We start from the raw sequence: 144,179 nt of genomic DNA, 5'->3' as shown, positions 1-144,179 counted from the left end.
TGTTAGACTTGGGGATAAGAGTGATTGCCAATAAGCTTGAGTCGATTCCAGAGAAACCTCTTTCAACACTTTCCTCCTGTGATCTGTATATCAATTGTGCTACCCTCCTTTATACAGAATTCATTATCATCTGATTCACTGTGCTAAGATAAATTAAGATTATGGGTGAGTCTAGGATTGAAGTGCCATGCCCTGATCTTGTGGTCCAGATAGACCAACCTTTCTCAACTTTCCAAACACGAGGGAACCTTTGAAATAACTCACAGGTCTTAGGGAACTCCTGCCAGTTATTACTACATTTTCAGTCCACAGTACACTAACATGGTGGTTAGTGGAACAAATTATTTTTACAATGGTGCTTAGTGGGAAAGATACTAACTTACAGATACCTAAAATGATTATTGGTTTTAGTGGTTACATACGAGAGGTAGAAATTGCTCAATTACCCCTAGCAAACCTCTGGAGGATCCCTAGTTGAGAAAGCACGAGATCCAGGTTTATTTCAATGTACAATCAGATGAAAAGTGTATACAATGCCTTGTCCTTTCATCAGGAATAAAAAAAGTGACATAGATAATATAGCCATAATTGCTATATCACCTATGTAGCACCCTCCTAGATACGTGCTAGGATTAGTTATGGCACACTGTATCTAGTGGAGCTGCAGTTCATTGTTGAGTAAATTTTAGTATTGGCTCGCTGTAATTAGTCTGGCTGTGTTGATTGTTCTGGCCTGTTCTATGTCTTAGTGCCTGCAAAATAAATTGATTCCCCCTGGCTGGTCCAAAAATGTTCTGGAAGTTGTTAGGCAGAAATCTAATTAACACCTGAAAATTTGTAGTCCTGGACAATCCCTGGGGTAGATGCCCAGATGGTGACTGGGAGTCTGTATAAATACTCTGAGCCAGAGAGCAGCTGGGTATTTTTCCCTGATATGAAGATCACAGCTTAGGGGGGGCTGCTAGCCCCTATGACTTCTGTGTGCTTCTTAGTGTCTGCAGGCTGTTGAGGCTTCAGGCAGATGACCTGGAGGACTGAAGATCTAGTCTGGTATCACAGGGTAAAAGTGCTGCAAGGATATTGGAAGGAGGCAACTAATATTTCCAAGGACATTAATGGGTACAGACTGGTGAGATAGATCCTAGAGACTGTGTGCTGAAGCAGTCTCTTGTGTGCTAGAGTCAACAGGTTTAAAGTGGGCATTGTGTCTGGTGCCCTGAAGAGCTTAGTCTATTAAATTCCCAGTGGAAGGACTTTGCTTGGACTGTCCACAGAAGGAGATAAATCTCCACAATACGCTACTTTAAACTCCAATCCACTCATTATTTCTATGATGGCTTGGCTTGTAGTTCTAACAGAGAAAGTTCAAGGTCCCTAAATTGTTGCTAAGTGTTACTGGAGTATCCTACCATTACCCACTACCTATCCAAATTCTATAATAAAACATCAGAAAAAGTATACCTGTCCTATAGCAGATTGACGGCTGGGGCACAGGCTTCGCCATTCTGACTGGAAACCATGACATTTGTCAGAACGTGCCACTTATGTGCACCCCAGGGGCAAACAGGGTGGCAATAAGTGGTTAGCCATGTACTTTTGATACAGTGCATCACTGATCAGGGTAAAGAGCCAATGACGTAAGCTCTTTACCATGTGATCAGCTGTGTCCAATAAAGCGCAAATATTTATTAGTATATTAAGATATATATTTCACATAATGATAATATAAAGCTAATGGTGATAAATTTAATCTATCACAAACGAAAGAGACATATCTAATTTATCACGATTAAAAAATATGTACATAAAATGAAAACAGATATACCATATGAATTAATATAAAAATAGGACTTAGTTCTACAAAAATGAGAGCGCACATAAAATCTAATATTGTAGGGGTTTTAAATATGAAAAGTGGTTATCATATAAAATACATGAAATTCTGTGATACTTTTAATAAATTAATATGACATCAATTTAATTAACACAAATAGTTATAAATGAAACCAGGTTAAGATACTGGCATACAGTACAGCATGCTTTCATGTACCAGACTGATATAAACTATGTCTCTTACCTTCTTCTATGTATTATTTCCTCCTGAATATCTTAATATCTCAAGTAACTGGCAATGAGTAAAATGTGTCAATCATATGCATGATAAAGTTAAGTAGGAACCACCTATAGCATTTTGGAGAACGCCCAAAAGTGAAATTAAAACGGAATCCAAGAGAAAATGGACCAGAAATTATCAAACCTCAAGGCAATTGATGTACTTTCTGCAAAATTGTGTAATATAGCGTGACCATATAAAAACAAGAACTAAATAATAAGAAATAGTTTTTTACTGTTGACTCTTAGGCTTCATTCACACCTGAGCATATCATTTTTTAGGGCATTTGTCTGGCATCTTTACAGGCTTTTGGGGTCCAAAGGTCACCAATTTAAAAAGCCGTAAAACGCCTATAATCTGCCTAAAAAGTAGCTCATGTACTTTTTTGAGCTTCAAGTATTTTGCTTCAGGCAACATAATGCTCAGGTGTGAAAAGGGGCCATTTAAATTAATGGTATTTTGCTTGTTGGGGTGTTTTAGAACTTTTGAGATGAGTGTTTTACGAGCGTTTTGAAATGCACAGGTGTGAATGCAGTCTTAGGACTACTCTTGGCCTGTTGTATTGCGGATTGTAACACCATGCCTCTTTTGTTACTCAGGAAAACATCACAGAACTTTAAATAAACAACAATAATAGGCAAAATCTTGCTTGCGTCTAATGCACACAATGAGCTCACGGTATGCAGTGAAGTCAGAATAAGTTATTTCAGTACAAGAAAGGAGCGCATGCATCTGTGCAAAATTAAAGGTAAAGTTTTGGTTCAGGATAATCCCATTAAAGTGGACTATGCAGTATAATGCAAGATCCATTTATTAGTTTCATGCAGTATAATTCAATATCTATTTATTATCTCTATGCAAGATCTATTTATTAGCCCCTTCCCTTTGTAAAAAATTGTTGCCTTACAGCATATCACAAATGTGTCCATAAAGAAAAAAGTTAGCCTGAGGAACAATAAGTACCCCAAAATCACATTCACAGAGTTGTCCCACAGCCCCTCCTTTGTTATTTTGGCTGTATGCTTAGGGTCGTCCTCCTGTTGGAGGATGAACCTTCGACCCAGTCTGAGGTCCAGAGAGCTCTGAAGTGCTGCAAAGATGGTTGTTCTTTTGGAAGGTTCTCCTGTCTCTCCACTGAGAAACGCTGGAGCTCTCTGCGTGGCCATTGGGTTCTTGGTCAACTTCCTGACTAAGGACCTTCTCCCCCAATTGCACAGTTTGGCCAGGCGGCCCACTCTAGAAAGAGTGCTGGTGGTTCCAAACTTCTTCCATTTATGGATGATGGAGGCCACTGTGCTCATTGGGACCTTCAATGCTGCAGAAATGTTTCTGTATCCTTCCCCAGATCTGTGTCTTGATAGAATGCTGTCTTGGAGGTCTACAGATAATCCCTTGTACTTCATGGCTTGGTTTGTGCTCTGACATGCACTGTTAACTGTGGGGCCTTATATAGACAGGTGCGTGTGTGCCTTTCCAAATAATGTCCAATCAATTAAATGTACCACAGGTGGACTCCAATCAAGTTGTAGAAACATCTTAAGGTAGATCAGTGGAAACAGGATGCACCTGAGCTAAATTCTGAGTGTCATGGCAAAGGCTCACAACCATACTTATGTACATGGGATTTGTTTAGTTTTTTTATTTTTAATAAATTTGTAAAGATTTTAAACACACACCTTTCATGTTGTCATTATGGGGTATTGTTTGTAGAATTTTGAGGAAAATAATGAATTTAATCCATTTTGGAATAAGCCTGCAACATAACAAAATGTGGAAAAAATGAAACACTGTGAATACTTTCCGGATGCACTGTTTGTGGCCTCACGGAAGTGGGTTTTTTGTAAATAAAATAAGAATGTGTAAAAAATAAAAAATAAATTGAAAAATTGAACATTAAAAAATAAAGAAGAAAAAAACAGTGATACTGTTGTGTCAAGGGTGTATGTATATATATATATATATATATATATATATATATATATAAAATCTCAGCATATTTTGGGTAGAATTAAAGTAAAAAAAAAAAAATGAATGTCAGTGTCAGTCAATGTCAGTGTGCTTTAGGCAGAAAAAAATGCAAAATGTGCACCATTGTTTCTGGGCCCTACTACGGATACAAACAACTAATGCCGCGTACACATGATCGAATTGTCCGGCGTACTTAGTCCGGCAAACAATCTGGCGGATAGTCCGGCGGACTTTCTACCGAACGGACTTGGCCCCACACGGACACACAGAAAGTCCGGCGTTTCCTAGCGCGATGACGTACAGCACGTACAGCGGGACTAGAAAAAGGAAGTTCAATAGCCAGTAGCCAATAGCTTCCTTTTCATACTTGCTTCTGAGCATGCGTCATTCTTAGTCTGCCGGACTAGCATACTGACGGACGTATTGTCCGCTGAAACCCAAGTCCGGACTGCAAAAATACTTTCTAAGTCCGCCAGACTTTACGCTGAGAAAGTCTGCTGAAGCCCACACACGATCGAATTGTCCGGTGAAATGCGTTTCGGTGGACTAAGTACGCCGGACAATTCGATCGTGTGTACGCGGCATTACATACACATAAGTGGTACCGCTGTGATCAAAATGAGCAGGAGAATTTACTTGGTACTGGGTTTTTCTTTGGTTGTAAATTAGAGGAATAGCAAGGAATATACAGCAAAATTAAAAAAATATATATTTTTCTTTTGTATTTTGGGTAAATTTTTGTTAAATAAATAAAGAAAACAATCAGGAAATATCTGTTACCATTCACCACCAAAAGCAAGTCCAATTTGTCCTGAAAAAAAAAAAACAAGGTATAATCCACCTGGATGCACAAAGTAGTTGTGACACTGTGTACAGTTTTACTAACACATGTGTTAGCAGTGTAGCAGGAGGTCTCGGATTCTCTAACTAGTGTTTGTCTCGAGGGATAGCAGCCTGGTTGATCTGTACCCTAACAGGGAGGCTTTCTGGAAGGTTAGCGTGTCTCTGCTCTTGCCCTTCTTGTCTGGAACGACCCCCTACAACTTCTACTCTCCCTGTCAGACCGGTGGCCTGCCCCTACATTACCCATATGCGAAATGCATCTCAATCCCAGAAGCCAGGGTCTTAAATAGACTCAGTGTGACCCAAGATGGCCACCAGAGTCACATGGGGTGGCAGCATCCAATCGGATAGGTCCCCTAGTGATCCAGGAAACCATAGAGGAACCATGTAATTTTACAGTCTCTTTCATGGGGCATTCAGAGGGAGAGGTAGATAGGTCTCTGCTTTTGAGTGTGATCACCTACTGTTTGTCTCTTATATCCAGAAATGTTTTCTTGAACAGTTGTCTGCCACAAATGGGTCAATAATGCCCTTTTCCCTGGGTGCTGTCAGTAATGGGTTGCATGGAGAGCACCACAATGGCTCCCCGTCTGTTAAAGGGTGAATTTACCTCTTCTCCCTGCAGCTGGACAAAGTAGGGCCATTAATGCGTCAGTGCAGTGCTTTTCTCCTCCTTGCAGTCACCATATAGCTGAAGCTTATGTGTGGCTTGTTGAGTCACAAACCTTTATGCTCCTCTCCGCCATGCCCTGGTCGATAGGTAGCAAGCCATTTAGCATATCTCTGTTACCTACAGACTCCTCTCCCCCAGAATCCCCCTATTCATTTTATTTTGCTTGCAACTTGTCTAGGATGCTCCAATTTTATTAAAAAAAGGGTATATTTAAAGTGGTTGTAAATCCATACAAACACAGAAGTGAAGTGACTGTCCTCAGGTTATACACAGAGATTAAACAAATCCTCCTACACAAGTTGTACCTGTTTATCTGCAGTATTCTCTACATCCATTCAAGGGAGCGGAGAGCTAAAGTCACATTCTGCAGAGCTCAGTTAGAAGAACTCTGAAAGCTGATTGGAAGAAAGAGACAGCCCCCTCCACACAGCCCACAGGAAAAAAGATTAGGCTGTAAATCACTGTGATAGAGCTCCCTTCCCTGTCACCTTTTTTCTCTTGGTGTCAGGAAAATTTGTCAGAAGTGACTCATGCCAATAGCAGAGGAAAAAGGTAGCAGAGAGAAATTACACTCAGTGCTCTGGATTGAGACAAACACACACACTATAGAGGGACATGCTTTCATGTCTGAGGTTTACAACCACTTCAAATTTGTCTGGTTTGACCTGGGTGAGCACTTGCGGCAGATAACAAAAAGGCGAGCAAAGGTCCATGTGCAATAGAACAGTTTATTGCAAACTGTATGAATGAAAATGATATGAAAGAAAAAAAAATATATTTTTACCTTGGTCTTTATTTGCAGCGATTAACATACATTTATATTTCATTTTTTTTACAACATGGTACCAAAATAAAATGATATACTCTGTTGCCAATTGCCATTTTTTTATGTACTTATACAAATAAAGTTGACAAGCTATAAGCAGCTGAATCTTAAAATAAAAAAGAATAAAAAAAGAAAAAATTACAAACAGGCAGGCTCTTTATCGCAGAAGAGACATGCAAAATCTCTTCTGCTAAAAAAAAAAAAAAAATTACCTGCTTGATACCAATACTCCCCAGAATGTATGCACAGCTCCATTTACATTTCCGGCACAGTGCCAGCGGTGGTAGGATTGCCACCCCATCCCTTTAATCCAGGACTCCTATTAATTACACAGGTTCTGAGACTAATTTAATGCAGATAAGGCACCAAGTGAGTTTAATTACCACCTTAAAGCGGAGGGCCGTATAAAAATAAAATAAAAAAGTCAGCAGCTGCAAACACTGCAGCTGCTGACTTAATCAGCCCACTTACCTGTCCAGGGCGCCCGCGATGTCTCGGGTCCCAGCGCCGCCATTCCTTGTAAGGGAAACAGGCAGTGGAGCCTTACGGCTTCACTGCCCGTTTCCTACTGTGCATGCGCGAGTCACGCAGCGCTTTGTGAATGGGACGCGCTGTGTTCTGGAACAGTTCCCAGAACACAGCGCGACCCATTACCCAGAAGACGCCGCACGGAGGAGAGAAGACCAGAAGATCTCCGCGGAGGAGGAAGAGGAAGATTAGGATTATGTGCCTAGCAACAGGCACTTCTGGTAAGTAAAAAAAATAATTTTTTTTCATTTTTTTTTAGATTTTTTTGTAATTTTTTATATTTTTTTTTTTTTTCAGGGTGGCCCTCCATTTTAATCAGCCACAGAACCTGTGTAATTAATAGGTATCCTGGATTAAAGGAATGATGTGGCAACCCTAACACCACAATGAATGCCTCCTGTGCATGAATTACATCATCACACATCAGCCATGGGCGTCCGCAGGAGGGGGCAAGGGGGGTAAATATATTGCCTCCTCACCACCTGACTTAACCCAATAATTGCCATACGGTGGCCATTATTCTTGTTCACAGCACCACCCACTAAAAGCAACATGCTGTTTAACAAGTTCTATTAGTGCTGCCAATCAGTGCCCCCTATCAGTGACCATCAGTGCCCATCAGTGCTGCCTCATCAGTGCAAATCAGTGAAAGAGTAAAACTACTTATTTGCTAAATTTTATAATAGAAGCTAAGCAAAACTTTTTTTTTTTTTAATTGTCAGCCTTTTTTTGTTTTAGCAAAAAATAAAAAACCCAGTGATGATTAACCCCTTGCCAACCACCTCACACCGATATACGTCAGCAGAAGGGCTCATACGTACGTGGCCCTATAAGAGGCGGCCAGCAGGCACGTGCGCCCCCACAGCAAGCTCCGTGAGTCGGGTCCGGCGGACTCGATTGCCGTGGTGATAAACGCAAGGAAGAATGGGGAGATGCTAATGTAAACAAGCATCTCCCCGTTCTGCCTAGAGACAGTGTCACTGATCTCTGCTCCCTGTGATCAGAGCAGAGATCAGTGAGGTGTCACACACAGCCACGCCCCCCCACAGTTAGAAACACTTACCAGGACACACTTAACCCTTACACTGCCCCCTAGTGGTTAACCCCATTCACTGCCAGTGCCATTTACACAGGAATCAGTGCATTTGTAAAGCACTGATTGCTGTATAAATGACAGTGGTCCCAAAAATGTGTCAAAAATGTCCGATGTGTCCGCCATAATGTTGCAGTCACAACAAAAATTGCTGATTGCTGCCATTACTAGTAAAAAAAAAAACATTAATGAATAAAAATGCCATAAAACTAACCCCTATTTTGTAAACGCTATAACTTTTACGCAAACCAATCAATAAACCCTTATTGTGATTTTTTTTTTTTTACCAAAAATATGTAGAAGAATACGTATCGGCCTAAACTGAGGGAAAAAATGTTTTTTTATATATATTTTTGGGGGATATTTATTATAGCAAAATGTAAAAAATATTGTGTTTTTTAAAAAAAATTCGCTCTTTTTTGTTTATAGCGTAAAAAATAAAAACCGCAGGGGTGATCAAATACCACCAAAAGAAAGCTATAGTTGTCGGAAAAAAATACGTCAATTTTGTTTGGGAGCCACGTCGCACGACCGCGCAATTGTCAGCGAAGCAGTGTCAAATCGCAAAAAGTGCTCTGGTCAGGAAGGGGGTAAATTCTTCCGGGGGCTGAAGTGGTTAAATACCACCTCTGTGTGAAAAAAATGATAAAAATGTTATTTGTGTACAGTGTTGCATGATTGCGCAATTGTCATTTAAAGTGCGACAACGCTGAAAGCTGAATATTGGTCTGGACAGGACAGGGGTGAAAGTGCCCAGTAGGCAAGTGGTTGAGCACAGCAACATAGCATAAATATGTTATTGTGCCCATAAAGCTGCTGTTATGCCCATAAAGATACTATTGTGCCCATATAGAATTTAATCTCTCCACTGGCTTAAGCCAATGCTGCACCATGCAGGTGTAGTTTTTTTTTGTAATTGATTGATTGCCTAATTGTATGTTTATTTATACCTTTGCTTGCTGTGGTCACAGCTTATTTTGCATGGTTTTGTATGTGGCTCAGACCGCCACAGCAATACCAGGTACATTCTCCCCCCCAAAAAAGTGCCAAATGTGGCAGTGGAAGGGGGGGGGGGATTATCACGCTTTATGTGATAATGATAAAGCCCCTCCTCTTCATGAAATTGGCAGGGGCATGGGTAACCTTAAAATGATGCCCCCCCCCCCCGAAAAATGTTCTGCGGATGCCCAAGGCAACAGCCAATCAAGACGGGGGAAGACCAGCACACAGAAGATGGCAACACCAGCAAGGGACCTCTAGAGGCATTGGTAGCATTGGTAAGTATTTGTGCCTTTAGTTAGGGGTTGTAAAGGCAAAAGTTTTTTTTTATCTTTTTGCATTCTAACACTTACCTGAGGTCCCTCTCTGTCCTGCGATGTCCACGAGTGTCTCAGCCGTCCGAGATTCTCCCTTCTGATTTGGCTGAGACACAGCAGCGGTGCCATTGGCTCCCACTGCTGTCAATCAAAGTCAGCTAGCCAAGCTGCTTGCTGTGGGGGCACAGAACAGGAGGGAGGGGCCAGAATCACAGAAGAGGGACCCGAGAAGAGGAGGATTGGGGCTGCTCTATTCAAATCCAAATCCGTAAGTATAATGTGTTTGTTATTGTTATAGGAAAAAAAATTGCCTTTACAATCACTTTAAAGAGAAGTTCAGGTTTTGAAAAAAGAAAAAAAACCCTACTCACCTAGGTGGATGCAAATTGATCCCATGCTGCATCTGTCCCCCCGCCACCTTTACATCGAAAACTGAGCGATCAAAGACCACGGATCACCCAGTTGTCAGTGTTCTGTGAGCAGAGAGATGGTAACCAGCAGCCAAACAGCCACTTGTGGAATCCTGAATCCCTTCCCCCTTTCTCAGCCCTGCCTGCAGACAGACTGTACTGAAAGTGAAGGCTGCAGACAGACTGAATGACAACAAAGCAATCTTTACTAGCCTGTGATAATAGCTTTCAAAGTACATGGTTAAAAAAAAAAAAAATGCAAAAATAAGACATTATAGGCTCAAATCACTAAGATGGATGGATTCTATCACTAATTTTATCCCATGATAATTCTACCATGAAAACGTTCAATTCACAAACAGAAATGTGAATTCTTTTTTCACATGAACTAAACTGCTAACAGCCCTAGTTTTCATAAATAGTCATTTTGTTTTATGAAGATTATTTATTCTGATTTTGAACTATTATTTTCTTTTCTGCCCTCTGCCATAGACTAATTACATTTTTATTTAAAGTTATCACCACCCTAAATCTAATGTTATTGCTGAATAGGGATGAGCTTCGAGTTCGAGTCTAACTCATGCTCGACTCGAACATTGACTGTTCACCTGTTCGGCGAACAGTGAACAATTTGGGGTGTTCGCGGCAAATTTCGAAAAGCTGCAGAACACCCTGTACAAGTCTATAGGAGAAATCTAAAGTGCTAATTTTAAATGCTAATATTCAAGTTATTGTCCTAAAAAGTGTTTGGGGACATGGGTCCTGCCCCAGAGGACATGGAACAATGCAAAAAAAAGTTTTAAAAAACGCCATTTTTTTCTGGAGCAGTGATTTTAATAATGCTTAAAGTGAAACAATAAAAGTGTAATATTCATTTAAATTTCGTACCTGGGGGGTGTCTCTAGTATGCCTGTGAAGGGGCACATGTTTCCCATGCTGAGAACTGTCCCTGGACAAAGTGTCATTTCTGCAGGAAAAAAAGTAATTTAAAATCACTCGCAGCTATAATGATTTGTCGGCTCCTCGTAATACAGAGAAGTCATTGAAAGTCATTGATAAAAAAAAAAAAAGTGTGGGGTTCCCCCAAATTCAATTACCAGGCCCTTCAGGTCTGGTATGGATATTAAGGGGAACCCCTTGTCAAATAAAAAAAAAATCACGTGGGTTTCCCCCTAAAAATCCATACCAGACCCTTTATCCGAGCACGCAACCTGGCAGGCCGCAGGAAAAGAGGGGGGGACGAGAGAGCTCCCCCCTGAACTGTACCAGGCCACATACCCTCAACATTGGGAGGATGCTTTGGGGGTCTGTGACCCCTCAAAGCACCTTGTCCCCACGTTGATGAGGACAAGGGCCTCATCCCCACAACCCTGGCCGATGGTTGTGGGGGTCTGCGGGCGGGGGGCTTATCAGAATCTGGAAGCACCCTTTAACAATGGGACCCCCAGATCCCACCCCCCGTTTGAAATGGTAAGGGCCTACCATTTCACAAAGAAAGTGTAAAAGAATGTTAAAAAAGACAAACACACTTTTGAAAAAGTCCTTTATTAAAAAGAAAAAAAGAAAAAAAAGATTCCAGCGGTGGTAATCCACTATGGCAATGGCTGATCTGATCCAGCGACGAGTGATCTCTCCCTCCAGTCCAGCGCAGCACAGTCCATAATCCTCTGTCTCTGACGCAGGGGGGAAAGCCTGGCTTCCCCAATGATGTGTGGGTGACCCCACCCCCCCTGCTTAGTGATGTTGCCTGTGCTATCCAGCCACAGCATGCAGAGGGGTTGGTGGAATGGCTTACTAAACCATCCTCATCCTCCTCATCCAGTTGGGAACAGGAGCCATTTTCAATCATGATAGTCAGGCAGAAGCATGAAGAGAAAGAGATAAAGAGAAACTTAGTTGGGGCAGGCCAGGGTCATACACAAGGAGCTGATAAGAGTAAGTCCATGGAGCAAGCTGAGTTCAGAGCCAAGAGAGAAGCAAGGACAAGTCTAGAAGCCAACTGGCCAGTAACAAGAAATCCAAGATATTGCGCACACAGGAACATGGGATACAGGGAGCTGAAGACCAATCAGCAAAGTCTGAGTGCATCTGCCATCCTTATAAAGCCAAAAAGCGCTAGGAACTTTTTTGCATATGGTGTGCGCCAGTGCACACAAGCATACACCAATGCGCACGAGCGTGGTCCGGTCCTTTCCTGTTAAATTTGCGGACATTCCTACGCAAGTGAACATGGCCATATTAGATATTGGCAATTGTGCCAGGTCTTGGTGCATTCCTCTTCTGCCTTACATCCTTACTTGCCCTTCTGTATCTGGGTAAATAAAGAAAATTGGACAGAAGGGTTACATGCCTTTGCTTTGACAGTAATTACGGTATGTATTTATGAAGTGAATTCACATGCTCTGGTATATGTGCTCAGTGTTAGATGTCATCTTCACTTTGCAGTGATGTTATTGTTTTCTTACATTTTCTTTGACCAAATTTCAAACCCATAGTGCTCTCAGAACTCTTTGCCTTGCATTTAATTAAAAAATAACCTACAGTTATTTTAAAGAACTACAGTAGTAAGTGGAAAAACAAATACCAACACATAAAGCCTTTTTTTTTTTAGGCTAGAGTAGGGAATAGTTAAAATCACAAAAAAATGTTTGCCCTCCGTGTCCCATTGGGGAATTTCCCTCAATGCCCTATGCTATAGACAGAGCAGGAAGTAAATCTCTCCAAAGTGAAAAAAATACCCTCTAAGCCCTTGTGCACACGGTCGGAGTTTCTGACAACCAAATCCGTCGGATTGTGTCCGAAACTGTTGTATACACATGATCGGACAAAGTTGTCGGAAAAATCCGACGTGATTACGTTATTTCGTTACGACGAGACTACGTTCACGCTAGTAGCCAATAGCTTTGGTGTAGGAATTTGATCTGAGCATGAGTGGCACTTTGTCCGATCGGAATTCTCTACACATGATCGGAGTATGTCCGATCGGAGCATTTTGTCGGAAAATACCGGCAAGTTGGAACAGTCCGATGCAGACCACACACAGTCGGAATATCCGACAAAATGGTCCGATCGGACACATTCCGTTGGAATCTCTGACCGTGTGTACAAGGGCTAAGACAGTAGTTGACTGAAGTTGAGAAATGGCTGGAGGAACACAGGAAGGACCTATAAGAAAACTTTGGACATGGAACTGACTTGTGTGAAAGGGGGGGGGGGGCATATTGTATCCTTTTGGGCTTTGTTTTTTGATCTATGTAATGCTGATTTACATAATGCTACTGTATTATTATATTACCATTGAAATATTATGGGAATGTTGTCCAATAAGGGTCGTTTTCTGCCGGGGGGGGGCATGTCGTACTTTGTTGGGCTTTGTGCCCCCCCTTTTTTTTATTCTCTTCCTCCACCTCCCTTCCCCTTTTTTTTCTTCTTTTTTTTAGAGCAGGAAGAAGAGAAAAGGAAAGGAAAAAAATATATATATTTTTGCATTATTATATTACCATTGTATTGTTATACTATCACTGAAATGCTATAAGGATATCATGGAATTGGGGTAGTGGGTTTTCATTATTTTCTTCTTTCTTCTCACTACTGCACTATTATATTATTATTGAAATGCTATAGGAATATGTTGGAATTAGGGTTGTTTATCTATTGTGGTCATTAAGGAAGGAGTGGGGGGGGGGGAACTCTGTTAGTTTGGATGTTAGGGTGACGTGAAACGAATGGGAAGGTCACAGGTGAGACCCCTAGGGATGACCCAGCCGGGCATTGGTGGGAGGGTAGGGGAGGATCAGTTGGTAGGGGGGCTGGGGGAGGTGGGGTTTAAGGGTAGGAGGAGGGTTAGGCACTACACACCACAAACTCGTTGAAATACACAAATAGTAAAATGGGGGAAGGGAATAATATCTAGTTTAGTGGCACTATGGGGGATAGAGAGGAGGTGAGTAAGTGTACTGGCTCGATCATCAAGGTGTCCTTCCTCTCTCTATTTGCTTTTCTCTATTCTTTTCACTTTTTTTTCCCCCTTTTTTTGGGTTGTTACCTCTTTTTAGCATCATATCTCTTATTTCTCCATGCAAGAAGTAAAGTAGGCACAACCTAATGGAACGTCCGGGGTCTGGATGATTCAAATAAAAGAGCTGTGGTCTTGTCAACACTAGAGGGGAGGGGACCTGGATTATTGTTTCTGCAGGAAATGCCTCTAACCTCTGATACGGTGTCACAACTTAGTAGTCGGAAGTTCCAAGCCCAATAACAATCGTACCACTCCTCCTATTCGAGGGGAGTGAGTATTCTCGTTGGGAGAGGAGTAGCATTTTCCTGTAGAGAGATTTGTATTGATGAACAGGGCTGGTATATATTTTTATTGTGTTCAATTGGAAAACAACCTTATGTACTGCCAAATATTTATATACGTTAGAGGTTTTGTATAAGCTTTTTGAGTTTGTATTGGATAAGGCAGGAACCCTGATAATAGCATTAGGTGATTTTTTTTTTTGTTTTTAAAAAAAGTTTATTAAAGCGATAAATAGAAAACAGTGTCAGCAAAAAGGATCAGATGACATATACATCATAAGCAGTTGGATGACAAGATTGTAATAAAGTGGTAAACAGACCATAGGACTCTACAGACCAAACAAAAAATATAAACATTAGTGTAGATCTTACATCCAACAAAAGACTGCAAGAAAGGGAAAGATAAAATATTCAATGTTCTGACCTTCATATTTAAAATGTATAAGAATAGACTATACTAAGAAAGAGAGGAGAAAAGTTCAGAAAGGAAATAAGAAAAAAAAAAAAAAATTGCCGATAGCCAAGAGAAAAAACCCAAGGTATGATTATTTTAGTAATCAGAATAGGAACCATGGGTTCCACTTTAGGTCATATATATGAGTCGTGTCCTGCAGAGTATGGAAAATCTTTTCAGTCAGCATTACTTGATCAATGCGTGAGAGAACCTGAGATAAAGGGATCGACGGGGACTTCCAATGAAGTGCTATAGTCCATAGCATAGAGACACAGATGGAGTGAATGAGCCTTACTAGGTGTTTTGGGGTGTCAGGCGGGGTTTGGAAGAGAAGACAGTGGTGGTAAGTGAGGGACAATGCCCGACCAGCGAGCTTGTCCATCAGTCTTAAAACCTCTTGCCAAACTGGACGAATTAAACCACAGTCCCAAAAGATGTGAACAAAGGTGCCCAGGTGATTGCAACCTCTAAAACAATTGGGGGATGTATGGACATAAATCTGGTGCAAACGTACCGGAGTGTAGTACCATCTGGTGATTACTTTAATAGCCGTTTCCCTGATTGTTAAGGATCGAGTGCATTTACGCATATTGTCCCATCCCTCTTCCCAGTCTACAACACCGGTCCCCAGCGCCATCTCCATTTCCCATTGTGATCTATACCGCGGAGTCTGATCCACAGTATGTCCTTCAAGAGCTTTGTAGATCAGGGAAATCAGGCCTTTTTGGCGTGGGAAGTTAAAACATAAATCCTCAAAGATGGTGAGTTGGGCCTGGGACCGGAGTCTGTAATGGGAGAGAAAGAAGTGGCGGATTTGTAGGTATCTGAAACGTTCTCCGTCAGGGAGTTGGTGCTGGGTCTGTAATATCGAGAAGGGAATGAAGTCAGAACCCGTCACAAAGTCCTTTAACTGAGTAAGTTTACATTGAACCCACAATCTGAAAGACTCAGTATGGAGATAGGCTGGGGGGAACCTAGGATCACCCAGGAAAGAGGCGCTTACAGAGCTCTCCGAGGTGAGGTTGTATTTGTGTTTGTAGCGGTGCCACAGTAGTAGACTGTCCGCAACTATAATATTAAGCATGTATAAAGTAGAGTGAGGTCGATGCGTTGACCACATAAGGCCAGGGAGATAAAAGGGTGCTATCAAATCACTCTCAAACCTCACCCAAGGGACTCTGGAGTTAGGGATCGACCACTGTGCTTGTTGCGTAAATCTGCAGGTAAGATAATACAACCAAATTTGAGGAACCCCCAGGCCTCCACTTCTCATAGAGCTGTACAGGACCCCCTTAGCAAACCTGGGCGATCGATTATTCCAAATGAATCTATTAAAATGGGATTGAAGGTTGAGGAGAAAAGATTTGGAGAGCTTAACCGGTAGGGAGCGAAACAGATATAACAGCCTGGGGAGGATGACCATTTTGAGCGCCGTGATTCTTCCTATAAAGGGGATATGTAAGAGAGCCAGCTTTTAATAGTATTTTTAAGTTTACTAATCAATGGGGGGTAATTAACCCCAAAGAGATCGCGGAAATTTCCGGGCAGTCCTACTCCCAAGTAGGGAATGTGGGAAGTGGCCCAAGTAAAGGAGTAGTTTTGTTTAATGAGGGCTAAATCAGTGGGAGCAAAACCTATAGGAAGGGCCACAGATTTGGAGACATTAATGGAAAGACCAGAGACCTTCGCAAAGTTCGACAGTGTTAGAAAAAGGTTGGGAAGTGAAACATGAGGATTGGTTATAAACATCAGAACATCATCCGCATACATGCAAAATTTGTACATTTTGTCACACTTAATGTAACCAGCAATGTCAGGATGTCTCAAAAGAGCAATCGCGAGGGGTTCTAGGGCTAAAGCGAAGATTAAAGGGGAAAGGGGACACCCTTGTCTAGTGCCTCTACCTATTGGGAAGAATTCGGAGCAACAGCCAGGTAGCTTAATACGGGTCATAGGGTTAACGTAAAGGGCTTTGAAACCTACTAGGAATTTACCTTGAAATCCCATGCGTGGCAGAAGTGTGTTGATGTAATCCCATGTAACACTGTCAAACGCCTTCTGTATGTCTAGGCTTAATAGGAGGAGCTTGCGGGAAAATAGGTTGGCGTCTTGGATAACGTCTGTTGCTAAGCGGATGTTGTCCGTTATGAAGCGATGTGGGATAAATCCAGATTGGAAGGGGGAAATCAAGGAGGGGATAAACTTTGCCAGTAAATATTTTGATATCATTATTTATAACCGAGATAGGCCTAAAATTTTGGGGTAAATTATGATTCTTATTGGGTTTCGGGATTAGTGACATGTTGGCTAACAACATTTCCTCGGGGAAGCTATTGCCAAGTAGGATTGAGTTAAAGAGGTGTACCATTCTAGGGGCTAGGATCATGGAGTATTTTTTGTAATAAAGGACGAAAAGCCATCCGGGCCTGGAGCAGAACCCGTTTTCAGTGATTTGATGACCCCTAAGATTTCCGGGATTGTGATAGGGGCATTGAGTTCTTCTAGTTGTGAGGTGGAAAGTGTTGGGAGGGGGATGTCATAAAGCCAGGACAGGTCTTCAGGGGAGGGGAGAGTGTGGGGGGGCTCTAAGAGTTTGCTATAGAATTGCTCAAAGATTTTGAGTACCTCCTTGGGATGTGAAGATACAAATCCATCTTTATTAGACAGCCGGTATAAATGAGGAGGGCGAATCGAGTTAGACAATCTCCTAGCAAACATAGTTGATGCTGAGTTATTGAATAATAAACAGCGGGCTTTAGTCCAACAAAGTGTCTTTTCTACCTTGGACGACAAAAGGGAGTCTAGTTCTAGGCGTTTTTGTTCGATGGAATGTCTGGTAGAATCCAAGTGTAATAAAGACGTATTTTTATATAATTGATCCAGTTCCCTGGTTAACTCCACTATTCTGAGTCTATTAGACTTGTTACGGGCAGCAGAAATACTAATAATAGCATTAGGTGATTTTAACGAAGTATTAGACAGGAGCTTAGATAGATTCACGCTGCCTGACAGGTCTAATATAGTAGGCGAGAGCCGGCTATCACGATTCTTAATGGAAATAGGCCTAAGCGATATATAGCGAATGCACCATTTGCAAGATAGACAGTATTCTTGTTTTTCAAGTTCTCATCTTACTCTCTCTAGAATCATCATGATTTTGGGGAATAGGGAGGCAATCCCATTGGTTAATTATATAGAATATGGCCCAAGAGAAGTTTCGGACCACTCTCTGCTGGTACTTACAATAAATACTGGGGGTAGAGTCTGTCCTAGGGAATGGAAAACCAATCCTTGTTGGCTGGAATTGATTGACAACCCTAGTGAATTGACTTTGAGGGTAAGTGAATTTATTCAAATTAATGTAGATACAGCACTACCTGGTGTGGTCTGGGACTCCTTGAAGGCCTACTTCAGAGGTCTATTGATTCAACAGGTGGCAACAATTAAGAGAAAGTCGATGGAGTGGGAGAGGGAAATTAGAAATTGGGTAACCCAGGCAGAGAGGCACTATGTTGAAGATCCAACCCTGGATAGACAAAGGCAATGGTTAGACAACAACAAGCCTATAAAATGGAAATCATTAAGAGGATGGAGAATAGATGAATATTCCAGCACCATTATTATTTAGGGGAAGGGGAAAGGGTTGGTCGTACCCTCTCTCTTCTGGCTAAATCTAATAATTCCCCTCCTGCGATTTTGGCAATTAGGACATTGAGTGGGAATCTGTCAGGGCTGGCTTAGCCCTTCCTTCTCTGGGCTGGCTGCTCAGCTGTTAATGCCTATTAATGCTGTCCAGCTCACTTCATCTCTGCCTTCGCCTTGGTCACATCACAAGAAACCATCTCCTGCAGTTCTGTTTAAAGACTGGCTTGCTGACATCCCTTCTGGCTCCTTATCCTGCTTGCTGTTGCTCCACTTGGATCCCTGACTTCTAGCCTGGCTGATTACCCAATCTGATTATTGAACCCTGGACTGGCTGACTACTCGATCCGTTTACTGGACTCTAGCTATGCTTTGACTACACTTACTCTATTTACCTTTTTAGTTCTTATTAATAAACAAGTGTGATTTAATTGTACTTCTCTCTCGGTCTGGTCCAGTGTTGCATGACTGAGTAATTGTCATTCAAAGTGTGAGAGCACCGAAAGCTGAAAATTGGTCTGATCACAAGGGGTGATTAAGTGCCCAGTTGTCAAGTGGTTAAAATATTTGGGTTTTTGGATTGCTAGTGACATAAATTATTATGTCAGTAATAACTTAGTTCCATTATTGTTGAAATTGAAACAAAAGGGGGATATTTGGTGTCGCCTCCATTAGTTTGTGGCAGGGCTTTGCAATCTAATTAAGATGATATGGCTCCTGCAGGTATTGTACATTATCCATAACTCTCTAATTTGGATTAGCCAGAAATGGTTTAATAAGATTGAATCTCTATTTAGAGATCTAATCTGGAAGAAGGGCCAAGCCCGGATTAGTTTGCAAACAATACAGCTCCCAGTTAAGGAAGGAGGGATGGCGATTCCACACCTGAGATTATACTTTTTGTCATCCCAGGGGGCGGGAGCTCCAGTAATAGAATGATGTTAATAGGAGCCCCCCATAACTCATTAGTGGAGGCATTGGAGGCAGACTCATTTATTCATATGTGCCTGACGCTTGATCTAGCTAAGTGTGGCAGGCAACAACGGCACTAATGGGATACAATGGGGTAACTGAATATACCCCCCATGGTACAATAAAAACCTAGTTGAAATAATTGGTATAGAGAGGCCCCCGAGAATGGGAAAGTCAGGGTATTAGCCGATTAATTCAGTTATAAGAGGGTAATTTCCTGAAGTCATTCAAAGATTCGAAGGCGTTTTATAAATACTTGCAGATTAGGCATGGAATCCAAGCCCAATTCAGGTCTCTGACCATTGAATGGGTGCAGACTCAGATACTTCGAAAAATAATTAAACCTGGCTCAATGAAAGGCCTAATCTCCAAGTTATATGCTAGTCTGGGGGATAGAATTATGAGTGGAAAGGGACTCTTCAAGAGCAGAGCAGGGTGGGTGAGAGACATAGGGCCAATAACGTCAGAACAATGGGACAAGATCCTAGAACAAGGAGACCTAGTCTCGATATACCCCTCACAAAGGGTTTCCCAATTGTTTTTAATTCACAGAGTTTACTATACCCCTAAAAAAATGTTTAAATTTGGCTGGAAATCGAACGATCAATGCCCTAGATGTAAGGCGTCAGGAGTTCTTATCCATATGGTGTGGAAGTGCCCAAAGCTATTTAGATACTGGTTGGATAGAGATAGTTGATAGGATAAACAAAACTTTTAAGACCACATTAGAACCCGAGGCTAAGATCTGCCTACTAGGGAGCTTGGAGGAAGATAAAGCCTGTCACTAAAGTATTGGTGCTGAGATGTTTGTTCCAGGCGAGAAGACTAATAGCGCAGAACTGACAGGCCCAGACCCCCCCCCCCGTGATGCTTTGGACTGAGTCGATTAACTTAATGATATGAAGTGAGAGAGTGATGTATATTAGGCAAAACATTTTTAAAAAGTTTGCAAGTTTGTGGAGTCCTTGGTTGAGAGAGATGGGCTACTCTCCGCGGGGGGGGGGCGGCAGAGTGGGGGACATAGCTCCCCCCCGCCATCGTCTCCTCCACTAATCTCTTCCTTACAGTTCTCTTATCCACATTGTTGGTTTTAGAGTTGAGTTTACTCTGGAGGTGTGTAGTGGAAGGATGGGTTTATTTGGGTTGAGCGGGTAGAAAAGGAAATATAAAAACAACAATAGCTCTTTTCCAATTATTCCCTGTATTATTTGTTGCATTATATTTTGATAATGTATGCTTTTAAATATGTTAATATGAAATTCAATAAAAAGTAAAGAATAAAAAAAAAAAAAAAGTCCAGTACACACGATCTGAAAATCGCACAAAAAATACTGCATTCAAATCGATCGTATCATAATCAGATTGTTAGTACAGAGCTTTCTAGAGCTGATCAGGACAGTTCATCCGATATTATTCCATCGGACAAGCATGGAATTTTTTTTTGTACGAGGCCAAATTGTAAGATTTTTGTTTAATCAGTACAGCTGTCATTCGAACACATGACATCACTTCCAAATTTTTATTCTGTTGTACTAGAATGTTCATGACTTTAGTAAATTCATCAGATTCGATGTGAGATTAGCATGCAAAAAAAAAAACGAATAATGATTCGGTCGATAATGTCTCATTGTGTGGATGTGTAATTTGGACCTGTCTTGTGATTGCCAGATTTTGGAGACAGATTGTGGAACTACCTTCTGCTGTAATTTCTACTCGGCCTCCCCCTTAATCCCTGAAGTTTGTTTGCTGGGTTTATTAGGTGAAGAACAATGGCCTATATACACAAGAATTCTGTTACATGAAACATTATTCGTAGCCTGTAAACTACTGCCCTTAAATGGATGTGGTGCTCTCCACCCTCTGTACGCTAGTGGGTACATGCAGTCAACCAAATTGTCCCGCATAAAAATGTCATCTATGAATATAGAGGTTGTCCTAGGAAAGACAACAAAATCTGGGATGTATAATACGCATTTACATTCACGCTAACAACACCCAAAGACTTAATCATATTCTCCATATGGGTCCTAAGGTATGCTGAGTGTTAGTCTGTTGTGGGCATGTGTTTTTTTTCTTATATGTATGTAGAACGTAGGGGTTGCAGAAGATGGGGTTCCCCACTGCTGCACAGCCAGGCACACAACTTCAGATTTCATCCAAACACATTAAACAGTCCTTGAACATTGTTTTGTGTTTTTATTAGGGGGTAACAATTTGGATGGGGATAGGAATTATTGGATGCCCAACTTGATAGTGAAAAAAACAGGGACAAGTTCCTCCCTATATACACAGTTCTAATTGCTTCTACTCCTTTATCCTGTACAACTCCAATTGATTCCTCTTCCTTGGTTTGTACAGCTCTGATTGATCCCTCTTTAGAAAATGAACAGTCTCATTTAGATCAGCAACAGCCCCTTACAGGTCCCTTAGATTGTAGCACAATGTGTTGTGAACTGCATCCTGGAGTACCTCCAACTCCCTTGTGGACACTGGTCCCAGCTTTACCACTGCCGGAAATGCTAGCTCATCTAGATGCTCTTCCACCAGTCCACCTGGCTGCTTTTCTTCACCAGCCTACCCAAATGACTCTCCGGTTATCTCCAAGGGCAAGATAGGTAAGATTTAAGCAGACTACTATCATTCAGGGAGACCTGCTACATGATGAAGCCTCCCCCCTTGCACTGTGCTGTAGTACTCATGCTGTCCTCCTTACTCCTGCTGCCTCTCAGGGAAGATTTCTTCCAAACATCTCCTGTGGTAAGGATCCTCTCTGGCCAGCTCTCAGGCCCCAGGCCAAGGCAGAGCACCCCCTCTTCAGTCTAAGGGGCTCTCCTCAAGGGCCGCCGGCAGTCTCCTTAGCACTGCATCTCCATCTTGCACCTGACTCCCTTGGTGACATGAATTCCTATTTTAGGGCTCACTTAGTCCCCTGCCAGCCCCAACACCTGGAGATTGGCCAAATTCCACTAAATATGCAGAAAAACCCTCCTAGGCTCCAGCTTCCAGAATGTTCTCCACCTTTCCAGAACTAGGGGGAGCACAAGAGAGCTGCCCGTATGAATCATCCAGCCCTGACCTCTAATAAACCCTGACCCAATTACAGACTCACAGGGTTTGGACATGAGTTAAAATATATTTTACATACTCTGACACTAGTAGCACACTAGACGGTGCTACATGTAATTTCTAGATAACATATTGAATTCAGGAGACACATTTTTGTTGTTTATTTTGTTATACCGTTTATTGTACCGCTGCTGTACATGAATGTTTGCTTGTTATACTGTGATTTGGGTGCTCTGTCCTTTGCAATAAAATAGATAAAAAAAAGAAGAATATGCATAAACATTGTGAGAACAGCCCATGAGCACAGCAGAATCAGGCAACAGTGCTCTCTTCTTAGGGTAAGTAGGCAGCTGGGGTGGAAGTTTTCTAGTATAGTTTAGTTCAGGAGGGCCAGCGATGGTTTGTGTACTTTACAGTCAATGTACATTACTCTTCAGAACTTATTGCCCTATATTAGTACTGTATAAGTTAATTCCTATACTAATTTGTTAAATTATTTCTGGCTGACTAATTTATTAACCATTAGCTGTAATTATTTATCTTCATAGTTCATTTCCTTTATCTTGTTCAGTTGTACATGGGATTATTGTGACCATTCAGATCTTTAACCACTTCAGCCCTGGACCATTTGGCTGGCCAAAGACCAGAGCACTTTTAGTGATTCGGCACTGCGTTGTTTTAACTGACAATTGCACGGTCGTGCGACGTGGCTCCCTAACAAAATTTATGTAATTTTTTCCCCCACAAATAGAGCTTTCTTTTGGTGGTATTTTATCACCTCTGTGGTTTTTATTTTTTGCACTATAAACAAGAAAAGAGCGACAATTTTGAAAAAAAGTGCATTATTTTTAACTTTTTAAATATCCCCAAAAAATCTCTACATTTTTTTTTCCTCAGTTTAGGCTAATACATATTCTTTCAAATTTCTTCTACATGTTTTTCATTTTCACTTACAATGCCATGTCTTAAAGGGTAATGTACAGGTACGTTAATATGCCTGTATGAGCCATTCTGCCAATGTATATCGGTGTGAACCAGTTGCCAAGTGGTTAATCCTATATTTATTGCCAGTTTGTATTAATTGCGAGCAATGGCACAGATCTCATGCTTCAGTGGATGGGTTGTAAAGCCAACAGCGCCTGTGAGGTCCAGTTCAGCTCCTGGTGGTGCCTGGAAGGTGAAGTTTTGCAGCAATGTGGTAAAGAAAAGAAACAGCTCCATTTTAGCCAAGGTCTCCCCAGCACAACTTCTCTTACCTTAGAAATAAAAGGAAAGTGGAGAAATCCGTTTTTTAAATAATAACTAAATCTAAATATTTACTAGGTGTAATACAGACATCTTTCTACTGATTTGTGTCCATCTAGTTGAATACCCATAATTTACATCTGGGGGGTTGTGATTTACTAAAACTGTACAGTGCAAAAGCTGGTGCAGAATAGCCAATCAGCTTTAAACTTCAGCTTGTTGCATTTAAGCTTTAACAAAAACAAAAAACAACTGGAAGCTGATTGGTTTCTGTGCAGAGCTGCACCAGATTTTGCACTCTGCAGTTTTAGTAAATCAACCTCTAAGCGTCATCTGCATATGTTGCCTTTTAGACCTTGGAACATTGTTTGATTGGCTGTCCTTGTGGAAAAGTTTTTGAATAGGTGTCCTTTTATTTATACTTGAACTTCCTCTGCACTGATTATCTGTTACATTGTCATGGCTAGACTGACTTAAAGCTAACCTCCTAAATAGGGATGAGCTTTGAGTTGGAGTCAAACTCATGTTCGAGTCGGACATTGCCTCTTCGCCTGTTCGTCAAACAGCGAACAATTTGAACACCCTGTAAAAGTCTATTGGAGAAATCTAAAGTGATAATTTTAAAGGCTTATATGCAAGTATTGTCATGAAAAGTGTTTGGGGACCTGGGTCCTGCCCCAGGGGACATGTATCAATGCAAAAAAAGTTTTAAAAACAGCCGTTTTTTCAGGAGCACTGATTTTAATAATGCTTAAAGTGAAACAATAAAAGTCTAATGTTCCTTTAAATTTCGTACCTGGGGGGTGTGTATAGTATGCCTGTAAAGGGGTGCATGTTTCCCGTGCTTAGAACTATCCCTGCGCAAAGTGTCATTTCTGCAGGAAAAAAGGTAATTCAAAAGCACTCGCGGCTATAATGAATTGTCGATTCCCCGTAATACAGAGAACAATCATTGAAAGTCATTGATAAAAAAAAAAAAATGTGCGGGGTTCCCCCAAAATTCAATTACCAGGCCCTTCAGCTCTGGTATGGATATTAAGGGGAACCCCGCGTCAAATTTAAAAAAAAAATACGTGGGGTTCCCCCCAAATATCCATACCAGACCCTTCAGGCCTGGTATGGATTTTAAGGGGAACTCCATGCCAAATAAAAAAAAAAATGGCGCGGAGTTCCCCCAAAAAATACATACCAGACCCTTTATCCGAGTACGCAACCTGGCAGGCCATAGGAAAAGAGGGAGGGCGAGAGAGCGACCCCCTTGAACTGTACCAGGCCACATGCCTTCAACATTGGGAGGATGCTTTGGGGGTCTGTGACCCCTCAAAGCACCATGTCCCCATGTTGACGGGGACAAGCCCTCATCCCCACAACCCTGGGCGGTGGTTGTGGGGGTCTGCGGGTGGGGGGCTTATCAGAATCTGGAAGCCACCTTTAACAAGGGGACCCCCAGATCCTGCCCCCCATTTGAAATGGTAATGGGTACATTGTACCCCTATTATTTCACAAAGAAAGTGTAAAAAATTGTTAAAAAAGACACAGACACCAAATCCTTTATTAAAAAAAATAAAATTAAAAAAAGATTCCAGCGGTGGTAATCCACTCTTGGTATCCAGCGATGGGTGATCTCTTCTCCGGGGTCCAGCAACAGGTGATCTCTCCCGATGACATCCAGCGCAGCACATCGTGTCTCCACCGGAGACATCGTGGGAATCCCGGCAGCCTGAAAGGTCTTAGCTGAGGAGGACGGGGCCACCTGTCATCTGACCCTGCCCCCTCTGACACAAGGGGAAACCCGGGCTTCCCCAGTGATGTGCGGGTGACCCCGCCCCCTCTGATGTAACGCAGGTTTCCGTTAAGACCTGTCAGGCTGCCGGGATTCCCACGGTGTCTCTAGTGGAGACAGGATGCGCTGCGCTGACGTCATCGGGAGAGATCACCCATCGCTGGACCCCCGAGAGATTATCAGCCATCGCAGGATACCAAGAGTGGATTACCACAGCTGGAATCTTTTTTTTATTTTTTTTATTTTTTTTATTTTTAATAAAGGACTTATCCCAACAGTGTCTGTGTCTTTTTAAACAATTTTTTACACTTTCTTTGTGAAATGGTAGGGGTACAATGTACCCATTACCATTTCAAATGAGGGGGGGCAGGATCTGGGGGTCCCCTTGTTAAAGGGGGCTTCCAGATTCTGATAAGCCCCCAGCCCGCATACCCCCACAACCAAAGGCCAGGGTTGTGGGGATGAGGCCCTTTTCCCCATCAACATGGGGAGATGGTTCTTTGAGGGGTCACAGACCCCCAAAGCATAATCCCAATGTTGAGGGCATGTGGCCTGGTACGGTTCAGTAGGGGGGCCGCTCTCTCATCCCCCCCTCTTTTCCTGCCACCTGCCAGGTTTGCATGCTCAGATAAAGGGTATGGATATTTGGGGGGAACCCCACGTCATTTTTTTTTAATTTGACGTGGGGTTGCCCTTAATATCCATACCAGACCTGAAGGGCCTGGTAATTGAATTTGGGGGGAACCCCACACTTTTTTTTTTTATCAATGACTTTCAATGACTGTTCTCTGTATTACGGGGAGCCGACAATTCATTATAGCCACGAGTGCTTTCAAATTACTTTTTTCCTGCAGAAATGACACTTTGTGCAGGGAAAGTTCTAAGCACGGGAAACATGTGCCCCTTTACAGGCATACTATACACACCCCCCAGGTATGAAATTTAAAGGAATATTAGACTTTTATTGTTTCATTTTAAGCATTATTAAAATCACCGCTCCTGAAAAACGTCAGTTTTTAAAAGTTTTTTTTGCATTGATAGATGTCCCCTGTGAGTATATAGTGGCCTTGGAGCAGCCCCGGAGCCCAGAATAGTGGTCACAGCGTGATCCAATGGACTATGTGTACACCAAAAGTGCATGGTGTTCCTAGAAAAAAATGTGTTAAAAAGGGATTAGTTAAATGTGTAAAAGTGTAAACATGTAAAGGGGCAAAAATGTCTGTTTTCCCACAAAGGGACTACATGAGGGGGTGTATGTGAAGTAAAACCAAGTAAGGGGAGTAAAAAACATTCCAAAAAACAAAAGGCATACCAAAAGAGGATGGCTGATCTCCCAGCAAAGAGGATAGCCTATATGTGGGATCAGGACATGCTTCCTTGTGACTGAATAAAGCAAATGAACCACCGCTGTTCTCCGTCCTTTGAGGGTTCCCCTGTTTCAACCTCCTATAGTTTTCTGTAGGCAGCCCATAGTAAGGGGACCTGCTGGTTCCTCCCATAGCCTTGCATTCTGCATAGACTGTGTGAAGCATAGTGATGATGTCGTTGCTACTTTTACAAAGTAATAAATGGGTTTTCAAAGGCATTTGGTGTACACAAAATGTATTAATATCCTTTTGTGGCTATTTAAAATTATTGTTAAATTAAAGTTGCCCCTCATCATCCCTGAGGACAGCTACCTAAGACATGATTGTTCCTCCTTAACAGAAAGCACACTGTAAACAATAGTTAAAGGTTCAGGTTTTTGCGAGCTAAAACAGTCGATTGGGAGAGATCTGCATATAATGATATTCCAGTGTAAGGTTCAGGCTTGGAATTTCTTTATCTCGAAAGGTGCATTAATTGATCTTTGACACAGAAGAAATTAATCTTCTCTATTACATCACTATGGATTTTTTGGGGAGAAAGAATGGCTTCGGGAGTCGATGAGCTCAATCAGTTATCAAATTCTAAGGTTTCAGGAAGCAATTCTGATATCGTATTCTGTAGGAATGGGAGGAGTTCAACAGCAGCGACTGTTTCAGCTATGCCCCTGAATTTAACATTTTTCCAACGAGACCAGTCTTTCAGGTCCGCTATTTTAATTTTCACATAACAAATTACTTCTGTAAGGTCATTGTGAGCATTTCAAAGTTCATTGTGAGCTTGAGCATAATCCCCCATCCTGTTCTCTATATCAGTGGTCATCAACCCTGTCCTCAGGGCCCACTAACAGGCCAGGTTTTATGTATTACTTTGGGGAGATGCAGACTAGAATACTGCGATCACTGAGCAGAAAATTATATCACCTGTGATGTATTTCAGTTATCTTGCAAACCTGGCCTGTTAGTGGGCCCTGAGGACAGGGTTGATGACCACTGCTCTATATGGTCAACTCTCTCACCCAGCTCCTCTAGTTCCATTTAGTTTGCTTCATAAAGGTAGAAATATCATGTTGAAGGGCTCCCCTGAGTGTAATTAGCATGTCCTTAAGGGTAGCATCTACTATCGGCTGGTCTGCTGTGGGCAAAGCGTACAGCAGCTCTCTAAATCTATTAACATCAGATATAGATTCATTTCCAAAAGGACTGACACTCACATTCTCCTCATCAGCCTCCAATATCCTCCTTTGCTTCGCTGGGCTTGTAGAAGTATAAGCATTCAGCTCTCCTCCTGCACTGTGTCTCTCCTCTGTCTGCCTCTTCCTTGTGTCTGCAACAGCAGTAGTCGTCCCTGCCTGTTAGTATGCTTGAGCCGAGGTGCTGGCACCATCTTGGATTCCTGGGGCGACCACCAGACCAAAACAATCAGTTAATTTGCAGGACCCCTCTCTATTTTTCCCTTTCCCCATAGCTCACTTCTGCTTCACGAGGTGTCACCACTGCTTGAGGAGTTAATAGGAATTCTCCCCATTGCTCTGGGCCACTCACTGAGTCCTACTGTGCCAGAGCTCTGTGCTCAGACAGCCATATCCTCCGGCCCCCTGCCATGCCCCCAGTGTTTGTAAGTATTAATGTGATTGTAAATACTTTATTTTTAACTTCGAAGTTTATTAATTTTTCAACTTATACAAAAAAAGGTAACAGAGGAAATAATACCGTTGGTATAAAAGAATGTACTGCTGTATGTATATACCTCGGTATATAGGTGTATAAATCACATGTATGTTGATATAATTTTTTATAACATACAACTACGCTGACTAGAGTGGGTAACAACCGGAGCAAGAGAAAAATAAAACATACATTTTCTGAATCAGCGTCTCAGTTAACTTAAAGTCTTGTTATTTGTTAGAAGTGTAGGTATAAACTGGATAGTTGACAGGCAATCACACCTGTAGCGTTAGGTAGTTGCATCATAAACTAGGTGCACAATGCTGAGATGTGTGTGTGTGCCTGTATATCACTTATAAGGCAGAGTAAAGAACATAAGGTGAAGAACATAATGGGTATTATGAGTCCTTTTAGGGGAGAAGGACTGTTCAAAAGTTATTTAAGCTGTGTACTTCTGGGTTCTTTGATCCATGGATCCCAGTTTTTAAGGAAGTTCTTTGTGGTGAGATGGGCTTTGGAGAAGCTGTATTCCAATTTGAAGTTGTTGTTCAAGATATTGATTACCTCTCGGATATCAGATGGTTGAGTATTTTTCCATTTCCGTGCGAGTGCTAGCCTTACGGCTATAAGGATATGGGTGGCTACGGTTTGAATTTCTTTAGGCCAGGAGGGGATCATCAGACCCAAAGGAGGTCTATGGATGATAGGGTAGTTGTTGTGTGAGTGGTTGATTGGAGCATATTCCGTATTTGGTTCCAAAACTCTGTAAAAACTCGGGCATTCCCACCATATATGGAAAAGAGTACCTGGAAAGCCACACCCTCTCCAACACAAGTGAGATACATTGGGGTAGATCTTGGCAAGTTTTCTGGGAGTATAGTACCAGTGTTGAAAGAGTTTTTGCAAGGATTCCCAGTGTGCGGTGCAATGCGAGAGTTTTAATGGCAAGGATAGGGCATTGTACCACAGACTATTTGGTGAGGCTGAAGGGATGTGCTTGGCCCATTTCAGGATTTGAGATTGGATTGGGTCTTCTGCAGGTCGAGAGAGTATGTTGTAGATATATACGAGATTCCTTTATGTGCGTGTTCACTCATGGTGAAATGTTTAAGCGTGCTGTGCAGAATTCTGTCTTGTTTTGTCCATTGTCTTTTGTTGATTAGAGACCTAACCCTTAAGTAGATATAGAAGGTTTTTGAAGAAATCCCAAAAGGGGTTTGGAGGTTTTTGAATGATTTTAGGTTGGATGTGGAGAAGATCTTTCCAAGATCGTAAATACCTGTGTCGATCCACGGCTGTATCTGGAGGTATGGGAGGAGGCGTGAGAGGGCTTGAGTTGGGATGTATTGCAATATGGAATGAGGTATTCCTTTCAATATTTGAGGTAGTGAGGTCCATACTCTCAGAGAGGTTGAGATTGTGTCCATTGGGAAATGCTTGGTGGTGGGTGTAAGAAGCGAGGCACAGAGGAGTAGTTTTGGCTCTTTGGTTAGTGTCACTGCTTCTATTTGTGCCCAATTGGAAGGGGTAGATGTGTTCCACCAGGATTTGAGTTGATCCAAAATGACTGCCTTGTAATAGAGGTTTAGGGTTGGAGCCCCAATCCTCCCATACTTGGGGTCATCAGATTTTATTTTTTTGACTCTGACCCTTTTGTGTTGCCAGATAAAGGAGTTGATGAGTGACTGGAGAGTTTGTAGGTGCATTGGAAGGAACGGTACTGGAAGAGTATGAAAAACAGGCAATCCTGCCTGCCCAGGATACATAGGGGTGATTTATTTCACTAGATATTTTGTTAAGCTTCTCTACTAGGGCTGCTAGGTTTATGAGCAGGAGACTTTTGATGGGTGTGTATAGGCAGATTCCTAAATAAGTTAGGAATGGATCTTTTGACCATGAGAATGGGGAGTGTTGAGAGATATGTAGGGCCAATTTTTATACCTTTGACTTTGGCTCAGATCGAATTTGTTGGGCTAAAGGTTCCATGACCATGGTGAAAATTAAAGGCGATAAGGGACAGCCTTGTTGTGTGCCATTGGTAATATAGAAAGGGTCAGATATTACACCTGAGGTCCATACTTGTGCACTCGGGTCCGTAAAGAGGCAAAGGATGGCATTCAAAAGCATGCCTGATATGCCAAACTTTTACAGTACTGCTTCTAGGTATGTCCAGTGTACTCTATCGAATGCCTTCTCTGCGTCCAAAGAGAGGAGCAGAGAAGGCATTTGATTATGCTCTGTCTATTGGAAGATGTCAATAAATCGTCAGGTTCCATCTGTAGTTTGTCTTCCCAGGATGTAGCCAACTTGATCTATGTGTATCAGTTGGTTCATGGCCATGGAGAGATGGAGAGCTAGCAGTTTGGCGTATAATTTAGTCTCCGTATTTGACAGCGAGATGGGACTATAGATTCCTGGGGTGGTTTACCTGGTTTAGGGAGAGTCACTTTGAGGCCTCGAGACATTCACTTGGCATTTTTCCCTTAGACACATATTGATTAAATGGGGTGAGAGGATGTAATTGAAATGCTTATAGTATTTATCCGGTCCTGGTGCTTTGTGTAGAGGGAGAGATTTAATGGCATTATACATTTCGTCCTGCGTGAATGGGGCAGACAGATTGTGTAGTTGTTTGTGTGTCAGTGAGGGTAAGTGTATGGATGAAAGAAAGATTTCAATTTCCTCTGTGCTTGCTGGGGCATTGGAGTCTTTCTTTTGTAGGTTATATAGTCGTGAGTAGAAGGACGCAAATGTGTTGGCTATGTATAATGGGTTGGTCATTTGTGTGCCTTGTGAGTTTAGGAGGTATGGAATTTTGGTGCGCCTTTGCTGCTGTTTAAAGAGGGATTTCACTGTGAAAAAAATATTAAAAGCCAGCAGCTACAAATACTGCAGCTGCTGACTTTTAATAAATGGACACTCATCTGTCCCAGGATCCAGTGATGTCGGCAGCCGAGGCCGATCGATCGCTCGGCTCTCGGCTGCTGCTGCCACCATTCTAGGTGAGGGAATCAGGAAGTGAAGCATTGCGACTTCACTTCCCGATTCCCTACTGCGCATGCGCGAGCCGCGCAGTGCAGTAGGAATTGTCCGCGCTGTCTCTGGGACCCGTGTGTGTCCCAGCAGACAGCGCGTAGGGACAGGAAGAGGCATAGACTCCCGTGGGAGTCTATGCCCAGAAGTGGGTGTAAATACCTGTTTTTGACAGGTATCTGCACCCCCCTCCCCCCTGAAAGGTGCCAATTGTGACACCGGGGGGGGGGGGTCTGATGAGCGGAAGTTCCACTTTAGGGTGGAACCCCACTTTAACTTGTCTGGCCAGAAAGGCTCCAGACTTGTTACAAAAGGCAGATTTTAGTTTTAGCCTTTTGGCGTAGTAGTCAAATTTATAATGTAGCAGCTCACTTAATTTACGTCTGTAGTCTCTGATTGCTTCCAGTGTTTCCTTACTGGGCGAATTCTTGTTTGTTGTTTCTAGGGTTTTAATTTGTTGTAACAACGTCTCTATTTCTATTGACTGTCTCCTGCGCTCTTGAGTGCCAAATTCATAGTTTCATAGTTTTATAGTTAGTAAGGTTGAATAAAGACACCAGTCCATCCAGTTCAACCTGAGTGTCTACAATTGTCCCTATCCCTGTACAGTTACACACTCACATTGGTCCCTATCCTCAAGGAGCCCACAATCCAAGGTCCCCATTCATATACTAGGGCCAATTTTGGACAGAAGCCAATTAACCTACCTGCATGTCTTTGGAGTGTGGGAGGAAACCAGAGTACCCGGAGGAAACCCACGCAAGCACAGGGAGAACATGCAAACTCCAGGCAGGTAGTGTCGTGGTTGAGATTTGAACCAGTGACCCTTCTTACTGCTAGGTGAGAGTGCTAACCACTACACCACTGTGCCGCCTTAAAGCAAGGTGCCTCCCGTGAAACCAGGAAAGCTGCGTTTGGAGAATGCGGGCATCGATCCCGCTACCTCTCGCATGCAAAGCGAGCGCTCTACCACTTGAGCTAATCCCCCTTTGCTCAAATTTGATAAGGAGCCTTTATAGAAAAGCTTTGTGAGCTAACCGTACAGTGGATTGATCGTCAATTGATGCACAATTGTTCTCAAAGAAATTCTCAATCTCGGATTTAATCCTACTTTCATATCTTGGATTGGTTATGAGGGAGGAATTCATTCTCCATAGAGAATGGTTGGTTGGGCAGATTGGGGGAATCATTTTAGGGATATCGGTGCATGATCTGACCATGTGATTAAGCCAATACGTGATTCTGAGGTGGACAATAGAGCTTTTTTTTTTGTAAGAAAGAGGTCGATCCGTGAGTATGAATTTCCAGGGAGGGAATAAAATGTGTAATCGCATTCAACATCGTGCATACACCTCCAGGGGTCATAGAGATTTCCGTTGTCCATGAATGCGAAGACAGCTGATGTCCCTTTCCTACCGGGGTTGGGGGAGTCTAGTGTGGGATTGGGGATGTCATTGAAGTCACCACATATGACTAATGTGTCAGTTTTATAAGGGTGCAGTTTGGAACTGAGTTTTTTTTAATTCTGGGAGATATTGGGTACATAAATGTTTACCAGGGTTATTGGGTGGTTGTCAATGGTAGTGGATATAATTATAAATCTGCCCTCATCGCCTGTATCTACTTGATGTAAGGAAAAGGCGATTTTGGAGTTGATGGCTATCATTACTCCACATTTCTTTTTGTTGTTGTTAGAGAAGAAATAGTGGGAGTACTTTTTATGTGTACAACTTGGCGGTTTGGAAAGTACTTCTCTTGCACACATAATATATCCGCCTGTTAGGAACATGCTTCTTTCCATAGGAGATTTCTTTTGAATGGGGAATTGAGCCCTTTGGCATTAATGGATACGATAGTGAGTGGCATAATGTCAGGTGACCTGGGACAGTGCGCAGGTGTTGAATGCGATCACAGTATGTACACAGCTGTATATTACAAAGATCAGATGTTAGACAGACTTAATCGTTAAGATTTATAACAGTCAGCCCGTTAGTTCTTGTTCCCTAGGCAGAGAAGAGGCAAACGTTACCGCCTAGGTTGTACTCAACCCAAAGTATAAACAATCGTTGAAAGATAATAACTTGTTCTAATAACAATAGGTACTAAAAAGCAAACACTATGCATAAACTGTGGTATACCTGAGTTAAACGTGAACACATATGGGGATGTGCTTAGCACACTCTAGTTTGGTGGGGAGGTGGAAACAAGTAGGTTGCCCAAGCAGGACATTTCACGCTGGGGACATTGATATTGGAGTGGGTGTTAGGCCTTGTTTATTTTGTTAGGATGATACTGATGGGGAGGAGATGAGGAGGTAGCTTTATTACCGGATCTGTGAGAGGTCGCAGGGATGGGTAATAATCCCCCAGTTAGTCAGTTTCTTGTATCCGTCTTTGGGGGATAAAATCAGAACAATTTTTTGCTGATAGTTGACCAGAAGCTTGGTGGAATATCCCCATCGATAAGTGATTTTGTTTTCTTGCAGGATGGATGTGACCGTGTCATATGCTCTTCGTAGTTCCATGGTAGCAGGTGATAGATCCGTAAAGAGAGATATTTTGGCGTAGGGTGCTGGTAAGGGTCTGAGATTCCTAGCTGCATGGAGGATTTGTTCCTTGATATGAAAAAAGTGGATTCTGGTTAGGATATCCCGGGGTGTATCCACTGGCAGATGGTCTGGTTTTGCGATTCGGTGTGCACAGTCAATTAGCATGTCTTGGTGGGTGAGATTAGGAAGCAGGGTGATGAAGAGCTGTTGCAGGTATTTTTGGAGCTCAGTGGGTGGTACGGATTCAGGGATCCCTCTAAATTTTATGTTATTTTATCTAGACCTGTCCTCGAGGTCTGCGAGCTTCATTTTTATTTTTTGAATCTCATCCGTGTGGTGGTCGTGTGCATCAAGGAGCTCATTATGAGTTTTGCTCATGTCAGAGATGTGTTCTTCTGTCATGTCTGCCCTGTTTTCCAGGCAGTCAAGCCCGTCATGTGCCTGGGATAGGGAGAGTTGCAGCTCCCTGTGCAGATCTTTTTTCAGTGTAAGCAACATTGACTTCAACATGGTCTCTGATACAGGATTGTCAGTCACCGGTATATTTGCCAGGGTGGATAGAGGTGTGGAATTATAAGGCATGGGTCCTGGGTCGTTCCCATGATGTTTCTTTGCCTGGTGGGATTTGTGAGGAGAGTTGCAGGGAGATGTGGCAAGTCTCTTATCTCTATCCTGCTGTATGTCTCCTGGTTCTATCACTGGGGGTGAGACTGTCCATCTCTTCTGTCTCACTTCTTTCTGTCAGCTCTGCACTCGTTGGGCAGCTTGGCTGAGTGCTGTGTGTTCACCAGTGTGCGGCGGAGCCCGGGTTATGGCCGGCGCAGCCGGCGCCATCTTGTCTGTTCCCCTGTTCCATGAGGCTGAAGTATTCAGTCAAGCGGCACGGTTGTGGTGGCGGATTACGCATCCCTGGCAAGCCGCTCGTCATCCCTCTGCTTTCCCCTCTCTTTTGGGAGGGATAGGAGAAGCCCAGTGCACTGCAGCTGCCGGCCCGTCAATGCCTGCTGTGGAGCGGAGCTCAGGACTCAAGCTTCAATTCTGCTCCGCGGCTGGCCATGCCCACTATAAATACTTTTTTTTATTATTAATAGCAAACAGGTTTATGCATACCTGCTCTGTGCAATTCCATTGGCCCCAAACACCCTCTTGTCAGGTTCCCTGCCATCACTCCTGGCATCTCTCCTCTGCAGAGTATCCCCATACAAAGTCGCTTTCTATTGGGGAACTCATAAATGCCCGACCCAGAGCCTCACTGTCTGGGTCTATTGACACAGCCAGCATGACTTGGCTATGCCCCTCACTCCTTTGTCGCTGGCTTTGATTGGTAGCAGCAGCAGCCAATGGCACCAGAAAGTGAAGGGAGAGAAAATCTGCAGACAGACACAGCACTGGATCGATTGAGGTCTCAGGTAAGTAAAAATGTAAAGGGGGGTGGGTAAGGGGGGATACTGATGTCTAAACATTTGTTACATTAATGCAAGAAATGCTTAAAGGTAAAAAATGTTTAGGCTTTAAGACACTCCCATCTCTCCCCATCTTTTTTTATTATCACGGGAGATTCAGAAGGACTCCAGGCCACTGGCTACAGTTGTTTGCTATACTTCCAGCCTGGAAGGTAGGCTTGGAGAGGGGTGGGGGGCATCTAGGCCTGCGTGGTGTGTGGATCTTCTTAGTTTATGTGCAATAGCCAGGAAAGGAAGAAAGGCAGAAATTTGTGATGTCAGAAACCACTTTGTGATGCCCTTTCAGCAGTTTTGGCATTTTTTTGGGAAGCATTCCTATTTTCCTAGGTCATTTTGAAGAGGTTAAGAGCCGGTTGAGGTGTGTTGTTGTGGTCCTGAAGCAAAGGGTTTTCTGCCCTGCACAGCCATGCTAAAGTGAAAATGAGAAGTGCCAGCCTCTCTACACTTCAAATCATGGACAGTGAAGAAAAGGAAAAGGCAGATTACAAAGGGAGTCCTCCAGCAGAGAGGAAATTGGCTTGACCTCCATATATAGCCCCAGTAACACAGGCTCTAACACAGAGGGCAAGGCATGGCTCAGCAACTATGCATCAGACATCCAGAGATTTAAGGTTACAGTGGAAAAACATAAAGGAATGGCAAACAAATGTGGCAACCCATAAAATATATATGGCAATATGTGGCTCCTGCGCTATTAAGGAAAGCTAAAAGATAAATCACGTCTCAAAAGTGCTGCATACACCACATGAGTCAAACAAATCTCATCAGTAAATGGACAAAATCAATAGAGTGGTGTTGTGCTCTCAGTGTGAGAAATACTCAAATAAATAGTCAAATAAATAAATAAATAAATAATCCCCAAAATTAATGTGATAAAAATCCGAAAGAAAGGGAAAAAAATAAATGAACAGGTGATAGCAATAATAAATATCACAGTGAAAAAATAAAAAAATGAAAAACGTGGTGATTAAGCAAATTATGAAATTAAGATAATCAAACAAACTTCAAAGTATATAAATTTGTGTATATCCCAATACACGGTGAATAGTGTCACTCAAGTGAGATTTCATACACAAAGTTGGTTAAAAATCCGTCAAACAATATTAAAATTGCAAAAATCAATATCAGCACGCATAGGTGTCAATAAAGTGTCCAGTGCATTCATACACAATAGTGAAATTCCAAAGTTCTCCAAATAGATAAAAACCATCAGCACACATAAGTGTCAGAAAAGTGTCCAGTGCATATCCCGGAGTCCACTGACCAGTGAGTGTACTATATAATTACCTTACAGCTGTAAGGTTAACAGCATAAACATAGACTCCTGGAAGGAAGGCAGAGGAGAAGGGGGGAGATCCAATACCACGCTATTCCTCTTATCCTGGCACTTGGTGTAGGAGGCAACTTTGAGGGGGTATTCAGAAACAAAACCGGAGCCAACCATGGTGTAGTATATTATGTAAACAGAGTGATTTTTATTAATAATACAAAACTACTCACATGGTTCTTTCAAGATGTAAGGTAATTATATAGTACACTCACTGGTCGGTGGACACCGGGATATGCACTGGACACTTTGCAGACACTTATGTGTGCTGATGGTTTTTATCTATTTGGAGGACTTTGTAATTTCACTATTGTGGATGAATGCACTGGACACTTTATTGACATCTATGCGTGCTGATATTGATTTTTGCAATTTTAATATTGTTTGAAGGATTTTTAACCCACTTTGTGTATGAAATCTCACTTGAGTGACACTATTCACTGTGTATTGGTATATACACAAATTTACTGTATATACTTTGAAGTTTGTTTGATTATCTTAATTTCATAATTTGCTTAATCACCACGTTTTTAATTTTTTTATTTTTTTCACTGTGATATTTATTATAGCTATCACCTGTTCATTTATTTCTTTCCCTTTTTTTTCGGATTTTTATCACAAGAATTTTGGGGATTATTTATTTATTTGACTATTTATTTGAGTATTTCTCACGCTGAGAGCGCAACACCACTCTATTGATTTTAACCCATAAAATAAATTAGGCATCCCCTTCATTTTGGAGAGATCTGCTCTCATTTTCTGTCGCATCTTCAGGATAGAAAATAAAGGGAGATCTCCCTTGTTGGAGAGCCAAAGGGCAAAAAGACCCTCACAGGGGCTTCAACAATTTAATATTTTATAAGAAAAATATTTTAGCATTAGATATAGTTTTTAGGGGACAGTGCTGGTACTTCCTTTTTGCCACATTTTTTTTTTTTTGAGGGTGCAAAGTTTCCAACACATTGTGCTAAATACAGAAATGAATTTGCTTTGTCCATATACATCAAGATACACGTGCATTAAAATTATGTAACTATGGTTAATGTGTGGAAAGGGCAAGGTAATTTTCTTAAAAATATTCTTTATTCTTTTACTCTTTATTTGCATCTTATATAACTAAATTTTGTGATATTGTTTACAATGGCCCTTGTATGGAACTTCTGCACTGGTGCCCTTTACTGACAGTCTGTCACTGTTTCAGGCCACTGTAAAGTTTCCATCCTTTGAATTACTTACCTGCAGAAAATGGTATAAAAGCTTCATTCTTAACAAAGTTTCCTTCCGAGTCCAGAAAGTGCTGAGGGTAAAACTCTTCTGGCTTCTCAAAGTGCTCTTTGTCTCTTAGGACGGAATACAGTAATGGAATCACTTGAGTATTCTGCAAAGGAAAGAGATGTGAGATGTTTGGATGAATCATAATGTCCAGCAGATGGATGAATGGAACTTGCATTTAGGTGCAAATTGTTTTCACTTGAGTTCCGACTGAGATGCCTCTGAGTTCCTTCACAGATTCTTATGACCTGGAAAAATCTGACACAAACATTTTTGGGGGAGGAATGACCAATAGAGTGGTCAGTGCTAAAAAAAAATTGCACTGTCATTGCACTAATGAAACTGGCAGGGAAGGAGTTAACATCAGGGGTGATCAAAGGGTTAACCGTGTTCCCTGGGAGTGCTTTCTTACTGTGTGGAGGATGGTTTAACTGAAGAAAAGATTTGTGTTCATGCTTAGCAGAAACACACAATCTGTCTTTCTTACTAGCAGAACGGCTATCTGCCTTGTTTACATATGCAGACCACCGTTCTGCCTCTCTCGGAACAAACACCGGACCCGCTGATTGGCTCCCACTGTGTCCAATCACAGAGGAAGCAGCGTCACGTGCACATGCCCCCACAGCTGAAGAAAGTAATCATGTAGAGGTATGTGATTTTGCGCTTAAGGGACCTTTATGGTAGTAGTTAAGTATACCTTTTAAGCCTTTTTGGATAGGCCATTGTTTGAGGGAAAGAGCAGGAAGATTTCATTAATACATATAAAAACAGCCATAATCTTTGTGTAGTATAACTTCTGTATTGATTTTCGGCAGAAAATATCAACCTTATTAATGGGAAAATAATTTTAAGGCAAAGATTAGGCCTATTTGAGTGAGGAATATTACCTGAAACTAAATTGTTTCAGGTACAGGTTTTAAAAATTGCATATTTGGGCAAGAGAGTCCTTTGATAGGAGGCACATTTGGAGGCAGATTGTTGGCTTCTTTCAAACAGAAATATGAACAGCAAATCTTTCTTCTAGAAAAACAATATACAAAATCAGATGTATTTGCTAAAAAAGAAACTCATCCATTTTAATGAGAAGTAATCGGGGAGACAGAGAATAGTCATATTTCAACAGTAAAAGAAAGAAATTAAAATGTATTTTTGAGAAACCGCATGTCATTTTGTATCGAAAAGAATACCCTCCGTTTGTTGCGAATATTATAGGCAAAGAATGTATGTGAGCTTATATATTTAGAAATATAAAATTGCCAGGAAATGCTGCTTAGGCATCTCTATAATTACGGTCAAGGTTGCTGTTGTAACTACAATTTTGTAATTCATACATGTATTATGTAGTGGCAGTTTATATTTTATAGTGGATTTTAATGAAATTGTACCAATAAAGAGATTTTTATTTTTATACCTATATAAGTTCACATACTGTACATTCTTTGCCTATAATGGTCCCAACCAGCAGAGGGTATGTTGTGGAAATTTTTCTTAATGTATATTGTCAGATGTTTCCCAGCGTGAGTTTTGCTGCTATACGCTCATTCAAGCGCGTCCTCACATACAGACACCGGTGAAAGATTGTTGGTTGTGGAAACCTTCCCATGGAGATGGAGATCAGTTCGGCATTTAAGGGATGTTCGTTAATGCCTCATTAAGAGACCGGCTACCTCATGGCGACTGCATCAACACTCCTGGCAAACAGACCTACGTACATGGGAACAATAGTATAATCGTAGGTTTGCTGAGCCTCGTGGAGTATTGTTTGCGCCAATAGTAAATGGTGGGAATATGCACATGGTCCTGATCAGAGTAATGTCCGCAGTGTTTGCTAGGCGCATTTTCTTGGAGGGGAACTGCACACATTGCTCTGCACACAAGAGAACGCATACGTCACTACCTGGTATCTATTTGAATGTATAAAAGTGTCTGATTGGCTGATTGTGAAGCTGCCACCTCTCTTTGTTATCCCTGTTCAGCCCTATAAATAAACGAGACCCGCCTTAGTTTGCATGCTTCTTGCTCTTCCTAATCAAGGTAGAAGAGTAAAAGAGTGAAAGCATTCCATCTTGTTTTTGCTTTTGTATTTGTTTTTTAAGTGACACATTTTAGATGGATTTTTACTTAAATAAACAAGTGTTTTTGTAATATTTTGTTGCAAGTCACAGAGCCAGGAACCGCAAAGTACTCAGGTTCCAGTTGAAGTTTTAAAGTTTCCCTTTTTCCTTGGTGTTTTTTTTTCAATTATAGTTATGTTTTTCTGAGGCTGGTGGCTCTTCAACTATTGTTTCTTCTGAACCTGCTACTGTTGCTACCTTTGCATCTCCTCTTCCTACAACCTCTTTAACCTGGAGCTCCAAATCTAACCTCACTCACAAACTATTCGCCCCCCCCCCCCTTTCTCTCTCTCTCTCAATCCCCTCCTGTTGTCTCTTAAACACAGCCATGTCTTTCCTCTTTCCTCAAAACACAGCTCCTTTGTTTTCACCATATGCTTCCTTAAAAAGACCCCCAAGACCCTCCCACTAACTTCCTGTCTTCTGCTCAGCTCCAAAACCTATGCAACTAGTTTATTTACATATCAATGGAGGGGGGGAGTGGCTGGCTTCTTTGCTCACAGGTCAGACAGTGTCCTTACAAACACCAAAACTTCTCCATTGTAGGTTTGGGCAACACCCAGAGGCCATTAAGTCTATACTGGTATCCGATGACATTCCCATCAATCTATTGAGATCTGAAATACAGGCGGCCATTGAGTATACTCCAACATGTATTGTGGTTAGCAGTGCATTGTTGGTTAGGGTCTATGTGTAATGGTGACTCTGTAGAACTTGGTTGTTTTCTGGGGTTGGTGTGCTGGCGGTGGTAGATGCCAAACTTTGAGCAATTGACAAGAATGACGTTGGTCTTCAGCAAGTTCCGCCAACCACAGTAAACATCAGACCAAGGAGCGTTTTGCCCCAATTACCACAATACCCTATCAGTGTGGCTCAGATGGATAGTCTTAAAATCCAAACAGACCTATACTTGCAGATAAAAGTTCTCATGCCAAACAAATCCCCCTGTAACACTCCCCATTCTGTGCAGGAGATTCTAAATTAAGTCCAGACAAAACATCTATCTGCAGCTAGACTGTCAAAGTACTTGGTGGCTCTCCTAACCCCTACTAATTGCACCATTCTAAACCCTGTGTCTCTTCTTTCTGTTTATTTTAAGGCAGAAAAGGGGGAGATAATGGCGAAAATGAAAATTTTCAAACTAACAATACTAACCTTTCTAATTCTAATCAAGTTTGTGACCTTGTAGGATGACACGTTGAGGATCACCATGTCTGCCTTTCTTTGATAGAGCTTGAGTCAACAACCATCAGTCCGATGAAGGAGGCTCCCATCCCAGACGTTGTTGATGGTTCCAGGTATTACACCCCGGATGGTAATGCCGCGTACACACGATCAAACAATCCGGTGGAAAAGTCCGGCAACCTCAAGTCCGCCAAACAATCCCCCCGTGTGTAGCCTCCGGCATACTTTTTTGACCCGAAAGTACGGCGGACTTAGAATGCCGTGTTGCACTCCAATCTTCCCGCTGGACTCGCATTTCGGCGAACAATCCAGCCATGTGTATGCCAGTCCGCCGTACTTTTGAAATGAGCGGACTTTTCCCTCCCGGAGAAAAGTCCGCTCATTTCGAGCGGGTCTCCAGGTAGGCGGGGCCCGCGAAGGAGACGTCGCTGGCCCCGCCGCCTGGTATGGACTTAAAGGGGAACCCTAACGCCGAAAAACAACCCCAAGTCCACAACAGACCCTTGTCCGAGCACGCTACCCGGCCAGCCAGGAAAGGGGGGCGAGCGAGCCGTACCAGGCCGCATGCCCTCAACATGGGGGGTGCCTTGGGGAAGGGGGGGCCGCGCGGCCCCCCCACCCCAAAGCACCTTATCCCCATGTTGATGAGGACAAGGGCCTCTTCCCGACAACCCTGGCCGTTGGTTGTCGGGGTCTGCGGGCAGGGGGCTTATCGGAATCCGGGAGCCCCCTTTAATAAGGGGGCCCCCGGATACCGGCCCCCCACCCTATGTGAATGAGTATGGGGTACAATGTACCCCTACCCATTCACCTGTAAAATAAAAGTACAAAAAAAACACAACACACGAGATAAAATACTTTATTGCACAGCTCCGGGGGTCTTCCGTCTTCGGGGGTCTTCTCGCCGGACTCCTCCGCTATCTTCTTGTAGCTCTTTTGCTAGCGGAGGAGTCCGGCTTTCTTCCTCGCCGCCGGCCTCTTCTTCCGACTTCGGGGGTCTTGTCCCCCTCTTCGGTTCTTCTGCCGGGCCACCGCGCCTTCTTATAGCTCTTTTACAGGCGGTGGCCTGGTCTTCTGTCGCCGCCGCCGCCTTCCGTTCTTCTTTTTCTTCTTCTTCTCCAGGAGATGTTGACTCGACGATCTCTCCGGCCGCAATGCCAGCGACGCGCTGCGCTGCCACTTATATAGGGACAAGGGGTGGTGTCACATGGCTTTATGTCACATGGGTTGGTCACATGGGTTGATGTCACATGGCGACAGTCCCAGCATCCTCCGGGACTGTGACATTGTAAGGGGGCGGGGTCACCATGTGACACCAACCCATGTGACATAAACCCATGTGACACCGCCCCTTGTCCCTATATAAGTGGCAGCGCAGTGCGTCCCTGGCATTGCGGCCGGAGAGATCGTCGAGTCAACATCTCTTGAAGAAGAAGAAGAACGGAAGGCGACGGCGGTGGCGGCGACAGAAGACCGGGCCACCGCCTGTAAAAGAGCTATAAGAAGGCGCGGCGGCGCGGCGGCCCGGCAGAAGAACCGAAGTCGGAAGAAGAGGCCGGTGGCGAGGAAGAAAGCCGGACTCCTCCGCTAGCAAAAGAGCTACAAGAAGATAGCGGAGGAGTCCGGTGAGAAGACCCCCGAAGACAGAAGACCCCCGGAGCTGTGCAATAAAGTATTTTATCTCGTGTGTTGTGTTTTTTTTGTACTTTTATTTTACAGGTGAATGGGTAGGGGTACATTGTACCCCATACTCATTCACATAGGGTGGGGGGGCCGGTATCCAGGGGCCCCCTTATTAAAGGGGGCTCCCGGATTCCGATAAGTCCCCCGCCTGCAGACCCCGACAACCAACGGCCAGGGTTGTCGGGAAGAGGCCCTTGTCCTCATCAACATGGGGACAAGGTGCTTTGGAGTGGGGGGGCCGCGCGACCCCCCCTTCCCCAAGGCACCCCCATGTTAAGGGCACGCGGCCTGGTACGGCTCAGAAGGGGGGGCGCTCGCTCGCCCCCCCTTTCCTGGCCAGCCGGGTAGCGTGCTCGGACAAGGGTCTGTTGTGGACTTGGGGGGGACCCCCACGCCGATTTTTTCGGCATTGGTGGTTCCCCTTTAAGTTCATACCAGGCGGCGGGGCCAGCGACATCTCCTTCGCGGGCCCCGCCTACCTGGAGACGCGCTCGAAATGAGTGGACTTTCCTCCGCGTGTGTAGGCTAGGCGAGTCCATTCATTTCAAAAGTTGGGCGGATAGTACGGCGGACTTAGTACGCCGTATTAGTCCGCTCAAAAAGTGCCGTGTGTGGGCAAGCAGCCCGTTCGAAAAGTCCGACGGACAGTCTGGCGGGAAGTCCGCCAGACTAAGTACGTCAGACATACCGCTACGTGTGTACGCGGCTTTAGCCACACACAGGTTATGCAGTGACTACAGTCAGTGAAATTGTGGAAAAGAGTTCAGTATGTTCCCTCATGTCTGCACAGGAAGCTGAGCTGTGGGCATTGGCATGAGCTTGTGAAACACAAGAGGGTAAAAGGATCAATACCTATACAGATTCTTCAATTTTTCCCAGAATATAAAGATTCATGCTGAAGCTTTAGCATCAATGATTTCTGAGAAACTGATCCATATAAATTTTAGAGGTAGGAAATTCAGACAATTTTGTGATATTCCTATACAGTATGTTTGGGGTTAGTGTCTTAATGTCAAAGACAACCATACACAACCAGACAACCAACATTTTCTTCAGAAGGCCAGCAATGACAACCCTTATACTTCCTTGAAAAGTGTCACTTTAATCTTCTGGTGAAGACTTAAATCTGATGCGTTCTGCAATACATTTCTTAGCACTGGCATTTTTTTTTTACAATATGTATGATATGTAAAAAGGAGGGAAAAAAAGGCTGCAATTTGTGCTCCATCAGATGCTTGCTCAGCAGTATGAGCTCAGGTGTGTTTGGGTCCTACTCTGAACCCACTTGAGAGATCCCACCATCACTGATTTTGGCCAATCATAAGTGGCCAAGAGTATAGCCACACCTATCCATTAACACTGGTACACTGGTGTGGTTACAGGGAGGGTAATTCCTTTACAGCTTATGATTGGCACAGTACAGATGAACAGATAGCAGCTTCCTGACGGGATAACTCAGGTGGGGTTGGAAAAGAATCTGAACATGCCTGAGTTCATCTCTATAGGCTACACTCCTTTTATGCAGTATGCATCTCATGGTTTAAAGTGATTGTACAGCTTAATTTTCTTTTAAATAACAAAAATTTCTATACTTACCTCCTCTGTGCAGTGATTTCACACAGAGTGGCCCAACCCACCTCTTCTGGGGTCCCCCCTGTGGCACTCCTCCTCTTCTCACAAGCCCCTATAGAGAGCCGCTCTACCTAGGGGCACTCATGCAGGCATGCTCCCTAGTCCTGCTGCTGCATCCATTGCCACAGACAATTTCTGCTGGAAGGAACAGGCTCAGGTAAATAAAAGGGGGGCTCTGGTGGGGGGTTTCACCCCAATGCATAGAATATATTAAAAGGTGAAAACCCTGAGGGCTTACAACCCCTTTAATTTCCAGTGGGAAGATTACCTATGCATTGATTTCTTAAACAAAATGTGAAAAGTGAAGGGTTAATTTACATAAGAAATTAGATTGGTCCATACATATGTATGCAGACACACAAAATATGTATTTTTAGTATCTCCAGAACTTCTTCAATCCCTCAATCTTAACCTCGCACACATGTACTGGAGATGATAGAAACATAGGGGCTCATTGTCTTATGTTCCTTAGGCATGTTCTAAAATAGCTTAAGATTTGTCTAAACACAAGAACAAAAATGTAAAAGGGCATCTTACCAGTCCTTAAAACTGGTGATTGTTTTTTTTTTCAGGCTTCAGGCTTTTCTTCTTTCATTTTTACCTATTGACTGTTGTCACTTTTAACAAATTTCCTTCTTTGGTAGAAGCAAACATTATGGTGACATTCACCCAGGTTGGATGGTTTAGAGCACCACAACCATTTATTCGTGAATTTCCCCAACCAATGGTTGTTTAATGTTTCCTCTCTGAAAAGTAGGCAAAGTGGTTCAGGGGTCCAAGGAGTGCCACCTTCATCTTAATTAGATAGATTAGAAGTGAACTGGATTTTTTTTTGTGGCTTTAACTGGATTAACCATTTAACATTTTAATTTGGACACTGTACACAGGTTGCTGCAAAAAAATCATTGATCACCTGTCATTGTAAAATAAGGCAATGCCAAGAATAAAAAAGAAAATGTATTTCTTCATACCCAGCATTATTTTAACCAATGTATTTAAAAATGTCTTAAAAGTTACTCAAAAGTGGAACTTTAATGGACTATGAAAAAAATAAATATTTTTATAAAATAGAAAATGTATTGTTGCATAAATATTAGCATTACACAGTAGTACACAACCAAAAGAGATAAAAAAATAAGAGGACACTGGAGCACTAGAGAAGCATGAGTAACCAAAACAGAATGAAGATGGAAAGTGTCCCAAAGTGACCCCATGTAGGAATGTACACATTCCTGCACTGGGTCACTTTTGGACACTTTCCATCTCCTCTTATTTTTTTTTTTAGTTTTGATCTCTCTTGGTTGAAATACAAAACATATGGGATTAATAACACATATCTGGAATTTTTCAGCCCATTGTCCCTGAAGAAGACTTCTACTCTATCTGTTGAAATGCGTTGGTTTTCATCTGACAGTGGAATTGGGTTATTCAGTTTTTTTGTCCCATGTTCATTTTCACCATGTGCCTGTTTTTATCATATATCACGTACTGTGTAATACTAATATTTATACAACAATAAATTTTCTATTTTATAAGAATCATTTTTTATTCATGGTCCATTAAAGTCACACTTTTGAGGAACTTTTTTGCACACTATGTATTAGGGATGTGGACCTGAACTAGATATATGCAGTCAGTTGGCAACAACCTTTGTTAAAAATAGCTTAGTTCATATAAAACCAGGGACAGTAACCTGTAGAATGTGTTCTACCAGTATATCGCGGACGGGTGACTAGTAGATTGTGGTCTGGGTTTGCTGACCCGGCATTCCAGAATATCAAACAGAATGAAATGCAGATGGACTACTCATACAGTTGAAGCTGTAGTAGAAAGAAACAGCCACATAAGCCAATGCCTCCCCTGTAGTGCTGGCTCCTGTCCTGACAACTGCACGCCACCTCTTATCCCAGCTAGCAGTCTCCAGAGAGGTGCCAGCAGCAGCAAAGAGGAGATCTTCAGGTCAGTGCGAAGCAATGCACTGGGCATAAGAGTATAGGTCTGCTTTCACACTGATGCACTGCAGTGTACCTGCAGCTTTCCTGCGCTTAGCAATAGATGTCTATTATATCCTACTGTTTTACCCCCCTAACTTTATGTGTGAACAAGCCCTGAGGGTGGCACTGCCGAATGCAACTAAGGGCTCATTCACAAATGCAGCAGGCATTGCTGCTCCTCTGGAAAGCGATCTGAGTGTGCTTTGAAAGGTGGCGAGGAGGCAATATGTTGCCTCCTCACCACATAATTTTTACTCATAATTGCCGTACAATGCACATGATTGCGACAAGGTAGTACGGCAATTAAAAGTTGAAATCGGGTGTGAGAAGACAGCACTGGGTGACACTGTGCCCAGTTATCTTTGACTTCTTTTGTGTTGTTCAGATAGATCCCCACCTCTTTAAGGTTGTCTACCCCTGATATGAAATAAAAGATAAAATGTAATACTCACTTTGGGTATAAAGAATCCTTTGAAAGTCACATCTCGAGTAGTGGCATGTGGAACGTTTGTTGGCACAGTGTTACCAAATCTTTGGATTTCATGGATGACGGCATCAGTATATGGCATCTGTTTTCTATGCATTGCCTGAGGTTCTCCTGAACCAATTACTTTTTCAATTTCAGTCTGGACATTTTCTGTAATTGAAATATAGATATATACTGTAGGCTCTTATTTAAAGTTTTTCTATTTTGTCCAATTATATAGTTCATTAAACAAAATTGCCAGGATAAATGTGTTGTGCATGCTACTACTAATGCCCTTTAAAGTGTGTAGGTTCCATGGATATCATACCCATTATTGCATTAGTACCTAAAGCGCCACTGACCCAGAACATGCTCACAGTCAGAGCAGCCAACCTGTATACTTGCTTTGGCCAAGGTCTCAGTGAGTAGTGAGAAGAAATACAAGAATAGACACTCATGACAAGCATGACAAGTAAAATTAGCCAATATACTGTAGAGTACCAATGTTGCACTGATGATGAATGATTGCAGGCACCTGCCAGAGAGAAAATCAATGGGTAGTAAGCCCACATACACATTGGGACTATTTGGCATGTGATTTGACATGTCGATTCACATGCAAAATTGGCAGCTATTGCAGGCAAAGGCACCATCTGAATCGGTGTGACAGCGACTTTTCCCAAAAGTAGTTCCTGTACTACTTTTGGCGACATTGGAGGCGATTTGAATAGACATCTGTGTATGAACCCGCACAGATGTCTGCAAATCATTCCCGAAGTTGGACTACATTGCCGGTTTCAAACCTACCCTCAATGTGAACCTAGGCTAATACACAAATAAAGAAATCAGTCCTGGACATTGTAACTTGAAATTTTTTAAAACAATACTGATTTGGCTTATGCAAACATATTAGGTCTTTATTTGTAGAATTGTGAAGTTATGTTCATAAAAAAATTACATCTGGCCTCTTAAGTTATATTTACTTTGTCTGACCATCTTGTTTCAGAGAGTCAGAGGTCACCTAAAATCTGACACTGTAAATTAAGCAGATCATCTTTTGAGTTTAATTTATGGTCGTGCGACGATACACCCAAATACACCCTAAAAATAGAGCTTTCTTTTGGTGGTATTTGAAGCTCTACTTTTTTTATTTTTTGTGCTATAAACAAAAAATGACTGACAAATTTGAAAAAAAAAAAAAAACAATATATTTTACTTTCTGCTATAAAAAATATCCAATAAAAAAAAGTGAAAAAACAAAAAACAAAACAAATTCGTTCATCAGTTTAGGCAAATATGTATATATTTTCTATATCGACTTCCCCTGGCGTTATTACCTATAATTTTTAGGAACCAGTTATATTTTGTAAATTTAGGAATGCATTCAGCTCTTTTTTAAAACAATCTACTGAGCTGGCCAAGTTCTCGAAGGAATTCTATTCCAGACCAGGGGAGCGATGTCACTGTCTCCCACATCACCACCACAGTCAATCTAATTTCTGGCCGTAGAGGTGCAAATGGCCTTGAGGGGGCACAGGTATAGTGAGTATATGTGGGTCAGGGTGTGACCTTTCCAGAGACACTGGCACCTTGTCCTGCAAGGTCAAGGTGACAGTCTTTTTTAGCATCAGAAACCCAAACCCTTTACTACCAATCAGTATTCACATTCTACCAAATGAACTCAGCAGAATTAATTCTCGCTGATTGCTGAACTTAAATATAAGCACAACAGTACACTCCAAAGTAACTCTGTAATATATATGGCACCTAATTATAGATTCCCTGTGGTGTGAGTGGTCACAAGGAAGCCATCAGATAATTGTGGTAAATGGAGAGAACCTCTGTCATGCCTAAATAAAAGAGCACAAAAACAAATGACTTACTTTGGATTTCTGGGTACTTCATCATTAACAGAAGGCCCCATTGGAGAGTAGCAGAGGTTGTGTCCATTCCAGCGGCAAACAAATCCGAGATAAGAGTTGTCAGATTTTCATCAGTGAAATATAACTCTGGATTTGGCTTTTCCTGAAATTCACAGTTAAAAATGATGTCATTATATTTTCCCTGAAATTCATATGATACAGCCATGAGGTCCTCAACCTTCATCCTGTATACAGCCCGGTTTAAAAGGTTTTGGAAACCTGCAGCCAAAATTGATATTTCCGCTTTAAAGAAAATATGTTATTAAAAATATGGAGGCACCAAGTGCTGGTGTAGCAGTAGATAGGATTTAGCTTGTGTTGGTGTAATTGTTTGTTAGGTAAAAGCACAGTTTGCTCACTGTAATCAGTGCATCTGCACTCTGCCAGTCAGAATTGCTCAGTGTGCTCAGCTGCTGCCATTCTGTCTGATAGCTTCCTCCAGGGAGCTTGAAAAGTTTCTGGATGATAGGTGTGGAGCTATGCACATGGCATCATAAATATTGATGCAGCCCTGGTCTTTTCCAGAGAGGCAGACTGATGGCATGCTGAGAGACACATACATTGTGTAAGTACAGACGCTTGAGAGATCTTGGGGACCTTTATGCTTTTGCTACCCCTCAGGTACTAGAGAAAGTCATCTTTGGGTCTATTATAGGAGACACAGACTGGTGTTACTTAGAGCTCTGTTCAACTAACCTTTGACTTAAAGGGACTCTGTTCTTGTGGCTCTAAGAAAGGAATTTACAGTTAACTACTACTACTGCCACCACCTTAAAGTTGAAGTCTACTGTTTGCTACAAATATAGACTTTAATATAGCTTGTTCTGAAGAATACCTAAGGCTGGGTTCACACTTGAGAATGCAGCAGCTCACAACAAGAGTGCGCTGCTTCTCCATTCACTGTTTCAGGTTCTATTTCAGACCAAATTTTGGGCTGAATTCTGACCTGAAATGGATCAAAAGATGCACAGAGCTCCTATGCAATTAGTGCCAGAGCTGCTGCGGAGATGTGTGAACCGGCTCCATAGAGAGCCGGTCACAATCTCCTGCTTTGCGAATTGGAATGCGGGGAAAGCCCCATACAATTCGCAATAGTGTGAACCCAGCCTTATCCCTTAAATCTATATGGTTGATTTTGGAGTATCCCACCCAATTCCCTCAACCCTATCCAAAAACCAAAACAACAACCCTAGACTGGTCATTGAAGAAATGTGTTAATGAGAGATTCCCATTCACTTTCTTTCCTAGAAGTGGGTAAAAATCTCCTAGCAATAGAACCCTGATAGAGGTTTTAGCCTTTTCCTACTTTTTTCATAACAAATCAAAAGCTTTAGCTGGAATTGGTCTTTAAAGCTTGATGGTCAGCATGTCTTCTAGTCAGCTAACCTTTTTAAGGTGAACTCATCAAGGTTTACTTCCTTTTTAAAGATACAGTACTCTCTTGATTCAATACTTAGTAGTAGACAGATGTTTCTCAATTAGATCGGAAAAGGAACAAGCAGGACTGTAGACCAGAATTTGCACCTAGACTAAGGTTCCCACCCTTTCGGGACACCCTTTAATGAAAAATATTAAAGACTCAGGTTACAAAGAATAATGTATACCTCCTTTTGTCTGACAAGGAAGACCTCAACAACATTTCTCAGGTCATTGACATCAAGCTGGTTCCTTTGGTTGGTGAAGGTTTCTCTGATAAAGGCATGCAGTTCTTCTATGTGAGGCACAACTTTTCTGTGGCTCCCAGGTAGCCAACGAACAAGAGATGGAAATGCATTATACAGCTGAAATAGAAGATGAGCATTGGCCCTTATATATTAGAAATTAGGCAAGCAGTGATTTGTAAGCATTCTGTAAACACAGCTAACACAAATAGGTTTAAATATGCTTTCCATCGAAATAGCTATCCCCATGGTGTATTATTCATATTCCATGGCAATTGTCACACGGCTGTCAAATAAGAATACAGTAAGGAAATAGAGGATCACACACATGAGAAGGCATCAATACACAAGCAATTGAATTCCAGCTTGTTTTCTTCCTTTGGCATTTGATGAAAACTCCCTATACACAGTTTTATTTTGTAAAAAATAATAATACGATGACGCATGTGCAACACTCTGTGAAATGGACGCCTGATCACAGAGCTCCGTCCTGCTCCATTCGTCTGATGCTCCCAGCATTACCCCAGTGAAGCCAGCTCAGGACCAGAACACCCAGGAAGCCCATGGGTATCGTTTTATGCCGGGAGGTCGGCTAAATGAGGCTTGCACCACTTCCAGGGGCGGCTGAGAAATCCAAGATGGCAGCGGAACGGCCGCCACATGAGGCAGCTCACACAGGGATCCCTGTCTCATCTCCCTGGCAGGACTCACTACAAGAGGAGGTATGTGGAGGGGCCCCCATTCTCACATCACCCGGGGGTCAGACATCCCCAGCCACCACAGTGTCCCTCTTGAACCAGATCTTTGATGATATGCTCATGTCCCCCTCAGTCGCAGCCTCACTGAGGCCCAATGTGACCTATCAGGAGATGGGGTAGCACACCTCACAACCCCATGACATTTCCCTCATGTTCACTAGATTTGCAGAAATGCTGGATAGGGGCCTAGCTCAGACTGCAGCCAGAATTACTTCTGACATTATTATTATTATTATTATTATTATTATTAACGATTTATATAGAGCCAACAGTTTACGCAGCGCTTTACAATGTATAGGGGGACAACACAATTACAGTACAATACAAAAGGTACAGGAGGGTCCTTAAATCAGATCTCCAACTTCTGGGCTCTCGCATTGAGACCATTGATAATAAAGTGGACACCACGATATATTGGGTTAACCAGAACACTGATCACTTCCAAGACTTGCATAACCAGTTAGAGGGGAGCCATGGCCAAAATTGACGACCTTGAAAATAGGTCAAGAAGGCTTAACTTTAGTATCAGTGGACTGCCCGAGACCATCATGGATATACCAGAAGCAGTACACTCCCTCATTAAAAGCCTCATTCCAGACATCCAAGCCCACAAACTCAAGCTTGATCGGGACCACAGGGAGCCAGGGACCCCCTCCCCGACCTGATGGACTGCCTTGTGACATTGTGGTCAAGCCACACTATTATAGTGTTAAAGAGGCTATGACCCCTCATTCGTCTAATTTTTTTCCCCTTGAGGTTATTCCCCAATAGGGGGGGGGTGACTTCAACAAAAAGATCCTCCAACAAGAAACAAAATTGATTTATAATCAAAGAACAACTAGCCCGCCAGCAATGAATATAGCATTATCCTTTAAACCTTTCCTATAGCAGATGTTTGTAGCGTCGGTACTCCTGATGAGTACCCACTATGTATGTAAATTTCGTTTTTGTCCAAAACTGTAGTTGAGTTTTGGGATTAATTGTGTGAAATTTTGCTTTGGCATCAGTTTGGCTGGGCTATATCAAGGTTCTGCCTGGTCATAGGTGGGGTTTGCACCTGTGAGAGGCATTAGAACGCAGTCTGGTTGGATGCATTGGGTACCAATCTCTCTCTCTGAGCCTATCAGTGGGATCGTTGGTTCCGCTGTGTATTCCGGGAGAGGGTACATAAGGTACTGAAGCCACGTGGTTCTGAGTTCTGGTCTAGAAGTTGTTGCTGACTCCATGGTCCTGGTTAGGGATGAGCTTCGACTCGAACATTGCCTATTCGCCTGTTCAGCGAACAGTGAACAATTTGGGCTGTTCGCTGCAAATTTGAAAAGCCGGAACACCCTATACAAGTCTATGGGAGAAATCTAAAGTGCTAATTTTAAAGGGTAATATGCAGGTTACTGTCCTAAAAAGTGTTTGGGGACCTGGGTCCCGCCCCAGGGGACATGGATCAATGCAAAAAAAAGTTTTAAAAACTGACATTTTTTCAGGAGCAGTGATTTTAATAATGATTAAAGTGAAACAATAAAAGTGTAATATTCCTTTAAATGTGGTACCTGGGGGGTGTCTATAGTATGCCTGTGAAGGGGTGCATGTTTCTGGTGCCTAGAACTGTCCCTGCACAAAGTGTCATTTGTGCAGGAAAAAAAGTCTTTTAAAATCACTTGCGGCTATATTGTCGGCTCCCATAATACAGAGAACACTCAATGATTGTTTCCCGGTATTAGTCGACAATTCATTCATTCATTGATAAAAAAAAAAAAAAAAAGCGTGGGGGTTCCCCTAAATTCAATTACCAGGCCCTTCAGGTCTGATATGGATATTAAGGGGAACCCCGTTTCAAATAAAAAAAAAAAATTGACGTGGGGGTCCCCCTAAAAATCCATACCAGACCCTTTATCCGAGCACGCAACCTGGCAGGCCGCAGGAAAAGAGGGGGGACGAGAGAGCGCCCCCCCTCCCTCCTGAACCGTACCAGGCCACATGCCCTCAACATTGGGAGGATGCTTTGGGGGTCTGTGACCCCTCAAAGCACCATGTCCCCATGTTGATGGGGACAAGGGCCTCATCCCCACAACCCTAAGCGGTGGTTGTGAGGGTCTGCGGGCGGGGGGCTTATCAGAATCTGGAAGCCCCCTTTAACAAGGGGACCCCCAGATCCCGCCCCCCCCTGTTTGAAATGGTAAGGGGGTACAAAAGTACCCCTACCATTTCACAAAGAAAGTGTAAAAATGGTTAAATAAGACAAACACACTTTTGAAAAATTCCTTTATTAAAAATAAAAAAAATAAAAAAAAGATTCCAGCGGTGCTAATCCCCTCTTGCTATCCAGCGACGGAACTCCGGGGTCCAGTGATGGATGATCATATCCAGCGACGGGGGATCTCTCAGTCCAGCGCTGTCCATACATCCGTCTTCTGTCTCCACTGCGGAGACACTGCGGGGATCCCAGCGCTGACGTTTCTTATATTAGGAGGGCGGGGCCACCTGTCACCTGACCCCGCCCCTCTGACGCTGGTGAGGGGAGCCAGGGATTCCCTAATGATGTATGGGTGACCCCGCCCTCTCTGATGTAACGGAAACCTGCGTTACATCAGAGGGGGCGGGGTCACCCATACGTCACTGGGGAACCCCTGGCTTCCCTCACCAGCGTCAGAGGGGGCGGGGTCAGGTGACGGGTGATCCCTGCAGTGTCTCCGCAGTATGGACTGAGAGATCCCCCGTCACTGGATATGATCATCCATCGCTGGACCCCGGAGATCCGCCCGCAGACCCCCACAACCACCGCTCAGGGTTGTGGGGATGAGGCCCTTGTCCCCATCAACATGGGGACATGGTGCTTTGAGGGGTCACAGACCCCCAAAGCATCCTCCCAATGTTGAGGGAATGTGGCCTGGTACGGTTCAGGAGGGAGGGGGGGGCGCTCTCTCGTCCCCCCCTCTTTTCCTGCGGCCTGCTAGGTTGCGTGCTCGGATTAAGGGTCTGGTATGGATTTTTTTTTTTAATTTGATGCAGTGTTCCCCTTAATATCCATACCAGACCTGAAGGGTCTGGTATGGATATTTAGGGGGACCCCCACGTCAATTTTTTTTTAAATTTGACACGGGGTTCCCCTTAATATCCATAGCAGACCTGAAGGGCCTGGTAATTGAATTTAGGGGAACCTCCAGTCTTTTTTTTTTATCAATGAATGAATGAATTGTCGGCTAATACAGAGAACACTCATTGAGTGTTCTCTGTATTACGGGGAGCCGACAATATAGCCGCAAGTGATTTTAAAAGACTTTTTTTCCTACACAAATGACACTTTGTGCAGGGACAGTTCTAAGCACGGGAAACTATAGACACCCCCCAGGTACCACATTTAAAGGAATATTACACTTTTATTGTTTCACTTTAATCATTATTAAAATCACTTCTCCTGAAAAAACGGCCGTTTTTAAAACTTTTTTTTGCATTGATCCATGTCCCTGGGGCAGGACCCAGGTCTCCAAACACTTTTTAGGACAGTAACTTACATATTAGCCTTTAAAATGAGCACTTTAGATTGTGAACGTTCGAGTCCCATAGACTTTAATAGGGTTCTAAAGTTCACACGAAGTTTAGGTCTGTTCGCAGGTTCTGGTGCGAACCGAACAGGGGGGTGTTCGGCTCGTCCCTAGTCCTGGTCCTCCTGACCAGCCCCCAGAGGCCCTCATGGCCTGGGGTAAAGATTCTATCTGTTTCCGAGCCTCGGAACTGGCTAGTCTGAGGCACAATAACTGAAAGGAGGATTCTAAGGTGTTTCCGATGCCGTCTCGGGTTTGGAGAGGCCCAGCAACTCAACAAGCAACCAGGGGAGGACTCTTCAGTAAGAGGGCCAAGCACGAGGCTGGCTGCTGGGTAAGAGCCTGGAAGCTGAGCTGTTAAGGACACTAATTGAATCTGCATTTCTTACGGTTTCGCTGGACTGGCTGCAAGATTCTGATATAGTAAGAAAGTACCTACCTCTATCCTTCCGTTTGCAACTATGTTTTCAACCAAGTCTGTGGCAGAGACTTTGCTAAGCTAAAATTACTTGTTGGCTGCTAGTATCCGTAAACAAGGATTTATCCGACAGTTAAGGAATCCATTTGCTAGTGGCTATTCCCTGGATTATGTACAGAGAGACTTTTATTGAAGTCAGCAGTTCCAAAGTACCTGAGCTATACTTCATCCTTATACCCTCTATTCCCAACTGAGGGACTGAGTTCTGTTTAACAATTTTATGCAAATAAAAACCCTAAAAAGGAATTCAAGTGTGGTCTCTGCAGTTACTGGGCCATCAACCCTGGGAACCCCTAGACAAGAATGATGAGTTACGAGCTGGAGGAGGTAATCGGTAAGCCCAGAAAAATTTAAGCCACTCCTTTGGGGGTCAGTGCTACGACGCATCTAATTAGGAATTTCTGTATTTGTTATTGCCCCCTTAGACAGCTTATGATCATAGGATTGTGGCGATTCCTTTATAAAGAGGAATCCTTATGTAGCCATCTAAACTCACTATCGTTATATTTGCTAATTCTTTATTTATGTAATTGTGAAGGATGGATATTATCTTAATATTGTAAATGTTTTGGCTGATGATTTGCAGCCGTTTATGCATCATTGAGAGCAGACAAATTTTATAACAGTGTTGATTTTTTTAACGTGACGTTCGGGTGCCCCTTGTAGATGAGGAGGCTTCCTTCTCCACGAAAACTATCTGTGGTTTCTATTTTAGCAGTTTGGTGGCACTTCCGCTTCTGGCCCTTCGTCCGCTGTTTACATGGCGACTGGGGGGTCAAGGCACATGTGCAATACCAGGGGCACCCGCACAGGAAGTGATGTCAGTGAGCTGTTTCAGGCTCATTCACTTCCAGTAGGATTGTGTATTTAAGGGCAGCCTTGATTAGCCTTCTGCCAGGACGGACATTACGGTGACGAGGAAGGACCGGCTCTAGACCATGGTGCACTTGTACCTTGTTTATTAGCATTACATGCATGCGTTCCCGTCCCTCTGGTGGACACTGATCAGGTAGCTAACAATGTTTTTTATCTTCCCTGTTGGATCTTTACTTTATTGCCTTTATTAGATTGATATCTGCTTCCATGCAATATTATCCGGTGGCTATACTTTTTCAACTATCAGTAGTGCATCAATATCTTTTTTATTTTTCATTACCCCCAGCCTAACATACCAATTCTGTGATATATATGGGGATATTGGATGATTGTCTATTTGACGACCTATATATCCTGCTTATGTTCCTTGATATTAGTATATGGGACAAGTCTGGTTATTTAGATATGTGCTGAGGCATTTGGCTATAGTTTTTATCTCTAGTTATACTGACGCACATCACTGGGTCAATACATTTTTTGATTATTTCTGTATCTGTATCCATTGTGGACATATATGTCTATGTAAGATGTTTTGCATCTCAACATATGTTTTTATTTTTCGATTATTATCAATCCAACTATCCATGCCCTGTACATGGTCTGACATCCATCAAACCATACTGGTGATTCTGACATAACCTTGTAATCACTGCATGTGATTTGTTTCTGCTCCTTCTGATGTTGCGGTCACCTCTCGACTAATGCCAAAAAGTTTTGGGGAGCACTTAAAATATTGTTAATATTGTGAATATGATAACTAAATTTTCTCTATTTTGCTACTAATGTCATATCTTTTTACAACTTGGAAAATTATATAGATACATGGTGAAGCAAATAACTAGTCTGCAAAACGCAATGGCTACCCATATGCACAAGCATCTGTTCATGCTTTTGGGATCGAATACACATATGACTGAATGTTATTATTGTATCTATTTTAAATCATGTACACTTTGTAATAAATTATATATTTTGATTTACCTTCTTGTTGTGCTTACCTCGGGGACAGAAAAATGCATCCGTTAAAATCCCATTACCTCATGAGGGAGTGATTTTCTCTCTCTCTCATTTTCTTTTCAATGTTAAAGAGGAAGTTATGAGGGGGGCTTGCGCCACTCCACAAATCCAGCTTATGGGACGTCCAATCCAAATTTTTGCTGATATTTCTCCTTTTACCATTCAGAGAAGGCGAGCACTCAAGCCCCTTCTGACGGTACTGATACAGAAGAACATCAAATATTGGTGGCTTTTCCCCTTTAGCCTGAAGTTCAAGTTTAATAGCAAACCCGGAAGGAGTCTATACATTTCCGCAAGGAGAGCACCTACTTCAGAAAATGGGCACAATTCCCAAAGACCCACCTTCTCCAATGCAGTCTTCCACCTCCAGCCTGACCAAATTACCTCCTCCATCTAGCCCACTCACCTCTCTGTGGCAGAAGCCTAAAAATAAAAAATCCAAAGAAGGAATACCCCCCTGATCTGGAAATCTTCATTTACCTCCTAATATCCCTCTTTTTTTGGGACTGGGCCCATTAGGCCCCTTCGGCATTAATTCCCATCTGGATTCACAAACCATTTGACCTCAAGGAGCTCCTGTTTCCCTCCACTAATCACCATGGTGCAACTTATCCATTATACCCTTGAGTTCCCTCGGTTTTCACTCTGCTTCCTTCCCTGGAGGTCTGCTCCCCACATCCCCCTTCGGAGGGATCATCCCCATAACATCTAATACCTCTCTTCTTGCATTCCCAGCAGTTATGCCTACCCTAGTTTAACCTTCATTGAACCTTACCATCTTACAGTTAAGGGTGGTGCACCCTAGTTTGTTCAAGTTTGTATTTTAGCCTAATATCAGGGAGTGCTGTGGACGGAGCGATACTAATGCATCTCCTCCTGTACTCAGAGCTGCAGAGTTTTCTCACTCCTTGTGAGGATCTCCCCCACTGGTTGGGGGGTACCATGTTTGTTTCTTAGCGTATGGTGGATATACTCCTCCCCTACCCTTGGAACCTTCTTTTACCCCTTATCTCTCTAGTCTTATTTCAGTTTTTTTTGCCCTTTACTAACTCTACTTTTGTTTCAGTGAAGCATGTGATCTCGCACCTCTGCAGGATCCTGGAAAGCATTACAACTGACTTATTCGAACTCCTGGACTCTGGGCCATCCCCCAGGCGGAAGGTAGGTCATTGGAAATCATTGGTATTACCACCTAGGCTGCTCCATGGCTGACCTTACCACTCCTAGATCTGCCCTATGCATTGCTTCACACAATGTGCAGGGGATTAACTCTCCCATTAAATGCCGGAAAATCTTCCAGTATTACCATGGACAAAAAATAGACATATTGTTTCTTCAAGACACACATTCCCCAAAATCTTTTACCCCTCCTTCATTCACTCTAAATTTCCCAGGTTCTACTTGGCAAATTCTCACACTAAAACTAAAGGAGTAGGCTTGTTCTTCTCCCGCAAATCTCAGTTCTCTTTTGTTTCCGAATGTAACCACTTGAGCCCCGGAGGGGCTTTAACTGACAATTGCAACGTGGCTCCCAAACAAAATTGACGTCCTTTGTTCCCACAAAGAGCTTTCTTTTGGTGGTATTTGATCACCCCTGCGGCTTTTATTTTTTGCGCTATAAACAGAAAAAGAGCGTCAATTAAAAAAAACACATTATTTTTTACATTTTGCCATAATAAATATCCCCCAAAAATATATAAAAAAACATTTTTTCCTCAGTTTAGGCCAATACGTATTCTTCTACATATTTTTGGTAAAAAAAATTGCAATAAGCGTTTATTCATTGGTTTGCGCAAAAGTTATATTGTTTACAAAATAGGGGATAGTTTTATGGCATTTTTGACACATCTGACATTTTTGACACATTTTTGGGACCATTGTCATTTATACAGCAATCAGTGCTATACAAATGCACTGATTCCTGTGTAAATGACACTGGCAGTGAAGAGGTTAACCACTAGGGGAATAGTAAGGGTTAAGTGTGTTCTGGGGAGCCTTTATAACTGTGGGGAGCGTGGCTACATGTGACACGTCACTGATTTCTGCTCCCAATCACAGGGAGCAGAGATCAGTGACACTGTCACTAGGCAAAATGGCGAGATGCTTGTTTACATTAGCATCTCCCCGTTCTCCCTCTCAGTGAGGCGATCGCGAGTATCCCACGATCCGCGACCCGACTCATGGAGGTCCTGACCGGTGAGCGCGTGTTCCACCACCGCCGACGTACAGGTATGCTCATTTGCCCAGCCGTGGCATTCTGCCGGGGTACATCGGCATACGCAGGAATCGGTTAAAGATCCAGAAGGTAGATTCCTACTTGTGAAAGGTCTCACTAACAACCAGCTCTACTCCCTCGTCTTGTACTATGTGCCAAATAGGGGTCAATCTAAATTCTTTAAAACCTTTTTCATACTCTAGACCCACTTATCGAAGGCCTGGTCATCTACGGAGGAGATTGTAATATTGCTTTTGATGCAGGTACAGATAAAACCCGCCCTGCAGGCAAGGACAGCATCTATCCCACCAGGCAGAGCCTTAATGTGGCTAGACAAATTTACAATCAGGGGTTGGTTGATATCTGGAGAGAAATGAACCCGAAGGCGCGGGACTATACACACTATTCAAGCCCTCACAATAGAATAGATGACTTCTTTATACTGTCAAATCATATCCCCTGGTGACCAAATCCATCATAAAACACTCTGCCTGGTCATACCACTTCTTCATCCTCCTAATAATAAGTAGACCAACAGCACAATGGCAGGGGTACAACTGCAGACTAAACGCCTCAATCTTTAGAAACCCTACCCATGTTTGTGAAATCAAAAAAAAAACACCCAGGAATATTTTCTATTGAATGATGTCAATAATATTTCCCCAATCACTCTATGGGCAGCACACAAAGCCTCCATTAAGGGAAAACTGATCCAATTGACCTAAAGACTACGTAAATCTTGCAAAGTAAACAATGACAGGTTGGAGAAGGAATTCTCATTTTTAAGCAAACACAAACGTAACCCTTCACCTGGCTCTGCAGAAAGACTAGAAGTGGCACGCATTGCCTTAAACCTGACTCTCACTGCCATAGCCGAAAAAAGTTTGCATTGGGAGGGTGGTCGGTTTTACCACCAAAAAGATAAGACAGGCTCTCTGCTAACGAATAGGCTAACCCCTAAAATAAGGTTTCATACCCATCCTAAAATAAAATTACCCAATGGCTCCCTATCACAAAACCCCCAGAAAAATCATGGAAGTTTTTCATGACTTCTACCGAACCCTGTACAGTAGGGAAGGGAAAGAATCCTCACCCAGCTCAATTTACTCCTTTCTTAGTTCACTGAATATCCCTAAAATCAGGGACTACCACCATCAGGGATAGCTTAAAGTCACCAATCTCGACAGAAGAAGATTCACAAGTAATTAAAGATCTTAAAAATAACTCAGCCCCCAGCCCTGATGGCTTCTCAGTCCCATATTATAAACACTTCTCCTCCTCACTGTCACCCTATTTGGCTTGATTTTTCAACCAACTTCATGCAGGAGCACAACTTGATAAGGCATTGAACTCTGCTTTTGTCACAGTGATCCCTAAACTAGGCAAGGACCCTAGTTGTACTGCTAATTATCACCCATCTCATTAATAAATAATGACCTAAAAACTCTGATGAAAATTATGGCAGACAGAATATCCAATTTTATTTTCTTTATATCCACAAGGACCAGATCGGCTTTATACCTGGGAGACAGGGCCCAGATCAGGAGAGCGATTGACAAAGTATCTCAACTGAGGTCTGGATGGGATAAGGGACCACCTCAAAAGGGGTCCTTGCTCTCTCTAGACCACATGAAGGCATTTGATTTAGTCTTCTGGCCTTATTTGGCAACAATTTTGCAAAGATGAGGCTTTGGTCAATCCTTTTGTGAACGTGATAGGGGCCCTCCACTCCAACCTGGAAGCGTAAATTAAACTTTCTCAATCCTTAACAGTACAAGACAGGGGTGTCCCTTGTCCCCACTGATTTTTGCCATTGTCATAAAGACATTAGCCATTGCCAACCCTGATATACATGGGGTGAGATGTGGGCCACAAACCCACAAATGCGCTCTTTGCGCAGATGATTTCTTACTCTTCATCACTTTGCCACTAACTTCATTACCAAATATCTGCAGGGTGCTTGATGAGACAAAATCTCTGGACTCAAGGTTAACTACTCAAAATCCCTGTCACTGGTCACACAGCTTAACCACTTGCCGACCGCCTCACGCCGATGTACGTCATCAGAATGGCACGGGCAGGCATAAGCACATATATGTACGTCCTTTGCCTCCCGCGGGTCGGGGGCCCGATCGGGCCCCCGCCCGGTGCCTGCGGCGGTCGGTTTTCGTTCGGGAGCGATCCCGGACGAGGGGACGGCCATTCATTCATGGCCACCCCCTCGCGATCGCTCCCGACGAATGGAAATCCCCGGTGACATCACTTCCTCTCCTGTAATGTAAACACAGGAGAGGAAGTGATGTATTCTCTCCTCCGTGTCGGTATTTTTCGTTCCGACACGGAGGAGAGCGGATCAGTGAGTTGCACCAACACATCCCACACACAGTAGAACATGCCAGGCACACTCACACCCCCCCTTTACCCCCCGATCACCCCCCCAATTACCCCTGCCCCCCAGTCACAGTGACACCAATGTCATTTTTTTTTTTTTTTTTTTTTTTTTTGCATTGGTGTCATTTGTGACTGTAATAACTGTTAGGGCAGTTAGGGTTAGCCCCCTTTAGTTCTAATGTACCCCCCTAACCCCCCCAATAAAGGTTTAACCCCGTGATCACCCCCCGTCGCCAGTGTCACTAAGGCTGGGTTCACATTGCAGCGGTTTATGAGAACGAATGTGATTCGCACCGCACTGCAGTGCAAATCACATCCGATCTCTGTGCGATTCGAGTTCAGCCATTCGCCGCACCCGCCGCACCCGCCACACCCGCCGCACCCGCCGCAAATTCGCACGGGACCCTTTTTTTGGCCCGCAGCAGAATCGGATCGCATGGGTGTTCACACCATGCGATCCGAGTTTGCAGATCGCACTGCGATATGCGAACTGATCTGGGGGTGTCAGTAACATTTCACTGACACTCCCAGCAGTTCGCATAGGGCAGTGTGAACTGCCGCCGGGAGGCATGCGATGCGGGAACCCGCCGCGGATTCGCGGCGTTTCCGCATCGCTCCAGTGTGAACCCAGCCTAATAAGCGATCATTTTTCTGATCGCCGTATTAGTGTCACAGGTGACGCTAGTTAGGCAGGTAGGTATTTAGGTTCGCCGCAGCTTTTTATAGCGCTAGGGACCCCCATATACTACCGCATAAAGCCCCCTGATTGCCCCCTAGTTAACCCTTTCACCAGTGATCACCATATAACTGTTACAGGTGACGCTGGTTGGTTAGTTATTTTTTTATAGTTTCAGGGCACCCGCCATTTATTACCTAATAAAGGTTTAACCCCCTGATCACCCGGCAGGTGTCATTTGTGACTAATAACTGTTAGGGCAGTTAGGGTTAGCCCCCTTTAGTTCTAAGGTACCCCCCTAACCCCCCCAATAAAGGTTTAACCCCGTGATCACCCCCCGTCGCCAGTGTCACTAAGGCTGGGTTCACATTGCAGCGGTTTATGAGAACGGATGTGATTCGCACCGCACTGCAGTGCAAATCACATCCGATCTCTGTGCGATTCGAGTTCAGCTATACAGATAGTATGGCTGAATTCGTGTCGCACCCGCCGCAAACTCGCACGGGACCCTTTTTTTGGTCCGCAGCAGAATCGGATCGCATGGGTGTTCACACCATGCGATCCAAGTTTGCAGATCGCACTGCGATATGCGAACTGATCTGGGGGTGTCATTAACATTTCACTGACACTCCCAGCAGTTCGCATAGGGCAGTGTGAACTGCCGCCGGGAGGCATGCGATGCGGGAACCCGCCGCACATTCGTGGCGTTCCCGCATCGCTCCAGTGTGAACCCAGCCTAATAAGCGATCGTTTTTCTGATCGCTGTATTAGTGTCACAGGTGACGCTAGTTAGGCAGGTAGGTATTTAGGTTCGCCGCAGCTTTTTATAGCGCCAGGGACCCCCATATACTACCGCATAAAGCCCCCTGATTGCCCCCTAGTTAACCCTTTCACCAGTGATCACCATATAACTGTTACAGGTGACGCTGGTTGGTTAGTTATTTTTTTATAGTTTCAGGGCACCCGCCATTTATTACCTAGTCTCACTAGTGTACCCCTAAATTTAGGGGTGTCTACTTTCTAAAATGGGGTCATTTGGGGGGGGGGGGTTTGTGCCATCTTGGCATTTTATGGCCTTCAAAACTGTAACGCCCTTAGAAAGCCTGAAGGCGGTGCTTGGTTTTTGGGGCCCCGTACGCGGCTAGGCTCCCAAAAAGTCCCACATATGTGGTATCCCCGTACTCAGGAGAAGCAGCAGAATTTATTTTGGGGTGTCATTTCACATATGCCCATGGCATGCGTGAGCAATATATCATTTAGTGACAACTTTGTGAAAAAAAAAAAAAGTTTGTAATTTTCCCGCAACTTGTGGCAAAATATAAAATATTCCATGGACTCAACATGCCTCTCAGCAAATAGCTTGGGGTGTCTACTTTCTAAAATGGGGTCATTTGTGGGGGTTTTGTGCCATCTTGGCATTTTATGGCCTTCAAAACTGTAATAGGTAGTGAGAAGTGAACTCAAAAAATTACGCCCTTAGAAAGCCTGAAGGCGGTGCTTGGTTTTCGGGGCCCCGTACGCGGCTAGGCTCCCAAAAAGTCCCACATATGTGGTATCCCCGTACTCAGGAGAAGCAGCAGAATTTATTTTGGGGTGTCATTTCACATATGCCCATGGCATGCATGAGCAATATATCATTTAGTGACAACTTTGTGAAAAAAAAAAAAAAAAAAAAAAAGTTTGTAATTTTCCCGCAACTTGTGGCAAAATATAAAATATTCCATGGACTCAACATGCCTCTCAGCAAATAGCTTGGGGTGTCTACTTTCTAAAATGGGGTCATTTGTGGGGGTTTTGTGCCATCTTGGCATTTTATGGCCTTCAAAACTGTAATAGGTAGTGAGGCGTGAAATCAAAAATTGACGCCCTTAGAAAGCCTGAAGGCGGTGCTTGGTTTTCGGGGCCCTGTACGCGGCTAGGCTCCCAAAAAGTCCCACATATGTGGTATCCCCGTACTCAGGAGAAGCAGCAGAATTTATTTTGGGGTGTCATTTCACATACGCCCATAGCATGTGTGAGCAATATATCATTTAGTGACAACTTTGTGTAAAAAAAAAAAAAAAATTTTTTTTTTGTCATTATTCAATCGCTTGAGGCAAAAAAATAAAATATTCAATGGGCTCAACATGCCTCTTATCAATTTCCTTAGGGGGTCTACTTTCCAAAATGGGGTCATTTGGGGGGGTTTTGTACTGCCCTGTCATTTTAGCACCTCAAGAAATGAGATAGGCAGTCGTAAACTAAAAGCTGCGTAAATTCCAGAAAACGTACCTTAGTTTGTAGATGTGACAACTTTTGCGCAAACCAATAAATATACAATTATTGACTTTTTTTTTACCAAAGACATGTGGCTGAATACATTTTGTCCTAAATGTATGACTAAAATTGAGTTTATTGGATTTTTCTAATAACAAAAAGTAGAAAATATCATTTTTTTTCAAAATTTGCGGTCTTTTTACGTTTATATCGCAAAAAATAAAAATCGCAGAGGCAATCAAATACCATCAAAAGAAAGCTCTATTTGTGGGAAGAAAAGGACGCAAATTTTGTTTGGGTACAACATTGCATGACCGCGCAATTACCAGTTAAAGCAGCGCAGTGCCAAAGTGTAAAAAGACCTCTGGTCATTTACCAGCAAAATGGTCCGGTCTGAAAGTGGTTAAAGACAACTTCCAGTTTGGATGGATGAGACAGTGATTCCTTATCTGGGGATTAACCTGACAGCCTCGATAGACAACCTATATGCCGCCAATTCCCCCCCCCCCCAATCTTTCGGAAATTGGAAGATGATCTCTCACATTTGGATAAACTGGGACTTTCCTGGCTAGGCAGGACCAATTCTGACCAATTCCATGAAGATGACCCTATTACTGCACATCCTCTATCTATTTAGGTCGCTACCGATCCCGATTCCTAGGGATCAACTTAGGAAGTTCCAATCTAAAATGATCTACTTCATATGGGTAGCAAAGGGGCATAGAGTTGTCAAGGGGACCCTTTTTCGAACTAGAGATCGAGGAGTGAGCCTACCAAATCTTATCTGGTATCATCAAGCAGACCAGTTATCCCAATTCTCCACTATTTATTCCAAAATAGCACATCCTGACTGGGTACACATGGAAAGGCAAACAATACCCTACTACACATCAACCACCTCAATACCAAACACTTTTAACGCCTTCCTGCCCAGGCCAATTTTCAGCTTTCAGTGCTGCCACACTTTGAATGACCATTACTCGAGTCATGCAACACTGTACTTTTTTTTTTTTTTTTGAGACAGATAGAGCTTTCTTTTAGTGATGGTTAGCGGTGATTCACCACTGGGTTTCTTATTTTTTACAAAAAGAAAAAAGAAAAAAGACCAAAAGTTTTGGAAAAACCTGTTTTTCTTAGTTTGCCATAACATTTTGCAAATAAGTAAAAATTTTATTTAGGCTAAAATTTATACTGCTACAATTCTTTGGGAAAAGTAACCTAAACCAGTGCATATTATTTGGCCTGAATGGAAATTGTAGAGTCTACAAGCTATGGTACATATACCGTATATGAAAACAGATCTATCTGTCAGATGTACTGACTGTCGATCTTATTTCTTGAGGCCCTGAAATGCCAGAATAGTACAAGTGACTTTTTTTTGGAAAGTAGGCAGCCTGAGGTATTTAGTAAGAAGCATGGTGAACTTTTTTAAGTTGTCATTTTTTGTCACATTTCTTTGGAAAATAAATAACATTTGTTTTTGTTTTTTTGCACAATTTTTTTTACACACTGTCACCAGAGCAGTACAGTGTCATATGACTCATGTGACAGTGATTAGGAATACTGATTGGTGTCAGTATGCAAAAAAATTAAAAATCTAGGGAGGTGATCAGTATTTTTTTGAATACTATGATTGCTCATAACAGTGATGATCACTGTTATAAGAAATCCTTTTGTGAATGGCATTCATCCATAGCCATTATGTACTATTGGGATATCTGTAATTGGCCACAGCTATTGCATGATACAGTGCTCTGTGATTGGCTCTATCTGTAAAATGTAATCACTGTGGCCAATCACAGAAGTCAACACAATAGTACACAATGAATGGCTTTGTATGAAAGCCATTCATTGTGATTAACTGTCATGTGATCGCTGTGATTGTTTACAGTGTTCACATGATACTTGGGGTGGCCTGATACACTGATCTGTCATCCACTGTGTACGGTGGGCATTATTCAACTTTGGTCAAAGCTACACAGTTTGTTTCTAACTACAGATGCTCCTAACCTGTACAGGCAGTGTTTTGGTAAAGTTAAACGATGATAATATAATGCATAAGTTCTGCTTTCACTTTACAATGGGGTTGACTTACTAATGGCAAATAAACTGTTTACTGTGCAAGTCCAATTGTTCTAAAGCTTAGTAAATGCGGGGGAGCACTGCTGACTTTCATCATCCTATCATGTGCAAGTAAACATTTCATTTTTTTTTTCTTGCATGTGATTGGGTATTCTTTGTAAAGTAAAGCTTTACATCAATTACTAAGCTCTGGATCAACTGCACTGTTAGTTCATGGGGTTTATTTACTAAAGCTAGAGAGGGCAAAATTAGTCAAAATTCTGCAGATAAACCATCAGCTTCCAGGTTTTATTGCTAAAGTTTAATGAATAAAGCTGAGGTTAGAAGCTGATTGGTTTATCTGCAGAATTGTGACTAATTGTGCCCTCTCTAGCATTAGTAAATAAACCCCCATTTGTTAATTTAAGCAGTGGTGAAGCTAGACATTCTTTCACCTGAGCAAAGACTAAAAGTTCAACACAGCCCCCACCCACCCTCAAAGAGAGCAAAGTTCTCTATCCACACACCACCCACCCCCTGCCCAGAGCGAGGTTCAAGAGTACTGAATACATAAATAAGCCATCGGATGGTTGTAATAATAATATATACAGCGGGTAAAATAAGTATTGAACACATCACCATTCAGTTAGGTAAATATATTTCTAAAGGTGCTATTGATGGGAAATCTTTACCACATGTTGGTAACAACCTATGCAATTCATACATACAATGAAACCAAAACAAATAAGTTCAGAATTTAAGTTATGTGTAATAAATGGAATGCCATAAGGAAAACGTATTGACCACATGAAGAAAGGAAGGTGCAAAACATCATGGAAAGCCAAGACACCAGCTGATATCTATCAGTAATTAGAAAGCAATCCTGCCCCTTGTCAGCGCAAATTAAAATCAATTGGTTTAGTCTCAACTGATGGCCTATAAAAAGGCATCTCATTACAATGGTGTCTCACAAGAAATATCTCAAGATGGGTAAAAGCAAATGATTTTTTAATTTCTGGATGTTCCAGTGAGCACTTCCGGGGTCATAATCTGGAAATGGAAAGAACATAATTTCACTATAAACTGGCTACGACCAAGTGCTCCTCACAAGATTTCTGGCAGGAGTTAAAAAAATGATCAGAAGAGTTGTCCAAGAGCCAAGAACAACTTCTGGAGACATTCAGAAAGACCTTGAATTAGCAGCTACAATTGTTTCAAATGCTGCGTACACACAATCGAATTGACTGGCGTACTTAGTCCGGCAAACAATCCGGCGGATAGTCCGGCGGACTCTCTACCGAATGGACTTGGCCACACACGGACGCACGGAAAGTCCGGCGATTTTTAGCGCGATGAGGTACAGCACGTACGACGGGACTAGAAAAAGGAAGTTCAACAGCCAGTCGCCAATAGCTTCCTTTACGTACTTGCTTCTGAGCATGCGTCATTCTTAGACCGCCAGACTAGCATACTCACGAACGTATTGTCCGCTGAAACCCAAGTCCAGCGGAAAGATTGGGCTGCAAAACTACTTTCTAAGTCCGCCGGACTTTACGCTGAAAAAGTCCACTGAAGCCCACACACGATCGGATTGTCCGGTGAAATGCGGTCCGGCGGACTAAGTACGCAGGACAATTTGATCGTGTGTACGCGGCAAAAGAAACACAATCTGTATACATGCTCACCACACACGACTCCATTGCTGAAAAAGAGCATGCTGAAGCTCATTTGAAGTTTGCTGAACAACATTTAGACAAGCCTGTGAAATACTGGTAGAATATAGTCAGGTCAGATGAGACCAAAATTTAACTCTTTGGATGCCATAATACACACCATGTTTGGAGGTCAAATAGCAAAGCACATCACAGCACAAACGCCCCCATAACAACAGTGAAGTTTGACGGTGGGAACATCATGGTGTGGGGTTGTTTTTCAGAATATGGTACTGACAAAAATCATGTCACTGAAGGAAGGATGAATTGCAAAAATGTACCAAGACATTCTTGATAAAAATCTGCTGCCATCTACCAGGATGATGAAGATGAAATAAGGGTGGACATCAGCAAGACAATGATCCCAAACACAAAGCCAGTAAAACTCTCAGTTGGTTTCAGAGAAAGAAAATAAAGCTGCTAGAATAGCCTAGCCAATCACCTGACTTGAATCCAACAGAAAATCTATGGAAAGAACTAAAGATCAGGGTTCATAGAAGAGGCCCAGGGAACCTTTACGATTTGAAGACTGTTTGTGTGGAAGAATGGACCAAAATCACACCTGAGCAATGCATGAGACTAATTTCTCCATACAGGAGGCGTCTTGAAGCTGTCATTACCAACAAAGGATTTTGTACAAAGTATTAAATACATTTCAGTTACTGTAGCTGTGTCATTCCATTTTATTACACATGACTTAATTTCTGGACTTATTTGTTTTGGTTTCTTTGTGTGTGTGGATTGCATGGGTTGTGGGGGGCGCATATGCGGATTCTAACTTAGTGGAATGCGCCATTAGAGCTCCACTCCATGACTGAGAAAAGACCCCCCCATACAGCCTGAACCTGCCAATATATCACCCACCACTACCTTGGGCTTACTTCTGTAACTCCGGGGACCGAATTGATACCGGTAAAATGGTGCTAGGAGGCAGCAGAAGTAAGTTTAAAACATCCTTCATGAAGGAGTCACAGGACCGCAGCCAGGATGGCGCCAGCCTCTGCCTCACAGAGTACCACACAGAGCACCTCAGCGCACTCACACAAAGAAAAGCAGCCTTCTGTACAAATAGCCTCACCAGATGATTCTAATGTAGAACTTTTCCCCTCACAAGAGTCTTCAAAGAATGTATCTGCTCCGCCTGTGCTTTTGAAACAATTTGAGAAAATGTTTCATAAGGCACTAAAACAAACATCAGAACATATTACACGAAGCCCCACAAAATAAATTAGAGAATTGGGCACGTATACAGCTGTACTGGAAAATACATTTGAAGAAATTTAACTTTCTGTACAAGATACTATGAAAGAAATGGAAAACCTCAAAGAGGAGAATTTCACACTTCAATCCCAGTTAGAGGATTATGAGAATAGGGTCAGACACTCAAACATCCATATTAGAGGAATCCCTGAGATGGTAACTGATTTACCTTTGACTATAACAGCCCTATTTCAGGAACTACAACTGGCTATACCTATTGAGCGCCTAGAGATGGATAGGGTCCACTGAGCATTGGTACCAAAGAAAATAGATGGCCCTCCAGGCGATATCATTTCAAAACTTCACTACTATCACACAAAGGAACAATTGATGTCAGCAGCCAGAGAAAAACATAATCTATCCTTTCAAGGATCCTATCAGTTATTTATTGACCTGTCTCAGCTGACCATTAATAAGAGGTGATCGATGAAGCCCCAATTGACAGTACTACGGAATCACCATATCATTTACCAATGGGGATTCCCATTCTACATCAGATTCACACATCAAAGTTCTAGATTTACCTGCAGATCTCCTGAAGAATTGCAGCTGTCTTTACAAGATCTACACCTAGTAGATAAGTCACAATCTACTAACCTTACCCGCAGAAGATCTACCTCCAACACTCCTGGAAACCATCAGGCTAACAAGAGGAGCCATATTGCCTCCAATTCACTGGAACAGGAAGACTCTATGGACTGATAATAAGAGAAGGTGTCACATAGACCCCATTTGGACTCCACGGTCCTTTTCCTATACACTTTGAGTATTGACATTGAATACTTGTGCCATAGCCATTTATGGCCTATTTAACAGATTTTTCTTTATGTTCTGAAGTTATAACATTTCCTAAAGGGCCCCTTAGTATTAATAGTTAATTGTTAAATCTTAGTTCAAACAGAAACATGTTTAAGTATGTAAGCCTTATCACTCCACACCCAAACTCGTGATACTTCATAAAGTATTCAAAAGAACATGGCATGAGAAGATACCCCCTCTCATCAAATTGCCCCTGATAGACCAGTTTTCTATCAGTTTAGTTATCTATTCAACTCCAATCCATTATATGCTATAATCTTTAACCTCTTTATTAACTTAAGTTTTGGTCCCACATGTTCATTACTTCTACTTGTGTATAACAGTTGTTAGTTAGCTCTTCTGCTATCTCTGAATTTAACTTAGAAATTAGTGTCTATCTTTCTCCACCCTTCACCAGTTAAATCAAAATGGGATTCGTAGGTTCACAAGTTATTATATATGCAACTACAACTCAGCTCATCCCTTTATTTCCCCGTCTCATAGCATTAAATTACATCTTTTTAAATTCAATATCTGAACAAAATATTAATGATATTTATTTTCTCGGTTCTGATATTACATCTTGATTAAAAATTTTATAATCGCCCTCAGTTATGATGCTCTGTTATAGGGTTTTTTCCTCTTTACACAGTAGTTCCATGTGACCCACTTCCTCGACCGACCATTATTATCATGTGGCCAATTGACGATGGCGCCATGTCCCTTGATGGGGGACACTTTCCCTCTTTACGGCTAATTCTTAGATCTCATATCAGACTAATTTATACAACAATATATTTTTTCATTTATGTTACCTGTTTTGCACTTTTTCCATACCTCACTTTTATCTTCCCCCCCCCCTTTCCTGTTCACTCGGATTGGTCCACTCAGCTGGAAATATAACAAAAGTGGTAAGTATCATCTTTTTTGTCTTCTACCATGGCACCCTTGAACATCCTTTCCCTGAATGTTCAGGGACTTCAGCCCCGGACCATTTTGCTGGTCAAAGACCGGACCACTTTTTGCGATTTGGCACTGCGTCGCTTTAACTGACAATTGTGCAGTCATGCGACATGGCTCCCAAACAAAATTGACGTCCTTTTTTTCCCACAAATATAGCTTTCTTTTGGTGGTATTTGATCACCCCTGCGGTTTTTATTTTTTGTGCTATAAACAAAAATAGAGCGTCAATTTTGAAAAAAACGCAATATTTTTTACTTTTTGTTATAATAAATATCCCCCAAAAATATATATAAAAATTTTTTTTCCGTCAGTTTAGGCCGATACGTATTCTTCTACATATTTTCGCAATAAGTGAATATAGCTTTCTTTTGGTGGTATTTGATCACCTCTGCGGTTTTTATTTTTTGCGCTATAAACAAAAATAGAGCGTCAATTTTTTAAAAAAATGCTGTATTTTTTACTTTTTGCTATAATAAATATCCCCAAAAAATTAATAAAAAAATATTTTTTTGCTCAGTTTAGGCCAATACGTATTCTTCTACATATTTTTGGTAAAAAAAAAAACGCAATTAGCGATTATTGATTGGTTTGCGCAAAAGTTATCGCGTTTCCAAAATAGGGGATAGTTTTATGACATTTTTATTAATAATTTTTTATTACTAGTAATGGCGGTGATCAGCGATTTTTATTGTGACTGCGACATTATGGCGGATACATCGGACATTTTTGACACATTTTTGGGACCATTGTCATTTATACAGCAATCACTGCTATATAAATGCAGTGATTCCTGTGTAAATGACACTGGCAGTGAAGGGGTTAACCAGTGGGTGGCAGTGTAGGGGTTAAGTGTTCCTAGGGGTGTGTTACTAACTTTTGGAGGCTGGGCTTTCACTTAGTGAACACTGATATCTGCTCCAATCACATGGAGCAGAGATCAGCGTCACTAGTTGCTAGGCAGAATGGGGAGATCCTGTTTAAAACGGCATCTCTCCGCTCAGCCGCCCCGTGAGACAATCGTGGGTATGCCCGCGGTGATCGAGTCTGCGGGACCCACGACCGGACTCACGGGGGTCCCAAACAGCACATGAGTGCGCCGCCGGTGGTGTGCTCGTGATGGCAAGGCGGCATTAGAGATTGGACGTACCTGTACGCCAATATGCCTGCCCGTGCCATTCTGCCGACGTACATTAATGTAGTGCAGAAGCGTTCAAAAGCATTTCGATTCTTCCAAAGGCAGAAAGCACATATCGTTTGCCTACAGGAAACTCATTTTACAATAAATTCTACACCCAGGTATTTGAGCTCTTCCTATCCTCAGGTTTATTCGGCCTCAGCATCCACTAAACAACGTGGCACCCTGATAGCGTTTCATTGTTCGTTACCCTTTTCTCCTATATCAGAAATTAAAGACTAGGGATGAGCTTCGTGTTCGAGTCGAACGTACGTTCGACTCGAACATTGGCTGTTCGGCCGTTCGGCGAATTCCGAACGTTTGGGCCGTTCGCGTCAAAATTCGAGTGGCGCGCGCGGACCACAATGCACTGCGGTGGCGCAGTGCATTGCTGGCTCATGATTGGCCAAGCATGCACTGTGACCCCGCATGCTTGGCCAATCGTAGCGCCAGCAGCGAGGAGAGCCATGATTGGCCACAGGCATCCTGCCTGTGGCCAATCATAGCTCAGGCTGTGTAGTGCACGCCCCACACTATATAAGGCCGCCTTTGAGGCGGCCTCGTGTAGTGTGTTAGCATCTGAAGCAGTGGGTGTTCTGTGTACCTTCAACACAGTACACACCGATCGTTTTTGGCTGATTTCCTATCTTGCTGCTGTGTAGTGGTTGTTGTCTGTGCCCTGACCGCAGTATACACCACTATATTCACCTCACCTATATAGCTAGTGATCTAGCTTTAACCACTTAACAACTGCCCATTGCCGATTAACGGCTTCAGGGCGGTTGTTTAACTCTGAGAGGGCGTTAATTAACGGCCTCCCAGAATTCTGCTCTCGCGCGCCCCCTGGGGCGCGCACTCGAGAGCATCCGTGACCGCCGGGTCCACAGGACCCGGAGCATCACGGATCACGGTAAACGGCCGCTCGTCGCGGCCGTTTACCACGTGATCGCTCCGTCAAATGGCGGAGTGATCACTTGTAAACAAACCGGCGTCATGTTATGACGCCGGTTCCTCCCTCCCCTCTCTGTACCGATCGGTACAGCGGAGGGGAAAGAGATCGGTGTCAGCAGCGATGTGGGCTGCATCTGCAGTGCCCACATCGCTGCTCACCGAATTTAACCCCTCAATTCCCTGCCAATACTCTGCAATACCAGTGCATACTCTGCAGTACCCTGCCATTACTCTGCAGTACCCCGCCATTACTCTGCAGTACCCCGCCATTACTCTGCAGTGCAGTACCCTGCCATTACTCTGCAGTACCCTGCCATTACTCTGCAGTACCCCCCATTACTCTGCAGTACCCTGCCATTACTCTGCAGTACCCCCCATTACTCTGCAGTACCCCCAATACTCTGCAGTACCCCGCCATTACTCTGCAGTACCCCGCCATTACTCTGCAGTGCAGTACCCTGCCATTACTCTGCAGTACCCTGCCATTACTCTGCAGTACCCCCCATTACTCTGCAGTAACCCCCATTACTCTGCAGTACCCTGCCATTACTCTGGAGTACCCCCCCAATACTCTGCAGTACCCTGCTATTACTCTGTAGTACCCCGCCAATACCCCGCCAATACTCTGCAATACCCTGCCATAAATTGCCATACCCAGCCATACTCGGTGATACCCTGAAATACCCAGCCATAGACGCCCCCCACCCCTCACCGCCCTCCGGTGCTTCTACCAACTCGCCAGTACGATCAAAGCCAGAATCTTTTTTTTATTTTTTATTTCAGGCTTCCCAGCCTAGAGGTGAGATGTGGGGTCATATTGACCCCCAGATTTCACTGTAAAGAGGACCTGTCACCCCATATTCCTATTACAAGGGATGTTTACATTCCTTCTAATAGGAATAAAAGTGATCAAAAATATATTTTTGGGGAAAAAAATGTCAAACTAAAATAAATAAAGTAAAATGAACAATAAAAAAAAATAACATTTTTTAAAGCGCCCATGTCCCCATGTGCTCGCATGCAGAAGCGAACGCATGCGTAAGCCCCGCCCACATATGAAAACGGTGTTCAAACCACACATGTGAGGTATCGCCGAGAACGTTAGAGCGAGAGCAATAATTCTAGTCTTAGACCTCCTCTGCAACTCAAAACATGTAACCAGTAAAAAAAAATTTAAAGCGTCGCCTATGGGGATTTTTTAAGTAGCGACGTTTGGCGCCATTCCACGGGCATGTGCAATTTTGAAGAGTGACATGTTTGATATCTATTTACTCAGCATAACTTCATCTTTCACTTTATGCAAACATTGGGCTAACTTTACTGTTTTTTTTGTTTGTTTTTTTAAGCACAAAACTGTTTTTTTCCCCCAAAAAAACGCGTTTGAAAAATTGCTGTGCAAATACCGTGTGAGATAAAAATTTGCAACGACCACCATTGTATTCTCCAGGGTCTTTGCTAAAAAAAAAAATATATATATAATGTTTTGGGGTTCTCTGTAATTTTCTAGCAAATAAATGATGATTTTTACATGTAGGAGAGATGGCCTGGGTGCTCCAGAACGCCTGATGGCGCTGTTTTCCAAAAAGCTTAAAAATAGTTTTTTTGACTGGAGCTACACTTTAAAAATGTACCGGTTCAAAATTACAAACAGATTCAACTTAACACAACAAACCTACACAGTCCCTGTCTTGTTTGCACCGCCTGTATACTGCTGTTCTGAGTATATAGGGCCTGGGGGCCACACGCATTTCCTTTTTTTAATATGGGTACGGGGTTCCCCTTAATATGCGTACAAGACCCAAATAGGCTGGTAATGGGCAGGGAGGGCTACCCATGCCATTTTTCTGAATGATTTTCAACCATATTGCAGGAACCAGATATAACATTAAAACCGCAAGCAGTTTTAAATGGTGTTATTTCCGTTTAATGTCATTTTGTGCAGGGACTGTTCTAAACACGGGAAACACGTGGCACTTCACAGGCATACTACAGACACCCCCCAGGCACCATATTTAAAGGAATATTTCACCTTTTTTTTTTTCACTTTAATCGTCATTAAAATCAGTGCTCCCGCCAAAACGGCAGTTTTTAAAACTTTTTTTTGCAGTGACCCATGTCCCCTGAGGCAGGAGGCAGGTCCCCAAACCCTTTTTAGGACACTATCTTGCATATTAGCCGTTAAAATTAGCACTTTCCATTTCGAACGTTCGAGTCCCATAGACTTCAATGGGGTTCGAACGTTCGTAACGAACGCGGGGGTCGTTCGCAAGTTCTGGTGCGAACCGAACCAGGGGGTGTTCGGCTCATCCCTATTAAAGACCCTGAGGGGAGATATATCATTCTGACAGGTCATATTATGTATATGGCAATAACAATAATCTCATATTATGCTTCAAATAAAAACTCTACACCCTTTTTACACATCTTATACAGGTTATATCCACACACAAAATAGGGACTATTGTAATGTGAGCAGATTTAAATCAGTTTCTTTTACCATTCTTGGATAAAACCCCTTATATGCCCACAAGAAGTCCATCTCATCAATCCTTTTCTTCTTTTGAGATACAACTTAATGGACTCCTGGAGGGAAATTAACCCTACTAAGAGCAGTTATACATACTATTTGAAAATAATTTGGAAAAGCCGCGCTTAGGAGTAAGTTCAGGTTGCTGCCGCCCTCTAAGACCTCAGCCCCCTGTTTGGAGGCTGTAGGCGTTTAACTGTTTACAATATTAATATGGGGCTTTAGGCACTACCTATACCAAACACGATGTTTTGCCTGGATTAATGCCCTAAGGCGAAAGAACGTTGTAATATACAAATTAAACTCCCCAGTCCAAAGGTGACTCACAGTGTATGAACAATGGGATTAATTAAGACACCAAACCCCAGTGCAAGGTGTATATGCACTAGATACTGGGAATGGGGTAATAGCCCAAAAAAAGAGGGATGGAGAGAGGGAAAAGAAGGAGTGGTGTTTGGAATCAAGATCCCCAACGAGAGATGCCTTAATACCAATTTACACATGCTTCCCACATACCCCCTATATATACTCCCCAGCAATGTGGTACATACAGGATGTATCAGACCGGAGGTAGGTAGTGCGTGTGGATTATATACATTAACCACTTTCAGACCGGACCATTTTGCTGGTAAATGACCAGAGGTCTTTTTACACTTTGGCACTGCGCTGCTTTAACTGGTAATTGCGCGGTCATGCAATGTTGTACCCAAACAAAATTTGCGTCCTTTTCTTCCCACAAATAGAGCTTTCTTTTGATGGTATTTGATTGCCTCTGCGATTTTTATTTTTTGCGATATAAACGTAAAAAGACCGCAAATTTTGAAAAAAAATGATATTTTCTACTTTTTGTTATTAGAAAAATCCAATAAACTCAATTTTAGTCATACATTTAGGCCAAAATGTATTCAGCCACATGTCTTTGGTAAAAAAAAAGTCAATAATTGTATATTTATTGGTTTGCGCAAAAGTTGTCACATCTACAAACTAAGGTACGTTTTCTGGAATTTACGCAGCTTTTAGTTTACGACTGCCTATCTCATTTCTTGAGGTGCTAAAATGGCAGGGCAGTACAAAACCCCCCCAAATGACCCCATTTTGGAAAGTAGACCCCCTAAGGAAATTGATAAGAGGCATGTTGAGCCCATTGAATATTTTATTTTTTTGCCTCAAGCGATTGAATAATGACAAAAAAAAATTTTTTATTTTTTTTTTACACAAAGTTGTCACTAAATGATATATTGCTCACACATGCTATGGGCGTATGTGAAATGACACCCCAAAATAAATTCTGCTGCTTCTCCTGAGTATGGGGATACCACATATGTGGGACTTTTTGGGAGCCTAGCCGCGTACGGGGCCCCGAAAACCAAGCACCGCCTTCAGGCTTTCTAAGGGCGTAAATTTTTGAGTTCACTTCTCACTACCTATTACAGTTTTGAAGGCCATAAAATGCCAAGATGGCACAAAACCCCCACAAATGACCCCATTTTAGAAAGTAGACACCCCAAGCTATTTGCTGAGAGGCATGTTGAGTTCATGGAATATTTTATATTTTGCCACAAGTTGCGGGAAAATTACAAACTTTTTTTTTTTTTTTTTTTTTTTTAACAAAGTTGTCACTAAATGATATATTGCTCATGCATGCCATGGGCATATGTGAAATGACACCCCAAAATAAATTCTGCTGCTTCTCCTGAGTACGGGGATACCACATATGTGGGACTTTTTGGGAGCCTAGCCGCGTACGGGGCCCCGAAAACCAAGCACCGCCTTCAGGCTTTCTAAGGGCGTAATTTTTTGATTTCACTCCTCACTACCTATTACAGTTTTGAAGGCCATAAAATGCCAAGATGGCACAAAACCCCCACAAATGACCCCATTTTAGAAAGTAGACACCCCAAGCTATTTGCTGAGAGGCATGTTGAGTCCATGGAATATTTTATATTTTGCCACAAGTTGCGGGAAAATTACAAACTTTTTTTTTTTTTTTTTTTTTTCCACAAAGTTGTCACTAAATGATATATTGCTCACGCATGCCATGGGCATATGTGAAATGACACCCCAAAATAAATTCTGCTGCTTCTCCTGAGTATGGGGATACCACATATGTGGGACTTTTTGGGAGCCTAGCCGCGTACGGGGCCCCGAAAACCAAGCACCGCCTTCAGGCTTTCTAAGGGCGTTACAGTTTTGAAGGCCATAAAATGCCAAGATGGCACAAACCCCCCCCCAAATGACCCCATTTTGGAAAGTAGACACCCCTAAATTTAGGGGTACACTAGTGAGACTAGGTAATAAATGGCGGGTGCCCTGAAACTATAAAAAAATAACTAACCAACCAGCGTCACCTGTAACAGTTATATGGTGATCACTGGTGAAAGGGTTAACTAGGGGGCAATTAGGGGGCTTTATGCGGTAGTATATGGGGGTCCCTGGCGCTATAAAAAGCTGCAGCGAACCTAAATACCTACCTGCCTAACTAGCGTCACCTGTGACACTAATACAGCGATCAGAAAAACGATCGCTTATTAGGCTGGGTTCACACTGGAGCGATGCGGGAACGCCACGAATGCGCGGCGGGTTCCCGCATCGCATGCCTCCCGGCGGCAGTTCACACTGCCCTATGCGAACTGCTGGGAGTGTCAGTGAAATGTTACTGACACCCCCAGATCAGTTCGCATATCGCAGTGCGATCTGCAAACTCGGATCGCATGGTGTGAACACCCATGCGATCCGATTCTGCTGCGGGCCAAAAAAAGGGTCCCGTGCGAATTTGCGGCGGGTGCGGCGGGTGCGGCGGGTGCGGCGAATGGCTGAACTCGAATCGCACAGAGATCGGATGTGATTTGCACTGCAGTGCGGTGCGAATCACATCCGTTCTCATAAACCGCTGCAATGTGAACCCAGCCTTAGTGACACTGGCGACGGGGGGTGATCACGGGGTTAAACCTTTATTGGGGGGGTTAGGGGGGTACCTTAGAACTAAAGGGGGCTAACCCTAACTGCCCTAACAGTTATTAGTCACAAATGACACCCGCCGGGTGATCAGGGGGTTAAACCTTTATTAGGTAATAAATGGCGGGTGCCCTGAAACTATAAAAAAATAACTAACCAACCAGCGTCACCTGTAACAGTTATATGGTGATCACTGGTGAAAGGGTTAACTAGGGGGCAATCAGGGGGCTTTATGCGGTAGTATATGGGGGTCCCTGGCGCTATAAAAAGCTGCGGCGAACCTAAATACCTACCTGCCTAACTAGCGTCACCTGTGACACTAATACGGCGATCAGAAAAATGATCGCTTATTAGGCTGGGTTCACACTGGAGCGATGCGGAAACGCCGCGAATCCGCGGCGGGTTCCCGCATCGCATGCCTCCCGGCGGCAGTTCACACTGCCCTATGCGAACTGCTGGGAGTGTCAGTGAAATGTTACTGACACCCCCAGATCAGTTCGCATATCGCAGTGCGATCTGCAAACTCGGATCGCATGGTGTGAACACCCATGCGATCCGATTCTGCTGCGGGCCAAAAAAAGGGTCCCGTGCGAATTTGCGGCGGGTGCGGCGGGTGTGGCGGGTGCGGCGGGTGCGGCGAATGGCTGAACTCGAATCGCACAGAGATCGGATGTGATTTGCACTGCAGTGCGGTGCGAATCACATTCGTTCTCATAAACCGCTGCAATGTGAACCCAGCCTTAGTGACACTGGCGACGGGGGGTGATCACGGGGTTAAACCTTTATTGGGGGGGTTAGGGGGGTACATTAGAACTAAAGGGGGCTAACTCTAACTGCCCTAACAGTTATTACAGTCACAAATGACACCAATGCAAAAAAAAAAAAAAAAAAAAAAAAAATGACATTGGTGTCACTGTGACTGGGGGGCAGGGGTAATTGGGGGGGTGATCGGGGGGTAAAGGGGGGGTGTGAGTGTGCCTGGCATGTTCTACTGTGTGTGTGAGTGTTGGTGCAACTTACTGATCCGCTCTCCTCCGTGTCGGAACGAAAAATACCGACACGGAGGAGAGAATACATCACTTCCTCTCCTGTGTTTACATTACAGGAGAGGAAGTGATGTCACCGGGGATTTCTATTCGTCGGGAGCGATCGCGAGGGGGTGGCCATGAATGAATGGCCGTCCCCTCGTCCGGGATCGCTCCCGTACGAATACCGACCGCCGCAGGCACCGGGCGGGGGCCCGATCGGGCCCCCGACCCGCGGGAGGCAAGGGACGTACATGTATGTCCTTATGCCTGCCCGTGCCATTGTACCGACGTACATCGGCGTGCGGCGGTCGGCAACTGGTTAAACCAGGGACATGCCCCTCCAAATAAATATAAAGTGATCAGGTGTACAGAATAAATTAAATTGTGGTAATGAAAATATTTCCAACTGACAGATGACTATGCATGTTAATAGTATAACCCTTCTTACAAAATTATTTAAAGGCCTTTATGTGTCCACATCTCTACAATATTCACATAAGGGAATATTCTATTAAATATAGCAGAAGATCCAGATCTCTATCTCAGAGGTACAAACAATCAGTGCAAAAAATCCCCAAAAATTTAAAATAATTGCTAATAAAGTGCATGAAAGTGCAAGAAGGGCAAAAAAGTGCTAAAAAGTGCAAAAAAGTACAAAAAGTGCAAGAAAGTACAAAAAGTGCAAAAAATTATAAAAAGTGCAAAAAAACACAAAAAATTGCCTAGTTGGGCAAATACTTCATAAAAAGTCCACAAACTATCAAGTTATGAAAAAATTATAAAAAATTGCAAAACATCTCAACAGATAATGTTCCAAATTACATAAAAGTGCTCAATATCTATTAAGTTGCAATATATATGCAAAGTGTTCAATCAGTATCTTATAAAGTTCCAGACGAATCAGAAAAAAGGTGACTTTCGTGTTCACATAAATCCAGTGACTTCTGTGCTCGTACCCCTTTGGGTCCCCACTCACCAGATTCCTGTCCCCCTAGGGTGTTACGGGCATGTAGTATCTCCACCTGTGGGCACCCTGTACCAGATTCCTCCACCTTCTTGCTGTATGTTAATAACCTGAATGGCACTCCTTTTGCGATGGTTAACAGCAGGCAGACGGTTCCTCAGAGGAGAAAAAAACAGCTTCCATAGTGTAGTATATTTGTCACCAAGGAATTTGTTTATTGAAAAAATCTTTATACAGTCAGTCAGTCTCAAAATTCAAATCACAAGAAAAGTAAATAAAAGTACAAAAATAACTAAAAAAATGAAAAATAATAGAACTAGAAAAATGTAATCCAAAAAGAAATAGTATCCAAAAAAATAATATAGTTAAAATTGGTATTAGGTAACCAGCATGCTAAGTTAGCAGAAGAGTAAGACCGATGTATTAGGACTAAGGTTGTAACCATGCACTCTTAGCCCTTGTACACACGGTCGGAGAATCCGTCGGAATGTGTCCTATCGGACCGTGTTGTCGGATAATCCGACTGTGTGTGGTATGCATCAGACTGATTCCGTCAGAAAATCCGTCGGACCCAATTTTCCAACATGTAGCCTGAATGTAGTCCCATCGTAACGAAATTACGTCATCACGTTCTAAAAGATCGGATTTTTCCGCCAACTTTGTCCGACCGTGTGTATGCAACAGTTTCGGACAAGATCCGACGGACAAAATCCGACGGGCAAAATCCGACGGATTTGGTTGTGGAAATCTCCAACCGTGTGTACAGGGGCTAATAGGGGCCCGATAGTTGTTGCCATATTTGTGCCCAAGGTGCTAATAAACAACAGTCCTTTTACTTAAAAGAAAAAAGAAAAAGAAAACTTTGCACTGTAACGCTATGTAAAAAACCTCGGCTCTGTTACAGAGATCGTGGAGGAGCGGCATGCGTTCCAGCTGCACTCCACGAACTCGACAGCCCGGAAGTGACGTAGTGTGCATGGCTCCGTTGTACGCGTTTCGTCATAGACGTCTTCAGCAACGTACCCACATCAAACTCTTTCATGCATTGACCACATATTTTTAATCATAGGCATGATTCCGGAGATTCTTAAATCAAACATAATCCCAATCCCATGGTCAGATCACAATATGGTTTTTACCACTATAGCCTCCGTCATTCCAAAATCCCATGATCATATCTGATACTTTCCCAATATTCTGCTCAAAAATCCATTTCACTGTATCCAGGTCGAACAAGCCTTAAAAGAATACGTGTTATACAATACATGCCCTGAAATATCTCTGTTAACCCTCTGGAAAGTCCATAAACCAGTGCTAAGAGGTATACTACAAAAACAATCTTCATTGTTCAAGAGAGAACGTAAAAATCTGTCTTGAAAGTTTGAATTGGAATATAATAATTCCTTTTTAAATTTTCAAGATAACCCCTCCTTGACTTCCAAAGCCCCACTAAAAAAAGCACGCCTAGAATATGACCTATTCCTCACAGAAAATGCAGATAAACCTTTGCGCCAATCTAGGCATGCCTTTTATATGAAGTTTAACAAGCCAAAATGCATTTATAGCATGAGCCCTTAAAGTGGATGTAAACCCACTCTCATCCTTTCTAAACTACTGTAATATTGGTTATCCTGCATGCATACTTATCTGTCAAATGTCTCTCCTCTGCTATGAGACCGTAAAAACTGCAGATTTTGTGGGTGGGTCTGTTTTCCAGGGCTCAGTGGGTGGAGTCTTGATGTCAGTAGACTCCTCTATACTCCCCTTATCCACATGCATTTTTTCCTGTGTATTTCTTACACTGAACTGCTATGATCACTAACATCCAGTCAAAACCCAGAAAATTTCCCACATGACTTCAGCATGCCAAATCATGCTGAGTTGTGGAACAGCCAATCCTTGCAGAGCAGCAGAAGAAAAGAGTGGGAGGGAATTAAAAAATTAAAAAATAATGCATGTCTCTTAGGCTAGTGCACGAGAAAATGTAAATCACCTGTCACTCACTGCAAGGGGGAGGATTTGACAGTTTTTCTCTGTTTGTCAAGATTTATCTCACTGAACAATAAAAGAGGATTGCTCAGAGCTGGATTAACTCTTTGTGGCAAGACTGGGCTCAAATGATAGGAAATTTTATACTCTACATTGTGCCATAAAAAAATCGGGTTTACATCCACTTTAACTCCTAATATAAACAAAAAAAAAAACAATAAGGCTCAAACGATCCAAAGATAATTACACATGCAACTCCATTAAAATAGTTCACAAATTTAGATCCCACTTAGCATCTTTGTACTCGGCAACAAATGATTTTACTAATTTAGCCTTCTTTTCTCTAATAAAACACCCGGAGTTAAAGTGGAGGGCCACCCTGAAAAAAAAAAAAGAGCATTAATATTATTAAAAAAAACAAAAAAAAAACATAACAAAAATTTTTTTTTACCTGGTCAGAAATCAATGTTGCTAGGCAGTCTTCCTAATCTGCTTTCTTCCTGCTCCTCTGTGATCTTCGGTCTTCTGGGTAATGAGACACGCTGTGTTTTGGGAACTGTGTGTTCCCTAACACAGCACGTCCCATTCACAAAGCGCTGCGCGACTCGCGCATGCGCAGTAGGAAACGGGCAGTGAAGCCGCAAGGCTCCACTGCCTGTTTCCCTTAGTATGAATGGCGGTGCTGGGACCCAAGAGCCGAGGGACATGTCGGCCTCAGCGGCCGACATCGCAGGCGCCCTGGAGAGGTAAGTCTCCTTATTAAAAGTCAGCAGCTATTTTTTTTTAGCTGCTGACTTTTAAAAAAAAAATTTTTATAGCTGAAACACCGCTTTAACACATGCCCAACAAGATCTTCTTGAAGAACACATTTCATCAGAAGTGTATGGAGCTGTCTTGAGCTGTGGCCTCAACGCTGGGGATGCTGGGACATCATAATGGGCGGGGACATCATCCGGCGATGTCCCTATATAAGTCGCCGCATGCCGCATGCCTGTCATTGTGGCCAGAGACAGCAATGAGGCAACAGCTCAAGAAGAAGAGAAGAAGAGAAGAACAGAAGGCGGCGACAGAAGACCGGGCCACCGCTTGTAAAAGAGGTAGAAGAAGGCGCGGTGGCCCGGCAAGAAGAACCGAAGAGGGGGACAAGACCCCCAAAAAGGGGGACAAGACCCCCAAAGTCAGAAGAAGAGGGCAGCAGCAAAGAAGAAAGCCGGGCTCCTCCGCTAGTAAAAGAGCTAGCATAAGATAGCGGAGGAGTCTGGCGAGAAGACCCCCGAAGATGGAAGAAGACCCCTGGAGCTGTGCAATAAACTATATTAACCCTTGTGTGTTGTGTTTTTTTTTACATTTTTTTCACAGGTGAATGGGTAGGGGTACATTGTACCCCATACTCATTCACATAGGGTAAGGGGCCTGTATCCGGGGGGCCCCTTATTAACCACTTTCAGACCGGACCATTTTGCTGGTAAATGACCAGAGGTCTTTTTACACTTTGGCACTGCGCTGCTTTAACTGGTAATTGCGCGGTCATGCAATGTTGTACCCAAACAAAATTTGCGTCCTTTTCTTCCCACAAATAGAGCTTTCTTTTGATGGTATTTGATTGCCTCTGCGATTTTTATTTTTTGCGATATAAACGTAAAAAGACCGCAAATTTTGAAAAAAAATGATATTTTCTACTTTTTGTTATTAGAAAAATCCAATAAACTCAATTTTAGTCATACATTTAGGACAAAATGTATTCAGCCACATGTCTTTGGTAAAAAAAAAGTCAATAATTGTATATTTATTGGTTTGCGCAAAAGTTGTCACATCTACAAACTAAGGTACGTTTTCTGGAATTTACGCAGCTTTTAGTTTACGACTGCCTATCTCATTTCTTGAGGTGCTAAAATGACAGGGCAGTACAAAACCCCCCCAAATGACCCCATTTTGGAAAGTAGACCCCCTAAGGAAATTGATAAGAGGCATGTTGAGCCCATTGAATATTTTATTTTTTTGCCTCAAGCGATTGAATAATGACAAAAAAAAAATTTTTTTTTTTTTTTTACACAAAGTTGTCACTAAATGATATATTGCTCACACATGCTATGGGCGTATGTGAAATGACACCCCAAAATAAATTCTGCTGCTTCTCCTGAGTACGGGGATACCACATATGTGGGACTTTTTGGGAGCCTAGCCGCGTACAGGGCCCCGAAAACCAAGCACCGCCTTCAGGCTTTCTAAGGGCGTCAATTTTTGATTTCACGCCTCACTACCTATTACAGTTTTGAAGGCCATAAAATGCCAAGATGGCACAAAACCCCCACAAATGACCCCATTTTAGAAAGTAGACACCCCAAGCTATTTGCTGAGAGGCATGTTGAGTCCATGGAATATTTTATATTTTGCCACAAGTTGCGGGAAAATTACAAACTTTTTTTTTTTTTTTTTTTTTTCACAAAGTTGTCACTAAATGATATATTGCTCATGCATGCCATGGGCATATGTGAAATGACACCCCAAAATAAATTCTGCTGCTTCTCCTGAGTACGGGGATACCACATATGTGGGACTTTTTGGGAGCCTAGCCGCGTACGGGGCCCCGAAAACCAAGCACCGCCTTCAGGCTTTCTAAGGGCGTAATTTTTTGAGTTCACTTCTCACTACCTATTACAGTTTTGAAGGCCATAAAATGCCAAGATGGCACAAAACCCCCACAAATGACCCCATTTTAGAAAGTAGACACCCCAAGCTATTTGCTGAGAGGCATGTTGAGTCCATGGAATATTTTATATTTTGCCACAAGTTGCGGGAAAATTACAAACTTTTTTTTTTTTTCACAAAGTTGTCACTAAATGATATATTGCTCACGCATGCCATGGGCATATGTGAAATGACACCCCAAAATAAATTCTGCTGCTTCTCCTGAGTACGGGGATACCACATATGTGGGACTTTTTGGGAGCCTAGCCGCGTACGGGGCCCCAAAAACCAAGCACCGCCTTCAGGCTTTCTAAGGGCGTTACAGTTTTGAAGGCCATAAAATGCCAAGATGGCACAAACCCCCCCCCCCCAAATGACCCCATTTTAGAAAGTAGACACCCCTAAATTTAGGGGTACACTAGTGAGACTAGGTAATAAATGGCGGGTGCCCTGAAACTATAAAAAAATAACTAACCAACCAGCGTCACCTGTAACAGTTATATGGTGATCACTGGTGAAAGGGTTAACTAGGGGGCAATCAGGGGGCTTTATGCGGTAGTATATGGGGGTCCCTGGCGCTATAAAAAGCTGCGGCGAACCTAAATACCTACCTGCCTAACTAGCGTCACCTGTGACACTAATACAGCGATCAGAAAAACGATCGCTTATTAGGCTGGGTTCACACTGGAGCGATGCGGGAACGCCACGAATGCGCGGCGGGTTCCCGCATCGCATGCCTCCCGGCGGCAGTTCACACTGCCCTATGCGAACTGCTGGGAGTGTCAGTGAAATGTTAATGACACCCCCAGATCAGTTCGCATATCGCAGTGCGATCTGCAAACTTGGATCGCATGGTGTGAACACCCATGCGATCCGATTCTGCTGCGGACCAAAAAAAGGGTCCCGTGCGAGTTTGTGGCGGGTGCGACACGAATTCAGCCATACTATCTGTATAGCTGAACTCGAATCGCACAGAGATCGGATGTGATTTGCACTGCAGTGCGGTGCGAATCACATCCGTTCTCATAAACCGCTGCAATGTGAACCCAGCCTTAGTGACACTGGCGACGGGGGGTGATCACGGGGTTAAACCTTTATTGGGGGGGTTAGGGGGGTACCTTAGAACTAAAGGGGGCTAACCCTAACTGCCCTAACAGTTATTAGTCACAAATGACACCTGCCGGGTGATCAGGGGGTTAAACCTTTATTAGGTAATAAATGGCGGGTGCCCTGAAACTATAAAAAAATAACTAACCAACCAGCGTCACCTGTAACAGTTATATGGTGATCACTGGTGAAAGGGTTAACTAGGGGGCAATCAGGGGGCTTTATGCGGTAGTATATGGGGGTCCCTAGCGCTATAAAAAGCTGCGGCGAACCTAAATACCTACCTGCCTAACTAGCGTCACCTGTGACACTAATACGGCGATCAGAAAAATGATCGCTTATTAGGCTGGGTTCACACTGGAGCGATGCGGAAACGCCGCGAATCCGCGGCGGGTTCCCGCATCGCATGCCTCCCGGCGGCAGTTCACACTGCCCTATGCGAACTGCTGGGAGTGTCAGTGAAATGTTACTGACACCCCCAGATCAGTTCGCATATCGCAGTGCGATCTGCAAACTCGGATCGCATGGTGTGAACACCCATGCGATCCGATTCTGCTGCGGGCCAAAAAAAGGGTCCCGTGCGAATTTGCGGCGGGTGCGGCGGGTGTGGCGGGTGCGGCGGGTGCGGCGAATGGCTGAACTCGAATCGCACAGAGATCGGATGTGATTTGCACTGCAGTGCGGTGCGAATCACATTCGTTCTCATAAACCGCTGCAATGTGAACCCAGCCTTAGTGACACTGGCGACGGGGGGTGATCACGGGGTTAAACCTTTATTGGGGGGGTTAGGGGGGTACATTAGAACTAAAGGGGGCTAACCCTAACTGCCCTAACAGTTATTACAGTCACAAATGACACCAATGCAAAAAAAAAAAAAAAAAAAAAAAAAATGACATTGGTGTCACTGTGACTGGGGGGCAGGGGTAATTGGGGGGGTGATCGGGGGGTAAAGGGGGGGTGTGAGTGTGCCTGGCATGTTCTACTGTGTGTGGGATGTGTTGGTGCAACTCACTGATCCGCTCTCCTCCGTGTCGGAACGAAAAATACCGACACGGAGGAGAGAATACATCACTTCCTCTCCTGTGTTTACATTACAGGAGAGGAAGTGATGTCACCGGGGATTTCCATTCGTCGGGAGCGATCGCGAGGGGGTGGCCATGAATGAATGGCCGTCCCCTCGTCCGGGATCGCTCCCGAACGAAAACCGACCGCCGCAGGCACCGGGCGGGGGCCCGATCGGGCCCCCGACCCGCGGGAGGCAAAGGACGTACATATATGTGCTTATGTCTGCCCGTGCCATTCTGATGACGTACATCGGCGTGAGGCGGTCGGCAAGTGGTTAAAGGGGTCTCCTGGATTCCGATAAGCCCCCCGCCCGCAGACCCCGACAACCAAAGGCCATGGTTGTCGGGAAGAGGCCCTTGTCCTCATCAACATGGGGACAAGGTTCTTTGGGGTGGGGGGCCACGCGGCCCCCCCTTCCCCAAAGCACCCTCCCATGTTCAGGGCACGCGGCCTGGTATGGCTCAGGAGGGGGGACGCTCGCTCGTCCCCACCCCCTTTCCTGACCAGCCGTGTAGCGTGCTCGGATAAGGGTCTTATATGGACCTAGGGGGGACCCCCACGCCGTTTTTTCGGTGTAGGGCTTCCCCTTTAACTCCATACCAGGTGACGAGGCCAGCGACGCCTCCTTCGCTGGTCCCGGCTACCTGGAGCCACGCTCAAAATGAGCGGACTTTTCTCTGTGTGTGTGGGCAAGTCCGTTCATTTCAAAAGTATGGCAGATAGTCCGGCGGACTATATGGCGGATAGTCCATCGGACCTAGTCCACCAGAGAAGTCCCATGTGTGGGCAGGTCCGATCATTCGGACAGTCTGGCGGACAGTCCGGCAGTTTGTCCTCCAGACTAAGTCCGCCGGATAGTCTGATCGTGTGTACGCGGCATAAGTTTCACAATCAAAGAACTAAAGCTAAACAAAAGACCCGTCCTGATGGCTTTTCAGCTTTCTACAGGCAAACCCACTTTTAACTACAAATGGGATTTATTTACTACAGCTGGAAAGTGAAAAATCAGGCTGACTTCTGCATAGAAACCAATGAGCTTCTAACCCCAGCTTGTTCAATTCAGCTTTGGTAATAAAACCTGGAAGTTTGTTGGTTTCTATGCAGACGTGAGCCTGGTTTTGTACTTTACAGCTTTAGTAAATAAACCCCATTGTGTACTTAGAAGTGGGGTATGCCTGTATTACCACACATTTGCAGAAATCGTATCCCCACTACTTACCAAAACTTATAATACAATACTAAAAGGTAATTCATTTAGACAAGAATCACTTATGGCAATTATCTGTATGATACCCAAACCTAATGCTGATCATCTCATCACATTTCATAATAATTACCGCCCCCTACCTCTCCTAAACATAGATATAAAAATTGTAGCAAAAATCCTGGCAAGTCGACTTGATAAAATTATAGGCGAAGGGCCTCAATATACCCGAAAAGCGTAGGATTCTCATACATGACATGCGTCGGGCCAAAGCGGACGTGGTTTTTATCCAGGAAACTCATTTCAGAGACGGTAGTGTACCATTCCTTAAAAGTCGACATTATCCTTTTGCATACCACTCCAAATATGCGGTAGCCAAAGCGAGAGGGGTGACGATCTTAATCTCGGCGAGGGTACCGTGGACGCTGATCGGCTCCCGAACAGATGAGGAGGGCCGCTTCCTGTATTTAAAGGGACTGATTGGGGGTAGGAAGGTCACACTAGCAAATCTTTATGCCCCAAACGACCGCCAGGATGTATTCCTTCGCAAGCGGCTGGATCATCTTCAGCGTTATGCGGAAGGCCAGTTGATAGTAGGGGGCGACTTGAACATCCCCCTCAACCCTTTGGAAGACACCTCGTCCGGTACATCTACTACATCGAGAGACATGCGCAAACGTATAGGCTTATCTCTACACTCGGCACAACTTATCGACGTCTGGCGACTTTTCCATCCGGGGGAACGTGACTTCACATTCTTTTCCAGACCGCACCAGACTTATTCACGCCTGGACTATTTTCTAATACCACACGGGCAGTTACATGCAGTGTCACACACTTCCATAGGGTCGATTACGTGGTCAGACCACGCCCCGATCAGCATGCAGTACACACTGTCAGACAACCTTACACATCCTCAAGCGCAGTGGCGCCTTAACGAGAGTTTGCTACAGGACCCTGTAGTTCTGGCAGACGTGACTAAGGAAATAGGTCACTATTTCGCCACGAACAGCACCCCAGGCAGTGACATGGGCGTAGTGTGGGAAGCCCATAAGGCGGTAATCAGGGGGGTCCTTATAAAACACGGGGCCAGACTGAAGAGACAGAGGACTGAACAATTGGACTCCCTACTAGCGAAGCTCCATGCCACAGAACAGACGCATAAAACATCTCCGTCGTCGGCCCTCGGCGTGGAGTTAGACGTTCTCCGCTCACAAATTAACGACTTACTTCAACACAGAGCTAAGGCTGCGCTGCAGAGATGTAGACGGACGGTATACGAGTCGGGTAATAAATGCGGGCGACACCTCGCTCAGACTTTGAAAGCACAGCGTTTGGCTTCCTACGTTCCCGAGATTGTGACCCCGTCGGGACAAAAACGGTCGCTTCCCCTGCAGATCTCACAGGAGTTCAGGGACTATTACAGTTCTCTGTACAACCTGTCCGGTTTGCCGCCGTCGCCCTCGTCGTCTCGCAGTATCTTACCGAGTCCAAAATGTCATCCCTGTCTCCGGAGGCGAGTGCCACTCTGGAGGAGCCCATTACGTTGTCGGAAATCCAAGCAGCCTTGAAGAGTACGAAACCGGGTAAAGCGCCGGGCCCTGACGGGTTGACTCTCGCTTACTACAAAACCCTGCTGCCGACCCTGGGGGGCCCTTTAGTAGACCTCTTTAATGGGCTGGGGACGGGGACCAGACTTCACGACACTACTCTGCGGGCGCATATCTCGGTTATCCCCAAGGAAGGCAAGGACCTATCTCAGTGCGGGAGCTACCGCCCGATCTCCCTCCTGAACTCAGACCTGAAGCTTTTTACTAAAGTTCTGGGCACGAGGCTACAACAATATCTTCCTCAGTTGATCCATCTGGATCAGGTGGGTTTTGTCCCGTCTAGAGAGGCAAGGGACAACACTACGAAGGTCCTTAACCTGGTCCATATAGTTTCCAAGACCCGGACCCCGAGTGTGTTTCTTGGCACAGATGCCGAGAAGGCATTCGATCGGGTTGAGTGGTCCTTTATGTTTGCCACCCTTAAACATGTAGGCCTCAGAGACAAAATGATATGCTGGATCTCAGCAGCCTACTCGGGGCCAACGGCGAGGGTACGGGTAAACGGGATGCTCTCTGACGTGTTTCCTATTACGAATGGTACTCATCAGGGTTGCCCTCTGTCCCCCTTACTGTTCGCACTGACCTTGGAGCCCTTTCTGTGCCATGTTCGTAGTAACGTGGCAATTAAGGGAATAGGGATCGGGGGGACTAGGCATAAGGTGTCTGCTTATGCCGATGACCTTATGTTCTCCTTGGCAGAACCTGAGACCTCCCTTAAGACCCTTTTGCAGGAATTTCATGCTTACGGCCAACTTTCTAACCTGCGGATAAATTTTTCTAAATCCGAAGCTATGGGCGTGGGGATACCACCCGCACGTTTGCAGCGTCTAAAGACCTCCTTTGCGCTGAAATGGTCAGATACTGCCCTGAAGTATCTGGGCACCTCTATTCCCCCTTCCATTTCGCAACTTTTTAAACTTAATTTTCCCCCCTTACTGAAAACCGTACAAAAGCTTTTGGATGATTGGGTGGGCGGAATGCACTCCTGGCTGGGCAGATGTAATATTCTTAAAATGTCGATCCTGCCAAAATTTCTCTATCTACTCCAGGCCCTCCCGGTCCACATTCCCAGGGCCTTTTTCGGGCAGGTTCACTCACTTTTCACCCGCTTTTTGTGGGCGGGCAAGCATCCACGTCTACCCAGGAGTATGCTTTCCAACCCTAAGCATCGGGGGGGTTTGGCGATGCCGGAGATTCGGAAATACTATTACGCTGCCCATCTCAGTAGACTTCTAGACTGGTGCCGCCATAAAGACACCAAACTTTGGACGCAGTTAGAACAGGACCAATCTGACATTCCATTGACGGGCAGCCCGTGGTGCTATGGAGACTTACCTATTGAGCTTAGACGTCACCCACTGATAGGCAATACTGCAAAGATTTGCTCACTCCTTTTAACTGACCCGGACCTGTCGACACCTGACGCGCCGGTGCGGCCTGTGATCGGTCACCCGAATTTCACTCCTGGTCTCAGAGACAAGTGTTTCCGGGACCTTTGTAGACAGGGTCTCTCCCAAGCGTCCCATTTTAGTCAACTGGGTAGATGGAAGACGCTCGCGGACTTGACGGACCCGGGGGGCCCATACCGCCTTGACTTTCTACGGGCCTCCCAACTATCCCATTTTCTCCAGAGTATGCCGCCGCCACCCACTGACTCACAGAGACCCCTTACCTGCCTGGAGAAGCTCTGCACAGAGACCGGGACCCTCGCCCACACATTGTCTATGGCATATGAAATGTTGATTGAACCCCCAAGGGATTTCCAGCCCCCATATCTTGCTAAGTGGGAAGAGGACCTTGCGGTCACCTTCACAGACAGTCAGAAGCGACAAATAATCAATTACACCCACAAATCCTCACTATGCACTGGACAACAGGAAACAAACTTTAAAATTATCTCCCGCTGGTATAGAACTCCCGCTCTCCTGCACAAGATCTTCCCGACGACCTCGGACAGATGTTGGAGGTGCCACTCAGAAGAAGGTACCCTCCTGCATATATTCTGGTCCTGCCCCCGATTACATAATTTCTGGAGAGAGGTGTGGCGCATTACCCAGACATTCACTGACAGGGAGGTGCCGTTTTCACCTGCCTATTTTCTTTTTCATATGACGGATATTCCTGCCCGGAAATATGGCAGATCCGTGATACGACACCTACTGGATGCTGCTAAGGCGTGCATACCTCTCAACTGGAAATCCTCTAACCCGCCGACTGTCGCTCAATGGCTACACAAAGTAGATGACATTAGCAGGCTGGAGGACCTGATCCTCACCAGCCAACACCGACAGGAAGTGTACTCTAAGACATGGCAGGCATGGAATGCCTTCAGGTATTCCACTGAAGGTCGTGCTCTCAGGAGCGCTGAGTGATGCCCTTTTCGGGATATTGTTACAGAATCCTTCTTACCTACCCTCTTTCCCCCCTTCTCCCTTCCCCCCCTTCCTCCTCTTTTACTGGCCTGTCCCTTTTGCTAGGTTACACTCTTGCTCAGCGGGCCTCCTCCGGTCTTTTAGTATCCCTGGGAGGACCGCTGTAGGGAGAGTTTGAGATTACAAATAAAAAACAAAAAATATAAAAAAGAAGGAGGGACCACGTGTGCAAGGTCAGATACATTGCTGCTCACCCGCATGTGGACGGGCTGTTCACCTCCCTGGAGGAGACGGTGTCGGCCGCGGGAGCTATATGGGTCAAACTGACCCTACCCTCTAGACTTCCCTAGTGGTGAGACCTTAACGAAGGGCGTTATGCCTACATGGGTATAGAAATGTTGCCGTTTGTTTATTTTGCAGTTGTATTGTCTTCTATACTTTTGGTTGTACTGATTCATGTACCCTGGTCTTCCTTGTATTAAATAAAAAAATTTGAAAAAAAAAATTATAGGCAACCTTATCCATAGAGAGGCAAGTCCGTTCATTTCAAAAGTACGGCGGATAGTCCGGCGGACTATACGGTAGATAGTCCATCAGACCTAGTCCGCCAGAGAAGTCCAGTGTGTGGGCATGTCCGATCGTTCGGACAGTCCAGCGGACAGTCCGGCGGTTTGTCCGCCAGACTAAGTCCGCCGGATAGTCTGATCGTGTGTACGCGGCATAAGTTTCACAATCAAAGAACTAAAGCTAAAAAAAAGACCCGTCCTGATGGCTTTTCAGCTTTATACAGGCAAACCCACTTTTAACTACAAATGGGATTTATTTACTACAGTTGGAAAGTGCAAAATCCGGCTGACTTCTGCATAGAAACCAATGAGCTTCTAACCCCAGCTTGTTCAATTCAGCTTTGGTAATAAAACCTGGAAGTTTGTTGGTTTCTATGCAGACATGAGCCTGATTTTGTACCTTACAGCTTTAGTAAATAAACCCCATTGTGTACTTAAAAGTGGGGTATGCCTGTATTACCACACATTTGCAGAAATCGTATCCCCACTACTTACCAAAGCTTATAATACTAAATACTAAAAGGTAATTCATTTGGACAAGAATCGCTTATGGCAATTATCTGTATGATACCCAAACCTAATGCTGATCATCTCATCACATTTCATAATAATTACCGCCCCCTACCTCTCCTAAACATAGATATAAAAATTGTAGCAAAAATCCTGGCAAGTCGACTTGATAAAATTATAGGCAACCTTATCCATAGAGATCAGGTAGGTTTTAGGCCTAATCGTCAAGCGGGAGACAATGTATGCAGAGCACTTCTTTTGGTACACATTGCCGAGACCCAACGTATCCCCTCATGTTTCCTCTCATTGGATATTAAGAAAGCCTTTGACTCAGTTTCTAGGACCTATCTTTATCATACTTTACAGAAATGGGGTTTTGGACCTCATTTTACCAAATGGATAGCCACACTTTATAATAGTCCTCAAGCATACACAAAATATGCAGGTTATAAATCAGACCCTTTTAAAATTGAAAGAGGCATGCATCAGGGATGTCTATTATCCCCTATTTTATTCGCTCTTCTCATAGAACCTCTTGCCCAATTTATTAGAATAGACCCAACAATAACAGGTATAGAATTAGGAGGCTACAATCACAAACTCAGCCTGTTCACAGATGATATGTCATTATTTTTATCTTCTCCTCAGATATCAGGCCCCAATTTATTACCTATCCTAATAAATTTGCCAATATCTCAGGACTGATAATCAATCCCAAAAAAGGTTTAGCTCTGAAAATATCCCTGTCTGATAGAGACAAAGAAATAGCAAGGTCAGCACTCCCTTTTACTTGGGCAGAGAAAACAATCCCATATCTGGGCATACAATTAACAGCATCCATCTCTGATCTCTTCTCAGCTAACTACCCATGCATTCTAAAACACATAACAAATATGATGAAATAATGGTCCTTCCTTCCACTATCTTGGTTTAGCAGTATTAATACTATTAAAATGTTGATCCTACCTAAATTATTATGTCTGTTTAGAATTCTTCCAATCCCAATTCCGGTGTATTTTTTATGACTAATTCAAAATAGAATGAAAAAATTTGTATGGGGATCCACAAAACCACAAATTCCTATACATACTTTATACCTCCACAAATCGTCTGGTGGCCTTGGCCTCCCAAACTTTGCAGCATACTATAAAGCTGCATATATGGCAAGTTTACTTAAATATCACACAACACATGAAACCCCCCTGTGGGTAATGATAGAAGCGGCTGAATGTGACCCTTTATCAGTCTCAAATTTACTGTGACTTAACCCCAAGGATCGTCTCGGTTTACGCAACCCCATCACAAAGCACTTATAACCCTTTGGGACAAACCTAAAGCTAAGAATCAGTTGCAGTCTCCTCATAATCCTCTCCTCTCCTTCCTCAAAAACCCGGCCTTTTACCCAGCATGGGTTTCCCCTAAATTGTTTAAAATATGGGACTCCATGGAAATCTCAAGACTACATGAATTCATCACACCTTCCAACATTATCTCATTTCCAGAATTATGTGAAACATTCGGAATACCTCAATCAGAAACATTCCGATATCTATTTTCACCCCTTTTAAAATACAGACACTCCTCTACACCAATTTACTAAGTTTGAATTAACTTGTATAAAAGATCCACATGCCAAGAAACAAATTTATTCTATCTACTCCCATTTACTGGCTAATCTTACTCTGGATAAACCATCCTATGTTCAGAAATGGGAGGAGGACCTAGGACGAACTCTTGAGGTTATGGAATGGTCAAATATCTGGCTGGCTACTAAAACATCTTCTGATAACATTTTAGTGATGGAAACAAATTACAAAGTTCTGACTCATTGGTACCTAGTACCTTCTAGAATCGTGAAAAATATGTTCCAACTTACTCTGCTCTTTGTTTTCATGGCTGTCCAGACATGGACACACAATTGCATGTCTGGTGGGCCTGCCCGGTAGCCAAGACCTTTTGTAAGAAGATTTTTGACATAGCTTCTGAAATGTTCAAATTTTAAAATTCACCCTGATCCCTACCATGACTTTGCTCAACTTAAAACCGGTATATCTAAAACATATACAGTTTAAACTTTTGATCAAACTACTGACAGCCGTTAGACAAACAATTGTGAAAGCCTGGAAATCGGCTGAGACAAAAAATAGAATGAATAATTTCATGATTCACTCTAAAATGGGTGCTAATAAAAATAATCTTATACCAAAATTTGAGAAATTTTAGAACCCATGGGTTAAATTTGTCACCGCATCATCTATGTATGAAAAAGTCCTATTGCCATGATAGTAGTTAAAATTGACTGGTTTTAGTCTTTACTCATTTCCATATGGCTCTACTCACTCTACTCTAATGATTCTCAAGGAGATAAGGTCAGTGTACACCAGGGCTCAATGGATGACACGAAGGAGCTAGCAGACACCATTAGCACTTTCCCTACCACAAATCAGCCAATTTCTGACACTACCCTGAAAGACATGCTGACCTCTCTGCGTAGCTCTCTCCACGCAGACATGATGGGAAACTTTAAAACTGAAGTGGGAGAATTAGGAGGCAGAATAAGGCAGACAAGATGGGTGAATATGCGTCCTCCTATAACACCCTAGTGGATTCACATAATGATCAGGCAGATGAAGTGGCCTGGCTTAAAACTAAAGTCGCTGACCTCGAGGACAGGTCACATAGAAATAACGTGAAATTGCATGGCATACCTGAAGCTATATTACCTGCCCAACTCCACCAATACGCCAAAGACCTCATGGCAGTGTTCCTACCCACAGTTCCGGCCTCTGAAATGGTTATAGATAGAATTCACCATTTACCCAAGCCATCTCACCTCCCAGACAACAATCCTAGAGACCTGCTGATACGGGTGTACTTCTATCATGTTAAAGAACAGCTTATGCTAGCCTTCCACAAGAATACACATCCCCGTCGCAATACTCTGCCATTCAATTGTACGTGGATCTCTCGCAGTACACCATGCAGAAACGAAAGTCCCTACTATCCGTAACTAAGGCACTTCGATATCACAGTATTGCCTACAGATGTGGATACCCAACTAAACTCACTATCACCTGGGAGGGCAAATCTTCTGTAATCTAAAGTTTAGAAGAAGGCCTAGCTTTGCTACGAGCGTGGGACATCCTACCAGAGCAGAACTCTGATAATCCCCCGACCACCTCTAAAATGCATACCCAGGACGATTGGCAAGTTGTGTCAAACAAGAGGGACAACACAAAGCACGACACCTAGGTGCCTCGGTAAAAATCATAGCATGTTTGTTCTACATGATTCCTATATCGCCTTGGAGCTCTCAGTCCACGAGTTTCCCTGTCTTGAATAATGGGCAGTACTCCTGCCATCAGATTCCAGATGGAATCTACCTTTTTATTTCACCAGTTACATGTCTGTTTTTTTTACTTTTACTTTATTATCTTCTATGTTTCTCATTTCTCTACTTCACCCCATCCGAGATGGACAATGAGTATTCACACGTGAAGATGATCTACTCTACACCAGCGCTCACAATCTGTCAATCATGGATCCTAAGGAGAAGCCCCAGGCTTTATGAGGTACCACTTTCATCTTCCCTTACGTATCAATTATGTCACTTACAGTAACCCCCTTTAATGTCCGTGGCTTGAACCACCCAGCTAAACGTGCCTCAGTTTGGAGGGAGACTCTCAAATTGCACTCTGATATTCTGTGCATACAAGAAAACGCACTGGGCAGCCTTAAACGCCCCCACCTTTTACCACAAAAAATTCCCACACATATTCAGAGCCTCAGCTTCCACAAAGCAGGAAAGGGGTCCTAATTGCCATCAAGAATTCTATGGTTTTCTCCCTTCAAAAGATGCTCACAGACCTCAACGGAAGATACCTGATCCAAGTGGGTATGTTCAATAACAAACCCTACACAATTGACAATCTTTACGCACCCAACATTCACCAGCTACGCTTTTTGAAAAAACAATTCACATCGGATCGATATACATTGTAATCTGGATGCCTAGCACTCGGCTTGGAGTACGACATTTTGTAAGTGCAATTTCGTTAGTTTTATACTAATGGCAAAGCGCTTTCAGAACTATATATAAAGCTTCTAGATGTGTAAACCACTGGGAGCTCTCCCAGAAAATAGCTCTGAGATGGTACCTCACACCGTACCGATTGGCAAAATTCTCTCCCTCTAATTCCTTATTGGGCTAGAGAGGATGTGGTGCTGTGGGCAACATTTTACATATGTTTTGGTCCTGTAAACATCTTTCCAGTTTTTGGGGGAGCATTTTTCGGTGCATCTCACATATTACAGGAGTTCTGACACCACCAACTCCTGAACTAGCAGTATAAGCCCTTGTACACACGGTCGGAGATTCCGACAGCCAAATCCGTGGGATTTTGTCCATCAGATTTTGTCTGACGGATTGTGTCCGAAACTGTTGTATACACACGGTCGGACAAAGTTGTCGGAAAATCCGACGTGATGACATTATTTCGTTACGATGGGACTATGTTCACGCTAGTAGCCAATAGCTTTGGTGTAGGAATTTGATCTGAGCATGCGTGGCACTTTGTACGATCGGAATTCTCTACACATGATCGAAGTATGTCTGATCGGAGCATTTTGTCGGAAAATATTTCCGGCAAGTTGGAAAAGTTGGTCCGACGGATATTCCGACACAAACAGTCCGATGCAGACCACACACAGTCGGAATATCCGACAAAACACTCCGATCGGACACATTCCGACAGAATCTCCGACCGTGTGTACAAGGGCTTAAACCTAGGTATTGAGCTCTTCCCTCCCTGCTTCCGCACAGTAGTTACACATATCCTACTAGCGGCTGAATCATTGATAGTTAAAAACTGGAAATCCAATAAAGTTCCTAACATCTCAGAAGTACTTGAAATGGGGGCGTGGTTTGCGCGCAAGCCGGATGGACGCTCGTGCTTAAGGCTCCCGCTAGCCGACCGGACATCTACCGCACAACGGGCAAGATCTTTTCCGCCGAACCGACCAACGCCTACCGAGAGATCCGCACGTCCCTCCGGCATGTCCTCCCGCAAGCGGAAAGACGAACGGAACGTTCAAAAGCTGACAGCCCTCTCCTTTCAGCGTGGAGGGCCTAGACAAGATGGCGCCGCCGGAGCTGAGGTGCGGAGCTCGACGGCCTACACAGACCTTCCTGATGGGGATCCAGGAGAAATACAAGGCGGCAACTCATCCTCGCCCCAGGCAGATTCTCCTCCACGTACTCCGAATTCCCAGAGCCCAGCTAAGGCACGGATGCGCCTGGATACAGCTTACCAGGCCGGAGCCGCAGTGAGTACAAATCTCCACAACTCTAATGCTATAGCCTCACTCCAGTCCTCCATAGCGGCATTTCCCACATCAGGCCAGCCAGTGTTGGACTCAACCATGAAAGACATGTTACTATCACTCCAATCATCCCTCATGTCTAACCTGTCATCGTTGATCCATAACTTCTCAGCAGAAATGAGGCACATGGGGGACAGGGTGCAGTACATGGAGGACAAAATGGAGGAATGTACAGAGACTGTAAATGACTTAGTGGATTCGTGCATGGCACAAAAGGAGGATTCGGAATGGATCAAACATAAATTAGCGGACCTTGAGGACCGCTCTCGCCGCAATAATGTGAAAATTCGCGGTATACCGGAAACGGTGCCCCCCGCAGATCTCCACAAGTTTGCTAGCACTATGTTTGCTGTCATGCTACCTGAACTCTCCCCCATAGAGCTGACAATAGACCGCATCCACAGAATCCCTAAGCCAAAACACCTAGCGGAGTCAGTACCGCGAGATGTCCTTCTGAGAATCCACTTCTTTCAGGCGAAAGAGCAGATTCTATCCAAGTCCAGGGCTCTGGTCACTCTCCCTGCACCCTATGCAGATATTCAGCTGTTTGCCGACTTATCCCAATACACGCTTCAGATGCGGAGACAACTGAAACCAATTACAAAAGCTCTTACCAACCACAAAGTGCTATACAAGTGGCGCCACCCGGCTACCATTATGGTAAACTACAACGGCATCCCTCACACAATCTCTACCCTGGAAGGAGGCCTGAAATTGCTCAACTCCTGGGGTATCCACCAGGAATCACCTCAGAATAACCAGTCAGGTTCTCACAGGGAAGCCTCCCCTCCCCAAAGCCGTCAGAAGGATCGTCTTCCAATCAAATCTAAGTGAACTCTCTTGCCCGTTCCAGTGTAAGCTACAATGTATAATCCGGGCCGGCCTCAGGCTCGCTTCTACTTGAACCTAGACTCTACCCCCCTGATTAGTCAGCTCCCGTTAGAGACGGGTGTTAGCTGACCTGTTGAGCAGCGCCACCCAGCCACTGTTAACTGCATCTTGACTATCTGCATTTTTGCTGTTCCGTTTTTCTTTTTTTTTCCTGTTCTTTTTGTGTGTTCTTGTTTTCAGCTCCAGTTAATCTTCCTGAAGCCCCGATACCCCACCACTTGAAACAACGCTACTGGTCGAGGACGCTTCACGCCTCAGTTAACGTTTCTCCATTTACTGCTACTCCCACCGTGATCCCTGCTACGACTTAACCACAGCAACTTCCTGTGCATCTAAGGTACAACAATATTCAGCGGTTATTGGTCTGGCTTTCTTCAAACTGTAAGTGTAACTAACTTTCATTCACGCTCTCCTACCACCATGTCATTCACTATTTTATCCCTGAATGCTAAGGGATTAAACCACCCGGCTAAACGTGCATCCCTATGGAAAACAGCCCTGTCACTCAAGGGTGACGTGCTATGTGTTCAAGAAACACACTTCACCTTGGACTCTTCACCTACGTGTCATCACAAGCTGTTTCCTAACATCTTCAAATCATCCTATACAAAAAAGCAAAGAGGTGTTCTCATTGCTATAAGGGACACTGTCGACTTCCATCTCCAGCAATGCATCACGGACGATGAGGGCCGTTACATTATACTTATATGCAAGATCAATAACACTTTGTACACTCTAGTGTCCCTCTATGCCCCCAACTTTCGCCAAATGCAGTTTATTAAATCCCTATGGAAGAAGGTTCAAGCTATTCGAAAGGGGCACGTCCTCTGGTGTGGTGACTTTAATCTCATCCCCAATCCCCTTATGGACTCCACAGCAGGTTGTAAGAGACTTACTTCGCCACTAGAGGGCTTTCTTCAAGCTAATAATTTGTATGATATATGGAGGTGTTGTCATGCGACCGAACGTGACTTTACGTTTCTTTCGCCGCGTCATAACACCTACTCGCGCATAGATTTATTTTTATCTGATAAATATCTACTTTCTAAAATATCGGCCTCGGCGATCCACACTACCACCTGGTCGGATCACGCTCCTATCAGTATTACCATCAACTCGACACTGCGCCAAAATAACCCCACACTGTGGAGGTTAAACAACTTTCTCCTTAATGATCCGACTGTAGCCTCGCATATTCAGCAACAAATTGTGGACTTCTTTTCTACTAACTCACAATCTGTATCCGATCCGGAGGTAGTGTGGAACGCTCATAAGGCGGTTGTTAGAGGTGTACTCATTCAGGCAGGAGCCAGAGCAAAAAGAAAAAGAACTCAACTTTTAGACAAACTGACAGCTGATATAGCGGCTGCTGAATCTCTTAACAAACGCAACCCCTCCCCTGCTACCCAATCTCAGATATTTAAATTCCGCCATGAATTGAGGTCATTGTTATTAGAGTCATTTGAAAAATCATACTCCAAACTAAAAGCCTCTAACTACTCCACGGGCAATAAAGCGGGCAAACTAATGGCCCAGCGCATTAAAGGTCACAGGATAAAATCCAAAATAACTCATCTTTTCCACCCTCACACTAAAGATAAAGTTCTTAAACCTACTGAAATCGCGGACGCATTTAGCTCGTACTATAGTGATCTTTATAATCTTAAAGCGGACGAAGGTACCATACAACCCACTCAAGATGATATTCTAAGATTCCTATCCAAAATTGATCTCCCCGCCTTATCACCCACCCAACTAGACAGTCTTAACGAGCCCTTTACGGCCCCTGAAATAGCATTCACAATTACTAAGCTCCCGTGCGCTAAAGCCCCTGGTCCTGACGGATTTAGTGGGGAATACTACAAACGTTTCCACAAACTACTAGCCCCTGAACTTTGTAAGGTGTACAATTCGGCAGCTCAATCTTCCTCATTCTCCAAAGAAATGTTGAGTGCAATCGTAATAACCCTACCAAAACCGGGCAAAGATCCTCATACACCCCAAAATTTCCGCCCCATCTCCCTACTCAATGTCGATTTAAAAATCTACGCTAAAATGATAGCCAACAGACTATTGGATATCATCCCAGACCTTGTACATCTCGATCAAGCTGGCTTCACAAAGGGACGCCAGGCTTCTGATGCCACCAGGCGTATGGTGGATGTCATCCACCAGGTGCCGCTCACGGGTGCCTCCTCTGTACTCCTGTCCCTTGACGCTGAAAAAGCGTTCGACAGAGTACATTGGGGGTACCTGTCAGCGGTACTAGGAAAGTTTGGTTTTACCGGAACCATTTATAGTGCTATAATGGCCCTATACTCCTCTCCATCTGCCCGAGTGTACGCAGCAGACACGCTCTCATCCCCGTTTGGCATCTCCAATGGTACCAGAAGTACTTGAAATCACAAGATCTAATTACACTTATGAATCTTTGCTAGCTAATAGAGATGGGATGAGGGCGAGCTTCGACAACCAATGGAAAATATGGACAGATTGGCTCAGAGTAGATTAAAACATGTCTTCAGAAATGTTTGTGTTTGATTACATAAGTATCTTAATAGTACTTGTCTTACACCGAGCTTACCTATATGGAAATGGTTATTGTCAATCTCGTTAAGATCCATCTAACACCCTACCCTTCTATTCCTTTTCTAATGTTACATTCTCCAAGAATACACTGATTGCCTTTTTATGGGCCAAATTTCTACTTATTTAAACCTAGTAACATTGAACCTCCCATAGACCAGCCTATCATAGTACATATTGTATATTCTGGCTGTTTGATGTTTATTGTGTATTCTCTACATTCCTTGTATTTTCTGTACTATTTTGTACTATGGTTTGTACTTTAAAAAATGTCTTAATAAAAGCAATTGAAAAAAAAAAAAGATAGTCAAAAAGATCATGTGTCAGTGGTAACTTACCTGAGAAGCTAAAATTGCTGAGCGTCCAAGGAACCACTAGTAATCTCTAGAGGAACCCTGGTGGAGTAAGGCTTCCATAGACAGATGATAATTCCCTGTCACTATTAAAGTGGGCAGCGGAAAGAATGGTAGATCTCAGAAAAAGATCTGAAGTCAGGAGAATATACAAAATGCTTCCAATGAAGGGTCCAGAAAGTCCAGGATTCCTTTATGACAAGTTCTTAGCACTTCATGGAAAGTATTAAACATTTCCCTCTTTTGCTACCCCCACTTTCCTACTTCCTCCCTTCCTCTCTTTTCTCCCCTCTCTTTAGCTCCTTTTCCCTCCTTCCTCCTGGATGTAAACTTCACAATTATAACTGACTTAACTGCTCTTGAAGTTAAAGTTAAGCATCCCTGTCTAACTACAAACCCTGCGAGTTATAATGCTTGCGGGTATGCCATGCAACTTAACCTGTACCCAGCAGAAGGACCCTCAGCTATCTGCTTCTTTGTAAACCACAGGATGACTCCTCTTGGAATCCTAAGTAAATACCCATGGTCCTAAAGAACAAATTTTATTTCTGGACCCCACCAGAACAATCTGTTGTTGTTTTTTGCTATATTGTTTTATTCTGTATGTTTTGTTACAAAAGGGCTGCGTCCCTAACACGTCATTGTGTTGCTACACTACTATTACCTCCCCAGATCCAGGGGTAAGATGTCTTTCTTATGTATTTTGTTGTTATTTCTTGTTTTTTACCTTCAATAAAAAATTTGAACAAGAAAAGTATCAACAAGTCATAAATGGATAGAAAGAAAAATGACTGGGTGTGTTTTCTATGTTTATGGTAGGATTAAAAAAAAAAAATTCTCATATAATAATGCAGAGTTCATAGAGGTGCTCCAGGGATAAGTGGTGTCTAATATTCTGTGGCCAAATGGGAATACTTCATTAGTAGTTGTGACATTAGTCAGTATGACAGTTGGTGGGAGGTTCATTGACTGATGGAATAATATTGTGGGTGTCATTGTGGGTGTAAAGTAAAACTAAAGCTTCATTTTTTTTTAAAGTAACAAACATGTTATACTCACCTGGTTTGTGCAGTAATTTTGCACAGAGCAGCCCTGATCCTCTTCTTTTCGGGTCCCCCACCTGTGCTCCTGGATCCTCCCCTTTTGAGCAGTGCCACCAGAGAAAGCCACTTGCCCTAGGGGCACGATGGCATGCTCGCTCCTGAGCCACTACTCTATGCCTTCAGAAGAAAGAGCCACGGCTTGGCCCGCTCTCTCCTCATTGGCTCACCGTTAGAATTTATTATTCATCAATTACTATTAATGAATGGATGAGTTCTTTACAGAATAATTGGGTTAAATGAATATATATATATATATATATATATATATATATATATATATATATATATATATATATATATATATATTTATATCTCTTCTATGCATGGAAAAAAGTGAAATTATATATATTTTTATATTTGTGAAAATATACATTTTTACAAAACTTCATAAGCAGTTCTATGTAGAGTCAATATGCGTTAGTAATTAAGAGAGAGCTGAGCTCTCACCTTCCCCCATCACAGATGAGACGGAAGGTTTTACATTATTTAAGCACTTGCCGACCACTGTCAGCACATATACGTCGGCAGAATGGAACGGCTGGGCAAAGTAACGTACCTGTACATTACTTTAAATTTCCCGCCATGCATGGGCATGCCTGCCGTGAGCTCCATGACCGTGGGACCCGCGGACTCGATCGGTGCTGGGATCCCCGTGATCGTGTCACGGAGCTGAAGAACAGGTAGATGCCGTTGTAAACAGCACCGTTCTACCAAGTGACAGGACACTGATCGTCTGCTCCCTGTCATCAGGAGCAACGATCAGTGTCATGTCACTGCTAGCCCATCCTTCAGACAGTTAGAATCACTGCCCAGGACACACTTAACCCCTCCCCGCCCCCAGTGGTTAACCCCTTCACTGCCAGTGACATTTTTACAGTAATCAATGCAATTTTATAGCATTGATCACGGTATTAATGCCAATGGTCCCAAAAATGTGTCAAATTTGTCCAATGTGTCTGCAATAATGTCGCAGTCATGATAAAATTGCTGATCGACGCCATTACTAGTATAAAAAAAAATATTAATAAAAATGCCGCAAAACTATCCCCTATTTTGTAGACACTATAACTTTTGCGCAAACCAATCAATAAATGCTTATTGTGATTTTTTTTTTACCAAAAAATATGTAGAAGAATACGTATTGGCATAAACTGGGAAAAAAATGTTTTTATATATTTTGGGGGATATTTATTATAGAAAATAGTAAAAAAATTAGTTTTTTTCAAAAGTGTCACTTTTTTTGTTTAAAGCGCAAAAAATAAAAACCACAGAGGTAATCAAAAAGAAAGCTCAGTTTGTGGGAAAAAAAGGACGTCAATTTTGTTTGGGTGCAACGTCGCACGACTGCGCAATTGTCAGTTAAAGGGACGCAGTGCCGAATTGCAAAAAGTGCTCTGTTCAGGAAGGGGGTAAAATCTTCCTGGCTGAAGCGGTTAAACCAAAATTAATGAATAAAGATGCAGTAAGCACAAGTCTAGACAGACAATAGGAAAATGGTGATCAGAGAGTTGCCACGTGTAAGGCCACACCCAGAGTTGGTCAGATACACATCACAGGTGGAACTAAATTTTCAGAGCAGACAGGAAATTTTACTTGCTTACATTGTAAGAAATGTGGCCATGTACAGAAAGAATGTTTAACCACTTGCCGACCGCCGCACAACGATGTACGTCGACAGAATGGCACGGGCAGGCATAAGGGCTTACATGTACGTCCTTGCCTGCCCGCGGGTCGGGGGCCCGATCGGGCCCCCGCCCGGAGCCTGCGGCGGTCGGTATTCGTTCGGGAGCGATCCCGGACGAGGGGACGGCCATTCATTCATGGCCACCCCCTCGCGATCGCTCCCGACGAATGAAAATGTCCGGTGACATCACTTCCTCTCCTGTAATGTAAACACAGGAGAGGAAGTGATGTATTCTCTCCTCCGTGTCGGTATTTTTCGTTCCGGCACCGAGGAGAGAGCATCGGTGAGTTGCACAAGCACTACACTACACAGTAGAACATGCCAGGCACACTCACACCCCCCCTTTACCCCCCGATCACCCCCCAATTACCCCTGCCCCCCCAGTCACAGTGACACCAATTGCTTTTTTTTTTTTTTTGCATTGGTGTCATTTGTGACTGTAATAACTGTTAGGGCAGTTAGGGTTAGCCCCCTTTAGTTCTAATGTGCCCCCCTAACCCCCCAATAAAGGTTTAACCCCGTAATCACCCCCCGTCGCCAGTGTCACTAAGGCTGGGTTCACATTGCAGCGGTTTATGAGAACGAATGTGATTCGCACTGCAGTGCAAATCACATTCGATCTCTGTGCGATTCGAGTTCAGCCATACAGATAGTATGGCTGAATTCGTGTCGCACCCGCCGCACCCGCCGCAAATTCGCACGGGACCCTTTTTTTGGCCCGCAGCAGAATCGGATCGCATGGGTGTTCACACCATGCGATCCGAGTTTGCAGATCGCACTGCGATATGCGAACTGATCTGGGGGTGTCATTAACATTTCACTGACACTCCCAGCAGTTCGCATAGGGCAGTGTGAACTGCCGCCGGGAGGCATGCGATGCGGGAACCCGCCACGGATTTGTGGCGTTCCCGCATCGCTCCAGTGTGAACCCAGCCTAATAAGCGATCGTTTTTCTGATCACTGTATTAGTGTCACAGGTGACGCTAGTTAGGCAGGTAGGTATTTAGGTTCGCCGCAGCTTTTTATAACGCCAAGGACCCCCATATACTACCGCATAAAGCCCCCTGATTGCCCCCTAGTTAACCCTTTCACCAGTGATCACCATATAACTGTTACAGGTGACGCTGGTTGGTTAGTTATTTTTTTATAGTTTCAGGGCACCCGCCATTTATTACCTAGTCTCACTAGTGTACCCCTAAATTTAGGGGTGTCTACTTTCCAAAATGGGGTCATTTGGGGGGGGGGTTGTGCCATCTTGGCATTTTATGGCTTTCAAAACTGTAACGCCCTTAGAAATCCTGAAGGCAGTGCTTGGTTTTTCGGGGCCCCGTACGCGGCTAGGCTCCCAAAAAGTCCCACATATGTGGTATCCCCGTACTCAGGAGAAGCAGCAGAATTTATTTTGGGGTGTCATTTCACATATGCCCATGGCATGCGTGAGCAATATATCATTTAGTGACAACTTTGTGAAAAAAAAAAAAAAAAAAAAAAGTTTGTAATTTTCCCGCAACTTGTGGCAAAATATAAAATATTCCATGGACTCAACATGCCTCTCAGCAAATAGCTTGGGGTGTCTACTTTCTAAAATGGGGTCATTTGTGGGGGTTTTGTGCCATCTTGGCATGTTATGGCCTTCAAAACTGTAATAGGTAGTGAGGAGTGAAGTCAAATATTTACGCCCTTAGAAAACCTGAAGGCGGTTCTTGGTTTTCGGGGCCCCGTACGCGGCTAGGCTCCCAAAAAGTCCCACATATGTGGTATCCCCGTACTCAGGAGAAGCAGCAGAATTTATTTTGGGGTGTCATTTCACATATGCCCATAGCATGTGTGTGCAATATATCATTAAGTGACAACTTTGTGAAAAAAAAATAAAAAAAAATTAAAGTTTGTAATTTTCCCGCAACTTGTGGCAAAATATAAAATATTCCATGGACTCAAAATGCCTCTCAGCAAATAGCTTGGGGTGTCTACTTTCTAAAATGGGGTCATTTGTGGGGGTTTTGTGCCATCTTGGCATTTTATGGCCTTCAAAACTGTAATAGGTAGTGAGAAGTGAAATAAAAAATTTACGCCCTTAGAAAGCCTGAAGGCGGTGCTTGGTTTTCGGGGCCCCGTACGCGGCTAGGCTCCCAAAAAGTCCCACATATGTGGTATCCCCGTACTCAGGAGAAGCAGCAGAATTTATTTTGGGGTGTCATTTCACATATGCCCATAGCATGTGTGAGCAATATATCATTTAGTGACAACTTTGTGTAAAAAAAAAAAAAAAAAAAATTTTTGTCATTATTCAATCGCTTGAGGCAAAAAAATAAAATATTCAATGGGCTCAACATGCCACTTATCAATTTCCTTAGGGTGTCTACTTTCCAAAATGGGGTCATTTGGGGGGGTTTTGTACTGCCCTGTCATTTTAGCACCTCAAGAAATGAGATAGGCAGTCGTAAACTAAAAGCTGCGTAAATTCCAGAAAACGTACCTTAGTTTGTAGATGTGACAACTTTTGCGCAAACCAATAAATATACAATTATTGACTTTTTTTTTACCAAAGACATGTGGCTGAATACATTTTGGCCTAAATGTATGACTAAAATTGAATTTATTGGATTTTTCTAATAACAAAAAGTAGAAAATATCAGCTAACAAAGAGAGAGATGGCTTACTTCCATCGCTATCAGGATTTAAGAAAAAGTTTCTGAGACCTCTCCAACATTAAATTATGTTGCTGCAATAGGAAAGGTAGGAAAACCTAAGGGTTAATAGATTTAGGAGCTGAACTCAGTTTAACTAAACACAAATTACTTGTGAATATTAATTCTCCAAAATGTTATTTAATTGGTTTAATTGGAAAAGAAAAGTAAAGTTTCTGATGTGACTTTTGAAATTCCAGGACTTTTGAAAACGAAGATCTAAGATCTAACTAAGCCAAAATGTACAGAATATTCTAGGCATGGATCTGATTAGTAAACTAAATTGGATTATTGATTTAATTAATTCTACTATATGGAAAGATTAATGTAGGCCCAAATCTATGCTAATAGATCCTTCCATCTACAGTAATGCCGGAAGTATTTGTACAGCAGTCACTGGCATGTCTTCAGATTATAATTGGCCACATACAGGAACCAATCTCGTACTGGAACAATTGGTTTGATCACATAAAAGTCTTTGGAGTCAGACCAAAATGGATACAGGTTTGTTTAAAGATATTGAAATAGAAATTGAGGGAAAAGGTCCTAAGACCCAAATTCAAAATAAGTTGCCACAAGAATCAATAAGTCCAGTTTCTGACATTGTACAATCAATTTTACAACAAGGAATATTAAAGAAAGCACAATCAGTGGTAAATACTTGTATTTGGCCTATCAAGAATGATTAAGATCACTCAATAAATGCATTACAAATAACAAACCTATTGTTCCTAATTTAAATGTAATGTCACACATGGGTGCCAAGGCCAGTGGCCCATTCATAGGGGACACATGGGCACCGACCCCCCTCCAGGCAGTCACAAAAAAAAATTAAAACTGGCCCTTTAAGAAAAAAAATACAAAAAAGGTCCTTAAGTGCACTGTGTTTGGACGCCGGACACAGTGCACTATGGGAAGCACCACATCTATGCAATCATGAGATTACAGATGCAACGCTTCATTTGCGGCCTTTTGTCCTGCCTTGCGGCGCTTTCTGAAGCATCGAGTAGCTTCTGCCCGGCGCTCGTAGTATCTATTACTACGGCCGGGAGGTTTGATTGACATCTGATTTAGATGTCACATCCTGTTTTCTCTCTCCCATTGCACCCGAAAGAGAGAAAACTGGAAGTATGAAGCGCAGACTCCTCCATCGCCGCTGCCAGTGGAAGCTCGAGCTTTTGAAATGATGTCCCAGTTATACTTTATATGGAACTATATTTATTTTATTATGAATTTACTTTTTTAACTATATACTAAATTTATTTTTGTTTTACATCTAGTGGATGCATATCTATTATGTGGATGTACTTGCTGATGTCGGTTTTGCTGTCATAGGCACTACCATGCCATATTACCCAATTATTTTATTTACTACTACTATGTGCTGCTATATGTGAATACTATATATCATGCTTCTACTGTACTTACGCCTATATACTTTATGAATTTGTTATGAATTTACTTTTTTAACTATATACTAAATTTATTTTTGTTTTACATCTAGTGGATGCATATGTATTATGTGGATGTACTTGCTGATGTCGGTTTTGCTGTCATAGGCACTACCATGCCATATTACCCAATTATTTTATTTATTACTACTATGTGCTGCTATATGTGAATACTATATATCATGCTTCTACTGTACTTACGCCTATATACTTTATGAATTTGATCTTTATTATTTTTTATGATCTGTTACCGAACAATCAATAAAAAATGTTTTCAATTTGGTTAAAACCTACCTCCATTATCCTAGTGCTTCATTTTAAAGTCCCAAACTCCCTCTATTACGTACCGATTAACTAAAAGTTGTCAATATAAATTTGCCTTCAGCTTTAATAAAGAAACGTATGCATTCACTAGAGTAATTCCAGGATTGAATATTAGTGACAGTTTAGTACACAAGTGTTTGGAGAAGTATTATCAAAATACTTTTGACACACATATGAAGCAATCGTTAAGTGTTTATTTTGCAGTCAAAGTAACAGAAAAGATTGTGAGATATAGTAGGATCATATTACAGACACCTGATCTATCACTAAAAATAATTTTAAAGAGAATTAATTCAGGAGAATTATATATGACAAATATTGTCAATTTTTTAAAACTTTACAATTTAAATCCATACAGGTAGATTTGGTAACAGAACATTCTCAATATTCAGAAAGCCTGTAAATGGTATTTTTATAGCAAGTGCTGAGAGAGACTTTGAGCCAGTATTTGTTAATGTTATTAAGAGTTGTTCAACAGGTCTTCCTATGTGTTACCCAAAGAATGGTTTTGCTATTAGCAAAAATTCTACAGAAAATACTGAAATGAAAGATGCAAAAAAATGGCAGTACAGCATGCATTACTCTTAATCTTAAAGAGCAAAAGTGAATGGATACAGTTTGCTTCAGTCTTCTAGGGTTGAATTGAAGCCTTTCTTTGTTTGTGAAAACAAGGTTTTGAATTATGATAAAAAAAGAGAAATTGCATCCTCTTATAGTTTAAATACACAGAATAATAGGTTAAGGGGTATAGGTTAGTTTAAGAGAAATAGAGCAAAGTAAGATAATTAGAATGTTATTACTAAAATATGTCTTTCATGTCATAATAAAATATTAGGATTGTGGTATGTTAAATAAATAAGTAAATGAAGGTACATTTTGCATTAATTAACCACTTAAGCCCGGACCAAATTGCAGCCAAAGGACCAAGCCCCTTTTTGCGATTCGGCGCTGCGTCGCTTTAACTGACAATTGCGCGGTAGTGCGACGTGGCTCTCAAACAAAATTGGCGTCCTTTTTTTCCACAAAAAGAGCTTTTGGTGGTATTTGATCACCTCTGCGGTTTTTATTTTTGCGCTATAAACAAAAATAGAGCGTACATTTTTAAAAAAATGCAGTATTTTTTACTTTTTGCTATAATAAATATCCCTCAAAAATATATAAAAAAATATTTTTCCTCAGTTTAGGCCAATACGTATTCTTCTACATGTTTTTGGTAAAAAAAATCGCAATTAGCGATTATTGATTGGTTTGCGCAAAAGTTATAGCGTTTACAAAATAGGCGATAGTTTTATGGCATTTTTATTCATTTTTTTTTTTACTAGTAATGGCGATGATCAGCGATTTTTATTGTGACTGCGACATTATGGCGGACACATCGGACATTTTTGACACATTTTTGGGACCATTGTCATTTATACAGCAATCAGTGCTATTTAAATGCACTGATTCCTGTAAATGACAATGGCAGTGAAGGAGTTAACCACTAGGGGGCCAGTGTAGGGGTTATGTATGACGTTATGTTTTTTAATTGTAGGGGGTGTGGCCTGGCATGTGACATCACTGATCGTCTTTCCCTATAAAAGGGAACAGACAATTGGTGACAGCCACAGTAGGAAGCACGGGGAGAGGTTTGTTTACATAGACCTCTCCTTGTTCTTCAGCTCTGTGACCTGATTGCGGGACACCAGCGGTGATCGGGTTTGCTGGTCCCGCGGCCACGGTCACAGAGCTCAGGACCGGGGCGGCACGGCTGCGCACTTAAAGAGCCATGTACAGGTACATGATTGTGCCCAGCCATGCCATTCTGCCGACATATATATGTGCAGGAGGCGGTCCTTAAGTGGTTAAATTCAATATAATGATACTGCATTCTATTTCAGGATTTGATTTGTAAGTCACCAAAAGAACAGAAACTTTATACTTCTAGACCTTCCAGATGAAAACAAAACCTTGAAGATTAATATGATCAGTTCTGGGAGTAGATTTGACACAAGAAATTCATTTTTTATAATTATTGTTGTTGTTCTAATGTTCAATAAAGTTTTTCAAACTTAACAGTTTAGTGTAGGAAGAAGAATAAGAAAAAAGCCTCAAGATCTCTAATAAGAGAGAAACGTCTAAAAACAATTGACTACTGATGAAATCATTTATCCATCAGATATATTGCAGTTCTTATATATAACCATTTTTATGTGACGTGATATGTTTATCCTATCAAGATGAGATATTTTTTTACGCATCAATTTTTACAATCACATATAGTGTATTTTCAGAGCTGAAAGGGTTAAATATCCTTACAGTAGAGTCATTCTTGTTAGAAGGAACATCTGGGGCTAATTAAGATAACAGAAAAATTCTAAAGTTATATAGACAAGTTAGAACTAACTTTTACATTGTAATATGTAATTATTTATAAAAATAATCTCACATACAGTATATGAATGTATTGAAGTTAAGAAACATATTTTAAGTTCAAATTTTGACAAAGATTATTTGAAAGGTTGTATAGATTATAGATTTATGCTAAACACAATTTGGAGGGAAAGTATGAAACATTTATTTTTAAGTGATATCCATACTTCAAAGTATTGTACAACAATGTTACATGTATGAATTATGAAATTAAGGGGATTGATTATTTGGTAAAAGAAAAAGAAAATAAGGGTGAAAATATGTTAATGGTATATGAAGCAAAAGGTTTAAAAAGTTATTTTTTTTCCTTATATAGAATCAAAATTGAAAATATATTCTAATCAATTATCGTAAGATCTAAAAATATGTATGGATATGAATGTGATGCATTTGAGGTATAAATGGATTTAGATAAGAAAATTATTAAGATTGTTTAAGCAATTATTTTGAGAGGAAAATGTTAGAATTGAATATTCGTCAATTAATATTAATGAATGGATGAGATCTTTAAGAATAATTGAGTTAAATTAATATATATAATTATATCTTTTCTATGTATGGAAAAAGTGAAATTATATATATAGACTTTTATATTTGTGAAACTATACATTGTTATAAACTTCATAAGCAGTTCTATGTAGAGTCAACATGTCTTAGTAATTAAGCGTGAGCTGAGCTCTCACCTTTCCCCATCAATGATGAAAAGGAATGTTTTACATTAATTAAGATGTAAAGGATAATGTTTTAGTTTAGATTAGTTTAGATAATAAGTCCTTTATAATACAATATTTCTTGATTAAGATATTAATAAGAACATTGCATTTTAAATGAATATACTATACATACTGATATATGTAGTATTTGATTTAGAAGTTAAGGGAAACTTATATTGTATGGCCAGCCTTATTTAAATGGTTTTACATATAGCTCCTCTTGGCCCACACTTCAGGAATGTCGACCCCCAACCTTGCGAGAGAGGTGGAAGGAAAGCTATGTCTCAGGAAAACCCGTGGTTTCTGTGGGACAATATAGCTCAGAAGAACCTTTAAGCCAGCCTTTATAGGAGAAGATTGGGGCTGAATTTAAGAGTAAAAAGCTAGTAACAGAGTTTTTGGGAGACACTCACTGTGGCAGACGCACTCCATGAGACATTGCTGCCACATCTATATACACACACACATCTTATTCAATCTTCATTTTAAGAATATAATACATTAGTAATTACATCCTATACTATGATATTGTTCTTGTAATATTTAGATATTGTTATTATTAAATCACTTTTTGATTTGTTTTTTAATGGACTTTCTTGGAACTTTCCTCATCAATATGAATTATTGAAATATTTTATTACTGTAAAAATGAGAATTTTACACTCACTGGCTGTGATTGACAGCAGTGGGGGCCAATGGGATCCTGCACAGAGAAGGTTTTTTCCCTGCATGCATAGAAACCTTCAGCCTTTAGAAGCACTTCAACACATAGACAAAATAGAAATGTAATATCTTAATGTGAAACCTTTCATATGCAAAAAAATAACCCTATCAACAATCTGCACCAATTTAAAGAATGACCCTGTTTTTGCACAAGCACATTTGGCAGTATATTCATATATCATTTACAAAAGCCCAATTGACCGGTATTCAGGCATATAAGATATGAACAAGTTGCAGTAAAGGTGAACTTACGAAAACCATTGGGCTTCCGACGATTCTGATGTCCTCGTTGATGATTGTCAAAAGCCTCTGAAGTTTTGGATCATCGTACTCAAAGCGATGGCCCATTAAGATAGAAACAATGATATTGGCTACAGCAGCATTCACGATCGCAGCGTTATAGAATGATGCTCCTGCAAGAAGAGCAAATGTTTGCCAAGAACCTGCTTAAAACCAATATGATTCACTAAAGAGGTAAGTAGGATCATAAAGGAAAAAAATCAGCATATAGAAGATTCAAGGAAACAGGAGTTGTAGCTGACCGAGAAGAGTATAAGAATACACATAAGGAGGCCAAACACATTATCAGTGCTGCCAAATCATAGAAAGGGGAGGAAATTGCTAAATTTATTAAGAAAGGAGATAAAAACTTTTTTTAGGTACATTAGTGATAGAAGGAAATAATACAATGGGGTCATTAAAATGAGAACTGGGCACAACACATATGTTGAGGGAGACTTGGATGTAGCAAACCATTTAAACAATTACTTCTTTTTAGTCTTCTCAGAAATAAATTGCACTAACAATAACAAGTTGGAAAATCATATTAATTCTAGTAATGAAGGTTAATTTTGGGGATTTCTGGAGACAGAGGGAGCCGAGAAACTGGCTCGGTTAAAGCTTAATAAAGCTAAATAGTATTCATCCCAGAGTTCTAAGAGAACTTTGAGATATAGCTGTGGGTGTGGGACCATTAATTGTTCTTTTTAATCAGTCTCTTCTGACAGGGGAAGTTCCCCATTACTGACAGACAGCTAATATTGTACCTATCCACAAAAAGGCAGTGAGGTAGAAGCTGGCAATTACAGGCTTGAGAGTTTAACATCAGTTGTAGTTAAGTTATTGGAATCATACCTGAAAAGAAGGATCACTGTTCACCTAAAAATACACAACTTGCTGGACCCAAAGCATCCTGGCTTTACTAAGGGCGCAATAAAAGGCCATTCTAAAATGTGCAGTTTTACTGTATTGGGGGGTCCAAAAAACAGTCAGTATCTGGTGTGACCACCATTTGCCTCAGGCAGTGCAGCACATCTCCTTCACATAGTGTTGATCAGATTGTTGACTGTGGCCTGTAGAATGTTGGTCCATTCTTCTTAAATGGCTGTGCGCAGTTGCTGGATATTGGCAGGAACTGGAACACACTGTTGTAAACGCCGATCCAGAGCATCCCAAACATGCTCAATGGGCGACATGTCCGGTGAGTATGCTGCCCATGCAAAAACTGGGATGTTTTCAGCTTCCAGGAATTGTGTACTGATCTTTGCAACATGGGGCCGGTCGTGGATGAATGGCACAACAATGGGCCTTAGGATCTCGTCACAGTATCCCTGTGCATTCAAAATGCCATCAATAAAATGCACCTGTGTTCGTTGTCCATAGCATACGCCTGCCCATACCAAAACCCCACTGCCACCATGAGCCACTCGATCCACAACGTTAACATCTGCAAACCGCTCATCCACATAACACCAAACAATGTCTGCCATCTGCCCTGCACAGTGAAAACCATGATTCATCTATGAAGAGAACACCTCTCCAAACTGCCAGACACCATCGAATGTGAGCATTTGCCCACTCAAGTTGGTTACGATGATGAACTGCAGTCAGGTCGAGACCTCAATGAGGATGACAAGCATGCAGATGAGCTTCCCTGAAACAGTTTCTGACAGTTTGTGCAGAAATTCTTTAGTTATGCAAACCGATTGTGGCAGCAGCTGTCCGGGTTGCTGGTCTCAGATGATGTTGGAGGTGAAGATGCTAAAAGTGGAGGTCCTGGGCTGGTGTGGTTACACATGGTCTGCAGTTGTGAGACCGGTTGGATGTACTGTCAAATTCAATTAAACGCCTTTGGAGACGGCTTATGGTGGAGACATTCAATTCAAGGGCAACAGCTCTGGTGGACATTTCTACAGTCAGCATGACAATTACACGCTTCCTCAGAAATTGTGACATCTGTGGCATTGTGCTGTGTGATAAAACTGCACATTTTAGAGTGGCCTTTTATTGTGGCCAGCCTAAGAAACACCTGTGCAAAAGTCATGCTGTATAATCAGCATCTTGATATGCCACACCTGTGAGGTGGATGGATTATCTCGGAAAAGTGGAAGTGCTCACTAACACAGATTTAGACAGATTTGTGAACAATATTTGAGAGAAATAGACCATTTGTGTACATAGAAAAAGTCATAGCTCGTTGAGTTCAGCTCATGATAACTAGGGGCAAACACAAAAGTGTTGCGTTTATAATTTTACCCAGTGTGTAATCTATATCTATATCTATAGAGAGAGAGAGAGAAGATATCTTACTTTTAACTAGACATGTGCATTCGTTTTCGTCCGAATGCATTTTCGTCCGAATTTCAGCTATTTTCGTTTTCGTTTTGACAAACGATAACGAAAGCACAGAATCCAAAAAACGAAAGATCCGACATAAATAAATGCTTTATTTTCGTTTTCATTGTTACAACAGTTCGATATAGAATAGGAGATTTGACGTGACTCTGACAATAACAATCTGTCTATAGAACCTGTGGTCGAATGTGCCTAACCTTACCTCTATTACTCCAAGATTATATAGAGAAAATATTCGACAGAGAAAAAAGATTTGACAGAGAGAAAAGATTCTGCAAGTTACTGTCCTAAAAAGTGTTTGGGGACCCAGGTCCTGCCCCAGGGGACATGTATCAATGCAAAAAAAGGTTTTAAAAACTGCAGTTTTTTCGGGAGCAGTGATTTTAATAATGATTAAAGTGAAACAATAAAAGTGTAATATTCCTTTAAATTTCGTAGGGGGGGGGGGGGGGTTGTCTATAGTATGCCTGAGAAGGGGTGCATGTTTCTGGTGCTTAGAACTGTCCCTGCACAAAGTGTAATTTATGCAGGAAAAAAAGTCCTTTAAAATCACTCGCAGCTATTATGAATTGTCGGCTCCTGTAATACAGAGAACACTCATTGAAAGTCATTGATAAGAAAAAAAAAAAAAAAAAAAAAAAAAAAGCGTGGGGGTCCCCCAAATTCAATTACCAGGCCCTTCAGGTCTGGTATGGATATTAAGGGGAACCCCGCGTCAAATTTTTAAAAAAAATTGATGTGGGGGTCCCCCTCAAAATCCATACCAGACCCTTTATCCGAGCACGCAACCTGGCAGGCCGCAGGAAAAGAGGGGGGGACGAGAGAGCGCCCCCCCCTCCCTCCTGAACGTACCAAGCCACATGCCCTCAACATTGGGAGGATGCTTTGGGGGTCTGTGACCCCTCAAAGCACCTTGTCCCCATGTTGATGAGGACAAGGGCCTCATCCCCACAACCGTGGCCGGTGGTTGTGGGGGTCTGCGGGCGGGGGGCTTATCAGAATCTGGAAGCCCCCTTTAACAAGGGGACCCCCAGATCCCGCCCCCCCTGTTTGAATGGTAAGGGGGTACAAAAGTACCCCTACCATTTCACAAAGAAAGTGTAAAAAATAGTTAAATAAGACAAACACACTTTTGAAAAATTCCTTTATTAAAAAAAAAAAAAAAAAAAAAAAAAAAGATTCCAGCGGTGGTAATCCACTCTTGCTATCCAGCGACGGACGGTCATCTCTCCAGCGATGGATGATCTCATCCAGCGCAGCGAATCCATCCTTCTTCTGTCTCCACGGAGGAGACACTTCAGGGATTCCGGCGGCCTGACATTTCTTATATACGGAGGGCGGGGCCACCCGTCACCTGACCCCGCCCCCCTCTGACGCAAGGGGAAACCCGGGGTTCCCTGTGACGTATGGGTGACCCCGCACCCCTCTGATGTAACACAGGCAGGTTTCCGTTACATCAGAGGGGGGCGGGGTCACCCATACGTCACAGGGAACCCCGGGTTTCCCCTTGCGTCAGAGGGGGGCGGGGTCAGGTGACGGGTGGCCCCGCCCTCCGTATATAAGAAACCTCAGACCGCCGGAATCCCTGAAGTGTCTCCTCCGTGGAGACAGAAGAAGGATGGATTCGCTGTGCTGAGTGAGATGAGCCATCGCTGGAGAGATGACCATCCGTCGTTGGATAGCAAGAGTGGATTACCACCGCTGGAATCTTTTTTTTATTTTTTTTATTTTTAATAAAGGAATTTTTCAAAAGTGTGTTTGCCTTATTTAACTATTTTTTACACTTTCTTTGTGAAATGGTAGGGGTACTTTTGTACCCCCTTACCATTTCAAACAGGGGGGGGTGGGATCTGGGGGTCCCCTTGTTAAAGGGGGCTTCCAGATTCTGATAAGCCCCCCGCCCGCAGACCCCCACAACCACCGCCCACGGTTGTGGGGATGAGGCCCTTGTCCTCATCAACATGGTAACAAGGTGCTTTGAGGGGTCACAGACCCCCAAAGCATCCTGACAATGTTGAGGGCATGTGGCTTGGTACGGTTCAGGAGGGAGGGGGGCCGCTCTCTCGTCCCCCCGTCTTTTCCTGCGGCCTGCCAGATTGCGTTCTCGGATAAAGGGTCTGGTATGGATTTTTAGGGGGACCCCCACGTCAATTTTTTTTTAAATTTGACGTGGGGTTCCCCTTAATATCCATACCAGACCTGAAGGGTCTGGTTATGGATATTTAGGGGGAACCCCACGTCAATTTTTTTCTTAAATTTGAGGCAGGGTTCCCCTTAATATCCATACCAGACCTGAAGGGCCTGATAATTTATTTTGGGGGACCCCCACGCTTTTTAAAAAAAAAATTTTTATTTATTTTTTATCAATGACTTTCAATGAGTGTTCTCTGTATTACGGAGCCGACAATTCATAATAGCTGCGAGTGATTTTAAAAGACTTTTTTTCCTGCATAAATGACACTTTGTGCAGGGACAGTTCTAAGCACCAGAAACATGCGCCCCTTTACAGGCATACTATAGACACCCCCCCCCCCCCCCTACGAAATTTAAAGGAATATTACACTTTTATTGTTTCACTTTAATCATTATTAAAATCACTGCTCCCGAAAAAACTGCCGTTTTTAAAACTTTTTTTTGCATTGATACATGTCCCCTGGGGCAGGACCCGGGTCCCCAAACACTTTTTAGGACAGTAACTTGCAAATTAGTCTTTAAAATTAGCACTTTAGATTTTGAACATTGGAGTCCCATAGACTTTAATAGGGGTTCTAAAGTATGCTATATACTAGCTCAGTCGAATCTTCTTTATACATTCGACAGACACCATAAGCCTTCAAAGACAGATTCGACCGTAATTCATGTGGATTTTCAGGACGAATGCAATTTTTGAACGAAAAACAAAATAAATAAAAACGAATTTCGGGAGTAACTAAATAAATTAAGTTTTCGGACGAAAACGAAATTCCGAAACGAAATATTTTACTCTGCACATGTCTACTTTTAACTTCTATTGGTTGAACTAGATGGACTTGTGTAATTTTTTTAGCCACAACCATTGAATGAGTTGTGATGTATGGCTGTATCACTTCCTGAAAGTCCGATGCCATTTAATTTTTGCCTCAACATGTGCATAGGGCTTAGTGGCTGCATACCCTAGTTAAGATGGGCAGTTGGAATGTGGTAGAACCATGGCTCAACCTGCTGCTAATACATTTAACCAGGGGAAAAGAGCTCAAAATTAGAGCTATTGCTCATATGAACTAATAGAAATTAATAAAAAATTTGGATTGGGTGCTATGGGTGACTCGGCTTTTGTGCTTCTTTTCCTTACATTGTAATGGGTCTGCCCCATAATGTGGCCACATATAGGACTGCATATACCAAACCATGAGGTTGTGATTTAAACAGCTCCCTATAGGTGGAAGCAAAAGACAAGGCTGTCTCCCCACCATATCTGGGCCATTTTCTCTTTAGCACTAAGTAGAAAAATAAAAGTGTAGCAGGTTTGGTACTTTACTTTCTTTACACAGTCATATGAATTTTATTGTAAGCTCTTATAAGTAGGGCCTTTTTAACTCTCTTGTATGATATTGTTACTGTATTGTCTCCCTTTATAATGTAAAGCTCTGTACATGCTATTGGCGCTATAGAAATCGTGTTTTAAATTGGGACTTCCATTCATTTTTTAAAGAGAACATACATTTATATTCCTCCCAACACTATATTAGAGGGCAGCCATATTACGAGAGATCAGATCAAACCATAGAAGACGGGTGGCCAAGACCATCACAGGGAAATAAGAGCTGCCTTGTATGGTGTAAAAGGCAGTACTCACAGTGGCAACATTTTAAAGGCAAACAGCCAATCATATTCCGTGATTGGACAGTGTGATGTTATGCGACACAGAAAATTTATAAATTTGTAGAAACAAAACCAGAACTCATAACTGACCTTTGTAAGCTTTAAAGATTTTTACCAAATTTTTGCACTCTTCCAAGATCTTTTCTTCTATTGTTTTCTTCCCCATCCCCAATTCTCGCAATGTAGACAGAGCGAATTGTTTCATGACTTTCCAGTTATTACCATTTGAAAATATAATGCCTAAAAAAAATAAAAAAAATAAAAAAAACAATAACATATACAACCAATTAAAATAAAGTGTTTGTAAACCTAATTTTTTTTTTCATTATGTTTGAAAATGTGCTCCAGGATCTTCAGGTGAGAAACTTTACCACCTATTCATCAATCTGCTTAAAGTGATATTAAACCTATTATAGATACTGAGGGTAGGACTTACTCTACTGCCAGGGGCACATGTACTGTAGCCTTATGAGTTTATGTGAAATCTCCATTAATACCTGTACAATATTGTAATTAGAAATATATTTCAGTTACAGGGAAATATATATTTAAAGTATTGAGTGATGTATTGGTGTTACTGTAATTAGTTCAACTTCAAAGCTTGGCCTTCTGTTTTCCCTGATAACATCTCACCTGGGAAGTAAACAACAGCTTTCTTTGACTCAACCAATCAGTCTGTTCCCAATATACATTTACTAGGTACAGTGACCAATTAGGGAGAATTATATTAGCCACACTACAGAAAGTGGGGGGGGGGGGGGGGGGGGAGTATAATGCTTTGCGAGCAAGCTAACTTACTCTGGTGTGGGAACACACTGCAGTCACCATGGTCTGACCTGAAGTTAACAGGCAGGGCCATCTTTAAGGCAGGGCAAAAGGGGCAACTGCCCTGGGCCCTGTCATTGTTGTGGGGCCCAAAGCAGCTGCCCCATACTTGCCAACTATCCCAGTGTAAATTCCCTTGTCCCTTGAAGTTTTAGTCCTGTATTGTGTCCTGATATCTCAATGTGAAGTTCTGCTACTAATGCTGCCCAGCTCTGCCTTATTGTTGTGTACAGATGACTCACCTGCAGACCCTGTGTTTACATGTTAATAACAGGCATTCATATGTAAATAGTGGCGGCATTACTAAGTAAATAGATGCGGCTGGCAGCATTGATATGTAAAAAAAAGGTGACATTCATATGTGTATCATGCTCCCTTGCAGTGAGGAGATGATGTGTTGTAACCTCTAGCAACCAATCAGTGAGCAGTATTACTTAACAGTAATCTCTTGCAACCAATTAACAAGCAGAAACCATTTGCTGTAACCTCTAGGAACTAATCAGTGAGCCGTAATGTGAGCTGTAACCTCTAGCAACCAGTCATTAAGCAGTAATGATTTGCTATAACCACTGCCAACCAATCGCAATTGCTGCCTGATTTGATACAGTAAACTGATTTTAAGTCTAGCTGCTATTTTTTGTATGTCCCAGAGCAGATGGAGAGCAAAATTACATGGGGGAGGGGGCCCAAGAAAATTTTTGCCCAGGGTCCAATCAATATTAAAGATGGCCCTGTTAACAGGTAATCTAACTCTAAACTTGCACCTTATATTGTATTGTAAATATGGTTCTGTGAGTAATTTGTAAATATTATGTAAGCCAGGGGACCTACACTGTACATTGTGTTGTAAATACTGTCTGGTGTGTAATTTGTATATATTATGTAACCCTATAAATAAATGATTGAAGGATTGAACTACCTTTTTTGTACAACATCTCTCAGATCTAGATATATATATATGTCCATACCACTACAATGATTGAGGTGTATGCACATAATCATAAATACTAGGCAACAAATGGCGACCACGAAGGGACAGGAAACATTGACGGTCTCTTTCAGCAATATCTCAAGGGGTTGCAACATCTACAAAAGGCATACTATGAAAGGGTTTTTCATATGAATGCTAAAAATTAACATTGGGTGCTCTATGTGCTCAATATAGAAATGGGCTATAAAAAACAGTTGTGTTGTACAGTGTGTAATCATTAGGAAGCCTACTGTTAGTATACTAAGGAACTCATCACTTATGTTAAAAGCTAAATATTATATAGAATTTGTACATGAAGAGTGCAGATGCATTAGAAGGCGATGAAAAGAGCGTTTGCCCAATGTTTCTATGCATGAAGATTCAGTCTATTAAAAATGTTTGAAAGATGTTTCCTGCAGTGGATGAAGTGCGTGTAACAGGAATTGAGAGTACAGCACAAAAGATGGATAGGGAGAACAGACAGTCTTTAGAAAATGTGCTACTTGTAGCTAACAATATTGGCAAACTATTGCCAGGAGTGCACATAACATTTCATGCAGAAAATGTCTTGCAACGATGTAAATTGCTGGGAGTTGCTAACTCCAGAGATCAGGTTAAAGTTTTACTATTAACAGTTAACTTAGACACATGGTCTTCCTTACCAGACCATGTTAAAGAAGGAAGAGCAGATTACAATGAAACTGTAGATGAACTGATAAAAATATTATATCCCTTTGATCTAGGCTTAATAGCAGCATTTAGAACAAAACAGGAAAATAATGAGAATCCACTTCTTTATGCAAACAGGCTATGGTCAGTGTTAGGAATCTTTTCTTGTGATCAGTCAAAACTCCAGATGTATTGAGAAGCAGACAATTTATTTCTGATGTGGCCCACAAAAGGGAGACATGCTTACAGGACAAAAGCTGCAGTAAGGCCGCGTACACACGCGCGGACTGTTCGCCCAACTTTGTCCGCTGAACAGTGTTTGGGCGGACAGTCCGCTCGTGTGTGGGCTTTCAGCGGACAGTTTCAGCAGACAGTTTGACGGACAAGGTTTTTCGGAAATTCCGTAAAACTGTCCGCTGAAACCTTGTTTCAGCGAACAGTCCGCTCGTGTGTAGGCTTGTTCGTCAAACAAAGTTGCGTGCATGCTCAGAAAGGATTTTCACGCCGAAAGCTATAATGCAGTGTATAGGACGTCGTATTTTTCGTCCCGTCGTACGTGCCGTTCACGTCATCGCGCACGGTTTCAGCAAACTGTTCGTACGCTCATGAAAAAGTATTTACAGGTGTATCAATATAGATGTATATACGTAAATACATACACCTAAGGTAAGGTATATTAGGCTAGGTATTCAAACATGGTTATTAGTAATACAGATGTTTATCTTCCCCAAAGGATCAGAAAACTGCCATAAATATACAAAGGTATAGGGTACAAGTATTGCTTAGTACAGAAACTTACTCTTGCTTCATTTTATTTATTCTTTTTGTTTTTGGTTGGTGTTCTTGGTTGTTTTTTTTTTTTTTTTTCCTTTTCTTTCTCCCGTTTGCGGAAACACATAGCAATTTATTTACAATTACCAAAGCTCTATCCAGAATGTATGAGATTCAATCTAAACAAATGTGTGTGTCTGAGTGATGGAATGCATGGGTATGAACTGTCCATGTGTAAACAAAGATTTTTTATTTTTTTTGGGGGGGTGTACCCACCATAGTTTTATGGCCATAAATAAGTGTGATCACACTAATGTGCATGCGTTGTACTGTTTATGATTATTTTATAAAAAAAATAAAAAATGTCATTGGTAATGAGCTCAATACTGGTACCAGTTTAAATTTACACTATATTATTATTATTATTATTATTATTATTATTTTTACAAGTTTAAATGTATTTGCAAATAAATATCCTGTGCACAAATATGAGATCTCAATCCCTATAACTATGAGGAACGGTAGGGATTTTGTGTTGATTTTTTTTCTCCTTTCCTGTGGCTTAAGTGAAGGTTCAGTCACTCTGACACGCGGAAACTACATGATACAGTACTTTGCACCTTGGGGCATCTTATGGATTCAGTAGGTCTTGTGTTTTGTTTTTCCTTCCAAATTAACTCATGTGATGTTAAGGTTATATATCTACATGTTGTTGGTTTAGAATTTAAGTATTTGCAAACCCTCCAAATTTTTCCATAATTTTTGTCTGTCAGAGTATAGCTATGGGGGTGGGTCCTGGACATTTTTGACTGTACTTATGGTTGATGGACTCATTACCTCGGCTGGAAGTCTGTTCCAAGCATCCACTACTAGTTTAGACCATTATGAACCTCTCAGAGAGGTACAGAGAGGTGTTATTAATGATTTTTAAGTTTTCTATTTTAGGGTAAATGCACAAACAAGGACGGATGATTGGACCCAGACGGGGCAAAGTATTGTGAAACACAGATGAGGATCTTAAAACATAATTTAATGTTGGTTTTAAGGAGAAGCCTGGAATGGAATTAATCACAGTCAGGCCTAACTAAATTCTAAAAACTGTTTTTGGGGCGGTCTGTGTCAATAAACAGAGGTCCTGCTCTCTCTAATACAACTTATTGTGGCCTGCTTGACTTGCAAATGGATTTGCACTGAGAGTCAATTAATATGCTAATCACCACCGAGAGAGGGTATAGCCTTTTGTATAGGCCCAATGTTTGAAGGCAGATTCAATCATTTTGTTTAACAAAATTACAGATTCAAGGCTCTTCAAGAAGTTAAAGCTTGGGGCAGCATTCAATCTGAATTGTTTTATTTTATTTTTTGTTTAGTTTTTTATCCTTCTCCTTTTTCTCTTAAGGAAACCTATTTTTATTTCTTTCCTATATCACCTTATTTTTTATTTTTTGGTGATTCTTCAGTTTGGCTTGGCTATGGTGAAATAAAAAAAATAAAAAATATAAAGAGGGGAGTATGGGGAACATTATATGGAGAACATTTAAAGCAATTAGAAATGTTGATATAGAATATTAAAAGCTTCCCTGTAGCATTTTGGGGACGGGGCGAGTTCCAACAGTTTTTGTTTTTCTCTTATGACATCGGATAATTGTTGTATATGAATTTAGGTCATTGTAGCTATTATCATGACAATAGTAACATTAGGGTTTAGCAACAGCCATGTGACTATTTTCTGTGTATATGTGACATACAATCCTCTCTACAGTTCTAATATTGGGCAGTCATCAGATGTGGTCATTGATCATTTTTTTTATGTTGCTCAGTTTTTCCTTTCTGTGCCATAATAAGTTCAAAGAGCATTGCGTGAATATCATATAGATATACTGGGACTTGTGAGACTCATAGTGATTGGCAAATAGCAGGGAGTATAGTACATTTTTACTCAAGAGTATTTTAGTTTGATTGTTCCTAAAGCCACTAGTGACTGGTGACATCACACCTATACGTATTCTGAAATCAAGTTATTTTTGTCTGCTTAGGCGACACTGCCTAATCTGCAATGAGAACTCTTAAAGTGATGACCTCTTCCATAGCCTGCTAAAAGCAGGGCTTGTACAGTAGCTACACATGGTAGCCAAGGACGGAGCTATATGCCCAAATGTTGGGCACCAGCACTGAACACAACTTCAGTAAAAGGAGTTAGTGGTGAGTTGCGATGGCAACAAGATGCCCCTGGACACTTGAAGGGTCATACACAGACACACAGGGGTATTCAGCAGAAGGCGGAGCAGAGTTACTTGCAGGCATATGGCAAGGGAGGAAGAAAGATGGAGTATGGAAATCAGACACCTGGCTGAAGGGCATAATCATTCAAATTGTTACACATGTCACTGGAAAAAGGGATCTCATTAGTATGTTGCAGTATATCTATGGTAATTCTAATCAAAGGTCCTTACTGCTCAGACTTACCAGACAAGCATTCATTTGAATGCATATGTCTTAAATGTACTTGTGTTTTTCTTTCTCTACCTCTGTCCACATTAATAAAGTATAATCTTAAGCCGCGTACACACGGGCGGACTGTCTGTCCAACTTAGTCCGTCGAAACACATTTCAGCGGACAGTCCGCTCATGTGTGGGCTTCAGCGGACTTTTTCAGCGTGCAGTCTGGCGGACTAAGTATTTCGGAATTTCCGTAATATTGTCCGTCCAACTTTGGTTTCAGCGGACAGTCCGCTCGTGAGTAGGCTAGTTCGACGGACTAAGTATGGCGCATGCTCAGAAAGGATTTACACGGCGAAAGGTTGCATTGCTGTGTATTGGACGTCCTATTTCTAGTCCCGTCGTACGTGCTGTACACGTCATCGCGCAAGCTTTCGACGGACTGTTTGTTCATCGTGTGTGGTCAAGTCCGTTCATTCGAAAGTAGGACGGACTGTCCGTCGGATTGTCTGACGGACTAAGTTGGCCATACAGTCCGCCCGTGTGTACGCGGCTTTAGAAAGCCTGGAAATCTGGTCCAAAGGCCATTACTGTATCCAACTGGAATCACCATGGAAGGCTGTCCCAGAAGCAAGGGCAACATGACCAGATTGACATTATTGACTTTAGCACTATTATTATTGGACGGTTGAGAACAAGGATCCTCCTGCTTTTTTTCCCTTCGTGTTTTTTTTTGGTGTGTTTTGTATCCTATGATTTTTATTATAGACTTATCACATCCAGAACAAATGACGACTACCGATACTGGGATCCAGAAATTTGAACTGTAGCGATGGAGAGTTTAAAAGTTTTTATTTCTTCTCAAAAAGTTTTATTTCATTTCAGAGGGCAAAGCCAAATGTTCCAAATATTAAAGAAGATTGCACATAAACCATTATTCTATGTGTGGCCGAGTCTCATATTCTCAACTGGCCACAAGGGGCCATCTGTAGCCTTATGAGTTTATGTGAAATCTCCATTAATACCTGTACAATATTGTAATTAGAAATATATTTCAGTTACAGGGAAATATATATTTAAAGTATTGAGTGTTGTATTGGTGTTACTGTAATTAGTTCAACTTCAAAGTTTGGCCTTTTGTTTTCCCTGATAACATCTCACCTGGGAAGTAAACAATAGCTTTCTTTGACTCATCCAATCAGGCTGTTCCCAATATACATTTACTAGGTACAGTGACCAATTAGGGAGAATTATATTAGCCACTAGGGATGAGCCGAACACCCCCCGGTTCGGTTCGCACCAGAACTTGCGAACGACCCCCGCGTTCGGTACGAACGTTAGAACCCCATTGAAGTCTATGGGACTCGAACGTTCGAATTGGAAAGTGCTAATTTTAACGGCTAATATGCAAGATAGTGTCCTAAAAAGGGTTTGGGGACCTGCCTCCTGCCTCAGGGGACATGGGTCACTGCAAAAAAAAGTTTTAAAAACTGCCGTTTTGGCGGGGGCACTGATTTTAATGACGATTAAAGTGAAAAAAAAAAGTGAAATATTCCTTTAAATATGGTGCCTGGGGGGTGTCTGTAGTATGCCTGTGAAGTGCCTAGTGTTTAGAACAGTCCCTGCACAAAATGACATTAAACGGAAATAACACCATTTAAAACTGCTTGCGGTTTTAATGTTATATCTGGTTCCTGCAATATGGTTGAAAATCATTGAGAAACATGGCATGGGTAGCCCTCCCTGCCCATTACCAGCCTATTTGGGTCTTGTACGCATATTAAGGGGAACCCCGTACCCATATTAAAAAAAGGAAATGCGTGTGGCCCCCAGGCCCTATATACTCAGAACAGCAGTATACAGGCGGTGCAAACAAGACAGGGACTGTGTAGGTTTGTTGTGTTCAGTTGAATCTGTTTGTTATTTTCAACCGGTACATTTTTAAAGTGTAGCTCCAGTCAAAAAAACTATCTTTAAGCTTTTTGGAAAACATAGGGAAGGGTTATCACCCCTGTATAATTTTTTATTTTGTCGTCCATCTTTTTTCATCTCACTTGCTGCTGTCTCCTTGCGTTTGCAAGTAGGAGATGTTTGTAAGTTGGATGTTTGAAAGTAGGGGCCTGCCCTATATTATAGCGGTATGTACTGGGTACAGAGCACGCAGACAGCACGCACTATCTCCTAACACTACTGACTGCAAGCTCTATTATTAACCACTTGTTAGCCCAATGTTTACATAAAGTGAAAGATGAAGTTATGCTGAGTAAATAGATATCAAACATGTCACTCTTCAAAATTGCACATGCCCATGGAATGGCGCCAAACGTCGCTACTTAAAAAATCCCCATAGGTGACGCTTTAATTTTTTTTTTACTGGTTACATGTTTTGAGTTGCAGAGGAGGTCTAGGACTAGAATTATTGCTCTCGCTCTAACATTCTCGGCGATACCTCACATGTGTGGCACATGCGAGCACATGGGGACATGGGCGCTTTAATTTTTATTTAATTTTTTTATTGTTCATTTTACTTTATTTATTTTAGTTTGACATTTTTTTCCCCAAAAATATATTTTTGATCACTTTTATTCCTATTACAAGAAATGTAAACATCCCTTGTAATAGGAATATGGGGTGACAGGTCCTCTTTACAGTGAAATCTGGGGGGTCAATATGACCCCACATCTCACCTCTAGGCTGGGAAGCCTGAAATAAAAAATAAAAAAAAGATTCTGGCTTTGATCGTACTGGCGAGTTGGTAGAAGCACCGGAGGGCGGTGAGGGGTGGGGGGCGTCTATGGCTGGGTATTTCAGGGTATCACCGAGTATGGCTGGGTATCTCTGAGTATGGCTGGGTATGGCAATTTATGGCAGGGCATTACAGAGTATTGGCGGGGTATTGGCGGGGTACTACAGAGTAATGGCAGGGTACTGCAGAGTATTGGGGGTACTTCAGAGTAATGGCGGGTACTGCAGAGTAATGGGGGTTACTGCAGAGTAATGGGGGGTACTGCAGAGTAATGGCAGGGTACTGCACTGCAGAGTAATGGCAGGGTACTGCAGAGTAATGGCGGGTACTGCAGAGTATTGGGGGGTACTGCAGAGTAATGGGGGTTACTGCAGAGTAATGGGGGGTACTGCAGAGTAATGGCAGGGTACTGCACTGCAGAGTAATGGCAGGGTACTGCACTGCAGAGTAATGGCGGGGTACTGCAGAGTAATGGCAGGGTACTGCAGAGTATGCACTGGTATTGCAGAGTATTGGCAGGGAATTGAGGGGTTAAATTCGGTGAGCAGCGATGTGGGCACTGCAGATGCAGCCCACATCGCTGCTGACACCGATCTCTTTCCCCTCCGCTGTACCGATCGGTACAGAGAGGGGAGGGAGGAACAGGCGTCATAACATGACGCCGGTTTGTTTCCAAGTGATCACTCCGTCATTTGACGGAGCAATCACGTGGTAAACGGCCGCTATGAGCGGCCGTTTACCGTGATCCGTGATGCGACCCGGCGGTCACGGATGCTCTCGAGTGCGCACACCTCGGGGCACGTGAGAGCAGAATTCTGGGAGGCCGTTAATTAACGGCCTCTCAGAGTTAAACAACCCCCCTGAAGCCGTTAATCGGCAATGGGCAGTTGTTAAGTGGTTAAAGCTAGATCACTAGCTATATAGGTGAGGTGAATATAGTGGTGTATACTGCAGTCAGGGCACAGACAACAACCACTACACAGCAGCAAGATAGGAAATCAGCCAAAAACGATTGGTGTGTACTGTGTTGAAGGTACACAGAACACCCACTGCTTCAGATGCTAAGTAACACACTACAGGAGGCCGCCTCAAAGGCGGCCTTATATAGTGTGGGGCGTGCACTACACAGCCTGAGCTATGATTGGCCACAGGCAGGATGCCTGTGGCCAATCATGGCTCTCCTCGCTGCCGGCGCTGCGATTGGCCAAGCATGCGGGGTCACAGTGCATGCTTGGCCAATCATGGGGCAGCAATGCACTGCGCCACCGCAGTGCATTGTGGTCCGCGCGCGCGTCACTCGAATTTTGACGCGAACGGCCCAAATGTTCGGAATTCGCCGAACGGCCGAACAGCCACTGTTAGAGTCGAATGTACGTTCGACTCGAACACGAAGCTCATCCCTATTAGCCACACTACAGAAAGTGGGGGGGGGGAATAAAAATGCTTTGTGAGCAAGCTAACTTACTCTGGTGTGGGAACACACGGCAGTCACCATGGTCTGACCTGAAGTTAACAGGTAATCTAATTCTAAACTTGCACCTTATATTGTATTGTAAATATGGTTCTGTGAGTAATTTGTAAATATCATGTAAGCCAGGGGACCTACACTGTACATTGCGTTGTAAATACTGTCTGGTGTGTAATTTGTATATATTATGTAACCCTATAAATAAATGTGTATTGCGGATTGAACTACCTCTTTTGTACAAAATCTCTCAGATCTAGATATGTATATGTCCATACTACTACAATGATTGAGGTGTATGCACATAATCATAAATACTAGGCAACATGTACCAACGCTTTTTTTTATTATTTAATTTTGTGAGTGATTGTTATGGCCTTTGTGCTGATGTCTCTTCTTAGTAGACATGTGCAGAGTGAAATATTTCGTTTCGGAATTTCGTTTTCGTCTGAAAAATAAATTTAGTTACTCCTAAAATTAGTTTTTATTTATTTCGTTTTTCGTTCAAAAATTGCATTCGTCCGAAAATCCACATGAATTACGGTCGAAACTGTCTTTGAAGGCTTATGGTTTCTGTCGAATGTATAAAGAAGATTCGACGGAGCTGCTAAACTCTATATAGCATACTTCATGTGAACTTTAGAACCCTATTAAAGTCTATGGGACTGCAACGTTCAAAATCTAAAGTGCTAATTTTATAGGCTAATATGCAAGTTACTGTCCTAAAAAGTGTTTGAGGACCTGGGTCCTGCCCCAGGGGACATGGATCAATGCAAAAAAAAGTTTTAAAAACTGCAGTTTTTTCGGGAGAAATGATTTTAATAATGATTAAAGTGAAACAATAAAAGTGTAATATTCCTTTAAATTTTGTATCTGGGGGGTGTCTGTAGTATGCCTATGAAGGGGCGCATGTTTCCCGTGCTTTGAACTGTCCCTGCACAAAGTGTAATTTCTGCAGGAAAAAAAGTCCTTTAAAATCACTCGCGGCTATAATGAATTGTTGGCTCCCCGTAATATAGAGAACAGTCATTGAAAGTCATTGATAAAAAAAAATGCACGGGGTTCCCCCCAAATTCAATTGCCAGGCATTTCAGGTCTGGTATGAATATTAAGGGGAACCCCCCGGTCAATTTAAAAAAAAATAACATCGGGTTAACCCAAATAGCTATACCAGACTCTGGGGGGTCTCTCTCATCCCCCCTCTTTTCCTGTGGCCTGCCAGGTTGCGTGCTCGGCTAAAGGGTCTGGTATGGATTTTTAGGGGGACCCATGTCAATTTTTTTTCTTAAATTTGACGCGGGGTTCCCCTTAATATCCATACCAGACCTGAAGGGTCTGGTAATTGAATTTGGGGGAACCCCACGCTTTATTTATTTATTTTATCAATGATTTTTAATGAGTTTTCTCTGTATTACGGGAGCCGACAATTCATTATAGCCGCGAGTGATTTTAAAGGACTTTTTTTTCCTGCAGAAATTACACTTTGTTCAGGGACAGTTCTAAGCACTGGAAACATGCGCCCCTTCATAGGCATACTACAGACACCCCCCAGATACAAAATTTAAAGGAATATTACACTTTTATTGTTTCACCTTAATCATTATTAAAATCATTTCTCCCGAAAAAACTGCAGTTTTTAAAACTTTTTTTGCATTGATCCATGTCCCCTGGGGCAGGACCCAGGTCCTCAAACATTTTTAGGACAGTAACTTGCATATTAGCCTTTAAAATTAGCACTTTAGAATCTTTTCTCTCTGTCAAATCTTTTCTATGTGGAATATTTTCTCTCTGTCGAATATTTTCTCTACATAATCTTGGACTAATAGAGGTAAGGTTAGGCACATTCGACCACAGGTTCTATAGACACAGATTGTTATTGTCAGAGTCACGTTGAATCTCCTATTCTATATCGAACTGTTGTAACAACGAAAACGAAAATAAAGCATTTATTTATGTCAGATCATTTGTTTTTCGGATTCTGCACTTTCGTTATCGTTTGTCAAAATGAAAACGAAAATACCAGAAATTCGGACGAAAATGCATTCGGACGAAAATGAATGCACATGTTTACTTCTTAGAGAAGCTGGGTGGAAAGAGCAGGCATAGTCTCTCTCTTGATGATCTCTCTTCAAGAGATCCTGTGACAGCCCCTTATGCCGCGTACACACGATCAAATTGTCCAGCGTACTTAGTCCGCCGAAACGCATTTCACCGGACAATTCGATCATGTGTGGGCTTCAGCGGACTTTTCCAGCGTAAAGTCCGGCAAACTTAGAAAGTATTTTTGCAGTCCAATCTTTCCGCTGGACTTGGGTTTCAGCGGACAATACGTTTGTTAGTATGCTAGTCTGGCGGACTAATGCCGCGTACACACGATCAAACAAGCGGGTGGAAAAGTCCGGCAAACTCAAGTCCGCCGGACAATCCCCCCGTGTGTAGCCTCCGGCATACTTTTTTGACCCGAAAGTACGGCGGACTTAGAATGCCGTGTTGCACTCCAATCTTCCCGCCGGACTCGCATTTCGGCGGACAATCCGGCCGTGTGTATGCCAGTCCCCCGTACTTTTGAAATGAGCGGACTTTTCCCGCCCGGAGAAAAGTCCGCTCATTTCAAGCGGGTCTCCAGGTAGGCGGGCCCGCGAAGGAGACTCCGCCGGCCCCGCCACCTGGTATGGACTTAAAGGGGAATCCCCAACGCCAAAAAAAATCGGTGTGGGGGTCCCCCCAAAGTCCACAACAGACCCTTGTCCGAGCACGCTACCCGGCCGGCCAGGAAAGGAGGGGCGAGCGAGCGCCCCCCCCCGAGCCGTACCAGGCCGCGTGCCCTCAACATGGGGGGTGTCTTGGGGAAGGGGGGGCCGCGCAGCCCCCCCACCCCAAAGCACCTTGTCCCCATGTTGATGAGGACAAGGGCCTCTTCCCGACAACCCTGGCCGTTGGTTGTCGGGGTCTGCGGGCGAGGGGCTTATCGGAATCCGGGAGCCCCCTTTAATAAGGGGGCCCCCGGATACCGGCCCCCCACCCTATGTGAATGAGTATGGGGTACAATGTACCCCTACCCATTCACCTGTAAAATAAAAGTACAAAAAAAACACAACACACGAGATAAAATACTTTATTGCACAGCTCCGGGGGTCTTCTCGCCGGACTCCTCCGCTATCTTCTTGTAGCTCTTTTACTAGCGGAGGAGCCCGGCTTTCTTCCTCGCCGCCAGCCTCTTCTTCCGACTTCGGGGGTCTTGTCCCCCTCTTCGGTTCTTCTGCCGGGCCACCGCGCCTTCTTATAGCTCTTTTACAGGCGGTGGCCCGGTCTTCTGTCGCCGCCGCGCCTTCCGTTCTTCTGTTCTTCTTCTTCTTCTTCAGATGTTGCCTCGCCGAGTCCTCCGCTCACAATGACAGGGAACGGGCACGCGGCGACTTATATAGGGACAAGGGGTGGGGTCTTCGGTGGATGTCACATGGGTTCATGTTACATGGTGACCCCGCCCCCTTACGATGTCACAGTCCCGGAGGATGCTGGGACTGTCGCCATGTGACATCAACCCATGTGACATCAACCCATGTGACATCCACCGAAGACCCCGCCCCTTGTCCCTATATAAGTACCTGCGTGCCCATTCCCTGTCACTGTGAGCGTTGGGGTTCCCCTTTAAGTCCATACCAGGCGGCGGGGCCAGCGACGTCTCCTTTGCGGGCCCCGCCTACCTGGAGACACGCTCGAAATGACCGGACTTTCCTCTGCGTGTGTGGGCGAGTCCGTTCATTTCAAAAGCAGGGCGGATAGTACGGCGGACTTAGTACGCCGTATTAGTCCGCTGAAAAAGTGCCGTGTGTGGGCAAGTAGCCCATTCGGAAAGTCCGACGGACAGTCTGGCGGGAAGTCCGCCAGACTAAGTACGTCGGACAGGCGGCTACGTGTGTACGTGGCTTAAGAATGACGCATGCTCAGAAGCAAGTACGAAAAGGAAGCTATTGGCTACTGGCTATTTAACTTTCTAGTCCCGTCGTACGTGCTGTACGTCATCGCGCTAGCAAACGCCGGACTTTCTGTGTGTCCGTGTGTGGCCAAGTCCGCCGTACTATCCGTGGGATTGTTTGCCGGACTAAGTACGCTGGACAATTCGCTCATGTGTAAGAGGCATTAGTTGTATTAACCCCATCACACTGGAAAATTATGGCGGCAGTGGTAGAGGCCATGGACAGAGGAGGATCTCAACTAACAGAAGGGGCACCAGTACAAGGTATATACCCTGCTGACTGTATGTTATGTCCCTTCTGCTTTTTGTTCTGCATTTTATTTTGCCTGCATATCAATACCAGACACTTCCATCCCCTTCCAGGCAAGGCCAATGTTCAGCTATCAGCACTGTCACACTTTCGTTGGGGTACAGTGTTGCATTACTGTACAATTGCCAGTTAAAGTAGTGCACTGCCGAATAGCAAAAAACATGGTTTGGTCATGAAAGGGGTAAAATCTTCCAGTGCTCAAGTGGTAAGGGACACAGTATAGAAATGTTGGTATATTTTTTATATACAGTGCATCTTGAAAGTATTCACAGTGCTTCACTTTTTTTTGTTATATTACAGCCTTATTCCAAAATTAATTAAGTTAATTATTTTCCTCAAAGCACATGTACATAAGAATTCACAGCCTTTGTCATGACACTCAAAATTGAGCTCAGGTGCATCCTGTTTCCAATGATCATCCTTGAGATATTTCTACAACCTGATTGGAATCCACCAGTGGTAAATTCAGTTGATTGGACATGATTTGGAAGGGCACACACCTGTCTATATAATATATTAGAGATAATTTATTCCTCCGCATTTGTATACTAAATAACTTCTAGGATTTTATTGTACAAACATGAATAAAAACATCATAAGAACATATAGATGCTTTGGACATTTTGCCCCAATTTTGGCGAGGCAGCCCTGAAGAATACAGAGGACACTCAAGAGTGTTATAGCACCCTGAATGAAAAAAGGCCAGTATACACAATTTTTCTGTATATATTTCAGCCATACAATAAAAAAATATATACAAATATAGTTACCATGTTCCTTGGCAAGGTCTAGAAAAACTGGCAAAGTGGGTCTCCCAGCAAACGCCTCAGCATGGTTGACCAGAGCATCTTTTACCGTCTCGTAGCCACAGAGCACAACCATCTTCTGTGTCCCTATCTGTAGGCTGTACACTGAGCCGTACTTCTCAGCAAGCTGCATTAATAATAAGAAGCAAAAATAAAATAGTTCAGCCTATGAGAAGCCAGTGGGTGATTAATCAGATGAATCAGCAGTTCTAGGTGATCTTTAACAAATGTACAATATACATATTATTATGTTTTTATAGTTCAGAAAAAAAAGATTAAAACATAAAAAAAAAAAAAAAGATAAAACACAACAAAAAAAAAAAAAGGTACAGGTGTCCTATTCTATATAACAACCAACATAAATAGAAATGGAAATACTTTGAGAAGATTGAAGTCATTATACATATTACATTAGTCAAACGATATACAGTCAGGTCCATAAATATTGGGACATTGACACAATTCTAATCTTTTTGGCTCTATACACCACCACATTGGATTTGAAATGACCCAAACAAAATGTGCTTTAACTGCAGACTTTCAGCTTTAATTTGAGGGTATTTACATCCAAATCAGGTGAACGGTGTAGGAATTACAACAGTTTGTATATGTGCCTAACACTTTTTAAGCGACCAAAAGTAATGGGACAGATTAACAATCATCCATCAAACTTTCACTTTTTAATAATTGGTTGCAAATCCTTTGCAGTCAATTACAGCCTGAAGTCTGGAATGCATAGACATCACCAGACGCTGGGTTTCATCCCTGGTGATGCTCTGCCAGACCTCTACTGCAATTGTCTTCAGTTTCTGCTTGTTCTTGGGGCATTTCCCCTTCAGTTTTGTCTTCAGCTAATGAATGGGTGTTGTGTGTATAAGCAGGGGTTAGTACCCCTTTTAGCAGAACCTCACCACTGGGTAGGAGCTAACCTATTCCTTATAATGCAAGATTGGAAAAACTGAGAGCCTACATAACACCACTATGTAGGTACATACCACAAGGTATGTAAATTCCCACTTTAAAAAAGGATGCGGTCTATATCGTAATGCTGTTGTCAGGGGGAAGGCAGAAGAGTTGTACTAGCTGTGTGGAGGGCTTGACACTCCCGGAGGGGGGCATCGCGAAACAGAGCTAGCTAATGCCAGCATGCCAGACGAAAGCTGTGGTCATATGAATTCAGCATTAGGGTGGCATTCCAAACTTAGATGTAATCTGGACAACTTGCACAGTTAACACCTTGTAATACATTGCCATACTACAGACACAGCTTTGGTTAGAGTACACCTCTTCCAGATGTGCAGCATATCTGAGCCGGCACCACTGAGCTTGTACCAATCTCCACCAAGCCTGCAGTTCCGTCACTTCACTCCCAGTGACAATGTCCGTATGTTACTATTAGATACAGAAAACACACTTCTCCATTATTTTAGGTGAAGGACATCTTTTAATTGTACATTTGTATACCCAGGATCTTACCTTGTGAAATGTCACATAAGGTTTTTCCATACTTATAATGTGCATATTTCCAATGATCGGAAAAGTAGGAGGTCCTGGGGGATAGTTTTTATGAACATTTTCCTTCTGTCCATATAGAACAATTGCCAGAAAAACACAGGTAACAATGCAGAGGATAATTGTTATTGGATCCATTAGATACATGTCTGTGACAACACCTTGAGATAAAAGGGAGAATAATAAGCTGAACTGTAGGAATGGTCAAAAGGCCTCCACAAGTGAAAAATAGAAAACCTTATTCTTATGAAAAACGATTTATAAAAATATTTAATCAAAATATAGATGCAAAGTTTGTATACAGGTAAAAAAATCTCAGCTGGAAGTACATTTTTAAAGTGGTATAGAAGAGTATTCCTGTGCCTAATCAGGGTATAGTTAGAAGGCGTACTGCTGCACGCACTGGGGGGAAATATTTGAACCCAAAAGAATCAAAATCAAGAAAGGTAGTGGTGCACTGTACTGGGACAGGTTAGGCCCGCCCTAAAATACGGTATATTATGGCAAAGATTTGTCACATGCTGTTACCTTACAGCAGTAAGGTAAGGGGGCGCCCATAATCAGACCACACAGGATCACGAGGGATATACCCACCATCACCAGCATCACCATTTATTGTACTTTTTCACGATCATTTGCACTACGATATTCAAGCACTGGCACTTTATGCGATTTCTTGGAGCCAATTGCTACACTTTGCACGTTTTAATAGACATTTGAGATTCTGACTAATATCTTCTTTTATAATGCTATAATATGATTGAGAAATTCACTCACCTGTATTGCATCTAAGCACTGGCACGTTATGCGATTTTTGCAGTTAATCGCTATATTTTGCACTATTGAAGGATATTTTGATTTACCTTTATTTTTATGCTTTCTCTGCATTTTTATTTTTTTATATATAAACTGATTTATGTTAATTTATGCACCTATATTGAAATAAATGTCAGAATCGTTTAATCACGGAGAGGAACCACTATTTCTAATAGACTGTGTGCTAGACCAATACACATATATGCTTCAAATTCTTTTTAGCAGTTGACTGCATGTTATGCCAAACTTTTCTGATTCTGTATTTATTTACTTTAATAATCGTTTAGCCACGGCACTCTCAGTTCAATCTTTGCCATAATATACCGTCTTTTGGGGCGGGCCTAACCTGTCCCAGTACAGCGCACCACAACCTTTCTTGATTTTGACATTTTTAAAGTGTATCCAAACTCAAAAACAAAAATGTAAAGCCTAGGTGAAGCCAAAACCAAAAAAAAAAAAAAACCCAAAACATCAGCACAAGAGACATAACTTACAGTCATTTGGCTGTGTCTCTTGTGCTGATGCCTCTTCTTTTAGATGAAATCCTCCTCCAAGGATATAGAGTAGTAGCTGTAGTATGGCTTCTATGACTGGTGGAGCTGGGTGGTAAGGGTAGGCATAGTCGGGCTTTCTTAATGAGAGGTTAGAGACAGACACGGGTCATTAAAGGCTAATGTTCTGGCTTATGCCCAAAACACAAGCTTTTCCTCTTACCTACCAATTAGGAACAGAAAGCACAAAAGAGATTTAAAGGCACACTTACCTTCAATAACTTAAGGGTTTTTCCTCTTCGGTAGGGGACAGAGCACTAAAGTCTTCCCTTTAGGTTTTTTTTTTCTAAAAGTAGGTTAAATGTGGGTCAAAAATGGGTCAACTGCAGATCAAATGTACATGTCAAAGCATACTGAATGGTCTTATAAGCATATTAAACTAATGTCAAAATATCAAGTCCTATAAAAAACTTTAGGTTGATGTTAGGTGATGGCAGTACCCCTCACTTGGCAGCTGATGATTCTAGCATATGGCTACCTGGTAGCACTGGTAGAGTTCTGGTTGAGTAGAGTCTCTCCTTGTCTCTTCTACCTTCTGATATTGGATTCTCCAGTGTTAGTGAGTGGCAGATCACCTCGGCTATTGTACCAAAACTTTTCTGGACGTAAAGTTTAAAGGTCCTGCACCAAATGCTGATCCAGGTTAGAAGCTTCACCATGGAATATTGCTCCAGTACTGTTTTAATATTATCAGAGTGCCAAGTGAAAAGTCTTCTGATGTTGACATTCCAAACAGCTCATTGACTGCAGACTAAAGGAGCGGGTGAAATAGTCAAGTGGGTAAACTGAGTGTTCTTCTTTCCACGTTCCTGTGACTTATGACTATGTTTGCTGTTCTTATTTAGGAGTGTAAAGAAGCAGCTTTACAAAAAAATAAGTCAAACAGGATTAATTATAAAATATGTAGCTTATGTGCCAAGAAGCCACCCGTCGAACAAAAGATCTTTGTGTAATTGATGAGTTGTTTTGGAAGAAACTGCACAAGGACAAAAAAAAAAAAAAATACAATTTTCCTTTGTTTTTGTCTGATTTTAAAGAAACATTTAAAGCAGAAGTCAGGCAATTCTAAATATATCACCATCAGATGAAGAATATACTGCTCCTTTTTCTATGGCATGAGATAAGGCAGAGTATGACATATCCCATTAAATTGTTGTAAAATCTTACATATACCCACTGAAGTGACAAGCCTCAGGTGATACCGAGAGATGAAACCAATCCACATACATAAGTTTTACCTGTTTATCTGCAGCACTATCCTCTTTATAGCCTTCTAAAGAACACAGATCAAAACTATTTCTAAGCTCCAGAAGGCAGGGGGAGGGGATCCAGTATCACACTTTGCACAGCATAAAACAGAGAGCTTAGTGCAATCTGAGACTTGAGTGGAGGGAATGGACACAGCCTCCCTACACAGTCTTTGCCCTTGTACACATGGTCGGAGAATCTGTCGGAATGCGTCTTATCGGACCGTGTCGTCAGATAATCCAACTGTGTGTGGTATGCATCGGACTGATTCCGTCCGAATCTCTGTCCGACCCAATTTTCCAACATGTTGGAAATATTTCCCGACCAACTGGCCCGGTCGGACCTAATCCGATCATGTGTATAGCATTTTGATCGGACCAAGTGCCACGCATGCTCAGGTCAAATTCCTACATCAAAGCTATTGGCTACTAGCCTGAATGTAGTCCCTTCGTAACTAAATTACGTCATCACGTTCTGAAAGATCGGATTTTTCGCCAACTTGGCCCGACCGCGTGTATGCAACAGTTTCGGACACAATCCGTTGGACTAAATCCGACGGGCAAAATCCGACAGATTTGGTTGGAAAAATCTCCGACCGTGTGTACAGGGGCTTATAGGGAAATGTGCACAGCTGAGGCTGTCAATTACCTTGTGTGTGCTGGGGCCAGGAGTGACTATTCTGTGGCATCAGGATAAATTATCAGCAGTAAAAGAGGGAAGAAAGAACATATAGAAATCACCCTAGGTGCTTTGGACTGAGACAAGTACACACTATAGAAGGATATGCTCTGTTAATTTTTTCATTTAAGAAGTTCACAACCACTTTAAATCAGAATTTCAGACAAATTAATCAAATTTAATTCAACATTAAAAGATAAAATTATCAAAACAATTTATAAATTCTGTAATTTTAACCTTTAATCCAGGCATTTCCCCCGCAGTAATTTTTTTGCTGTTAGATGTCCTTAATTGAATGGTATATTCCACTTCCCCTGAGCCCAGGTCATCTTGGACTTTCCCCAGTCTATGACTTCCCAGTGAAATGAGACATCTCTCTGTCACTCTGCTTTCTCCTATCAACATGCTTCCTTTTGGCACATGAACTGACTGACTCTTTGTTCTGCTATTTCCTCTCACAGTTTAGTCTGGCTATACAAGGACTACAAGAGGCTGATGTCAGGTCATATTCAGGTACTTACACATCTTGCATTCAGTGGCAAAATATTTAATTTGATTTGTTTATTTATCTTGATGTGCATGTGTGTATACCTACATATTGTGACAGTGCCAGATCCTGCCACAGGGTTAGAAGTGGTAAAGGGCACACAGGGTTCTCTCGGATGCAGATTCACACCAGCATGATGCGGGAACCAGCGACATTCCAGTTCTGATACCCGCATCACATAGAACTTCCAGGCAGTTCACACTGCCCTATGCGAACCGCTGCGAGTGTCAAAAGAAAGTTAATGACACCCTCAGATCGGTTTGCATAGTGCAGACAAAAAAAAAGTGCCCAGCATGATTTTGTCCGAATGCGATGCAAATTCAGCCATGCAATCTATATGGCTGAATTTGCATTGCACAGACATCTCATGTCATCTGCACAGCAGTGCGGTGTGAATCACATGCAATGTCTGCCTGCCATTGCGTTGGTGTGAACCAGCACTGAGGGATTTTAAAATATCTGTTCAGAGCCAGTGGCGGCTGGTGGTCCATTGGTAGGGGCGTGGAAGACAGACCTGACCACAGACATCCCTCCATCACCCCAGCCCGCTAGCCTGCCACCCCAAACTGACCCTCCCCTTTCCTCGAGAATGCCACCACACACCATACCCACACTCCCCACACCCCCGTCACTAGCTTGTTGCTCTCCCTCTGGCCCGCCAGGTCCCCCATCAGCCCTGCACTTATCGCATGCAGGTCACGGCTGTGGCGGTGGCTTCCTCCCTTCATCTTCTCTGTGTCCTTGCCGTCGCTTCTCCTCCCAGCCAATCGGGTCTTCGGACTCTCGGCCAATGAGGTCTTAGGACTTCTTGCCAATGGGGTCTCAGGACCCACTTCCTGGATGGCCGGGAAGAGAAACAGGAGGACATTAGAGAATATTAATTCGCTAATGTCACACAACAGGGTGGGCTCAGCGCCCCAAGCCCACCCTTTTTTAAAGTCAATCAGAGCCTCTGGCTCTAATCACGTGCTTAAAAACATTGGAATCCCTGTGTCTAGGTCTTACCAGAGATCAGCTGGCTGTGTGTGCATAGCCTTTATAATTAAGGACATAAAGCTAGGATTGACTTCTACGCACAGTTGCCCCACATTTTGCACTCTCCAGTTTTAGTAAATCAACTCCAATGCTCCTGAGACACCAGCCTCGGCCATCTCCTGCAGAAAACTGCACTCCTGGAACCAAAAGTATTCTTTTGGTCACCCTATGTTCTTTTGTATTTCCTGGCCTGTAAACATAACATTGCGTATTATTCCTGGGGACAGCCAGGTTGGACCTATTTGTCTTCTAGGAACAGGGGCTGCAATAGGTGGAGCTACACTAAACTATATTCCCTGACTAGGGATAGGCCGAACAAGCCCCCTGTTTCGGATCACACCAGAACTTTCAAACATTGCGAAAGTTCAGAATCGAATAACGAATCCCATTGAAGTCTATGAGACCCGGGCACTGCCCTGGGGTACATGTATCAATGAAAAAAAAGTTTGTAAAAAACATAATGTTTACATTTTATAGATGCTTAAAGTGAAAGCATAAAAATGAAAATTTCCTTTCAATATAGTGCCTGGGAGGTCCCCTTAGTCTACCTGTAAAGTGGCACATCTGTACTGTGTATAGAAGCTGCTGCAGCAATAATTGAATTCATAAAGCCAGAAAAATGAAATTTTTCCTGCAAGCTTTCATTATTTTGTAAGCAACGACTTGTGGAGCCAGTCAGTATAATGAGGCCATGATGTAGTGCACTGGGAACAAGATTAGAGATTTTTTGGATAGATTCTGGTGTCTCTTCCACAGACTTTGGATAGAAGTAACAGGTGCGGAAAAATTGATCTTTGGTGTCAGTGACGCCTTCACACCGTAACCCTATAGAGGTATTCTTGATGAAAGCAAATTTCATAAAAAACTTAAATGATATGCACTTGTCAAACAGGTGTGGAAAATTAGTTTTTGGGTATTTGTGCCCATGAAACTTACGCTAAAACAATTCTTCCAGATGAAATCAACACCCACAACGCAAGGTAGCCTAGAAGTTCTTCATAGATTCCACATTCCGAAAACACTTAATCAGCGACATCAGGTGCTTCATAGCTGCTGGCAATCCGGGACTGATTCATTTTGATAAAAGTCCACAGAGTCTGTGGACAGACGCGTTCTATTATCAGTATCAAAACCTCCGGCAGCACTGAATGCCCGTTCGGAAAGCACGCTGGATGCAGGGCAGCTCAATTACATACTGGCCAAGTTCCGGCCAGTGATCTATTCTCATAAAGCCAGTGGATCATCGACTGGAAAGCTCTCCAGCTCTGTTTTCACCCCTAGATAATCATCCACCATGTGACTCAGACACTGCCAATGAGATGTGAAAGCTGACAGCCCTGGGAGATGAGGACTAAAAAAATTGTTAAATGCATCACTTAGGTGGCCTCCTTCTACACTTCACCTCTCTTGACCAACAGAAGCCTCAAATCTAAGTTTTACATGACATTGTAACCTACCAGAGTGGGGAAAAGCATTAGATAAACTCCTCTTTAACCACTTCAGCCCCGGAAGGATTTACCCCCTTCCTGACTAAGCCCTTTTTTTGCGATGCAGCACTGTGTCGGTTTAACTGACAATTGCACAGTCATACCAACATTTTCCCCACAAATAGAGCTTTCTTTTGGTGGTATTTGATCACCTCTGCGGTGTTTATTTATTTTGCTATAAACAAAAAAAGAGAGACAATTAAAAAAAAAAGCAATATTTTTTACTTTTTGCTATAATAAATATCCCCAAA

The 144,179-nt window shown here is 42.8% G+C and overlaps 1 protein-coding gene and 1 non-coding gene across 2 annotated transcripts; both read right to left on the bottom strand.

Annotated features, from left to right (window-relative positions):
* Positions 1 to 23,150: 23,150 nt before the first annotated feature.
* Positions 23,151 to 139,732, bottom strand: LOC143989073 (cytochrome P450 2K4-like). Its single transcript, XM_077489084.1, has 10 exons — positions 139,146 to 139,732; positions 137,531 to 137,727; positions 136,019 to 136,181; positions 121,168 to 121,317; positions 114,835 to 114,995; positions 50,507 to 50,683; positions 48,864 to 49,005; positions 46,967 to 47,151; positions 37,871 to 38,012; positions 23,151 to 23,459 (listed from the first exon to the last, which is right to left on the bottom strand). The coding sequence occupies exons 2-10, from the start codon at positions 137,711 to 137,713 to the stop codon at positions 23,281 to 23,283; spliced, it is 1,482 nt and encodes a 493-aa protein (XP_077345210.1). The 5' UTR covers positions 137,714 to 137,727; positions 139,146 to 139,732; the 3' UTR covers positions 23,151 to 23,280.
* On the bottom strand, positions 32,212 to 32,284 carry TRNAA-UGC (transfer RNA alanine (anticodon UGC)). The gene has a single exon. It is a non-coding gene; the product is annotated as a tRNA-Ala (tRNA).
* Positions 139,733 to 144,179: the final 4,447 nt, after the last annotated feature.

The sequence above is a fragment of the Lithobates pipiens genome, unplaced genomic scaffold (assembly GCF_037356315.1).
Source record: "Lithobates pipiens isolate NorthernLeopardFrog02 unplaced genomic scaffold, aLitPip1_a1.2 Scaffold_18, whole genome shotgun sequence".
In the NCBI taxonomy this organism is placed as follows: Eukaryota; Metazoa; Chordata; class Amphibia; order Anura; family Ranidae; genus Lithobates; species Lithobates pipiens.
The sequence above is the reverse complement of the archived record's forward strand: the minus strand, read 5'-3'. Positions and strand labels throughout refer to the sequence as shown.

Coding starts and splice junctions, on each gene's coding strand:
- LOC143989073 (XM_077489084.1), bottom strand. CDS start 137,713: ATGTATCTAATGGATCCAATAACAATTATCCTCTGCATTGTTACCTGT. Junction 114,996..121,167: donor AATCTTTAAAGCTTACAAAG/GTCAGTTATGAG, acceptor CTCTTCTTGCAG/GAGCATCATTCTATAACGCT. Junction 38,013..46,966: donor AAGGATTCTTTATACCCAAA/GTGAGTATTACA, acceptor TTTCCTTTGCAG/AATACTCAAGTGATTCCATT.